The 144,179-nt window shown below is 41.1% G+C and overlaps 1 protein-coding gene across 1 annotated transcript; it reads left to right on the top strand.

Moving 5' to 3' along the window:
* The first annotated feature begins 28,122 nt into the window (after positions 1 to 28,122).
* Positions 28,123 to 143,157, top strand: DCX (doublecortin). Its single transcript, XM_045996547.1, has 7 exons — positions 28,123 to 28,176; positions 30,001 to 30,386; positions 38,729 to 39,069; positions 107,338 to 107,440; positions 109,472 to 109,609; positions 124,966 to 125,060; positions 135,170 to 143,157. Exons 2-7 carry the CDS (start codon positions 30,023 to 30,025, stop codon positions 135,224 to 135,226), a joined length of 1,098 nt encoding a protein of 365 aa, XP_045852503.1. The 5' UTR covers positions 28,123 to 28,176; positions 30,001 to 30,022; the 3' UTR covers positions 135,227 to 143,157.
* The last annotated feature ends 1,022 nt before the right edge of the window (positions 143,158 to 144,179 follow it).

Raw genomic sequence — 144,179 nt, 5'->3', positions numbered from 1 at the left:
TTTCTTTTTCTGCTTTTCCATCTCTTGGACCAGGTCAGGTGAGCCATATCACCATACAGTGTTTGGCCATGGCCTTATTTTTGAAAATGGACTAAAATGAGGTGGAAGAGTAGCATCACCACAAAGCCAGGGGTATGTTCCACAGAAAGAGATTTGAGTGGGGTATCTTGGGTCTCTCAAACCTCAACTAACCATCTGGAGACCCTAACTAAGTACTTGTACCAGTAACAATTGCTCAATAATAAACTGCCCTTAGCTTAGGGACACAGCAGCAACTTTATTATGCTCATGGATTCTGTGGTTCAGGAATTCAGGCAGAGCTTGGCGGAGTGATTCTTTTACTCCTGGAGGTATCAATTGAGGTCACTTGAGATACGTAGGTGATAGATGGGATAGTTGGGAGCATCCAAGATGGCTTCACTTCTGTGTCCAGTGCCTTTGTGGGAATGGCTGGAAGACTGGATCAGCAGAACATATTGCCTGGAGTACCCACTTGTGGCCTCTCCAGCGTGGTAGTCTCAGGGCTTTTGAACTGATGGGGCAGCTAGCTTCCCTCAGAGGGATTATCCTAAAAGGACCAGGTGGAAGTGGCATGGTTTTTTCCAGACTGATATTAAAATTAATATAGTGTCCCTTCTGACATATTGCATTTGTTGAAGCAGTCACAAGGCCACCTCGATTCAAGGAGAGGGAATGTAGACTCCACATCTGGATAAGAGGAGTTTTGGTGAATTTGTGGCCATTTTCAAAAACCTCAACTGCACCAGGGGATAAAATGCCACCTAGAAAACACTCTACTCAATCCTGGAAAGGACCATGTGTGCTTGCAAGGGCTCCTTTTTCCCATCCAGCGTGGGGCCCATATGAGAGGGTGAGCTCAACAGGATACCACGGATTCTCTTTGGCCCTTCTCTCCATGACCCACCCCCTACCTTTCTTCACTAGATCTTACAGCTTGGCCTAAAAAGAGGAAGTCATTGAAGGCATAGGAAAAAGTATTCTTTCCTTCCCCTTTTTTTTCACTGTTCCCTGTCTTTTTTAAAAATAAGACCTCGATGGGCTAAGCCTCCCACTTTCTGTCTGCTTTCTCCTGGGCTGCACCTTGATCCTGCTCAAATTACCAAAAGCTGGGGAAGGGTGTCTTACTGTGCGAGGCTTCTGGGATCTGAAAGAATAAAAAGAGCAAATTATGCAGAAAAAGGGCTCCCAGAGAGCCAAAAGAAAGCAAGGGTTTGTTTGCCTTAGGCCAGTTCTATTTATATTTCCTATACTCCACCCTAGCCGGGTGGTCTAATTATGTGGCTCTGTGGACTCCAGAACTCCATTTTCTTCTTGATCGGCACCAAAGCTTTACTCGGAGTGGGAGGCAGCAATTTCAGTCCCCCCACCCAGTTTTCTTCCCAAGAGTAGCAGCGTGTACCCCTTAGCTCTTGTGGGTCACTTACCCCATGCCAGTCATTGTGCCAGGTAAATCAACCATCGTCAGCCTTACCACACCAGCCATCAAGGACTAATACTTTGCTCTGATTTCCCAAGCCTTCTATATCTTTATCTGACCCCACCCTAATCTCCCTTGTGTTTGGTCACTCAATGCTCCTTTCCTACCTGGACAATCTCTAGTGCTTGTACCAGCCATGCTACTGTGTAATGGCATCCTTATAACAGGCACGCATTATTTCATGTATCAGCTTTGACCTCTCAACTATATTGTTGTGCTCATGTGATTTATAATGAGAAAACTATATTTGATTTTTGTTCCTGTTTCTGGCACAGAGCCCCCTAAAACCCTCGGAATGTCCCAAGCCAGGAAAATGAGAAATGTGTCTTTTGTTATGTTAATGAGGCTGCTTTTGGACACCTCCAATCCCCCCCACCCCCACCCCCATTGCCAGAAGAATCCACTTGTGATTAGTGAGTTGGAACTTTTAGTCCCACCCCTCTGACCTCTGGGGAAGAGAGAAAGGCCGAGGGTTGAATCCATCACCAGTGGCCAATGGTTTGATCTACCATGCCAATGGAATGAAACTTCCATAAAAAGCCAAGAGGACAGGCTTCCCAGAGCTTCTGGGTAGGTGCACAAGTAGAGATTTGGGAAGAGATGCATGTGGCAGGGGACTACGTTCAGCTTTACCTCTTAAATGTTACTGTTCTTTCCCGATCTTTGTATCCATCTTATTCTTCCCTGTCCCTTCTAAAACAAATTCATTCTGTGTCCCATCCCCACAAAGTTTGATCAATTTGGGGGCAGTGGTAATGAGAGTGACTACTCTTGGATAGGTTCTGTCTCCAAACCCACAGCTGCAGATCAATCAAGCTATGTTCCTTTCCCTCCTTGGTCCACAATCAAAGATACTCTTGATTTATGATCTCTTATTTCTTCAACCCTGTGGTTCTTGTGTGAAATGTGAAAGTTAGTCATGAGAAACCTCACTAAAATGGAGTCAGGAGGTTTTGGCTGGGGAAGCTCTCATGCTCTACCACTCTTAGTCAACTGCAGATGCAACAAGAAGAGATGTCTTTGACCTAACACGGACTTGACCTTGCATGGACATATACTACTCTACTTCTCCAGAAGGATGAAGAAACACTTTCCTCATCCTCTGCCCTGGGCAACAGCTCAGCCAATGAAAATCTACTGTACTTCAGACTCGCAGTTTAATCCAGGGGACTTTTAGTTCATAACAGCCTTCCCAACTTACCCCTTTACTCCTTAAGAAAAACATACCTCTCCTTTGTTCTCAGGACTTTCCTGAAGATTTGCTGCAGCTTCTTGTCCCAGACTGCTATTCTCTTCTATTCCTGAAGAAACCCATCTTTTGCCGGTAAAATAACTAGCAGTTTAACCTTTAAGGTTAACAGAAATAACATTGGCTGCCACGCTGGAGGACTGAGAGACTGGGGCAATGGAACATAAATCAGGTCCAGGAGGTAGAAGAGCTGTACTTTTCCCTCTTCTTCCCACTAAGTCCTGGTAAAAGGCCTGGAACGTTATATATAAAACAAACGGGCAAAAATTCTAAAAGGTAAAGCAAAGAAGGCAGACTGGTTTGGGACCTCAGGACCCAGAGAATGACATACTGGTGAGTTCCCTGAGTTTTCTTTTTATTTCCTATTTCCCAAGGTTGAAGCTGAAGGAAGCCAGCAACCTGGGAACATCAATGGCTATGGAAAAAAAAAAAAACAAACAAACAGAAAAACTCAACACAAGCCTGCTCTCTCTAGGCAAAGGACCAAGAAAGGGACAGATTAACATGTTAGAAAATACTCATAAAATAATTGTTCTACTCTAGTCAAACACCAGAAAAATCCACGACCTCACCTCTGCCCACACCCAACAAATGTTTAGTGGGGAGTATAGACTTTCACCCTTGTGATTCTGTGTAGAACATGCCCTCCAGAAAATGTCAGTGTTGAGGGCTGAGACTTTCAGCTGCACCAGGCAGTAATTAGCTCTCCTTCCATTATGATGTCAGGGAGACCATCTGGGGTTGGGGGGCTGGACTTCTATGCTCATGCAACTGTAGCAAATTGTCCCTCACATTCTGTACTGGGGTAATGTCAAAGGTAGCCAGGTCAAGAATGATGAAACCATGCCTCACATTATGTCAATTGGAGCTGTGTGGAGAGCTAGAAGTCCCATCCCCACACAGCAAAAAGGAGGAGCTCCTCCTTAATAGGGTATAACAGAGGCCAAGTGGAGGACTTGTACTTCTAATTCCACTCCTGAGGTGGCAGTCTCTCCTTCCCCTGCTGGAATGGTGTCAGAAAATGTCCACTAAAACAGAAGGTTTAAATAAGATCCCGAGACTCAGGACATAATGTGAAAATGCACAGGTTTTGATTAAAAAGCCTTCATCTTTCCAAGAACCAGGAAAATGTTGGAGGGAAAAAAGACAATCAAATAGATTTCAATACTGAGATTACAGAGATGTCAGGATTATTTGACAAAGATTTTAAAGCGGCCATTATGAAATTCTTCAAAAAAAATTATGAACCCTCTTGAGTTGGAAAAAAAAAAAAAAAGGAACGCCTCAACAATGAAACAAAATCTCCACAAGTAAATAGAAGATATAAGGAAAAAGCAAATGGATATCAACAGCTGAAAGGTGTGGATAGAAGAAAGACTCAGTGAATTGGGAAGTAACACAATAGCAATTACTGTCTGAATAAGGGAGAGAAGGTGACCTGGGTAAAAGTGCCTGAGGGACATGTGGGAATATAACAAATGATCTTACATCCGTGTTGTTTGAGTACCAGAAAGAAAGCATGGCTGGAAAAGTACTTTAAAAAATAATGGCTGAGAACTTCTTAATTATAGCAAAAAATGTTGACCTACTGATTCAAGAAGTGAACCCCAAGCAGGATAAACTGAAAGTAATCTATGCCAAGATGCATAATAATTAAACTAAAAAATATAGAAACAGAGAGCAGATTAATGATTGTCAGAGGTTAAGTGGGTAGAGGTATGAAGGAAACCGATGAGGCTATAAATGAGCAATGGGAGGAATTCTTGCTGCAGAATCTTAAACTGACCTAACTGTTCTGTATCTTGATTGTGTCAATGTCAATGTCCCAGTGGTGAAAACTGTATGTTAGTTTTGCAGCATGATACCATGGGGAAAATCTGGGTAATGGTTATATGGAACCTTTAGCATTGTTTCCTATTGAAACAATATCATGTGAATCTCCAATTATCTCAAAATAAAAATACAATTTAGAAAATCAGAATGCACACGAAGAAAAAAAGTTATGAATGGAAATATACTATCTCTGGGTGATCGGATCATTGCTGGCTCCTCCCACCCCCTTTGGGCTTTAAATGATTTTTGAGGTTGTGTAATATGAACTGCAGTTATTTGTGTATTTATTTGTGTTGTTTTGCAGAAGTGTGGGGAATCATCAAAATGGTTTTTCCATCCTCCCTCTTCTCTGCCCCTTCCCTGCAAGGCTCCCATCCCTTCCTACCCCACAACATCCCTATCTGCATTTAAATCTTGCATTTTTGCTGTAGCTTTCCTGTACCTATCTGGTATCAAAGCCTTACCTCAAGGCTAGGATCTGTAAGTGGATTTTGGATTTCAATCTAGGGAGAAGGACAAGAATAGGATTTGAAGGGTTAAGAAAGGGAGCAGGAGGGCCTTTGCTACATCCCTGATAAAATACGCAGTACATAACCCAGGAAATGAGAGAAGGACTCCTGGGATATTGTGCTTGTTTTTCTGTTCTTTTTTTCTTTGCACTTGCCCACGCAGCTTTACAAATGAATCAGGAAATAGGCACCTGGCTCCCTTTTTCTTTTCTAGAAATGCTGATTCTTGTCTTCGGAGGAATGAGTGCCCCCCCCCACAATAAATCAAAGCCCTGAAACTCAATTGAAAAGCACCAAGGTTTACCCTTGATTAATTTCTCATTTCACCTTGCTCTTACCCAATGCTGAAAGCATGGTACAATTCAGTTTTAAATGAAAGCTGCTGGCTTGGATTCATGAAGGATCTTCTTTCTTTTCTTCTCTCTTTCTCTTTCCCACTCTCTCTCTGAGGGGAAGATTCCGGTTAAAGAATTTTTTTTTAACATTTTATTATGAAGCTTTCAAAGATACAGAGAAGTGGAAAGAATGTTTCAGTGAATACCTGTATACTCACCACCTATTCTACATTTTACTGAACTCCCCTCATAATACACCTTTCCCTCTAGCTGTCTTATCTATACATTCATTAAACTAAGTTGCAGGCTTTGTTACAGTTCCCCTAAGCATTTCAGTATGCATGTCATTACCTAGAGTTCCATAATTGACTAACGTTCTTTTTCCTTTTGTTGTGAAATTTACATATGGCAAGGTGTACGCATCTTAAGAGGTACATTGGCTGGGTTTTGACATATACATATAAGTGAGTAATCCAAGCCCCTGTCAAGATACAGAATGTGATCATCAGAAGTTTCCCTCATGTCCCTTCACGGTCCATATTCACCTACAACATGCTTTACAGGTAACTAGTGTTCTGGAATCATACAGAATGTACTCTTCATGGAAGGCTTCTTTCACCCAGAATAAAGCACCTGAGAGTCTACCATGTTGGTACGTATTAGCAGTTCACCTATTTTTATTGCTGAGTAGTATTTCATTGTTTGAGCATACCACCACTTACCCATTCTTCTACCTGCCCTATTTCATTTTTTTGCTATTACCAATAAAGCTGCTGTCCTTGCTTTTTTGTGTTAATAAATGTGTTTCATTTGAGGAAATAACCTATGGTATTTCCATTGTCGGAGTTGGGGTGGAGACTGTCTCCCATATGGTGACTTGGTAAACCAGACCATAGCTTAGGGGTTGGTTCCCAAAGGCCACCCATGTCCCTAGTTGGATTTCCTCTCAACTCCTTTTTTTTTTTTTTTAAGATTTTGTTTATTTATTTTGAAAGAGAGAGTGTGTGAGCACACACAAGAGTAGGGAGTAGGGACAGAAGGAGAAGGAGAGGCAGACTCCCCACTGAACATGAAATCTGACTTGGGGGCTTGATCCCAGGACCTTGGGATCATGACCTGAGCCAAAGGCAGATGCTTTACCCACTGAGCCACTCAGGTGCCCCTCCTCTCAACTCCTAAGCTGCTCTGCTAGATTAGGCAGGGCTGCTTTCAAAAATGGCTTTCAATGTGTGACTTCACTGTCAGAAATGCATATCAGTTGGTTTTTCTCATTGTCCACAGGCTCCACCCTAATACTAACTTCCCCGGTGTTCAGTGTATTCAACTGCAACAGGCTCTTTGGGTCCTCCATTTTCATTCTGGTCACCTATTATTGCAAAGTCACCATGGAACAATTCTAATTTTTAAAAAAGCTTTTATGTAACTATTTGAGAGAGAGAGATAGAGAGCAAGCGAGAGAGCATGAGCTGGAACAATTCTAATTTTTAAAAAAATTAAAAATGATCACAAAGTAAAATTGACTTGGGAAGTGTACAGTTCTATGAATTTTAACATATTTGTAGAAAAATGTGAATCTTAATGGAAAACTATATATTATCTATAGCACACTGTTCCAGGCTATCTGATTCGGGCCTATTCATGGTCTTTGAGCAATTTTGCAAAGACCAAAATTGTTTTGTAAATTGTAGGTAATTGTTAGACATGCTAACTCTGTCTTATCTAGTTGAGTTTTGATTGGCTTCCCTCCTTTCTGTGGGAAAATGAATTTTGCCTGTATTTGCAATTGAATTCTTCCATACAAATTTGTGCTTTTTTCACTTTTCCTTTACACTGGTTATAATATCTGCCTGTGTTCCTCTTTTGAGTAAAATAAATCTTTAAAAAAATTTTAAAAAATATTTATTTATTTGAGAGTGAGAGAGAGTGTGCGTGCATACTCACAAGCATGATGGAGAGGAGGGGGGAGGGAGGGACAGAGGGAGAAGCAGACTCCCCACTGATCAGGGAGCCAGACGCAGGGCTCCATCCTAGGACCCTGAGATCATGACCTGAGCCAAAGGCAGACACTTAACCAACCAAGCCACCCAGGTGCCCCTAAATCTTCGTTTTTAATCCGAAGAAGCATTGACAATATTGTTAATCAGTTTCAGCTGTACGACATAGTGATTGGATATTCATATACATTATAAAATGGTCAATACAATAAATCTAGTTACCATCTATCACTACACAAGGTGGTTTCAATGTTACTGACCATATTCCCTATGTTGTACATTGTATCCTCGTGTTTTATTTATTTTATAACTGAAAAATTATACCTCTTAATCCCTTTACCTATTTGGTGCATCCTCCTGCCTTTGGCAACCACCAGTTTGTTCTCTGTATTACTGAATTTGCTTCAGTTTTGTTTGGTTCATTTGTTTTGTTTTTCAGATTGCATATGATGTTTGTCTTTCTCTGACTTATCTGACTCAGCGTAATACACTCTAGGTTCATCTGTGTTGTTGTAAATGGTCCGAATTCATTAAAAAAAAATATATATATATATATATTTACAGAGAGAGAGAGATCACAAGTACACAGAGAGGCAGGCGGAGAGAGAGGAGGAAGCAGGCTCCCCACCGAGCAGAGAGCCCGACGCGGGGCTCGATCCAGGACCCTGAGATCACGACCTGAGCTGAAGGCAGAGGCTTTAATTCACTGAGCCACCCAGGCGCCCCTAAAATATATATTTTTAAAGACTTTATTTTTGAGAGACAGTGCTCGCGCACACAGGAACAGAGGGAGAAGCAGACTCCCCACTGAGCACAGACCCCCCCCCCCCCACTAGCCCCGCATCTTCCCCAAGGTGGAACTCAATCCCAGGACCCTGGGATCATGACCTGAGCCAAAGGCAGATTCTTAACTGACTAAGCCACCCAGGTGCCCTCCGAATTCATCCTTTATTATGCCTGGATAATAGTCCACTCTAGATATATGTTGCATCTTCTTTATCCATTCATCTATTGATGGACATTTAGGTTGCTTCCATATCTTGGCTAGTGTCCATAAATGCTCTGATGACCATAGGAGTTCATACATCTTTTCAAAGTAGCATTTTCCTTTTCTTCAGATAAATACCTAGAAAAGGATTGCTGGACCATATAGTAATTCTATGTTTGATTTGTTTTGTGGAAACTCCATATCGATTTCCAGAGTAACTGCACCAATTGATTGTCAAATGTACCAACAGTATACAAGGAGTTCCTTTTTCTCCACATCCTCACCCATACTCTTTATTTCTTGTCTTTCTGATAAAAGCCATTCTGACAGATGGGAGGTGATAGCTCATTGTGATTTTGCTTTGCATTTCCCTGATGGTTAGTGATGTTGAGCATCTTTTCATGTGTCTGTTAGCCATCTGTATGTCTTTGGAAAAACGCCTATTCAGGTCCTCTGCCCATTTTTTAATCAGATTGCTTATTTTTGTTATATGGAGTTGTATGGGTTCTTTACAGATTTTGGATGTTAATCCCTTATCAGACATATCATTTGCACACCTCACTTCCCGTTCACTAGGTTGCCTTTTCAATTTGTTGATGGTTTCCTTTGCAGTGCAAAACATTTTCAGTCTGATATAGTCCCTTTCGTTTATTTTTGCTTCCTTTGCCTGGAGGAAACTGATCCAAAAAATACAGCTAAGACCAATGTCAAAGAGCTTACTGCCTGTGTTTTCTCTGAGGCGTTTTATGGTTTTAGGTCTTACCCTTAAGTCTTTAATCCGTTTTGGGTTTATATGTGTATATGGTGTAAGGAAGTGATCCAGTTTTATTCTTTCTCATATAGCTGTCCAGTTTTCCCAGCACCACGTATTGAAGAAACTGTCTTTTCCCCATTTTATATTCTTGCCTCCTTTGCTGTAGATTAATTGACCATATAATCATAGGTTTATTTCTGGGCTCTCTGTTCTGTTCCATTGATCTATGTGTCTGTTTTTGTGCCAATACCATACTGTTTTGATTACCCTAGCTACATAGTATAGTTTGAAATCTGGGAGCCTGGCACTTCCACCTTTGTTCTTCTTTCTCAAGATAGCTTTGGCTCTTCAGAGTCTTCTGTGGTTCCAAACAAATTTTCGAATTATTTGTTCTAATTCTGTGAAAGACGCCATTGGTATTTTGATAGGAATTGCGTTGAGTCTGCAGGTTGCTTTGGATAGTATGGACATGGGTAAAATAAATCTTTAACATATGTTCATTTTTATATCTGTATGAGAACCATGATTTTATTTATTTTTTTTTGAAAATTGTGGGTTTTTCCCCCCATTCTTAAACTGAAATACAGGTCTCATACCATAAAATTGATCTTCTTAAAGTGTGCAATTTAGTGGCTTTTGTGTATTTTTGGTATATTCATGAAGTGCAGCTATTATCCCTAATTCTACAACATTGACATTTATGTTTTAACATACCACTGAGGTTTATCAAAGTTGTCGTATGTATCCATAGTTCATTCTTTTATAGTGATGAGCAGTCTTCCATTGTATAGATGTACCATTTAATTTATCCATCACTCATTGGAGGACATTTGTGTTCTTTCCAGTTTTTGGTATTTTTGAAGAGCACTGCCATAAACATTCATGAACAGGATTTTTTTCCCGGTACTGTTATTTAATATTTTATCTCTTAGTTTTAGCATCACAAAATGTAATTTTTGTTGGACTTTATAATCGATGGCTATTTAGAGTTACACATAGATTAATTTCTTTGTTCCCTGTGGCAGGTCACCTTTTCCAAAGATGGAGGCAACCATATCTCCAATTGCACATGTTCTGCAGTGAGAACTTGCCACACCCCCTTCAAGAGGTAGGGCCTAAGTCTTCTGATCTTGAATTTGAGATGGCCTTAGCGACTTGTATTCATCAGTAGAAGGTGGTGGGAGTGACACTGTATCACTTCTGAGATGAGGTCAGAGAAGGTCACACAGCTGCCACCTGGTTCTCTTGGAACGCTCACTCTCTGGACACTCCACTGGAGTGGCCATTTGTAGGTGCTCTAACTATAGTCTCCACTAAGCAGTCTTTGACGTATCCCAGCTCACATGCCAGATAGATGGGTAAAGAAACCACTAGATACTTCCAGTCCCCAGGCATCTGAGTCATGCGCAGACATTCGAGACTCGCCAGCTGAGGCCTCAGACAACAGAAAACAGAGACAAGCCATTCTTGTCGTGTACACAGGTTTTTGTGTGGATAGAAGTTTTCATTTCTCTAGGGTAAGTATCTGTGAGTGGGTTCTTCAGTCACATAGTAAGGACATGCTTAACTTTATAAGAAGCCACCGAATTCTTTTCAAGAGTGACTGCTTAGTTTTGCATTCCCACTAGTAATATATGAGATTTCCAGTTGCTTGCAATCTTCCCCAGGCTTTGGGCTTGTCATCATTTTTTATTTTAGCCATTCTAATAAGTGTGCAGTGATATCTCCTTGTAGCTTTAATTTGCATTTCCCTAATGGAAAATGATGCAGAACGTTTTTTCACGTTCTTATTTGCCATCTGCATACTCTTTTTAGTAAAATGCTCAAGATTTTTGCTGGTTTTTCTTTTAATCAGTAGCTTCAGACTGACATTTTAAAAAAATCAACTCTGGTAATATCCCATGTCTCTCCTTCCTTCCAACATCACTCTTATTTCTCTTTATTTTCCAGTCGGTTTTTCTTCTTGGTAAGCCTGCAGCAACGTTTGACAAACGCTTTTACCTGTGGAAATTAAACTCCTATGAAGTGATACAGTATAATCCTCACCCCAGAAACTTCCCTCGTGCCCCTTCCTGTTATTCCCTACTCCTCCCCTCGCACAGAGTAATCAGTGCTCTTTTTTTTTCCCCACCACTGATTTTTGCATGATATAAATGGAATCACACAGAATGTATTCTTTCATGTGGCCCTTCTTTATTTAACGTGGTTTGGAGATTCGTCCATCTTGCCTGTATCAGGACTTCCTCGCTGTTTATTCCTGGGTAGTATTCCGTTGTCTGAATAGGACCACGGTTTATTAATCCAGTCCTCTATGGATGAACACCTGGGCTGTTCAGTGTGGGCTATTATGAATATAGCGGCTGCGAACCATCATGTACAAGTCTTTTACCGGATACCCGTTTGCACTTCTCGTGGCTACACACCCAGTTGTTCGATTGCTGGGTCGTAAAGACTGAAATGTACGTAACGTATAAACAGCTGCCATATCTTTTTCCAAATGCAGAGAAATCCTTCTGGGGAAGATGCCTTAGGCGCCTCCGATTCCTGGGTTTCCCAGGAATAGAAGTGCCCTTTGTTGTGGAAATTGTGGAGGTGGAATATTCCCACCCCCTTCCTGGATCCGAATTGATTCAAGACTATATGTGCCTCTCCTCACAGCTCTGCTCTCACAGCTGTCAGCCCTGGTCAGGGGGAGGCGGGGAGGTTTAATTATAATGCTTCTGACAGTTTCTGAGCAGAAAGCCCAGTGCCTGCTGTACCAACAGCTGAGCTCAGCCTGAAGCTGCCGTGCTGAAAACTCACCTCCCCGTTCCTGGCTCTTCTTCAATAGGGCTGCTTAATGGGCCAAGAATTTCGTGTCTCCACATGCTCCTTACACAGGTCAGGTGCAGGTTGCCAGCGCTCTCCAGCCCAGGAGGCTCAGATCACTTTCCTCCTCTTACCACTGGGTTAGTTGCCCTGTGGGCAACAGCTCAACACTGCTCAAGTTCTTGGAGTTCATCACATTGGAACAGGCATCTCCTGGCTGGCTCTGCTCATGTGCCTCTAGGATCCATTTCTGTGGACTCGGACATCTTTGTCCCATGGTCAATTTGGAGAGCAGAAGCCCCAAGATGTTGTGGGAGTGGGCAGGGGTGGGGGGGGACACTCCCTCCCTCTTTCAGAAATTCTTTTTACTTCCTCTCAGAGCACTTCAGGAGTGTCTTCTTTAGGGCACTGACCTCTTTTGGCCCTATATCATCACATCTTTGAAGTCATTTGTTCACTTAATGCCCCAACTTGTTCCAGCAATAATTTGAACTGATTTTGTAAGAAGAAATCAATTACAATTAGATATAAATTAAAAGTGGAATGGAAGAAAAATGAAGGTGGGGACATAAATGGAACCAGGAATGCTAGTTTTGTATGGTTCTTAACCTTCCTGACAAATAGTGAGTGACATAAGAAAGTATTGTTTTATTCTTCTTTATATTTCTTTTTTAAAATTATTTATTTTTTCAAAGATTTTTGAAAATTTATTTGACAGAGGGAGAGAGAGAGAGAGAGAGAGAGAGAGAGAAAATGAGCAGGTGGAAGGAGAGAGGGAAAGGGAGCAGCAGGCTCCCTGCTGAGCAGGAAGCCTGATGCAGAGTTCCATCCCAGGACCCCAGGACCATGACCTGAGCTGAAGGCAGACGCCTAACTGAGTGAGTCACCCAGGCATCCCCATATTTCTTCTTCTTTTTAAAAAAAGATTTATTTATTTGAGAGAGAGAGAGAGAGCATGCACATGAGTGTGGGGTGATGGGAGTTGCAGAGGGAGAGGGAGAAGCAGACTTCCCGCTGAGCGCAGAGCCTGACATGGGTCTCGATCCCACAACCCTGAGGTCATGACCTGAGCTGAAACCAAGAGGCGAATGTCCATCTGACTGAGCCACTCAGGCACCCCTCATCTTTGTATTTCTAACAAGGCTTGACACATTCTTTTTTTTTTAAAAAACAACTTTATTGAGATAAATTTATGTGTTATGAAATTCACCCATTTAAGTGTAAAATTTGACAGATTTTAGTATATCCACAGAGCTGTTCAATCGTCATCCCGATCCATTTTGGAACATTTAAACCACCCCGCAAAGAAACCCCATATCCTTTAGGAGTCCTTCCCTATTCCCCCTACCCCTAACTCCCGGCAACCGTTAACTTGTTTTCTGTCTCTATGGATTTACCTATTCTGGATTTTTAATGTAAATGGACACATAAAACCTATGGCCTTTTGTGTCCTCCTTGACTTTAGCATTGTATTTTCATGGTTTATCCATGTTGAAACATGTCTCAGTACTTGATTTCTTTTTATGGCCATATAATATTCCATGTTGAAACATGTCTCAGTACTTGATTTCTTTTTATGGCCATATAATATTCCATAGTATGGATATAACACATGTGATTCACCCATTCACTTGTTGATAAGGATTTAGGTTTTCCCCACCATTTGGCTGTTATGAGTAATGCTGCTATGCACATTTGTGTACAAATGTCTCTGTGTATGTATGTTTTCACTTTTCTTGAGCATATACTTGGAATGTATTCCAGGTATATACCGGGATTATACCTGGTATAATCCAGCAGTGGAATTGCTGCATTATCTAGTAATTCTATGTTTAATTATTTGAGGAATTGCCGGACTGTTTTCCACGTTGACTGCACCATTTTACATCACCAGTGCATGAGGGTTCCAATTTCTCCACATTCTGGCCAATACTTGTCATTATCTGTTTTTATGATTCTTCCATCTTAGTGGGCATGAAGCAGTATCTCATTTTGGTTTTGATTTGCATTTCCCTAATAACCAATGATGCTGACCATTTTTTCATGTGCTTATTCGCCATTACTCTATCTTATTTGGAGAAAGGTCTATTAATTCCTTGGCTCACTTTTAAATGGGTTATTTGTTGATTTACTTTTGAGGTGCCAGAGTCATTATATATCCTGTCATACCAGTCCCTTGTCAGCTGTATGATTTGCCAATATTTTCTCTTATTCTGCAGGTTGTCTTTTTACTTGCTCTTCAAATGATGCTGTCATTTGAAGCTCAAATGTTTTTAATTTTAATGAAGTCCAAGGTGTATATTTTTTCCTTTGTCATTTCTGCTTCCAATGTTGCTTATAAGGTTTTGCTTAGGGGCGCCTGGGTGGCTCAGTCAATTAAGTGGCCAACTCTTGATTTTGGGTTCTCGGAGTGGTAAGATGGAGCCTTGCATTACACTCCATGCTCAGTGGGGAGTCAGAGAATCTCATGCCTGAGATTCTCTCCCTCTCTTTCTGCCCCTCCCTCTGCTTGTGTGTGCTTTCACTCTAAAATACATAAATAAATCTTTTTAAGAAAAGGTTTTGCTTAACCAAGATTCACGAATCATCCAAACTTTTCTTTGACAGACCAGACATGCACATTTTTATTTACAACAGCAGCTACCATTTATTTCGTTCTTGCTTTATACTTCACATTATGCCAGACACTGTCCACAGGGTATTGATATCAGTAATGGCAACAGTAGTAGCTGACTTCATTGAGCTCTTGTGTGAATGGTGTCATTTAATCCTCGCACCAAATCTTTGAGGTAAATAGAAATATGTCTATTTTACAGATTGAGAAACTGAGGATCATAAACATTATTTACATATGATGCCTAGAGTTGCTGTATCCATCTTCTGGCCATAAATGAGGAATTGACGTCAAGCTGTGAGGGACAGGAGAATATGGAAAGGACCAGCTCTTGATGAGATACCAAATTAAAAGCCAAATAACACCAACCACCACATTAATAGCTGACATTTATTGAGCACTTAACAAGAGTTTTCTCGTTTACTATCACAGCAGTTCTGGGGCACCTGGGTGGCTCACCTTCTGCTCAGGTCATGATCCCAGGGTCCTGGGATTGAGTTCTACATTAGGGTTTCTTGCTCAGTGGGGAGTCTGCTTCTCTCTCTACCTCTGCCCCCACTCATGATTTCTCTCTTACTCTCAAATAGATAAATGAATTCTTTTAAAAAAATCACAACATTTCTTTGAGGAAAGGTACTATCACCCCACTGGAAGGCTCAGAAATGTTGAGTACTAAAGCAAACCTTATTGGTCCTTTCCACACTTTCTCACTAGAACCTTGATTTTTTTCACTTTCCTTAGGGTCGTCATGATTTTTGGGGGGGGGGAGAGAAAAACTCTTTCTAATCTTGAAGAAGTGAATCATGATTAATTTTAGCCAACCAAGGATCTCATTCCCCTTGCCAATAATTGGTTTCTGCTTGGAAATGGAATTAATCCTAGCCAATGGGACTTGAACAGAGGTCCGCTGAGGGTTTTCTAGGAGAGATTTTCACTGAGAATAAAAAGACATTCATGGGAAGAATGTTCTTTCCTGTTGCTTAAAGTAGATGGTTCTTCACACGATGCCTAGAACATCTGTAATCTCGTGGCTCATACAAGCGGACATTGATGACAAACTAGGGAAGGCAGAGGGAATAAATGGAAAACACCAGTTTCCTGATGAGCCACTGAATTGAGAACACTGTAATTGTCCCCAGATTTGTTGTTTAAGCCACTTTTCATCAATTATTCTTTCACTGGCAGCTAAATTCATCCTGTGTATTTATTCAAATATGTAGGTAGTTAATGATAAAGCCAGAAATCAAACCAAGGTCTGTCTGACTCCAAAATTCATGAGCTTACTCACTATATAACATGTCTCTGTTTGAATTTGTAAACTTGCAATGCAGGACTAATAGCCAGTGACATTATATCATATAAGATCCTGTAGAATAGAAATTATTTTGTATTGGCAAAGAGTGTATGTATAAATTTAGAAGAGAAACATAGAATCTTAGATGTCCTGATCCAAACGCCCACTTGGTGTAGGACATCCCTCTCCAGCATCTCTAACTGATGATCCTTCCAGTCTACTTAAATAGAAGTTATGATTGTAATGGGGAAAAGTTAGACTTTGGAATCTGAGCTGGACCTGAATCTTGATGACTACTACCTTGGCCTTTAGGAGTCTAAATTGTAAAATGGACACAATAATATGGACACAATAATAGTCCATCAAGGTTGTGGTGATGGTTAGTACAATAATACATTCAAAATTTCTGACACCAAATAGATTACAGAGAGGTCATTATCTCATAAGTAGATATTCTGCTGCTTCATTTCTAATGAAAGTAAGTTGAGCTCCTATCAAAACACCTGGGAAGAAGAAAACAAAATCCTTTTTGAGAGCTAAAGAATTTTGAAGGGTGCTAACCAATCCTAAGTGTAGCAGTTTTACCTTTCTGTGGGCAGAAGAAGCCCTGGGATCCCATCTGACATTTGCTCTTTGAATTTCCAAATTTGGATTATATGGAAGACTATAGTTTCCTAGAAAATGGCAATAGAGTCTCTCACCTCATGTGTTCTTAAACTATGATCTCAATACTCCTCCCACCGACGGGGTGGGCTTTATGCTTCTTTCCCTCAAGTCTGGATAGGGGCTTATGACCTCTCCAATCAATTCCATGCAATAGAAGTGAGGACATGTTATTTCTGAAGCTCCTTCATCATAAAGATACAGTACATCGTAAAGATACAAAAGATCTTCATAAAGATACATCATAAAGATACATCACTGACACAGCCACAATGCCCAATTAGCCCACATAGGGAGACCACATAGGTTCAATATGGAGGGGACCCAAGGCCCTTAGGGGACAGGCAGCATCAACTACCAGACATGTGTGAGTGAGTGAACTAGTCTCGAGTTTGGCTCCGGCTCCTAGCCTCTGGGATTCCAGGGAAGGCCCCAGGTATTATGGAGCATCTCAGCAGGGCCTTGTCCAAATTCCCAACCCACAGAATCCATGGCCATAATAAATGGTTGCTTTATGCTTCTAAGTTTTCAAGTAATTAGTTATGTAGCCATAGCAACTGTACTAGGTGACATACACACAGAAATTCAATAACATATCTGTAGGGTAATTTTTAACTGAAGCTTTATAAATCATAGTTAGTATTTAATATTACCACCCTATGGGCTCTGAACTTTGTATCTGTTATTTCATTTAATTCTTGCAAAATTCCTACAGGGTTGGCCTTATTCGTACTTACATTTTGTAGTTGAGTAAACCGAAGCTCAGTGAGATTCAATAACTTGCTTGGAGTCATGCAGCTAAAGTCTATACTCTTTCCACTATGTCACATGGCTTCTTAAGAGAGAACTATATTTTAAATGTGCAACAAAAGATAGAATCTCTATCTTTTGATTACAGAAACCTTACTCTGATTTCCAATGCTTGTCCCTCCCAGCTTCCACAAAGCCACTTTCACTGAATGTCTATAATGTCTATAATGACTGCCTTAGCTTCCTGGTTTCTCTGCTTTCAGATTTTTGGGGTACAATGTCCTCTGTACTACCGCATTGAGCTTTCTAAAACGCCAATGTAGGTCTGTCCCTCACCTACATCTTCATCTGAAAGCCCCCTTCTTTTCTGGAGTATTCCATCAGGAATGCCAGATCTTCAAAGACAAGGATCTTCCATTTCCTTTTTGTCTTTTCTCTTTTTTTTGCCAAAGATTTTATTTATTTATTTGAGAGAGAGAGAGAGATAGAGAGAGAGAGCAAGCGCGCACAAGCAGGGGGAAGGTCAGAGGGAGAAGAAAAGCAGACTCCCTGCTGAGCAGGGAGCCTGATTTGGGACTTGATTCCAGAACTCCAGGATCCTGACCTGAGCCGAAGGCAACCGTTTAACTGACTGACCCACCCAGGTGCCCCCCTCTTTGTCTTTTCACTGTTGCTCCCTTCAGTGCCTACACAGCCGGCACAGAGCAGAGGCTCAGGAACTATTTTGTGAAATGAAATCTTGTGAGAACTGATCTATCGTATAGGTCAGTTTTCTGCTTTCTTTCATTTTGCTCCACACAAGGATATTTTAGAGCAGGAATGGATCTCTTTCTAGAATTTGTTTCCTGGGATTTAAATTAGACCAGTGACCACAGACATCCCTCATGCCCTTCTAAACTTCTGGAAAAATGACCTAAGCGTTCACATTCTCTTTGTTGATGTCGAATGAGAACAAAATGCTTTGCTTGGTTTGAGCAAAATTTGTGTGCAATACCTTTTACTGACCTTACACTTGCTGTACTTTCTCCCTTGTTGGAGATAGGTTGCATCTCATATTTTTTACAATAATTTTGTAATTCTATAATGTACACAAATGATTTTGCATTGTTTCCTTAACACCATTACTTTCCACAAATTATGTTTCTTTTTGCCGAAGTATATTCTCCAATAATTATTTCTAAGAGTTTCTGTGGTTGGTAAGTGTTCTGGATTCACCTGTGTCCAAAATTGGAGAGAACTCTCCCAATTATATAATAGTTTGACTTGATATTAAATCCAAGGTTCAACATTATTTTCACTCAACAATTTGAAGATAAATGCTCTATTGCTTTCATGTCTGATGTTGCCAATGGCAAGTCTGATGTCAGACTTCTTTGTCCCATTGTAGGGGATCTTCATCTTTCAAAGTTTCCAGTATTTTCCTGTTATCCTTGATGCTCCAAAATTACACTGTGATGTGTCTAGGTTTAAAGTTTTGTTTTTTAATTACCATTCTTGTTTTTATAAGTCTTCCTCCTTGTCACTTAAAGGGTCCTTTCAATCTGAGTATTCACGGCTTCAATTCTAGGAAGTGTTTTTGGTTTTTTGTTTGTTTGTTTTGTTGTTTATTCTTCAGATACTGATTCTCAACTATCCTCTTAATTTTTATTCAGTGGAACTCCTATTAGACAAATGTGGAAATTTCTTGATTGCTCTGTCCTTCATGCATCTCACCTTTTCTTTACTACCTTCCACCATCCTATACTTTATCCTATGCTTTAGGAGAATGCATGAGTACAATTTTCCAGTTATTTGATTTGATCTCTACTTGTATCCCTTACAAATCTTTATTCAGTCCTTTATTTACATTCTAATTTTATCCATGATATCTATCTATTTATTTAATTATTTAAGATTTATTTATTTATTTATTTGAGAGACATATATCACAAGTAGGCAGAGAGTCAGGCAGAGAGGAGGAAGCAGGCTCCCTGCTGAGCAGAGAGCCTGATGCGGACATTGATCCCAGGACAATGGGATCATGACCTGAGCTGAAGGCAGAGGCTTCAACCCACTGAACCACCCAGACACCCCTCCATGATATTTATTTATTTATTTATTTAAAATATTTTATTTATTTATTTGACAGAGAGAGAGAGAGAGAGAGAGAGAGATCACAAGTAGACAGAGCAGCAGGCAGAGAGAGGGGGGGATGCAGGCTCCCTGTGGAGCAGAGAGCCCGATGAGGGGCTCGATCCCAGGACCCTGAGACCATGACCTGAGCCGAAGGCAGTGGCTTAACCCACTGAGCCACCCAGGTGCCCCCATGATATTTATTTTTAAAAATTTCTTTTTTTTAATATTTACCCATGATTGTTTCAAAAATACTGGTTCTTTTATAGATGTGATACCTTTTCTTACCATCCTAAAATTATGATCATTTTATGCTTACGTTCTGAACAATTTTTCTCTCAAGACCATTTGTCTGATGAAAGTCTTCTTATTTGTTGAGTTTATTGTCTATATTTCATGTTATTTTCTTTAAGTGTTTGATGACTCTCTTATTATATGCTTCTCTCTATAGTTGAGATTTCTTTTCAGACTACCTGTTCCCTCTGTTTGGGCAACCTATTTCAAAGAATGAATGGAATAGATAGAACTTGTATTTCCAATCAGATTGGACGAGCTGGAGAACATGCCATGAGAAGGGCACCTTGATAAATCTGTGTGCCTCTCTATTTTTCATAAATGCTGTTTGGCCATTGTCCGTCACCCAACATACTATACTAAGCTACCATACTCATTGGTTTCACCTGAAGAAAGATCCCTCTGTTACTGCATGTGGTGGCAAAAGTGATGAGCAAAATTCAAGTCTTTTGGCTTTTCTTCCTGGGATACTGAGTAGTTGCCTTTAAGACAACTCTTTCATCCTAGTTTTTATCTTTTGGCATGGAGAGCTCCTGTGGTGATTTTTTCATCTATAAGAATATTCTACCATTTTCTCTCATGTGTGTCCTAGGCTATGGCTTCCTCCTTTTATCAGAACCCACCTACTCCCCATCTTTCACACATCCCTCTCAGTTTATGGCCCATCAAGAGTGATTTCAAACATGACTATGTGTTGAATCATTTTTGTTGTTGTATCAGGCAGAATAGAAAAAAGGAAGAAACAGTAAACACCAGTGGCTCAAAAAGATAGAAGCTTTTTTCTCTATTACATAAACAAAGTTTGTAAAGAAGTTTCTCAGGGCTGATATGGTTGCCCCATGATCACCAGGACCCAGTCTGTCTTGTCATTCTGCCATTCTCAAAACCTGCCTTCTACTTACAGGTGCAACATGGCTGCTTGCACATAAATGATATTCACATTTCAGCGAGTACGGAGGAGGAAAGGCAAAGAAGGGTGTCATCCCTCCCTCTATGGATACTTCTTATACATTGTATGTGATATTTCTATATTCTGGGAGTCTGATAAATGTATTTTTACACACACCATGCATACTGCAAGGAACTTTACATATGATGTTTCATTTATTCCTTAAAACAACCCTTATATTATCCCTATTTTATAGATAGACTCCACTAATTTGCTCAAGGTCATACAAGGATTACCTGGATCCCAAGTCAGATATGACTCCAAAGTTTACCTTATTAGGTTCTTTCCACTCTGCCTGTGATTCTCAACTTTGGCTATACATTAGAATTACTAGGTCAGATTTAGAAAGTACTAATGCTTGGGAACAGTACCAGATCAATTAAATCATAGTCAAGAAGAGTTTGTAAAAGCCTCCAATTTGATTCTATTGTGAAGGCAGAGTTGAGTACTACTGTACTTTCTAACTAGGTTTTTTTCTTCTTGTCTCTGCCTGTGTATGCTTTATGTCAAATATTTTGATTACTTGATTGCTAACTCTGCTTATATTCTTACTTGTCTGTATAATTTTTCTTATTTTGAAGAAATATTGACAATTCATATTTGATTCAAACTAAAAATCAGCGAGAAATATATCAAACATGCAAAAGTATACAGATTTTGAAAATCCATGTACTCAGTCATATTAAGAGATTATAGAAGAAAAAAATCACATGGTCAAATCAATACATGCAGAAAAAAAATTTGACAAAATTCAACATTCATTCATAATTTTTTTCAAAACCTCAGAAAACTCTAGGAGTAAAGGAGACTTTGCTCTACTTGATACAGAACATCTACAAAAAGAAGAAGAAGAAGAAGAAGAAGAAGAAAAAGAAGAAGAAGAAGAAGAAGAAGGAGAAGAAGAAAAAGAAGAAGAAAAAGAAGAAGAAGAACTACTTATAGTTAATATCACACTTAATAATGAGAGGCTAAATATTTTCCAGCTAAGAATGGGGAACAAGTTAAGGATGTCCATTCTCACCACTGCTCTTCAAAATAGAACTATAGAAGACTTGGTCCCCAGCAATAAGGCAAATAATGAAATAAAAGGTATTCTGTTTGGAAAGGAATAAAGCCATCTTCTTTTTGCAGATGATATGATCTATATAGAAAATCAAAAGATAATTAAAAAAAACTTATGGAACTAGTAAGTGAATTCAGCACATTTGCAAAGTGTCAGGTCAATATACAAAAATCAATTGTATTTCTATTTACTAACAATGAACATGCAGAAAGCAAAATGTTAAGTACAATAGCATATACAATCCTTTAAAAAATCCTTAAAAAATGAAAACATTTATCTGAAAAAATAGAGGCACCCTTATGTTTATTGCAGCATTATTTATAGTAGCCAAGATGTGGAAAAAACCTAAGTGTGCATTGATAGGTGAATGGATAGGGAAGGTGTGGTACACACACACACACACACACACACACACACACACCCCTACAAAAAAGGATGAGATCTTGCCATTTACAACAACATGGATGGACCTAGGGACCATTATGCTAAATGAAATAAGTCAGACTGAAAAAGACAAATACTGTATGATTTCACTCATATGTAGAATCTAAAAAACAAAATGAATAAACAAACAAATAGCAGAATCAGATCTATAAACAGAGAGAACAAACTGATGGTTCCCAGAGGGGAGGGAGATGGGCAGCTGGGCAAAATGGGTAAAGGAGAATGGGAGATACAGGCTTCCAGTTATGGAATGAATTAGTCATGGGAATAAAAGGCACAGCATAGGGAATACAGTCAGTGACATTGTAATAGGGTTGTATAGTGACAGATGGTAGCTACACATGTGGTGAGCAGAGCATAACGTATAGAGGTGTTGGATCACTGTATCGTACACCTGAAACTAATGTAACCTTGTGTGTGTCAGCTATACTCAAATACAAAGATCTTTTTAAAAGCACAATCCTTAAAATGAAAAATAAATTAATACTGTTGCTCTATGGAAGACCATGTCAAGAGGATGAAAAAGCAAGAAACAGTCAGAGAGGATATATTTGCAAACCACGTATCTGACAAAGGGCTTATATCTAGAATATATAATAAAATCTCAAAACTCGACATTACAAAAACTGGGATGCCTGGCTAGTTCTGTTGGTGGAGCAGAAGACTCTTGGTCTCAAAGGTTCTAAGTTTGAGTCCCATGCTGGGTTTAGAGATCACGTAAAAATAAAATCTTAAAACAAACTCGAACAATTCAATTAGAAAATGAGCAAAAGGCAGAGTCATCTCCCTGAAGAAGATACACAGTTGAAAAACAAGCTCATGAAAGATACTCAGCACTGTGACACATTGGGGAAAATGAAAATTAAAACCATAGACCGATATCACGACACATCTATTAGAATGGCTAAAATAAAAGTCCTGAGCACTGGTGAGGATGTACGGGAACTGGATCTCTCATACACTGCTGGTGAGAAAGTAAGATTTTAAGCCATTCTGGAAGAAAATTTAGCAGTTTCTTATAAAATTCAACATACAAGTATCATATGACTCTGCAATTACTCTCCTGGGCATTTCATTAGCAGCTAAATGAATACTTAGGGCTGCATAAGTCTGTGCACCACCACTTACACTTAACACTCATTTATTCTATTTCACTGCGTATAACATTCCACGTATGAATGACCACCAATCAAATCTGTATGCTGATGACGGGCATTTGGGTTGTTTCCATTTTTCCACAGATTTCAAATAATACCTTTATAAGTATCCTTGTAGCGGTCTCTTTGAACCCATGTGTGAGCATTCCCCTAGCATGGACATCTAGAAATGAAATTTCTGGATCATAGATTGATACACATTTTCAACTTTACTGGCTACTGCCCAAAACTGCTCTCCAAAGTTGTACCAATTTGTTTCCTCCAACATTGTATGGGAGTTCCAGCTGTTTTCTGTCTTTGTCTATACCCGCTATGCCATATTTTTAAAATTTCTACCAATCTAATGGTTGCAAAATACTTAATTTCTGTTTTAACTAGGATTTCCTTAGTTATGTGTGAGGTTGAGCATATTTTCACAGGTTTACTGGCCATCAAGGTTTCCTCTCCTGTGAACAACCTGGACTAATCCTTTGCTCATTTATTTTTCTATTGGAGTTTTGCCTTTGCCTTATTGATATAACTTTATATTATATATTTCAGGACATTAATCCTTGTTAGTTACATAAGATTCAAATATCTTTTCTCAATTTGTTACTTATCTTTTAATGTTTGAATGCTTTCTTTCATCTTCAGAAGCTTTACATTTTCATGTAATCAAATTTACAAATATTTCCCTATGAGATTTCTACTTTTTGTCTTGGTTACCACAAGGATTTAAAAAGAATCTCCCATATTTTAGTCTAATAATTGTGAAGTTCTGTTCCTTATATTCAGGACTTTAAGACATCTGGAGTTTATTTTTATGTATGGTGTGAAGCGTGGATCTAATTTAATTTTTTTCATATGAAAGTTAATTGTCCCAATACCATCTATTGAATATTCCATGTTTCCCTTACTGAATCCAATTTAAAAATACCCAGACCTACTATGTATTAAATATTGTTCTAGGCATTGCATATAGTATTAAGCGGTGCCTGGGTGGCTAAGTTAGGTGACTATCTTCATTTGGGTCATGATCTTAGAGTCCTGGGTTTGAGTCCTGTGTCGGGCTCCCTCCTTGGCAGGGGAACCTGCTGCTTCTTCTCCTCACCCCCTTTTTGTGATATATCTTTCTCCCTCTTTGTCAAATAAATAAATAATAATTTTAAAAAAGAATTATTGAATACAGTATTAAAAATAAAGAGGGGTGCCTTGGTGGCTCAGTCTGTTAAGCATCCGACTCTTGATTTCAGCTCAGGTCATGACCTCAGGTTCCTGAGATTGAGCCCTACATTGGGCTATGCACTCAGCAGGGAGTCTGCTTGAGACACTTTCCCTCTCCCTCTGCCCTTCCCTCTTCTCATACACACACACACATTCTCTCTCTCAAATAAATAAATCCTAAAAAATAAAAACAAACAAAGATGTTGCTATCAGTGTGGTGAATTGTATTTCATTTAAGCTGTTAGAATATTTCTGGCCTTGTGGAGCTTATATTCTATTTGGCAAGATAGATAATAAACATAATAAAGAGGTATATTATGTAGTATACTGGAAGATGATAAATGTTATGGGAAAACTAGAGCAGGATAAAGGAAATTAGGAGTGCTTCCTCGAGAGAGAAAGTTGTAACTTTAAATAGAGTGGTCTGGGTTGGTCTTGTTGAGAAGTTGTTGTTCAGGCAAAGATTTGAAAGAAATGAAGGAGATGCCCTGTGAATATTTTAGGGAAAATAAAAACCAATACTTGTATCATATATACTATGTGCCAGGGTTTGTTCTAAGCACTTTACATATATTTACTCATTTCAACCTTACAATAACAGATATTTCATCACAACAGATATTTATGAATTTCACAAAAATTTCTCTTGGGGTTTTTATTTGAATTTCTTCATATATAGATATAGATTACTTTAGGGAGGGTTGATACCCTTACAACATTTCTTCTTGCCATCCATAAACATGGTCTGGTTTTACATTGATTTACAATGTCTGTTATGTTCTTCAATCATTTTAGGATTTTCTCAATAAAGGTTTTATACATATTTGTTGGATTTATACCTATGTACTTTATACTTTTGTGATTCCTGTAGACAGTTTGTATATATTTTCAGCTTCACTTCCTGTTGCTTACATTGCTCTACTCCAGATCCTACTCTCCGTGTTTTTGATAGGTAATGTACTCTAGTTAGTGTGTGTGTGTGTGTGTGATGAATGGTCTTGCTACTTGATCCTGATCTTTAAGCTGAATTTGATTAACCAAGACCATAACATATCAAGAACGATCTAAGTCTTTCCCCTTCATGATTTTTGTCCTGTCTCAATGAGTCTTTAAGCTCTCCAGGGACAGTGAGTGTGAGCACATGCGAATTACTGAAAAAGGTCTCACTGCTACTTTTCCCACAATGGGGTAGCTGTATTTTTTCTTCAATCTCTTCACTCCATTGAGACCTCAAACATGACTCTCCCTTGATGTCAAAGTTAACTTCCATATATAATGATATACTTTATCCCTGGACTCATGCTTAAGCTCTTCTTTTCCGGCACCGATTCTCCTCCTTTGAGGAAGTGAGAGAAAAATCCTAATGAGTAGCTGAGAGCTCTTTGAGAGGAAGCATATTTGTGAAATGATCTAGCTCATTTTTTGCAAAATGTTGATCCACAAACATTAGTCTATGAGATGCTCTGGAAAAAGAGTTTCTGAGTTTTTTTTTTTTTTTAGCATTTTATTTATTTATTTGAGAGATTGAGAGAGAGAGTGAGGGAGAGCGCACAAGCAGGGGGAGTGTCAGAGGGAGACTGAGCTGAGCAGGGAGCCTGATATGGGGCTTGATCCCAGGACCCCGGCATCCTGACCTAAGCCTAAGGCAGATGGGTAACGGACTGAGCTACCCAGGCGCCCCTGAGCTTGCTGGCTTTCTTTCTTTCTTTTTTTTAAAAGCAGGAAGCCCTTTATACTGAATTCCTTTTTGGAGACACATGCCATATTTTATGCATATTAAAGGAGAAATTTTATGGTAAAGAAAACAAATTTAGTTTATCCCCTCACTTCTTAAACATTTTTGACCAAATAACCATTTTTGTCTGTTTTTAAAGACCACCCGTTAACATCCACATACCTCACAAGGGGAAACCTTGATCTTGTTCACCCGTTTGCTCTTTGATGGATGTAAACACAAAATCATCTACCTCAGACAGTTTCCTAAAGACAACTTGCAGCTTCCACAGTAATGTTGCAAAGTCTAGATCATGAGGAAATCCCTTCTAAAATCTATTCTAAACTTTTTATGTTTAAGTTTTATCATCCCATCCATTCCTCTATCCTCCCCAGAAAATAAAAAAAAATATTTGAGTTCTGATACAATACCAATCACCCTGTATTTATGAAACACTTATGATGTACAGTGTTAAAAAAATTAAGACATTGACCTTGCTGGGCCAAGAAGATACAACTATTGTCCAGAATTTCCATATTTTCCTGCCCTTATTCTTTGATATGTGTCTGCCCTTGACCTGAATAACCCTGATCTTTCTGGAGATGGCCACAATGTAAGGCAGAGACAAATGGAAGAGAACACATCGGACACAGGCAGTCCCCTGAGCTAGTTATTTGGCAACCAGAAGAGCAACAGCAAGGTGGGCAACCTTGACTAGGCAGGTTGCACATGGGACCTGTCTACCCCCTGACATGGACAGCTTAGGCTTCCTTTGCCAACACCTTCCTGAAAAGGAATGTCATTTTTTTAAATCCTGCTTTGAGGCATCTTATAGTAAAACACATGCATCACAAAAATGCTTACCTAGTCATCAACAGCTATATCTAAAGAGGAGGGTGAATTGTATTAGAAATCATATAGAAGATCATTAAGGAGCCTGCTATTAACTCTGAGCTTTCTGGAAGCCAAGCGACAATGGAGTCACAGTGTTTCTGCCTGTTAATACACATAGCCTCTGTTGTGAAGATGATAGCCCACCCCTCCTTTACTCTCTCACCTTTCCCTTATTTTTCTTATAGTTTGATTTGATTTAATACATTTAATGTGGTTGCTTCCTTCCCTTTTCTAACATATTTGATATAAAGAAGACACTTTGTAACCAACAGGAAATTTGAGGAGCCATTAATGTTTATCTTGTAGCCATCAGACTCACTTCACATAGAAATGTCTCTGGGTTGGATTTGAACTCACAAACTCTCATAGGTAAATGCCACAGATCCTATTAACCAGGTTATTACAGCAAACTAAAAGGTCTTTGGAGTTCTTTTGCTGACATCATCCCCCATGAAATTCTGGAATTTTATTCCCTTGTCGTCTTTTTTGTTCTTCCTTGTAGTCTACACCACTGACCTTACTTCAAAAACAACCAGTTGTTGGATGGATGAACTAAAGATGTCTTCAAGAACGTTCAGGTTAGATTGTTTTGTCTCAAGAAGATGAGAGGAAGAGAGCTACAATTTCTGAGAAGCCTGGTTTGACTGCCTGAGTCTGGTCCCCAGGCAGATTAGGCCAAGGTTTTGGCCAAATGAAATTGCCAATTCTCTTTAAAAAAGAGGGTGTGGGGTGGGGGGCTAGCACATTGCTCATTAGACCATTCTGCACTTGCCTGTGCAATCTTTTTTGCCACCCTGCAATTTCCTGTTGGTTATAAATGAAACCTTTCTAGCTGTTAAAGCAGCCTGTGAATTGGAAAAAAAAAGCATGTAATTAATCATAGGAGTTGGGGGGAATCACTAAGCCTGGTTATAGGGGAGAAGCCGGACAAGGCACTAGGACCTAGAAGGCATCTATCCACCCTGGCAGGAATTTCTTGCTTGGAGCTCAGACAACAAAGGCATAGAGAGATTGGTTTTCTTTCTCTCAGCATCTCCACCCAACCAGCAGAAAACCGGTGAGTGGGGCTTTCCAGTGATTTTCAGGCAGAATATAACAGATGCCAAGCGGTAAAAGCACAAGGCAAAGGGCTTGCTCTAGCTCTCTCTCTTTCTCTCCTTCTCCTTTTTAATTTTTCTTAAATTTTATTTTGCCTTATTCTATCGGATTTTTTCCTAAGCCTCTACCTGGGATTTTCCTTTGGAAAAGTGAGTTTGATGTTCATTTGTTTTCACTGTGATGTTGATTTAGAATAATACCACCCGTGATCCTAAAGCAAAGCCAAGTGTTACTGGCATGCCTGGGGAAATGCTTGCTACTTGTCTTGAGGAGGTGGGGTCTCTCACCACTGCAGGTTGTCTGACAGAGACAATGCTGAGCTCAGCACAGGTCATGGTGACATTGGAAGAAAAGGGGGATTGAGCCTGGCAAGCCTCCTAGGCACCAGTCCTCCTTTATCTCCTGTCCTCCTGGTCCCTTGCAAATATCTCGATGTGGCAGTGTGTAGCAGCTGAGCCCTGCTTGCTCTGTGAGTCCTTTTATTCCCATCTGTGAGATGCATGTTAATAGTTGGGTTCCTAGGCTGTGGTCACTACCTTTGCTAATGCTCGAGGCTTCTGTTGTGTTTGGTTTCATGTTTGGATTTCTCTCTCTTTTTCTCCAATTATTTCTCCCTTTCTCCATTTCTTTCTCTCTCTCCCTTTCTTTCTCTCTCTCTCTCTTTTTTTTTTCTCTTTCTCTCTCTTTCTCTTTCTGGCTCAGCAGAAGGGGAAAAAGCAAATCTGACAAATGACCATCTTTTGCCTCAGCTAATGCACCTGGGCAATAGACAAGTTTGGGGGTGAATTGCTTTCTTGAGGGGCAAATGCCCGGTCAGGGTAGAAAACCAGAACAATGAAAGGTGTGCTTGTTTCAAAAGGTCCCATATGCTTCCCAGGGACTCATTTGGGAATCTTTCAACGATTAAATTATTCCATTAAGAGGTGCGGCTGCCTTGTTGGGGAGGGATAGAGCACATGTTAAAAAAAATTAAAAAAGAAAGGAAAGGATTTTGTGACCAAATGGTACCAGGGAGAAAGCAGAGCTAATAACTTGTTAAATAACTGATTTTTCTAATCCTTTTTTCCCCTAGCTTATTTCTTATGAATGTTGGATAGCTGCCCCAGCTTGGTGGGGAAGGGTTCGATGAATAGTACAAAGACACCAGCTATTCCCTGGAGGCTGTCCCTTTAAAGGAGAATCCTGGTTTATTCTGGGGGGTCGGGTGAGGAGGGATGCACACATAGAGTAGGCAAGGGGGTTTGGAATAAAAGAAAAACCTTCCCCTCCATGAGTCCTTTTACTGAGGCACAAAGATTGCTTCCTAAACTGGAGATGTGAACGTCAGCCAGTGCCTTCTATTCTCTTCAAGGGGATTTTGTCGGGCTATGGATTCATTTACAACTGTTAGTCATGTGGGCATGTGTGAGGAAACAGATGCCAGTTTTAATGTATTTAGCCCGAAGTTACAATTTGATAGGAGCCACTGTCAATAAGTCCCAGGATTTCGAGCGATTTCAAAATCCCTCCCTCTCTTCTGTTTGGAACAGCGCCCAGAGTGCCTCCCTCCCTATCTCTCACCCCAACCCCCCACCACCAGCAGCACCCCCCAACCCCTCCTTCTTGTCTATTAAGATCAATATTCCTGAAGGTCAGGGGCAAGCAGCAGATGGGTCACGGGCTTTTTTCAACCAGTTCTTTTTACAAGCAGCAGATTGCAAAACTGGATCTGGCTAATATTTGAATTCTCCCCCCCTTCCCCCTTTTCCTTGCCTCTTTTCATCCCCCTTTGTCCAACACTCAGGTGTCTGAGGTTCCACCGAAATATGGAACTTGATTTTGGACATTTTGATGAAAGAGATAAGACATCCAGGAACATGCGAGGCTCACGAATGAATGGGCTGCCCAGCCCCACTCACAGTGCCCATTGTAGCTTCTACCGAACCAGAACCTTGCAGGCGCTGAGCAATGAGAAGAAAGCCAAGAAGGTACGTTTCTACCGCAATGGGGACCGCTACTTCAAGGGGATTGTGTACGCTGTGTCCTCTGACCGTTTTCGCAGCTTTGACGCCTTGCTAGCTGACCTGACTCGATCTCTGTCTGACAACATCAACCTGCCTCAGGGAGTGCGTTACATTTACACCATTGATGGATCCAGGAAGATCGGAAGCATGGATGAACTGGAGGAAGGTAAAACATGGGTGGTGGCTTTTGGTGGGGGGTGGGGGGGCATCCTTGGCTGTGCTGACATTTCTTGGAGTACGCTGAAAAAACAAATTTGGGGATAGATTTGTCAGAATGCCAGGTTGATGCTGCTACTGCTGAGCCTGTAGGCATTGACGGGGCCATTAGCCATTAGCCTTCACGGCCTTCGGTCTCTGCTGGCATTGGATCATGGATGGTGGTGACAATGCATTGTGCTTCTCTGTCGGGGTGTACAAAGGGAAATCTGAATTGTGTCATTTACTCTAGATCTTGCTCATAATTAATTCTAAGTAACGTTATTGAGGCAGGCCACGACTCATTAGGGCTGTAAAAGGAGGAAGGAACCTTGGCTGGGTTCACAGAAAGATAGCCAAATATCCTTTGGACTGCTGAGAGGCTATTTGCACATTGCAAAGCATGGAAACCTGCCTCCTAAAAACAGGACTTCCTGGTCACATTCACAAAGGATTATACTTTTAGGTAAGTGGTCACTGCTCAGCTGTCGCTTCTAAAAAGCCCACTCTGGGGTGTGTCCCTAAGGCTGAGGTCATTGAGAGAAATACCAAAGAAAGCTGGAGGTATGTCTGGTATTTTAATAAAGACTCTATTAGAATAGGAACTGACTCACTGTACCTAAATTCCTTTCAAATGTCTCTAGACTTTGGTTTTACAATTGAATGTTATGAAAAGGTTGCTGAGAACTTAGAAATGAGGGAAGTCTCTGCTCTTACCAGAGCCTGCTCACTCACAACACCTTTTTTTTGTGGTTATTTAGAAAATAGATCTTGGGACACATGCTTAATATTTTACTTCGTCGAGTCCTTCATATTGTGGATGCCTCCCTATGCCCGCTTTTAAATGGCTATAACATGTAAGCAACTGATCATGCAAATGGCCCTCCCCCAGACCTCTCTCTGACTCTCTAGCCCTCTCTCCTCCCCCACCCCCTGCTTCCATTCCCTGGACACAGGTGAGTTTAGAGCAGGCAGATCTCTTGGGAAACCAAATTATGAAACAGCCAAACAGGGAATGGGAATCAGCACATTAAATGAATTGGTGTGGGAGTACCCCTCCTCCACTTCGCTGCTTCTAGGTTTCTTGTGCTCTCAGACAAAGGAGCATGAGGGCTTCCCTTGCACGAGACCATGTTCTCACACATAGCTGCTGTTTCTCAAGTCAGGTCAAGTGATTTGGGGCCAGTTACTTCTAAACGACAGTGTCCCTACAGCTATGGGATCTGGGTCTCAGGGTTCAAGTCTGAGGTTTTGCCACATAGCTGACCTTGAAAAATAATGCGGAGAAGGCTTAGACCGTGTAGATGGTGTGCTGGATGGCCAGGCAGAGGTTAATCCTAGGGTTTTTCTGCACATCGGAGGATTGACTATCCTAGCCCTTGTCTTGAAGGAGAGTCAGGGTAAACTGGGAGGACTCAGAGTGAGGTTGAGGGAGCTGTCCAACATAGTAATTGATAGGGTGTGTTTCTTGTCACTGTGAGATCCATATCTCTGGTGAATTTGAGGGGTGTCTCTGTAATAATTGTCACAAAGCACCTTGAATCACCCAGTGTGTCATCATTTACCCTAGCTGTGATTTTTTTAAAGACCATGACAGATGCCAGGGCAGAATTCTGAACCCAGGGACATTGTATTCAGAGTAGGAATTAGAATGTTCTTGTGTCTGATATAAGAGAAGTATCATGCATACATCTCCCCCCCACAAATCCATTTTTTTAACATACCTTGGTCAAGGACAAGTCCTTGGTATTGCTTTTTCTTCCTGGATGTCTGTGTGTGTGTGTGTGTGTGTGTTGTGATAATCTCAGTTCTGTATAGATAATAAATGTAATTTTGAAGACTGCACCATTTCTTCTGACACTTTGGAGTCCTGCTACATTGGATTCCTCCCTTGGATGCATGGTAGTACATCCTGGGTTATATAGAATGTAAATAAGGTTCAGTTGGATTTATTCATATAGCATTTACAACCACAAGCTGTAGTGGCCCTCAACCCCCTCCCAGTCCTGAGTACTGCCAATGCAGTCAAGGAAATTCTGGGGTATCCCTAGGCTAGCGTTGAGAAATGTGACCCATTTTCCCACTGCTGCAGAGTCAGATGGGAAAGGGTACTGGGATAAGCAAGATAAAGAGGGAAAATTCTTTTCTCTCCTGTTTTGTCCTTTGGAACTTCCCTTCTAGGAAGTGGAGGAGAGAAGTCCCTTGCCTTGTTCACCATTGGAAGATGATGAATGAAAGATTAAAGACATTTCATACACATTGCTCCCCAAGAGACCTCACACTGGAAAAGTTTGGAAAGATTCCTGATGAAGAATCAGAGTTAGTGGGTTCTAGTCATAGAGGCAGAAGGTTATCACAGGAAAAGAAATCCTTGGAATCAGATTTGTTGTCAATCCAAGATCTGCCACCTGCTAGCTCGTGTGACCTTGGGGAAACCATTTAGACTCCTTGGACCTCAGTTTTTCATCTGCAAAGTGGATCTGCTTTGAGGATTAAATAAGACAATGAGCATGAAGTGCACTATTATTCCTGTCATAGAGTAACACTCAGTAAAGGATATCTATGACTGTTGAGTTGTCCTTGTTTATAGCTCGCTAATAGCATGACCATAGGTCTGTCCTTATCATCACTGTGAATAACCTTCTCTTTTTCAAAACAGCATTTTTGAAGAAAACAACCATTTTAAGGTATAATTTGTATAACATAAAAATCACCCATTTAAGTGTACAATTCAGTGATTTTTAGAAAATTAACCAAGTGGTACAACTATCATTGTAATCTAATTTTGGATCATTTTATTCACCCAGATTTTTACCAATTAGCTGTCACTGCCCATTTCCCTCATTGTCTCCATCCCTAGGCAACAACCTACCTATTTTATGTCTCTATAGATTTGCCTATTATGGACATTTTATATAAACTGAATCATACATCGTGTGGTCTTTTGTGATTGGCTTCTTTCCCTTAGAAAAATGTTTTCAAAGGTTTTCTGTGCTGTGCCTTGTATCAGCGCTTTGTTCCCTTTTATGGAGGAATAACATTCCATTGCATGTATGGGCCACATCTTGTGTCCCTGTTGTAATACTCTTATCTTTAGAAAGAGATTAGTCACACCTGCCTTTGTTATCTATCAGGGTGGTTGAGAGGATATAATGAGAAATAGAAAAACACACTGACAAGATGTTTTTGACAAGGTATTATTGTTAACGGTGTAAAAAAAAGTAATAATAATGATGATGCTAGTGCAGAGTTGGGATGGCCAGAGGTTCCCAAACCTGGCTGCCTTTCACAAACTTTCAGAGACTTGGAAAAATATCAATTCCTGGGTCACACCCCAGATCTACTGAATCAAAATCTCCAGGGTTAAGGCCCCCAAATCTGTCTTTTTATAAATGTTCCCAGGTGATTCTTATGAGCACTTAAACTTGAGAAATACTGGATTAGGTGATCTTGAGGTTCCTTTCAGATAACTACAGTGGTGGGAGTTCCTAGGAGTACAGAAGGCCTTGTTTTTGTTTTGCTTTTTTGTTTTGTAGATCTTAAAGGAATGATGGAACATAGAACATACTGTTTTCAAATGGCCACTTTATTAAATATTTAGACTAAAATAAAATGAAATAAAAAACAATGGGTTAATAATCACTCTGGCCTGTGATACTCCTTGTCTAATACCTCTAGTCTACTGTCTGTTAGATACTGAAAGTTATAAGGGGAAAGTTTTGGGCCCAAATCAGGTTATTTACGTCAGCTTTTCCACAGCTCCTTGGGTACACAAAGAGTCAGTGAAGCCATGAAGGCTGTGGTCATATATGTATTAGTCATATTCCCAGTAGATCAATGAATGAAACCCACCAGTGACTTTCCCTTTTGTCTTGCTTAGTCTTCCATCTCTAATTCATTCTCCTTCCCTTCCTGCCCAATTCTTTCCCCAGTTCCTTGTTTGTGAGTACCCAGATCAATCTTAGGGGTACTGTTTTGAGCATTGTTACGTGGAACACGGGACAGAATATTTCCAACTGGGACGGTCTTGTTGGAAAATCTGAGTTGAATGGTGACACTAGTTATGATCCAGTTCCTTTGCCATAGCTCATTTGAAAAGTAATGAGATGAGATGAAACCACCCTCCCACTAATTTATCCTCTAGCTACTAAAGCAGGCACATTGCCAAAGAGAAGGATTTAAAGATACCTGGGAGAGAGATGCATCATTAATAGATATGAGCATACAATAAAGTATCATTTAATATTTCCCTTCTTGAGTGAGGAAGCCCTGGCAAAGAGGAGGAAGCCCAGTCAGAAGTGTTTCTGCACTGAGGAAACATGAATGCACTAAATGTTTTTGAAAATGGGGCCCTACTGAAAGTGAATGGAGGTAGACATTAGATCATCTTGAGCCCACAGCTTGCTCCCTTCCTGCACTTTCAGCTGTGCTTCCATGACTTCATTTCCTTACCCCCTCATCCTGAAGCAGATTGTCAGTTCCAGCCAATTGTCACCTTGCTTGCCTCTGAAGCTAGCTTGCCTTCTAGGCTCTCTATGGGTGGGAAATGGCCCTTGGATGCTGTGGCAGGATGGGAACCCAGCTGTGTAAAGTTGAAACACACCTCATCCAGCTCCAAGTGCCAGGGAGCTGGGTGTGCAGGAAGCACGGAGCTCTGGCAGCAGACATTGCAGATGTTTGCAAAATCAGAACAAGGAGGCCTTGGTCTAGAGAAGGAGCGTGTTTGATGTCTTTCCAGTAGTACAAGTGGAGAGTCCTCAGCAGTAGGCACCTATTTCTTTAACATTTAATGACCATAATAACTTTACCTCCTACTGCCTTCTGGGCTTGGAAAAGAGAAGAAAATTCCTTCTTATAGACCTTTAGGGCTGGAGGGGGACTGAGATGTCTCTTAGTGTAATACTTTCAATCTGTTGAGGGAAAAGCTGGGACTCAGAGATTAAGTGATTTCCCTGAGGTCACACTGCTCATAAAGGCCTGATTAGGACCAGAATTCAGGTCTGTCTGATTCCCCAAAGTACCGCCCTCAACTGCCATAAATATCCCGCCCTCTGGTAGGGGCTGCTTGATTACAGGGCAGGCTATGCATGTGTGGGGACAGTCGTGTGAGAAATCCCTGCCCCTTCCCCTTAATTTTGCTGTGAACCTAGAATGGCCCTAAAAAAAATAAAGTCTTACATAATATCCTGCCCTCACTGTGCATCGGCAGTGGCAGCAAGTGGCTTCGCTGGGGTTAACCATTGAGCTCCTGGGTATGGCATTTTCAGCAAACAGACACTTTCTCTTAACGAGCGGGAAATCCTTATCTTTGAGGCCTGGGCAGTGGTCATACTATGTAACCATCATAGCTCAGTTCCAAGATGGCTGCCCTTGCTTCTTTCTCTTTTCTTTCTTTGGGCTTTTGCTCCTTCTCTTTTCATCTCACTTTCTTTCATCTTTTTTTTTTTTTTATCTCTTTTCATCTCCTTTCTCTCAGCCCTTTCTTCCTCCTCTCCTCCTTGCTCTTTCTTTCTTGTTCTTTCTCCATTCCTTCAGATTAGGGGTTTAATGATAATGAGAGGTGGGTTTTATCAAGTGCTTACCGTGCACCAGGCTCTGGGCTCAGCACTTGCTAGCCACCATCTGATCTGTGCCTCGCTCCCACCTTGTGAGGTAGGTACTGTTATTATCATTCCCACTTTTCAGACAAGGAACTGAAGCCAGGGGAGGTTAGGTAACTTGCCCAAGGACACACAACTGTGTATTGGAGATCCCATTCCTACTGACATCACATCAGCTGTTCTTTTTCCATTACTCCATCTTGGGGCCAAAAGGAGAGAATGGAGAGACTAAAATGTACTGTTGGAAGGATCACAACATAGATTTGGCAGAGAGCTGGGCCCTTCGGAAAGTTCTTGGTGCCATATGATACTATAGCTGTCTGCCATCATGTTCATTTTCATCTGGGGGTGGTTAAGCATACTCATAGTTCAGAGGCTTAAGAGGTTTAAGAGATGGGAGCAAAATAAGTCTAGAGTCCCAATAGGGCTACACAGCTGACTCTCCAGAGGAGACTGTAGATGAGTGAAATCATAAATATATAGCCTCACACATTTTTGCACTACCAGTTGTCAGAGTCTTAAAGTACTTGACAAGTTATGGAAAACGTCTGACTCAAAGACACTAACCTCTTGGAAGGTACCTGTGAATCTGGTGGTATGCTAAGGTGAGGGACCATTTCTAGGGTGTAGGGGATATTGGCTGTGAATAGATGGAATTGAAAGGGACCCTTCACTCCTTAAGTCACAAACTAAAGACCCAAGCCTCTAATCACTTGGGTTAGGTTGGATTAGCCAGCAAGGGAGCCAGAGAAATTAGGGTTTCTTTTGGCTGAGTTCTTTGACTACTCCATCCTGGAGGTCTCTCTCTCTCTCTCTTTCTGTGTGTGTGTGTGTGTGTGTGTGTGTGTGTGTGTGTGTGTGTGTGCATGTGCACCGAGTGGGAGAGGATGCCCATGCTCACCTACAAACCATCCCTTGATCTTGTCAAGACAGAAGACTAATAGCCTCTGGGACTCAGGGCGGTGTTGGAAGCCCCTCACCCTGCCCCTTCACACATACACATAAATGTCCACAAAAGTGCCCTAGAGAATCTGACTGAATCTTCTCTCCTCACTAACTGAGAAATTTATTAATTAACACAACTTAAAGGATTTGGTGCTACAGCAAAGCAATCGATATTTGCAAAAGGAGTGAATTATCAACCCAATGCTTCTGAATGTCCCTGCGTGGTTCTCCTGCTGAGACCAAAGAAGAGCCAACAGACTATAATTGTGTTTAATGCTTTCTTTGCCCTGGTCAGGGTTCACTTACTTATTTATTTAAAGTTATTACTGATGAGTTAAGCCTGATTAACTCACACTAGTTTTCTTTTTTTTTTTTTAATTTATTTATTTGACAGACAGAGAGATCATAAGTAGGCAGAGAGGCAGGCAGAGGGAGAGGGAGAAGCAGGCTCCCCGCAGAGCAGAGAGCCTGATGCGAGGCTTGATCCCAGGACCCTGAGATCATGACCTGAGCTGAAGGCAGAGGCTTTAACCCACTGAGCCACCCAGGTGCCCCTCACACTAGTTTTCTACAGCTCGACTTCTGGATGAACTTCTGTATACCTTGAGGCTAATGTGTTTTACGCAACAAATGCAACATTTTCCAATACTCTGTCTCCCTCAGACTGAGCCTACCTCTCTTCCTCTTTTCTCTAGCTTCTAGTCCCTGGTGTCTAATTCCCCGCTTCTGCCCCTTGCCTCTGGCCCTTGTGTTTCTTCCGCTGTTACTCATTTCCTCCAGCCCAAGGTAAATGTGAAAATTATGCTAGATTCCTCCAATCCATAGCTGGCTGTATAATGTATTCTCACATCTCCACCTCATTACTTGTGGCAGCCAAAGGTGAGCCCTGGTGAAGATGGCCTTGAACACACAGATCGAGGGTGTAGTGTTTAGGAAAATGGAAAGATGAGGGTTGGGTGGTGGAAGCAGAGGAAAGTATTTCTCAAGCAATGGCTGGATTTGCAAACACAAGCAACGGTGTGTGTGTGTGTGCATGTATGTTGTTATTTAGACAGTTTTTCCACTTGGATTTGGGGGTGAGCAGTAAAGGACACAACTATACACACACACATCATGTATATATATTCACCACACACACACACACACACATTTCACATTTCAGTATTCTATACTTAGCCATATACTCTCTGCAAAGGACAATCTGGATTCTTGGCAAATATGAACTCTATGCCCAGTATGCAAGGACACTTAGGTCACTTTAACTTGGAATAAACTGTATTCATTCTGAGAGTTCTCTTTGGCTTATACTATAACCATGGAAATGGAATGGGACTGTGAGTTCAGAAACAGGACAGGAACATTAAGAAATAGAGACATGTTAAAAACACTCCAGTAATGCCTCCTAGATATTAACAAACATCTGAGAATCTGGCATAGGCATTTCAACTGCAGTAAAATCCTGCGAAGCTTGAGAACCTGGTTTATTGGATTATATTTAGATGTGTTCATTGTCCTTGAAACCCTTAGCTTTATAGTATTTGCCCACTTATGTATGCCATTATAATGAAGAATGTTTTGCTGATGACTTGCCCTTGAATTTGAAACGAGGTGAGTTGTTAGAGAGACTGTCCAATTAGAAATTGTGCCTATGGTTGGTTACTATCACCATATATCCAAAAGTCCTACTCCAAGGTCAGCGTGCATTGGTTTGGTTAGAATAGTCCAAGTATCTGCTATTCAACTAATTATCACTTATTTCTTCCCTTAGGGGAAAGCTATGTTTGTTCCTCAGACAACTTCTTTAAGAAGGTGGAGTACACCAAGAATGTCAATCCCAACTGGTCTGTCAACGTGAAGACATCTGCCAATATGAAAGCCCCCCAGTCCCTGGCTAGCAGCAATAGTGCCCAGGCCAGAGAGAACAAGGACTTTGTGCGCCCCAAGTTGGTGACCATCATCCGCAGTGGGGTGAAGCCTCGGAAGGCCGTACGTGTGCTTCTGAACAAGAAGACAGCCCACTCTTTTGAGCAAGTCCTCACTGATATCACTGAAGCCATCAAGCTGGAGACTGGGGTTGTCAAAAAACTCTACACACTGGATGGAAAACAGGTAAGTACTTTTTTTTCAAAGTACTCTTCTTCTCAGTTCTTCCAGATACCTGGATGCCCACCCCGTACCTGAGGCATCATTTCTGGGTGGGGGGGGTCTCTTCTTCCACCTCCATTATCGCTACCTGGTATTTTAGGTCTCCCTGGGAAGAAAGGTCCAAGCAATGGACCATACGTCTGAGACTTTGAAATTCATTCTGCTTTTGTCTTTTCAAGTTGAATGGTCACTTAACTTCAACGTTCTGGTCTGCTAAGCAGAGGACCTAGAACCTAGGTCCTACACATTCTTATGAATAGTAATGTAGCTATTATGCAATGCAACCTTGATGGTTCGATGCATATGACTCAAAATAAGATTTGTTGGCTCCTTTCTTCTGAGGCAGTCTCTTGTTGGTGTTCAGGGTCCATTCTGGTGAAAAGAGGTTGAAATAACCCCTCATAGTTGATGAAAGGATTCAGATACTGGGGGAGCACTGAAGTGTGGGTTCGTTGTCTTTGCCTCACACTAGACCATGTTTTTTCTTTCTCCCTTTTCCATGTGACATAGCTGTCTTAATTTGGTTCCACTGATGGTTTTGTGTGAGAAAGGGACTATTTCAGGATCCTAAAATTAGCCCAAGAAAGATGCTGCCATCTGTTCCTCTCCAAATCAGGTTCTTCATGTCATTGGTTATGCTACTAAAGTGCCACCTATATTAATATCTGGGAAAGAATGCAGCCAGGCGTCTCCATCAGACAGATGCACCATTCTCTTGAGCATAGGAAGCTGTAATTGTATGACAAAATACGTTCCAAAGGAATTGGAACGGTAGCTGGTTCTGTTGGCTCTAAAGGGAATCCTGGTCTCCCATCAGAGAAGACAACTGTGGATTATTATCAGTCCATACTTTCTACCCCTTAAAATATCTTTGGTGTTTGAACAACTAGATAGATTCAAAAGAAGTAGACTCTATGCATCAGCATGACTGATGAGTATTCAAATGCAGAACTATGGCTCCTCCGAAAATTTCTGACATAGACTGTGGTGTTTCAAGATTTTACATTTCTGGTAAAACCCAAACTCATGTATGTGAGAACATTTCTAAATTTGGGACCTCTATCTGTTCCTCATTTTGTGATCTGAGCAACACCTGGAAGCATTGGTTGTATGTGATTTGTGTGTGTTGTACCAAAGCAATGAATTTACCCACAGTGGGAAAAGTCCGAACTCCTCAGCGTCTCTCAAAGAGTATCTCTTTCCTAAGGACCAGGTATATAATAAACAGGAGCTTCCCAGGAATAGGCTTAATCACTGGAAACCTCATCTTCGAAAAATAGAACCTAGGAATTTTAGGATCATTGGATATTAGCATTGGCAGGGACCTGAGAAGCCATGATATTTAATTTCCTGCTTATGGTAAGGATGTACTACTCTATAACCATTTCAGCCTAGTCCACTGTTGAAAAGCTGTGAGTTTTAGAAAGATTCACCTTATATTGGGCATAAGTCTACTTCTCTATACCTTCAGTCTCTTGAAGTAATGTATGACAAACACAAATCAAGGACATAAGAATGGGAATCTGAAGACTTGGTTTCTAGTCGTCATATTGCAACTTACTGTGTGACCTTGGGATAATCACTTAACTATCTGAAGCCTTCTGCTTCTCTGTACAAAGGGGCTGGTCACACCTGCCCCACTTAAGCTCAGAGAATTCTCCTGAAGATCAAAAGAAATAATGGATATGAAAGCACTCTGTAAATTAAAACACAAGATGTAAATATGTATGCATACAATTAATTCATCATTAAATGAGACAAAATATGTAAATTTCTAAACAATTTACATATATATCAATAAACGATATTTCTTTTCCCTCCACTTTACCGCCGTCATTCTTAGCATGAATTTCCAATACTTTGTAGCAATATACCACATCTTGGCATTCTGGGGTCACTCTTAATGTTGAATGAAGCAACATCCCTATCTCCCAGGTGAGCGAGCTCCAGTCCAGTGATGGGTGGATTTTCATCCTACAGCAGGCCACGCAGAACAGGACGTTTTCTCCAACTCCTTCAAGCACTGACTCCCATTTCTTTGGGGAACACATTACAAAATGTCAATGTTTGACATAATGTGTGTATAGAAACATGGTGAAGCAGTGCTCAAGGGAGCAGAACAATGTCTTGGCAGGCATCCTTGCCTCTCTATATAGTTCATTCTCTTTAAAATATCTCCCTCTGGGGGTGCTTGAGTGTCTCAGTTGGTTAAGAGTCTAACTACTGATTTCGGGTCAGGTCATGATCTCAGATCGAGCCTTATGTTGGCCTCTGCACTGGGGGTGGAGCCTGCTTAAGATTCTCCCTCTTTCTTTCCCTCTGCCCCTCACCCTTCCCTGAAAAAAAATTGTCTCCCTCTGCCTACTTGGACCCCTGGGGCTATCTTTAAAGGCCTGTTTTTAATATCTTATTATCTCTGTAAGCTCCGTCTTCACTGTGCAAAGTTAAAGCAGTCTCAAACATTTTTTTTTTAATGCTCAGCTGCTGATACGTTATGGAATCTCTATATGTGATTATTGATTGAATGGACTGACAGAGTTTCTCACATGGTTCAGGTAGATGTTCTGAGATGTCCTGAGAAGCCCTCTGTTCTCAATGCCCCAAACACTATCCTTCGTTCATCAGAAAATATAGGAGACTTCCAAAGGAGTGTGTATTGCCCCTGGGGAGCTCCTTCCTATTTGTTACTTACTTGGAAATCATGGAGGGCAGACCTTTAAGACAACATTTCCCAGAGTATATTCTAAAAATTGTCCCCATCTCCTGCTCCCCAGCAGCTTTTCATAAAACGGTTCTGTGGTCAAATAATGTGGTGAAATGCTGCAAATTATATGCCTTTCTTAGAGATTCACAGTGCTTGTTGGCACATTGAATGTTCTGAGAAGTCCTACAGGAAGGAAACCCATTTAATTTAGACCCAGGATTTCCCAATTTTATTTAACCACAAACATTTTTTATGGAATATACATACATACATACATATATATATATATATATATATATATATATATTCTGCAGAGCACATGAGGAAATGCTGTTTACAGAAGATGCTGAATGATTAGGAACTAACTACCCTAACCTCACTGGTAAGATTGGTATGCATAGGGTAACCCACAATCAAACATTGTTGTATGGTTACAGCAAGGACATTAAATAACAAAATTTGGGGGTACAGGGACAAACCTACTAATTACAAAATAGGTGCTGAGTATACTGAAAGTTAGCCAAACTCAAAATTTTGGAGCCCAGCCCATTCCCCAATTCTGGTGATGACAGCTCTAATGTTAACACCTGTCAGTCACTTTGATTACTGGTGGGTATTCTTGCTGCTTGGGAATATGATCTTCCTCTGTGCAGGCTGAAGGCACATGTGGTGCAATGGCTTGGACTTGCTTGGATAGTGCAAGTGTATTTGGCTAAATGTGGCACCAGGCAGAAAGGACAATGCATGGTCAAGGCTCTTTGTTATGGAACATTTTAATCATGAAATCAAGACCATCACTTCATTTTGGCCTTGTTCTGACCGGATCCCCAGTAGACAAAAATCACGTGGTTTTCTGCCTAATTGTTTAAATAATTGATCAGTTAAAACAGCCCAGTTGATGATTCCAGATTTACTGTTGCTTCTGTCCTTGTGTGTGCCATTTGATTGATGGGCTTACGAGGACTGATGGGGAATCTGCAGACACGGCTGTCATCTCTTTCTCTCTGTTTTTATTTTGTCTGGATGGCTTTTGGAGCCCTTAATCTTTTTAGGCCTTAAGTTTTGCCAGTATGGAAAGCAGATTTCCTCACCCATTGCCTCTGAGATATTTGGGGTCTGTGTAGACGGGGAAACTAAGCATCATTAATACAAAGGGGTCTCAATTTATTCCTCACCTAAAGGAGTTGCTAATGAAATGAGTAGTTGGCAGGACACTTGCTACTCCCGTGGGCTATAATGGATTTCCAGGAGATCAGGGAAGATATGAAGGTCCAGATGATGATGCATATTTTTAATTCTCTGGTGAGGTTGTTCTTTGATTCTTTGGCAGCTGGAGTGGTTGTTGCAGTGTGTTGACAAAATTATCCAAATATTAATTTCTATAAACAGGCCACATTTTTATGCTTAAAGATCATGGGTGCATAAAAACTAGAACCCAAATTCCTGGTTCACTTGATTGTAGTAGCTCTGTAGTCTAACCTTAAATTCATTTCTGTGAAGCACAGAGCTGGTGCTTCCATTAGAGATGCAGAGCTTTAATAATAGACTCTGAGCTTTTTGGCATCTTAAACAGGAATGCAGCTGGTCTGCACCCCATCCATATTCATGCTACACTTATTGGCATCTCTGGTTTCAGTTTTGTCCACATCCAAGGTCTGTGCAGTCAAAGATTTATCATTGCCTCAAGACACATGCCCAAGGGATAAATATGGCCATTAGTATGTGTGTTAGCTTTGTTAGGACAGTTTTCAATTGGATGAATTTATTTTATGTCTCTGTATCTTTCTTTCTAGTACCAACTACTTGGATGGGGAATTGTAGGTCTCAGAATAATGTGAAAGGGTTTTAAGCTGATTCCAAGATTACCCATAGCCTTGGAAGCTAGAACAGGAGTTTTATGAAATGTTTTGAACCATAAGATGATGAAATAGGAAAAATGAGAGCACAGAGGATGTTTGAGTGGCTGTTAAGTATTCCAGAAAAAACTTGCTCCATCTTGCTTAACTAAATAACTGGGTGCTACAAGCACAAAGGCAATCACAGAAAATACAGGAAGACAAGCTGGATTTAATCTTGAAAATGTTGAGTGCATTTCCCAAGGTGAATGTGTCTTTACTTTGCTTGTGTAGCCAACCCCCCATCATCTCTGCCCCCTCCAGCCACATCTGGTCTTACTTATATTCCCTGGCCTCCAACTCTCCCAAAGCCAACCTCTCCCTCCTCTTAGTGTTATGACCCTTTCAGTCAACATTGGGCTCAATCAAAAAGGCCATGTGGCCATACATTATGACCCAAGATGGAGGTCATTTACCATTGACCTTCTCTTGAGCCAATCAAGGCTGGAAAGATGATGTTTGTCTTACCAAAAGATCCCCCCTTCCCCAACCTTCCACAGATTCAATTCCTGGAGACAGGCTTTGAGAAGATTGGCCTGAGCATGAAGTGGAAAAGAGCAAATATAGGAAGCCAGGCTGGGCTCTTTGAAAGGAGACAGTTTGAAAACTACCTTGCCATATGTAGTGTATACATCAAGGTGTCTCACACCGAAGTAGATTCTGTGCTTTAAAAGAGGGCCTGTGAGTGGTAGCCAAACATCGAATATGCCATCCTTCAGGAAAGAAAGGACTAAGTGTAGCCTGGCAATTGGTTATTTCTCTAGTAATTTATCCTCTTTGAGTTTTATTGTTGATGAGATGCTCTTGGTTCTGAGCAGTGAAGTGGGGCTTGGCCATTTCCTTCAAAAGCTTTGGCATAAAATTCCAGTCTCACACACTGACTAGTCTGTTGCTATCCGACATTCAGCCTATGGAAAGAGCCCTAAACTTGGATTCAGAGACCTGAGTTCTAGTAGTCACTCAGCTCTCCACTAACCATGTGATATGGGGCCAATCACATCTCTTCTCCAGTCTTAGGTTTTGAGATATGTACATGACCTTTACCAGTACTTCTACGTTCATGAGAACAGAGTATTTATCTCATGGTGTTGTTTCCGTCTAGATATTTTTCATCAAGCCACTAGTCTTCTCAATGACCTTCAATTCTCTGTGCTCCCAGGATCTCCGATGTGATGTACTACTCACCTGGGTGGGTATGTTGTTTCCTGGGATGATCCCTACAGTATTTGTGCCATTCTCATGTTCAGATCTTTCTTGCAATTTCTTGATGGCATGACCAAAGAATATTTTCAAACTTATAATTTTTGCTTTGACCTCTTTTTCTTTCCAGTGAATGACATGAGGAGTAGAGGGTGGAGGAATCATAAAACAATACAAGCTAAAAGCCAGCCTGCCAAAATTGTGACAGGCATTTGACAATGTCATGATTAAGGTGTCTCCACCATCATAGTGCCATTTTCGGTGCTGGAAAGGATCACTGCTGTTAGGGAAAGTTAACATCAGAGCTATTTCTTGAGTAAACTGAAGAGGATCATCAAGTGGAGATTGACCCAGGGATGAAGATTTTTCCATGACCAGCCATTGAAGTAACTAGCCTCTTATCATTCACTCTTTTCATCCTTCTCACTGTTGTCATTTCCTTAAAGTGGGAAGAAAAGCATTGTCTCCAAATGCAGCTTTGAAAATACACTTTCTGAGATAAAATTCCAATACCATACAATTTACCCGTTTTAAGTGTACAATCCGTGGTCTTTAGCATATTCACAGAGTTGTGCATGCATTATCACAGTCAGTTTTAGAACAGTTTCATCTCATCACCACACACACACACACACACAGTACTCCCTGTGGACATCATGCTTCAATCCCCAATTGTCCCATCCCTAGTCAATCTCTTATCTACTTTCTATCTCTGCAGTTTTGCCCATTCTGGACATTTACTATAAATGGAATCATAAAATAAAGTGATTTATTGTGGTTTACTCCTTAGCATGTTTTCAAGGTTCATCATATCGTATCATAGCAGTACTCCATTCCTTGTTACAGATGAATAATATTCCATTGTATGAAAATATCCTGTTTTATTTATTAATTCATTAGTTGATGGCCATTTGGGCTATTTCCACCTTCTGGCTATTATGAATGATGCTGCTGTGAACATTCATGTTCAGCTTTTTATGTGGACTTCATTTATCTTGGGTAAACATCTAGAAGTGTTATTGCTGGGTTGTATGTTTAAAACTTTAAGAAACTGCCAAAATATTTTCTAAAGTAGCATCACCATTTTACATCCTTATCAGCAATGAATGAGAATTCTGTTTTCTCCATATCCTTGCCAACAACACTGGTTATTGTCTGCCTCTATTGGCGTCATCCTAGTGGGTGTGAAGTGGTATCTTATTGTGGTTTTCATTTGTATTTCCCTAATAACTAATGATATCAAATATGTTTTCACATGCTTATTGGACATTTGTACATCTTCTTTTGAAAAATGTCTATATCTTTTGACCATTTTTACGTTATCTGTTTCCTTATTATTGGATTATAAGAATTCTTTATATATTCTAGATACAAGTCCCTTATCACATATGCAATTTGCAAATGTTTTCTCCCAGTCTATAGCATGTTTTTTATCTTTTGAATGACTCTCTTAACTTTTCAAGAGCATTGTTTCATTTTGGTGAAGTCTAATTTATAATTTTTTATTAATTTTTCTTTTATGCAGTATGTGTTGGTATCATAGCTAATAACTCAGGTGCTCAAAATTTTCTACCATGTTTTCTTCTAGAGGTTTTACAGTTTTATCTCTTATATTTATGTATGTGATCCATTTTGTGTTCAATTTTGTGTATGGTGTGAGGTAAGGGTCAAGGTTCATTTTTGGTGTGTTGGGGCATTTGTTTATTAATTTGTTTATTAATTAGCATAACTAATTTTTCCAGCACCATTTATTGAAAAGAGAAGACAGTTTTTAAAAAAAATTTTTGAATTTAATATGTCTAGAAACAGCAATATCTCATATTCTCCTATCTGGGGGGGAAGGTATCCTGGCATCAAAAGTTAGTAGCCAAATACTCTGAAGTTTTTTAGAACTTCCAGGATGTAAACTAACAGCATGGAAGCTTCTCCTATACAGATGCTCTGAAATACTAACTCACTCCAAGGCCCCTGCTATAGCAATGAGGCTGGCTAAGCCTCATTAAGTAGAAAAAACCAAAAGGGCTTGATTAAAGAAGATAAGAGGAACCATTGTCTTTGGCAGTGTCTCCTGCCATGTTCTAGACTACTGACTTTCTCATCCCAGACCCAACCAGACTTACTTTTCCCATGTCCTTTCCTTTAGGGTGGTGCTAAGCAGGATTGGAGCAGGGGATGTAGGGAAAGGCCCTGAATTGCTTGGGTTACTTTTTCAGTAATAGATTAATTGAGATATAATTTACATACCATATACTTCACCCATTCAACATGTACAATTCCTAATTTTAATATATTCATAGATATGTACAAGCATCATCAGTTAATTTAATTTTATTTTTTTAAAGATTTTATTTATTTATTTGACAGACAGATCACAAGTAGTCAGAGAGGCAAGCAGAGAGAGAGGAGGAAGAAGGGTCCCCGCTGAGCAGAGAGCCCGATGTGGGGCTCAATCCCAAGACCCTGGGATCATGACATGAGCTGAAGGCAGAGGCTTTAACCCACTGAGCCACCCAGGTGCCCCTTCATCAGTTAATTTTAAAACATTTTTATTATCTAAAAAAAAAAATCCTGTACCTTTTAGCTACCACACCTTACCCCATAGCCCCCTCCAGCCCTAAGCAACCTCTAATCTATTTTCTGTATCTCTAGATTTTCCTTTTCTGGACATTTAATATAAACAAGTCATGCAATATGTAGTTTCTTTGGTGACTGGCTTCTTTCACTCAGCATACATTTTCAGGGCCCAGCCATGTTGTAGCATGTATCCGGATTTCATTCCTTTTTATGAATGAATAATATTCCATTGCATGGATTCACTGCATTTTATTTATCCATTCACTGGTTGATGAATATTTGAGCTATTTCCATCTTTGGGCTATTTTAATAATGCTGCTATGAACATTTGTGTATTACTTTCTGTGTGGGCATGTATCTTCATTTCTTTCAAATGCATACCTAGTAATGGAATTATTGGTACTGGGGTTTCTCCTGTCCCCTAAAAGCCCATGTTCCTATTTTTAGTATATGTGCTGCCGAAGCGAGCACAAAAGCCCATGTTCCTAAAACATGTTCTGCAAGGGGTACTTCAAACAAATTCACTCTTTTCTTTGTAGAGATTTGGCCCACAGTTCTTGCCTAAACAATATAGAAGAAACACGAATGACACTTTCATAAGTTTTCTTAAAGCTAGAGTAAATACGAAGAAGTCATTTCCATTTTCTTTTTATCTTACTCCCTTCCTGGCCCTTCTAATTCTCCAGAATCAAAGATGTCTTCTAAACATAAGGGAGTCTAGTAGCAAGAGTCACAGACTACCCTCAAACCACCAAAGTTACTTAACTTTAAAAGGGTGATTGGGTGATGGACATTGGGGATGGTATGTGCTATGATGAGGGCTGTGAAGTGTGTAAGCCTGATGATTCACAGACCTGCACCCCTAGGGCTAATAATACATTATATGTTAACAAAAATAATTAATTACAAAACTTAAAAAAAATAAAAAATAAAAAAGGTATATCAAATGGGATTCCAGAATCCCAGTATATTTTTCCTAGATTTAGAATACTTTTATTCTTGATCATAAACCCTACCCCTTCCAGCTATTGTGATATCAATTAGTTCCTGAAAAAAAATCCAGCTGTGTAGGGAACCACAGCAGGTCCCTCATGATCTTCAACCAGGGCAGTTTTCACCCCAGGGGGGATTCAGCAATGTCTAGAGACATTTTTGGTTGTCATGAATTGGGGTTGGGTGCTACTGGCAACTAGTTGGTAGGGGCCAGGAATGCTGTTAAGCATCTTACTTACAATGTACAGAACAGCTCTCCATAGCAAAGAATGATCTGACCCAAAATCTCAGTAGTGTTATGGTTGAGAAACCCTGTGTTGCAGGATAAACAGCAAGGTATATGTGGCAGAAGATGCAGCTGAGAGGAGGTCAAGGGCAAGGTACAGAAACAACCTTGTAAACTATGATAGGAAGTCAAGGGCAAGACACAGAAACAACCCTATAAACCATGATACAGAGCTTGAATGTTATCCTGTTGGGCGAGGAGCCACTGAAGGATTTTATTCATTCATTCATTCATTCATAGATTTTGTTTATTTATTTATTTGAGAGAGAGAGAGAGAACATGAGTGGGGAAAGGGGACAAAGGGAGAGGGAGAAGCAGACTCTCTGCTAAGTGGGAGTAAGACCCTGGGCTCTATCCCAGGACCCTGAGATCATGACCTGAGCTAGAAGTCAGACACTTAACCAGTTGAGCCACACAGGGGTCCTGCCACTGAAGGATTTTAAGCAAAAGAATAACATAATCAGATTAGCAGTTTGGGTAAGTCACTCTTTTGCTTTGGATTTGAAGAAGACAAGCCAGTAGGGAGGCCAAGTAGGAGGCTGTGTGGTATGGTACAGGAAGGAGAATAGAAGGATCCAAACTCAGGCAGTAGTAATGGACACAGAAAAAGAACATATTCAAGAAATATTTGGGAGGTAGTAACTGGAAAGCTTTGTGATTAATTGAATTTGGGTATGTATTAATTTTCTACTGCTATGTAATAAATAACCACGAACATAGTAGCTTAGAACAGCATCCATTTATTACTTCACAGTTCTGTAAGTCAGAGTTAAAGCAGACCTGGTTGGGTTCTCTGATTAGTGTTTCACAGACCTGAAGTCAAGATGTCAGATAGGCTAAACTTTCATCTGGAGGTTCTTGGGTGAATCCAGTTCCAGGCTCATTCAGTTTTTTGTCAGAATTAAGTTCCTTGGATCTCTTGGTCTGAGGTCCCCTTTTCCCTGCTGGTTGTTAGCTGGGAGCCATTTCCAACTGTAGAGGCTACTGACATCCTTCTCACATAGTTCTCTCCATCTTCAAGCCAGCAAGTATACAGCAAATTCTCCTCATGCTTAGAATCTAACTTCCCCTTTTGCACCAGAGCAAACTTTCTGCTTTTTAAAGGGCTCATATGATTAAATTGCTCTCACCTGGATGATTTTCTTTTTTTTTTTTTCCATTTTATTTATTTTTTCAGCGTAACAGTATTCATTCTTTTTGCACAACACCCAGTGCTCCATGCAAAACGTGCCCTCCCCATTACCCACCACCTGTTCCCCCAACCTCCCACCCCTGACCCTTCAAAACCCTCAGGTTGTTTTTCAGAGTCCATAGTCTCTTATGGTTCACCTCCCCTCCCCAATGTCCATAGCCCGCTCCCCCTCTCCCAATCCCAACTCCCCCCAGCAACCCCCAGTTTGTTTTGTGAGATTAAGAGTCATTTATGGTTTGTCTCCCTCCCAATCCCATCTTGTTTCATTTATTCTTCTCCTATCCCCCTACCCCCCCATGTTGCTTCTCCATGTCCTCATATCAGGGAGATCATATGATAGTTGTCTTTCTCCGATTGACTTATTTCACTAAGCATGATACGCTCTAGTTCCATCCACGTCGTCGCAAATGGCAAGATTTCATTTCTTTTGATGGCTGCATAGTATTCCATTGTGTATATATACCACATCTTCTTTATCCATTCATCTGTTGATGGACATCTAGGTTCTTTCCATAGTCTGGCTATTGTAGACATTGCTGCTATAAACATTCGGGTACACGTGCCCCTTCGGATCACTATGTTTGTATCTTTAGGGTAAATACCCAGTAGTGCAATTGCTGGGTCATAGGGTAGTTCTATTTTCAACATTTTGAGGAACCTCCATGCTGTTTTCCAGAGTGGTTGGACCAGCTTGCATTCCCACCAACAGTGGAGGAGGGTTCCCCTTTCTCCACATCCTCTTCAGCATCTGTCATTTCCTGACTTGTTAATTTTAGCCATTCTGACTGGTGTGAGGTGATATCTCATTGTGGTTTTGATTTGTATTTCCCTGATGCCGAGTGACGTGGAGCACTTTTTCATGTGTCTGTTGGCCATCTGGATGTCTTCTTTGCAGAAATGTCTGTTCATGTCCTCTGCCCATTTCTTGATTGGATTGTTTGTTCTTTGGGTGTTGAGTTTGCTAAGTTCCTTATAGATTTTGGATACTAGCCCTTTATCTGATATGTCGTTTGCAAATATCTTCTCCCATTCTGTCAGTTGTCTTCTGGTTTTGTTAACGGTTTCCTTTGCTGTGCAAAAGCTTTTGATCTTGATGAAATCCCAATAGTTCATTTTTGCCCTTGCTTCCCTTGCCTTTGCCGTTGTTCCTAGGAAGATGTTGCTGCGGCTGAGGTCGAAGAGGTTGCTGCCTGCATTCTCCTCAAGGATTTTGATGGATTCCTTTCTCACATTGAGGTCCTTCATCCATTTGGAGTCTATTTTCGTGTGTGGTGTAAGGAAGTGGTCCAATTTCATTTTCCTGCATGTGGCTGTCCAATTTTGCCAGCACCATTTATTGAAGAGGCTGTCTTTTTTCCATTGGACATTCTTTCCTGCTTTGTCGAAGATGAGTTGGCCATAGAGTTGAGGGTCGATTTCTGGGCTCTCTATTCTGTTCCACTGATCTATGTGTCTGTTTTTGTGCCAGTACCATGCTGTCTTGATGATGACAGCTTTGTAATAGAGCTTGAAGTCCGGAATTGTGATGCCACCAACTTTGGCTTTGTTCTTCAATATTCCTTTGGCTATTCGAGGTCTTTTCTGGTTCCATATAAATTTTAGGATTATTTGTTCCATTTCTTTGAAAAAAATGGATGGTATTTTGATAGGGATTGCATTAAATGTGTAGATTGCTTTAGGTCGCATAGACATTTTCACAATATTTATTCTTCCAATCCAGGAGCATGGAACATTTTTCCATTTTTTTGTGTCTTCCTCAATTTCTTTCATGAGTACTTTATAATTTTCTGTGTATAGATTCTTAGTCTCTTTGGTTAGGTTTATTCCTAGGTATCTTATAGTTTTGGGTACAATTGTGAATGGGATTGACTCCTTAATTTCTCTTTCTTCAGTCTTGTTGTTGGTGTACAGAAATGCAACTGATTTCTGTGCATTGATTTTATATCCTGACACTTTACTGAATTCCTGTACAAGTTCTAGCAGTTTTGGAGTGGAGTCTTTTGGGTTTTCCACATATAGTATCATATCATCTGCGAAGAGTGATAGTTTGACTTCTTCTTTACCAATTTGGATGCCTTTAATTTCTTTTTGTTGTCTGATTGCTGAGGCTAGGACTTCTAATACTATGTTGAATAGCAGTGGTGATAATGGACATCCCTGCCGTGTTCCTGACCTTAATGGAAAAGCTTTCAGTTTTTCTCCATTGAGAATGATATTTGCGGTGGGTTTTTCATAGATGGCTTTGATAATATTGAGGTATGTGCCCTCTATCCCTACACTTTGAAGAGTTTTGATCAGGAAGGGATGCTGTACTTTGTCAAATGCTTTTTCAGCATCTATTGAGAGTATCATATGGTTCTTGTTCTTTCTTTTATTAATGTGTTCTATCACATTGATTGATTTGCGGATGTTGAACCAACCCTGCAGCCCTGGAATAAATCCCACTTGATCGTGGTGAATAATCCTTTTAATGTACTGTTGAATCCTATTGGCTAGTATTTTGGCGAGAATTTTTGCGTCTGTGTTCATCAAGGATATTGGTCTGTAGTTCTCTTTTTTGGTGGGATCCTTGTCTGGTTTTGGGATCAAGGTGATGCTGGCCTCATAGAATGAGTTTGGAAGTTTTCCTTCCATTTCTATTTTTTGGAACAGTTTCAGGAGAATAGGAATGATGTTTGGTTTAAATGTTTGGTAGATGTTAAATGATGTTAGGTTTAAATGTTTGGTAGAATTCCCCTGGGAAGCCATCTGGCCCTGGGCTTTTGTTTGTTTGGAGATTTTTGATGACTGTTTCAATCTCCTTACTGGTTATGGGCCTGTTCAGGTTTTCTATTTCTTCCTGGTTCAGTTTTGGTAGTTTATATGTCTCTAGGAATGCATCCATTTCTTCCAGATTGTCCAATTTGTTGGCGTAGAGTTGCTCATAGTATGTTCTTATAATTGTCTGTATTTCTTTGGTGTTAGTTGTGATCTCTCCTCTTTCATTCATGATTTTATTGATTTGGGTCCTTTCTCTTTTCTTTTTGATGAGTCTGGCCAGGGGTTTATCAATCCTATTGATTCTTTCAAAGAACCAGCTCCTAGTTTCATTGATTTTTTCTATTGTTTTTTTGGTTTCTATTTCATTGATTTCTGCTCTGATCTTTATGATTTCTCTTCTCCTGCTGGGTTTAGGGTTTCTTTCTTGTTCTTTCTCCAGCTCCTTTACGCGTAGGGTTAGGTTGTGTACTTGGGACCTTTCTTGTTTCTTGAGAAAGGCTTGTACCGCTATATATTTTCCTCTCAGGACTGCCTTTGCTGTGTCCCACAGATTTTGAACTGTTGTGTTTTCATTATCATTTGTTTCCATGAATTTTTTCAATTCTTCTTTAATTTCCTGGTTAGCCCATTCATTCTTTAGAAGGATGCTGTTTAGTCTCCATGTATTTGGGTTCTTTCCAGCTTTCGTCTTGTGATTGAGTTCTAGCATCAGAGCATTGTGGTCTGAAAATATGCAGGGAATAATCCTAATCTTTTGATACCGGTTGAGACCTGATTTGTGACCCAGGATGTGATCTATTCTGGAGAAGGTTCCATGTGCACTAGAGAAGAATGTGTATTCTGTTGCTTTGGGATGAAATGTTCTGAATATATCTGTGATGTCCATCTGGTCCAGTGTGTCATTTAAGGCCTTTATTTCCTTGTTGATCTTTTGCTTGGATGATCTGTCCATTTCAGTGAGGGGAGTGTTAAAGTCCCCTACTATTATTATATTATTATTGATGTGTTTCTTTGATTTTGTTATTAATTGGTTGATATAGTTGGCTGCTCCCACGTTAGGGGCATAGATATTTAAAATTGTTAGATCTTCTTGTTGGACAGACCCTTTGAGTAGGATATAGTGTCCTTCCTCATCTCTTATTATAGTCTTTGGCTTAAAATCTAATTGATCTGATATAAGGATTGCCACCCCAGCTTTCTTCTGATGCCCATTAGCATGGTAAATTGTTTTCCACCCCCTCACTTTCAATCTGGAGGTGTCTTCGTGTCTAAAATGAGTTTCTTGTAGGCAACATACTGATGGGTTTTGTTTTTTTATCCATTCTGATACCCTGTGTCTTTTGATTGGGGCATTTAGCCCATTAACATTCAGGGTAACTATTGAGAGATATGAATTTAGTGCCATTAGTAGCCTGTAAGGTGACTGTTACTGTATATTGTCTCTGTACCTTTCTGATCTACTACTTTTAGGCTCTCTCTTTGCTTAGAGGACCCCTTTCAATATTTCCTGGAGACCTGGTTTGGTGTTTGCAAATTCTTTCAGTTTTTGTTTGTCCTGGAAGATTTTGATCTCTCCTTCTATTTTCAATGATAGCCTAGCTGGATAGAGTATTCTTGGCTGCATGTTTTTCTCGTTGAGTGCTCTGAATATATCATGCCAGCTCTTCCTGGCCTGCCAGGTCTCTGTGGATAAGTCTGCTGCCAATCTAATATTTTTACCATTGTATGTTACAGACTTCTTTTCTCGGGCTGCTTTCAGGATTTTCTCTTTGTCACTAAGACTTGTAAATTTTACTATTAGGTGACGGGGTGTGGACCTATTCTTGTTGACTTTGAGGGGGGTTCTCTGCATCTCCTGGATTTTGATGCTTGTTCCCTTTGCCATATTAGGGAAATTCTCTCCAATGATTCTCTCCAATAGACCTTCTGCTCCCCTCTCTGTTTCTTCTTCTTCTGGAATCCCAATGATTCTAATGTTGTTTCGTCTTATGGTGTCACTTATCTCTCGAATTCTCCCCTCATGGTCCAGTAGCTGTTTGTCCCTCTTTTGCTTGGCTTCCTTATTCTCTGTCATTTGGTCTTCTATATCACTAATTCTTTCTTCTGCCTCATTGATCCTAGCAGTGAGAGCCTCCATTTTTGATTGCACCTCATTAATAGCTTTTTTGATTTCAACTTGGTTAGATTTTAGTTCTTTAATTTCTCCAGAAAGGGCTTTAATATCTCCAGAGAGGGTTTCTCTAATATCTTCCATGCCTTTTTTGAGCCCGGCTAGAATGTTCAGAATCGTCATTCTGAACTCTTGATCTGACATAGTACCAATGTCTGTGTTGATTAGGTCCCTAGCCTTCGGTACTGTCTCTTGTTCTTTTGTTTGTGGTGATTTTTTCCGCCTTGTCATTTTGTCCAGATAAGAGGATATGAAGGAGCAAATAAACTACTAATAGGGTGGCAAAGACCCTGGAAAAATGCGCTGTAACCAAATCAGAAGAGACCCCAAATTGTGGGGGGGATAAAGGGGATAAAAAACAGGTTCTGAAAAAAAAAAAAAGAAAAAAAAAAAAGAAAAGAAAAGAAAAAAATTTAAAAAATAAAACAAATAAAAAAATATAAAAAAGAAAGAAAAAATATATATATTTAGATGAACTAGTCAAAAAACGTTAAAAAAGAAAAGGGTAAAAGTTTTAAAAAAATTTAGCAGAAGAAGAAAAAAGAAAAAAGAAAAAAAAATTGAAAAAAGAAAAAAAAATTGAAAAAAGAAAAAAAAATTGAAGTAGCCACAAGACTAAAGAATCATGGGGAGAAAGCCATGAGTTCCGTGCTTTGCTTTCTCCTCCTCTGGAATTGCTCTGCTGTCTTAGGAATTGAATCTGCTTTCTCCTTGATAGATGGACTTCGTCCTGGCTGGATATTTTGTTGATCTTCTGGGGGAGGGGCCTGTTGTAGTGATTCTCAAGTGTCTTTGTCCGAGGCGGGATTGCACCGCCCTTACCGGCGGCCGGACTAAGTAATCGGCTCGGGTTCGCTTTTGGGAGCTTCTGTTCCCTGAACGCTTTCCGTAGAGTTCCGGAGGACGGGAATGAAAATGGCGGCCTCCCAGTCTCCGGCCGGAGGAGCCGAGAGCCTGGGGCCCCACTCCTCAGTGCGCCCCCAGAGGACAGCACCCAATCACTCCCGTATCCCCAGCCTCTAGCCGCGCTCCGAGCTCACCCAGCCCGCGACCAGTTCAAGGTAACCCCGAGCTGAGAGTTCAGTCCTCGGCTCTATCTTTGCAGCCGGTTTCTCCGTTCTAATACCTGCAAGCTCTCCGACACTCTGACACCCCCGATCCTTCTGTGACCTTGCGGGGCCTGGGGCCACGCTGGCCCCGCGTGGGCTTCACCCCGGTTTAGCCCCTGGAGCAATGTCCCTCAGTGGAACAGACTTTTAAAAGTCCTGATTTTGTGCTCCGTTCCTCCGCCGCTTGCCGGGAGCCGGCCCCTCCCCCCGCGGTCTATCTTCCCGTCGTTTTAGATTCACTTCTCCGCCAGTCCTACCTTTCAGAAAGTGGTTGATTTTCTGTTTCTAGAGTTGCTGTTCTCCTTCTCTTCGCTCTCCCGTTGGATTTGTAGGTGTTTGCAATGTTTAGATAAGCTATCGAGCTGATCTCCTGTTACCTGATGTAGTCTCAGGCTGCTACTTCTCCGCCATCTTGACTCCCACTCCGATTTTCTTTTTGATTGACCCAAAGTTGACTGATTACTAATCTTAATTACACCTGAAAAGTCCCGTTTGCCATGTAACATAACATAATTACAGGAATGATATACTCACAGGTTCCTACCATATTCAGGAGGAGGATGTCATACAAAATCAAGGGTTGATCTTAGAATTCTGCTTACCACAAGCAAGGGAGGGGGAGGATTTAGGCGATGCTGAGATTTGTGGCTGACACATATGGGTGAATGATAGGGCCATTCATTGAGGTGGGGAAATCCAGGGTGAGAAGCAGAGTTTAGATATATTGAAGTTGGAATGCCTTGCTGTATCCAAGTGGAGTCTCCAGAAGGTAATATATATGGGTTTAAAACTCGAGACAGGTCTAGGATGGAGATACAGATTTAAGAGTGATTTGCAAGCGATGGAAGTAAAAATCAAGCAAGTAGATGAGCTCACCAAGTGTTCATGTGTGAAGTTGCTACAGAAGGAGACTATGGGGATATTTACATTAAAGTGATGGGTAGGAGAAGCCTAGGAACTGTTAGAGCCATGGAGAGCTAGATGAAGATAGGTCCAGAGAAGTTAAGAATTTACGGTAAGAGTGTGCAGCTGTTTCAAATGTGGCAGACAAGGTCTGTTTCAGGTGAATATTTAGGCTATGAAGCCAATCAAATCCAGGTTATCTGATTGCCAGTGATTATTGCCAGAAACAGATCAGAGGGCAGGGCCTGGCTCAGGAAGACCTCAGAGGCAACCAAGCAGATAGTCATGACTGGGTCAGGCTGTGGGATTTGATGATTCTTGGTCACTTCCCATGCTCCAGATCTATCATAACTTGCCTGCCCAGTGTCCTATTTTCCTAGGGCATTACTCTCCACTAGCTCTTGTGTTAGGCATGGTTGCTAAAATGCCCTTCTGAAATAGCTTATGTCATATATGCATTTTACTAGGCAAAGCTAGTCATTTGTCCAGTTGTGCTCCAACCTACAGTATAACTTAAAGCTCCATACCCAGGGATCTTTTTTGGGATCTGATTTTTCGGGGTCTGATTTTTTTCAGAGCCTTGATCTCAGTTTATGGATTCAATTGGCAAAGCTCTAACAAATCAATCCTCACTATCATGTTAGATCCTATCAGTTTAGAACACATTTCCCAAAACTGTGTTACATGTAATACTAGTCCAATCAAAAGTTCTTTGATCAAATAAGTTTAGTAACATTGCATAGTATATTCCCCTCTTAGGAAAAAAAACTCCCATAAACCCTCTGTAAAGAAACCCAATTGATTTTGTGTAATCCAGTGTCCTCCAAACTTGTTTGAACACCAAACCTTTAAAACGAGAAACCAAACCAAACCAAAACAAAACAAAAAAGTGACCATATGGTAGAATGCACTTTGGGAATCATTGCCCTCTGCCTCGGATATTTATTTGCATTTTAATTAGAAAATGTTGAAAAGAAAAAAAAAAAAACCCTTCAAGGCCCAGAGGAATAATTAAACGGAAAGAAAACAGGCACCATTACATTTTGACAGGGGTGATAAACCGGGGCAAGAGGGGCTTTGTTGCTAGAGTACTCACAATCACCGCCAAGGTAACACCTATTCATTTGTGGTGGGTGGGTGGGGGGGTTTGAGAGTGGCTATCCTGATACAGACTCTAGAGAGAAAAGGGGAAACTGATCAGAAGGGGAGTTTTCTCTAACAGATGTTATAAGAGCTGCCCCACCCTCACCCAAGTTGTAAGAGGTTAAGAGAATCCTTTTGACTACAGGCATTAAAGTTGGGCTTCTCCAACCACAGTGGTAAGGTTGCAGGAAGGCGAGATGCATTGCCCGGTTTAGATCCTTCACAGTAGATTTAGTCCTATAGAAACCAGCACTCCTCCCACTACCCTATGTTGCGCTGTCTCACTTTTCCACTACTTCATAGTGGAAGTACACTTCGTACTTTCTTTTGCACCAAGTCCATGCTTCTCCACCTGGCAACAATTTGGTAGACCCTAGGGGTCTGAATGGTTCACCCATCATGATAATATTCTTTGCAAGAGGTTTTGGGCCAGGGACTAGTACCTATTGAAATCTCTTTGTGTCTGCATATGCTTGCCTGTGCCCCTGTTTAAGTATTGGCTGTCTCATTTGATGAAGTCGTATATAAATATTTATATGTCAGGACATTTCTGGTCTTACTCACCAGAGACATGACAGCCTTGATAAAAAGCTTCCCTCTGGCAGTCTTTGACTCCACAGTTTATTTAATATGGCAGTTGATAGGTGAACTTCCTCTTGCTGTTTGCAAAGAGGATGGAGCCTTGCCTTGCTTGGAGTTCCAAGTGTTTGGCTTGTGGACTGCTGGGAATTGATATTTGTGCTTTCCCAGGGACTCCCCTGATTAAAAGAAGTATGGGTTCTCAAATGGACCATCCTGCCCTATAGATTTTGGATCTTAAGGAATAGTTGATATACTTACAGATGCATCATGACTTCTGTGGGCCCTAGGTACTTTTGCCTTTGTGGACCCATTCCTCCACTAAAATAATAATAATAATAATAATAATAATAATAATTTTCTACTGTGTTGGTATAAAGAAGAATATACTAACGTTATACATGAAAAAACACTTTTTTCAACCTAAGTGTTTTTTTTCTGATTTTAAAAGAAATGAAATCATTTTTATAGGTCCATAGAAGTATGGTGGGCCCCAGACCCTGTGCCACTGTGCATAATGGATAATCTGCAGTGGATATATTGGGTTGTTTCCTGGGCTGGTCATGAGCTCATGGGAGCCAATCAGTGAGTAAGAATGCTGTGACTCAGGATTCAGATCAAGAGAGCAGTAGTTACTTAGACCTCCCAACGATTAGTTGAGAAGTAGCAAGTAGGACCCTGAATTGTGTTCCAACATATTTCACCTCCAGTACAACGCATGATAAAATGCTGTCAGAAGTTCGGATTTCCTCTGGCTTGATGGACTCAGAATTGGGAAGTGGGGTCCGCTTCCTCATCGTCTTCGAGGAGAGACTTCTGGGACTGATGAATGGTATCATTCATTTCCAGGCTGAAGTTGCAGTTGAGGAAAAAGGGGTATGAAAGCTGATTAGCAATGAGATAGATTACTGCAACTCATCCAGAGGAATCAGGGTGGGGGCTTGTTTTAATCCATGTCTATTTTTAGTGGCTGTTAATATAGACACCTCTACTGCAATCTTCTTTAGAAACAGCTAAATGGGTTCTGAATGCTCCTGCTGCTGTTAGGTTGGCTGCTAAAGAGTCTGTTGGCTAAAGGTCTACCAATAAGCCTCACCTGGAAGTTGGTAGTGGCTGGAATTGGGGATGAACTGATGTAGAAGGTAAGAATACAGAGGGGTCCCCCTCGTGGAGTTTACTTTACATAGCTACCCTGGTTTTCTGATTTTCCTCCAACTGAGTCTAGGGCTAGGGCTAGGGCTCTGACTCCAGGGGAAATAGTTGTCACTGGGCAGGCTAAAACATTCCCAGCCTCCCCTGCCCCACCACTTGGCTTAACAGTACTGGCTTTGGCTCAGTTCACTGAGTGGTATGGGGTTTGGCTACTCCTCAGGGACCTGGCCAAGACCTTGAGGTCAGATTGAGCAATCTTTTTCCCTCCCTTCTTGTAAAGCAAAAAATCTGTTTAAATCAATATGTTTGCTTCCCCCCAGCTAAATGTGGCTTTCAAGGATGACAGCATTTGCTCCATACTGCCCTTGCCCTTGTCAAGACCTAGCCTGAAGTAGAACAGAATGGTGTAGGGTAGCTGGGTTTGTGTAAGTAACACATACAGCATAAATGCAAAAATACAGACTCTGGAAATCTTCACACAAATGGAGAACTAGTGGGGATACAAAGCAAGAGTGAAATATAATTAGAATTAAGGCTGATCAGAGTTTGCAGTTTCTAAGAAAATTTCCTTTGGAATAGAAAGGAGAACTTCAGTTTTCATTATTCACAATACAATAGATCAAGGGTCAGAAAACTACATATATGTCTAAAAAAGAAGAAAAATAAGCAACAGAGACCATTTGGGACCACAAAACCCAAGATATTTATCATATGGCCTGTGTTAGCCAGTGGTTTTTAGAGAAACAGAAGCAAAAGGAGATATATATATACACACACAAACACATACACACACATATGTATGTATGTGTGTATGTATGTGTATATATATGGGCCCAGGTGATTGTGGGGCCTGTAAAATCTGAACTATACAGGCAGGCTGGTAGGCAAGAAACCGAGAGGAAGGTTAATGCTTCAGTCTGGAGTCTGAAGGCATGGCCCTTTATAGAAAATATTTGCTAACCCCTGAAATAAAGGCAGGAATAATGGAGAAGACCTTTGGGCAAGGGACCTAGAGACTCCTTCTCTGACACTAAATAGCTGGGTAATTTAGAGTAAACCACTGCCCCTCACTGGGTTTTGGTTTCTACCTTTATAGAGCAGATTAAGAGTTCCTTTCCACACAGCAAACATTGTATGCACTTTAGTCCTGTCTATATGTAAAGTTCTATGATTCCATAACTCAAATCTGGAAGATCCCAAATAAACTAGCTTAAACTGCTTCCTGTTGATGTCTAGAAATAACTCTCCACTGGCAAGAATCCCAGATATCAGTAAGTTTTCATTATAACATATGGAATAAACAAAATGCCCAATCTTTATAATTTATCAGTGTTTCTTAATTGTAGTTTCTGTTAAGGATAACTGACTGTGAGAGTTCTCTATAATCATTAGAGACATCTGTTATTGGTATTATACAAGGCACTTTGGGGCACTTTAAATAAGTACCAGAAAACAGATTATCTAGTATTGAGGTGCTTATAATCTAGTTAGGAAGACATATGCCATACCTAGAATAAACTCTTTAATCTTGTAGAGAAACATACAAACATCTTTTGGGAGCAGAGGCATTGGCTTGTTTGTGGATGTGTCCTCAGGACCTAGAACAGTGCCTAGAATATGTTATGTATCCAATACAGATGTTAAATGAATGGATAAATGAGTGAAGGATGGCTTGGTGAGTAGTAAGTACTAAGAGAAGGCATGCATATTTAGATCAGGGCCATGTTGAGGCTAATTTGGGAAGGTCTTCTAATGGAAGAGAGGATATGGTGAACTCAACAGAAGAAGCCCAATAGCTCGAGAGTGATATTTCTGAAATGCTGGATTTCTGAACATAAAGATACACAGGGCAAAGTCTTGGTTAAGGATCATACAGGTTTGGACATTAAACAGACTCAAAGTTGCCTGAAACAGAGGTCTGAGCTTTGGAGTAGAAAGACATAGGCTCTATCTACTATCTTACAACTGACTTAGCATTTCCCATTAAGTTATTAACCTCTCTGTGCCTCAGTTCCTTATCTGTAAAGTGTAAATGACATCTGGATTCAGAATTTGAGGGATGGGAGAGACCTTACACCTCATTTGGTCTGCAGGGTTTCAGTCCTGGATGCCCATTAGAAACACCTAGAGAATTTTAGAGTGTCCAGTGTTCAGGCCTGACCCCATACCAATTATGTGAAAAACCTTTGAAACTGGACTCTGGCATCCTTTTCAGTATTTTCAAAATCTCCCCAGGCAAGTCAGTGTTCAGCCAAGTTTGAAAACCAATGTTATGTCACAGCCCCTTCATTTATAGTGAATTTTATAGACAGATAAACTGAGGCCCAAAGTGGGTTGAGGAACTTTGTTCAACCTACTTCATGGGACCATTAGAAGGATAATATGCGACCATAAAATTTTAGAGCTAAAGGGACCTTAGGTATCAAAATATCTGTGAAAATGCTTTGTATAACATAGAACATCATTCATTTGTAGGAGATTATCACATCAACAGAACAAGAAGGTATTCATTGGCAATCGGGCAAAACATCCTCTTCATCATGAAATTACGCTAAGAAGGACAATGGATGAAACTTGCATTCTCTTTTATTTTCCAAGTCTCCCAAGTTAGCAAATGAGTAAATGTTCCATTCTGGAAGATAAGATATGGATTATTGGTTTGCATTCTTGGTAAATAAAGGGAGCCTACATTGCCCTAAAAATTCACATTTTCTCGAGAAGAAACATAAGTGTTTTGTAAATGTGGAGCCATAGCAGAAAGTGTTGTTTAGCATAGTCCTAGCATCTTTCTAGCTACATTATCTATTTGGAGTGTGGTCATGCCTGGAAGTGGAGGGATGAGGTTTGGAAATTTCAGTGTGCTACCATGCATTTTTGCTTACAAGGGTCTTCACTTGCTCCTGGCTTGAGGGACTTTGGCTTGCATTGAACTTAAAGGTGCTTTGCTTTGCAGAGGTTGAAAAGCCAGGGTGATTTCTATTCAAGACATATTTCCCCATTCTTACCCTTTCGTTATTTATCAGATTCACTCTTTGTCATCGGTCCTTCCAAACAAGCCTGTGAGGTTGGGCATAAAGTGCATATTCTAATTCCCCCATTTAGCCTCTATTTTTGACATATGTTTATTCTTTGTCTGAGAGACAAAAATGCCAGATCATTTTATTATGCAGGCCCACTGCCCACCCCTGTGGGGAAGCTTTCTGGACTACTCCAATTCACAGACCTTATTTCAATATCTATTATACTGAGAATATCAGCGAGTTTATTGTTCACTGTTTTGTAATTATTTTAATGTGTTAGATCTATCTCCCCAGTAGATCCTATCTTATACTCCCTTGATCTTTTGGCCTACCCCAGTATCTAGAATATTATTTTTTTCAAAAGCAATGCTTGAGTCATGTATCTGAGAAACTACCCATTGTTAAAGGCTTTTTGGAAGCTCAGTAAAATGCTTCCCTCCTGGGGTCATTTACCCCTTGGGGAAATTGCTGGGAAGATTAGATGTGGGGGTGAGTATAGAGAAGATGGGGCAGTTTTAATAAAAAATATGTTGGGATGGGGCACCTGGGTGGCTCAGTTAGTTTAGCACCAGAGTCTTGATTTCAGCCCAGGTCATGATCTGGGGGTTGTAAGATTGAGACCCACATCAGGCCCCATGCTGGGTGTGGAGGCTGCTTGGGATTCTCTCTCTCCCTCTGCCCCCACCCTCTGTCCATCTCTAAAAAACAAACAAAACAAAACAAAACCCAAATATGTTAGAATATATTTGAATGTTTATATTCAAATATATTATATTTATAATATTTTCAATATTATATATTCAATATATATATTCAATATATATAATATATATATTCAATATATATATAATATATTCAATATGTTTATATTCAATTATATTAGAATGTTTCCCAAAATTGCCTGTGCATCAGAATCACCTGGGAACTGGAATTTCCAGGGGGAGGGGCCTGAGACTGTCTATTTTGAAGCTCCCCCTAATGATTCTGATGAACAACCAGGTCATGAAACAACTAGACTCATTGTTCTCTGGTGCTCCTCAAACTTTATACAAGATTTTACATTTCTGACAAGCTCCCAAGTGGTACTGATGCTGCTGGTCATAAGACCAAAACAAGCTATAAGGTAGTGGTTCTAAGCATGCGGTCCCTGGGCCAGCAATATCGGTATTACCTGGGAACTTGGTAGAAATACAGATTCTTGGTTCACACTCTGGATCTACAGAATCCAAAGCAATCTGGGTCCCAACAATCTTTTTGTGTGATGTTTGTTAGGTTCTGAGAACCACTGCTATAAATAACACTAGTAATAATGTTCAGGAGAGTGGTGCAGTGGATTTGAGAAAGTTCAAATCTCAGCTCTGTCACTGAACCTTAGTTTTTATATCTATAAAATGAGAATAGAAATCATATACATCAATTCAACAAACACTTGTTTTGCCAGACATTTCATTAGATGTTGGAAATACATTAAGATGAATAAGATACATTCTGTGTCCTTGAGGAATTCACTGTTGCTTTGCCTAACGGACAAGGCTATTATAGATCTTAAACAAGATAGTGTGTGTGGGGGCACTTGGGTGGCTCAGTGGGTTAAACCTCTGCCTTCAGCTCAGGGCATGATCTCAGGGTCCTGGGATTGAGCCCCACATCGGGCTCTCTGCTCAGCGGGAGCCTGCTTTCCCTTCCTCTCTCTCTACCTGCCTCTCTGCCTATTTGTGCTCTCTCTGTTAAATAAATAATATATTTAAAAAAAAAAGATAGTGTGTGTGAAAGTGCTCTGTGAACTATGAGATACGTCTCAAATATGAGTTATGGTTCTAATCAAATCTGCACCCTCCTTTTTTTTAACATCTTGCATTCATAATAGTTCTCAGTGGTCTTTGTGCTTTAGCAGATATTCCACTGGTAAAAGCTGAAAGAAGTGAGTTGAGTAGTAATAAAAATATTTGCTTAGAAGAAAACATTTTTTTCTAATATTTAATTTTTAATATTTCAATTTATCTAAATAAAATATTTTATACATGCACTTGATGCTTTTAGAACTTCTTTGACTTCTTTTTTTAAAAGATTTTATTTATTTGAGAGAGAGAGAGAGCACTAGCAGGGGAGGAGTAGAGGGAGAGGGAGAAGTAGAGTCCCCACTGAGAAGGGAATGTGATGCATGGCTCAATCCTGGAACTCTGGGATCATGACCTGAGCTGAAGGCAGATACCTAACTGACTGAGCTACCCTGGTGCCCTGAGAAGTTCTTTCACTTTTATTACCCATTTTAATTGTCACCACAACCCAGTAAGATAACGTAGATGGATATGATTATCTCCATTTGAGAGATGCAGAATCTGGTATTCAGTAAAGTGAAGGGACTCACCCAAGGTCATAGGTCAATGCTCTCTCTCCCATTCCATGCTGACTGATCAAGTAAAAGTCCTTTTAGATATTCCCTACAGTCTAATAAGTTTACTGCAAGCATGGATGTGAAACCAGTCAAAGCCCTCCTTCAAAATCTTAAACCTGTCCAGCTTTTGCTCATCTGCTTGAGTTAAAGCATACATCTCTTATCAGAGAGACATAGCTAAACTCCTCTGTTTTGAATTTCTATCTATCAGGAACCTTATCAACTGCTGGCAGGCAGTTGGATTACATGTACATTTCAGGAATCAAAAGCTTGTATTAGATAACTACATTAGGAAACCAGAATAAATATTCTTGCATTGCCAAAAGCCCTTTAGAATGGATTATAAATAAGAACTTCTATCTTTTTGTGCAAGCTGAAACTGGAGGCCTCCTCTCTGCTGTTGAATTTTGTTTTTGTTTTTGTTTTTTTTTGACACAGAGCCTAATTTTGAGAGTTAAGTAGATGTTGGGGAGTTTTTGCATGAGCAGACAAAACTGAAGGATCAAATATGCCTGTTTTTTTTTTTATTATCTTCAGTTAGCCAACATATAGTACATCATTAGTTTTTGATGTAGTGTTCATTAGCGATTCGTTAGTTATGTGTAACACCAGGTGTTCATCACCACACGTGCCCTCCTTAATACCCAACACTGAACTACCCCATCCCCTCATCCCCTCCCTTCTCTAACCCTCAGTTTTTTCCCAAGCCCAGAGGGAAAACTGAATGGGCAGAAATCAGAGAGGGAGACAAACCATGAGAGACTCTGGACTCTGGGAAATATGCTTGTTTTCTAAAGGAGATGGCTGCCTGCTGGTATCTTGAGGGCATTTCTGCATTCTTCCCCAACACCCCCATAAAACCTTACTAAAAGAATGGAATTTCTTTTGGGGGCAATGAGAATGTTCTAAAATTGCTCTGGTGATAATTGCATACCTCTGTTAATATACTAAAAACCCAATGGACACTTTAAATGTTTAAATAATTATTTAAATTTAAATAATTTCAATAATTATATGAAATGTGAATTATAGCTACACAAAGCTTTTTTTAAAAGTTTCTATTTAAGAAAAATTTTAAATGTTTTTTAGAGGGAGAGAGAGGGTGGGGGAGGGGTAAAGGGAAAGTGAGGGAAAGAACCTCAAGCAGGCTCCACATCCAGCATGGAGCCTGACACAGGGCTCTATCTCATGACCCCAAAATCATGACTTGAGCTGAGATCAAGAGTCAGATGCTTAACTGATTGAGCCACCCAGGCACACCTAAAGTTTCTATTTGAAAGATATTCAAATTCAGTAATATAGTTAGTGTATGAATTATAATATACACCTATCAACCAAAAAATTGTATGTCACAGCTTGTGAGGCTTCCTTGTTTTAAATTTTAAACATGAAGTCTCCAAATGGCCACATAGAATAACCAAATTTGAGGAAAAAGTATTAAGTAGGGCCTGGAGATCAGAGATATGAGAAACCAGAAAGTTTTCTCCTGCTCGTGAGGTTGGGTGTAGAGTGTTGTATGAAGGTGTCTGTTAGTGGGTGGCTTCTAAGTGCTGAGAGTGGCTCCCAGCTGACAGTCAGCAAGAAAATGGGGACCTCAGTCTTATAAGGAACTGAATTCAGGTGACAACCTGAATAAGCTTGGAAGAGAATCCAGAGCCCAGGTGAGAACAGCTTTATCGTTGATACCTTGATTTCCGCCATGTGCAACTCTGAGCACAGGACCCAGGGAAGCTATGCAGGGACTCCACATCTCTGGAAACCATGAGATAATGATGGCTATTGTTTTAAGCTGTTCAATTTGTTATACCACAGTAGAAAACTTCTACACAAACTTGCTGTGAGAATGGGATGGGGCAGCCATGATGGAGTTAGGGGGTGATCTCTTTGTTTTGCATCTGAATTTGTGCCTTTGTTATAGCTTAAAGGGCTGCAGACTGAATAACCCAAGTGTACTAACATGAAGTCTCTAAATGAGCGGTGCAGTCAATTCCAACCTCCTTTCAAGTTGGTGGACTTGGAGACAGAGACCAAATTGATACTTACTAGACAGACAACTGTGGTTATAGTAGAGCAAACTAGTAATGTCCCCTGAAGACGCTCTTTCTGCCCAGAGACAGAAACTTGTCATTACCTAATTGTACATATGAAGTTGGAAGACAATTATCTGTTAAGAGAAATTGGTCTGGTATGAAGAATATTTGTTACACAAAAAATTTTTAAGAACGCTGTATGACAAGAGATACTATCAACCAATATTTTGCAGTGTTATGCATAGACCCCATGTTTATGGGGAGATTGTTAGAAATGCAGATTTCCTTGACCCCACCCCAAACCTGTAAGATGATTCACATAAGTGCTACTGTTTGAAATGCACCGATATAATCTTTCACCTTTTGCAACATTGGGAAGTGCTTAACACCTGGGATATAAAAAAATACAGATGGTAGGTACCTCCATCTGTATTTTTAAAAGTGAGAGAAAGAGAAAGAGGGACAGAGATAGATATCTATAGATAGATAGATACATAGAAAAGAAGCAGAAGCAATAGCAGAAGAATAACAAGAGGAAGAAGGAGAAGAGGTGGAGGAGGAGAAGGAGGAGGGAGAGGGAATGGGGAGAAAGAGGAAGAAAAGAAATACTCAATTATTGAAGATGTGTATTGAAGATTAAAGGTGAGCTCCATTATCAAAGAATGAAAACCATGTGCATCAGAGAATATTTGACATCTCTGGGAAGCATCTTCATTCCCACTCCTCCCTCAACCCTACCATTTACACACCCAGGGTGACTGCTAGAGCAGGTGGAGGTGACAGGAAGCTGAGCCCAACCAGCCTGATTTGGCAATTGAATCAAAACAGGAAGGAGGCTTCAATTCCAGCTTATCATCTCTTACTGGAATATAGTATTAGACTTCAAGACAAAGCTCAGATTGATGCAGTCCCCACCCCACCCTTCTTCTCCTGGCTTCTTTTCTATAAGTCATGCTTTCAGTGTTTGGAGTCTGGCAGCTGCAAGGCTTGGTTGCTAGGTAACAATTTCCCAACACAAAGAACCCTCAGCTGGATAGGTCAGGTCTGTCAGTGTGAAACAGCTGTACAGAATTTTTATTTGTCTTCCTCTTGTTTTGGTTAATCACAGGGCATGGAACCAGAATCAAACTTTTCATAGAAATGAGAAATGCTGGTTACTAGCTCAGCTGCTGCTGCTTTTTTGCTGCTCTTCAAATCACAGCCTTTCTACTCTGGCTCAATAGAGCCACAACAAAAAGCCTGGCAGGCTGCAGGTGGAGGAGGGTGGTAAAGGGGTCAGGTGTTTGTTAGCCTCTTTAGCATCTGGGTGATGGAGGGCATAGCTGAACCATGAACTAAGAAGTTAACTCCTGTTTTTCACATTGACCAGCAAGTTCCTAGGATTAGAATTACCGGATTAACTATAGGACACCCAGTTAAATTTGAGTTGCAGATAAATGATGAGAAATTGAAATGGACTGGGCATCTGGAATTTGTGTTTGCAAAATCTGGTAACCCTACTTAGTTTGCAACCAATTTGCTGTGAATTTTGTGTGGAATGGATATGAACAGAGTAGTAGAAATAGGGATGGAACCAATTCTGGTGCTGTCATGGAGGATTAAACATCAGCCTTGGCTTGCTATGCTAGAAGTTCAAATTGAAGGCAGTTTTGTATAGAGTCATACAAAGAAATGGCTAAACCCATTTCTATTGTTGTCAGCTTTCATTATTGTTATCCATCAGATGCTAGTCTAGTGTCTAAACCTGAGTGTTGTGCTCTGGGATGGAAACACATGATTGGAAATCAGGAGGCTTGGGGTGTAGGACCTGATGGATGGATGGATGATTAGCCAGCTGTGTGATCTTGAACAAGTCATTGCTAGTTTGGGCCATTGTTGACTTTTCTATAGCCCAAACACATTGTATTAGAGCATGGTTTTCAAAATGTCCCTCCTGCTCCATCAGCAGCATCAGTATCACCTCGGATTATGTTAGAGATGCAGATTACCAGGCCCACACACAACTTCTGAAGCAGAAACTCTGGGGACAGGGCATTGCAATCAGTTTTCTCAAGCCCTCCAGTTGATTTTTTCTTAAAACCCTGTTTCCAAAAGGCCCTCTCTTGCCGCATTCCTGTTCTTACTATAGAACAGTGAAGAACCTCACTGCACTGTCTTCATAAATCTCTGATTACAAAGGGAGGGAAGCAGAATCAAGAGGAGAAACTCAGGGAGTTAATGTAACCTGTAGCCAGTTTCTCCCAGTAACTGGCATCCTGTGGTGGTGTCCATGGTGCTGAATGTGGTTATTGAGCCTAACCTTGGAAGTCTTGGTAGGAAATGTCCACAAAAGGAGAGGAAGTTGGATTGCTGTAGTAGTCTGACCTCTGTTTCATCTCTCACTGGAGACAACCTAATGAATTTGGTAATCCACATTATGCAGCCTGGTTAAGGTGACCAGGGCAGTTATATTTTATAGGCTAGTGCCTTTCCTCTGGTGCTTTCCTAGAGAACTAGAAAAGAAAGGAGCTCATAGCTTGGGTAGTTATATTTTATTCTGACACAGAGGGCTGTATGTAAAGTGTATGTTTACCTAAAAGCAATGAATCATTCCCCACATGCGACCCTGTAATTATGAATGAGTGAGGAGAACACTAAGATATGACAGACGTCAATCAAGGGCCTACAGTAGGACTCACAAATCATTTAACCATCAAGCAACCATAAGGGTAAGAAAACCCAAGAGTGCTGCCTACGCTACTCACAGAAATCTTTTTAAATTTACTCTGGGCTATGCTCAAGTGGGTGGATAACAGGACCCAGATCATTAGAAGGGATTAGCTTAACTCTGACACTCCTTCCAGCCTTGCATACTGAGCCTCAGTTTTCTTGATCTCCTTTGGGGTTCTCATTATGGTATGAGATCTACTTTAATAACTTTTGGAGCAAGCTTTTATGTGTTCATCTGCAAGGATGCCTACTCTCAAATTTCACTTACAGAAGCCCTCAAATTACAATGGTTTGGCTTCTGATTTTTTGACTTTACAACTGTAAGTGGTATGTGTTCAGTAGAAAGTGTACTTCTTGTTTCAAATTTTGATCTTTTCCCAGGCTAGCAATATGAGGTACAATACTCTCTTGTGATGCTCCTAGTCAGCCATATGAAGCATGGGGGTACTACCAATATGATTATAATTGTTCTGTTTTTCAGTTTTGGTACAGAATTCAGTAAATAACATGAGATATTCAATACTTTATTATAAAATAAGGCTTGTATTAGATCATTTTTCCCAACTGTAGGCTGATTTAAGAGTTCTGAGCACATTTAAGGTAGGCTAGGGTAAATTATGATGTTCATTAGGTTAAATGTATTAACTGCATTTTTTACTTACAATAGATATTTTCAGCTTACAATAGTCTTATCAAGACATAAATAACCCCACTGTAAGTTAAGGAAGATCTGTAATTTTATGGACTCTACAATCACTTAGGGAATCAAAGTAGGAAAAGGATAGATGGAGGGAGTCCATAGCTGTTACTCTAAGAAGTCTGGGTTTGCCTAGAAGAGATCAAGGCAGGAATGTATCTAATTCCAAATCACTTTAAACTGTCACATGTAATTATAGATTGTGACTCATGTAGGTTAATTTGCCTCTTGGAGCCTTAGTTTTATCATCTGTAACATGGATATAGTGATAGTTAATAGGCACTATTTATTGAGTAATTACCATATGCCAGACACTCTCTACTTCACAAAGTTCTTGTGATAATTAGATATAGTTATAAAGTGCCTAGTACAGAGTAGGCACTCAAAAAGGGCATCAAGTAAAATTATTAATCATTTTTAAAAAAGATTTTACTCCACTTCTTAGGGGACCTGGATTCATTTGGGCCATGCATGGTGAATCAGACTCTTGTTGGCCAGGAGTTGATGCTATATAATATTATGTCTTAGCATATCTGACAGATGTGTCCCAGGAACTGCAATTATTCTTAGAAACAAGAATAAATGCAACCAATTCTTCCCATTTCTTGCTCAGCAAGCACCATTTTTTTTGTGCATATACCGATAACCCTAAATGAGGACGAGAGCAATCCTTATGATATTTGACTCCTTAGGTTGAGAGTCAAAGTATCCACACGGGAAAAAAATCTCCTAAAGGACCAGGCAAGTCATTGCTGGTTAATATTCACACAATTGTCTTGTCTCTTCTGTGGAATCAGGAACCAAGGAAGGGATTTCTTGTGACTTGAACTTGTTCCCTCTGTTCCTATAGCTCAATACCTAAATGGGATGCTCAGACCCTCTGAGGCTAGAAAGATAATGATAGAAAGGTCATCCTTGCTTAGTTTTGTCCACAAGCCCAGTAGCTGATAGCATCAAATAATAGTAGTGATTACTCTGGGGACATTAACTCCGTGAATGTTGTGATAATGGCGCATTGACCTCAACAGAGAAACTCGTTTCATTGCACTGTATTATCAACTTTCCTCTACTGGAAAGAATCCCTTGATTACTGACTCCATCATAACCCCAGGCCCTTGTTGAGCTGAATTGCCAGCTTGTTCCTTTTCCTGGTGGAAGAGTCCCTAATAGCCTTCATAGGATTTTTAGAAAGCCTGGCAGTCTGAGATTTCAAAGGAGCTTCGAGGCTCAGCAGCCCTCCCCAACTTGTTCTTACTCTCTTTGCTGCCTGCCTGCTGAACTGAGCTTCCAAAGCTTTGAAATTGATTTACCAGTCACTCACAGGTTTCCTGATGGTGATAAAAGAAGTACTGTTCTGTTTTCAGCTGTCACCAACACTTCCTCTTAAGGCTCAGCTAGAGAGTTTACTACTAGACGCCCATCTGCTGCCCTGCCTAGAGCTTGCCACTCTCTTTCCTTTGCCAAACAACTAGTGTCATCTCTCCTTTGAGGGAAGGCTGTTCGAAATGAGTGGCCCAATAGGGGAGACTGAAGGGTAAGATGGCTCTGTGTGATTCTACCTTACTTAGGAAGAAAATTAACTCTGATGTGCATAAAGAATCACCTTGAGGGGGCACCTGGGTGGCTCAGTGGGTTAAAGCCTCTGCCTTCGGCCCAGGTCATGATCCCAGAGTCCTGGGATCGAGCCCCACATCGGGCTTTCTGCCCAGCGGCAGGCCTGCTTCCTCCTCTCTCTCTGCCTGTCTCTCTGCCTACTTGTGATCTCTCTGTCAAATAAATAAATAAAATCTTTAAAAAAAAAAGAATCACCTTGAAGTGTGGTGGTGGTGGATAATTGTCCAATTTAATGGGATTTTTATTAGAGGGAAGAGTAACATAATGTAGTTTGAGTGAGTCTTACCCATTCTCTGGTTCTGTGGTGATGTTAATCATGCTGCTCCTGGCAAATCTGTCAGAGCTGAAGCCCATGACGTAAATGATTTTCCAGCAGGCCCTTTGTCTGAGTGACTGCAGCACAGCTGCTGAACAGAGCACCAGGGAGCTGAATGTGTTAATGGGGAAAACGCACTTCCCATGGTTCTTTTTTCCAAAGGGATGCTGTCAATGGGAGCTTTGTGTGTTGGTCAGCAAGGTGACTCATCTTACTACTGGTGTTTCTCAAAGTCAGGGTGGAAGGAGCATTGATAGGAAAGCAATAGATATATATGCTCCCACCAAGGTGTAGACTAACAGCGTTGGACTGTTGTGATTTCAAAGCTTTGTGTCAGAGGTCCCATGGCTTCATTTGGACTTTGTAACCAAATAAGTTATACAAATAACAGGTATACTAATATATATTATCATATATGTTACATATATAATGCTATATATAATACAACATGCCTGTAGTAAATATATGGCATTTTTTAAAGGAACAACAAGTTTTATTTTATTTTTTAGAAAGAGAGAGGGTGAGGGGAGAGGCAGAGGGAGAGAATCTTAAGCAAGCTACATGCTTAGCTTGTGAGCCTGACTTGAGGCTAGATTTCACGACCCTGAGATCATGACCTGAGCCGAAATTAAGAGTTGGATGCTTAACCAACTGAGCCACCCAGGTGCCTCAATATACGACATTTTAGAGCTCTTACCATGTGTATCAGGCACAGAAAGGGAAGTGTCGTAGCAGTGTGGATCTTTAGACTCAAACCACCTGGGGATTATATTCTGGTTCTTCCAATTATTAGCTGTGTGATTTGGGGCAAGGTACTTACCCTTTTTAAACTGCTTTCCTTATCTGTCACAGGGATCATAATGGTGGTGTGGATTAGATGAGATAACCCATGTGATTAGCTTAGCACCTAGAAAATTATAAGCACTTACTAAACATTAATTTTATCACTAAGTTATTTATGTCCTCTCATTTAAGTCTCCCAATCAATCTGGTGTGACAGGTACTATTATGATCCATCTTTTATAGGTGAGGAACCTGGGGTTCATAGATGTTAACTTGCCCTAAATCACATGAATAGCAATTGTTTCAGCTGGACTTGGCCTCAAGGTAGCTGACTCCAGAGCTGACCAAAAAGCTCTACAGCCTCAATTACAAAGGGCTGGCAAGTTGGAATTTGTCTGTACCTCTCTTAAAGGGGTTCTTCACCCTGGCTGCAAATTGGAATCATCTGGAAAAAATCAGAACAGAACACTGATTGCCTCTCAGGGGGTGGAGGTGGGTGTTTACTGGGAAGATACATGAGGGGATTTTAAAATATCTTGATAAGGGTTTGCATTATACAGGTGTATGCACTTGTCAAAACTCATCAAATGGTACACTTACAATTTATGCATTTCATAATATGTGTTATCTAAAAAAGGAAACCTTAAACAAATATTGAACTCTAATTAATGATATGCCTGCAGAAGTGTTTAAAGGTGAAATGTGCAGATGTCTACAACCTATTTTGAAATGTATCAAAAAGAATGTGGGTGGATAGAGGGATAGATATGTCATAAACAATATAGCAAATGTTAATTGTAGAATTTGGGTGATACAGACTTAACTGCATGTCTGATAATGTTCAGAATAAAATGTTGGGGAAAGAAATTAATATCAGTTGGGGAGCTTTTTAAAAATACTGAAGGCTGGGATCCCCTCAGCGTTTCAGAAACAAATTAGTCTGGAATAGGGTCCAGGTATGCGTTTTTTTAAAAATTTCTTTTCAGTATAACAGAATTCTTTTTTATGCCCCACACCCAGTGCTCCATGCAATATGTGCCATCCATAATACCCACCACCAGGCTCCCCCGCTCCTTCAAAACCCTCAGCAGGTATGCATTTTTTAAAAAAATCTTTTCAGGTGATTCTAAAGGGTCTTTAAAACAACATAATATATTGTGGGCTCTCAGAGCCAGTTCACAATTAATGTCCCTAGGTCCCAAATTGAAAGTGTCCTGATGGCATGTCAGAAAATCGTAGACCATCCCTCCTTCTCACCCATACATCTCTACTTCCTACATTCCACCCCTAGCCTCAAACATGTCCTCTAGCTGAAAGCAGCGCCAGGAAGAATTGCAATAAACAGTGTCAGCTAAATTATAGGTGGAAGACACCTCCCTCTCTCACCTACTCCCAGCCAACAGATCATGGCCTCCAGTTCTGCCCCACTCAGGCCTCCACTTTGCAGCTCCTGGAGAGGCACACACTCATCTTTTGGCTGAGTGGTTGACCAGATAGCTAGAGCTAAATACATGGAGAGGATCATGGAAGAGAGAGCTCAAGTTTGCCCAGATTTTAGCTTCTGTCTTGTTGCCTCTTGTTTATCAGGACCAGGTCTGGGATTGTGTTATCAAACAAGCATTATTTAGGTTTCTCCAAGGGGAGCAGAAGCTCCAGGATCCAAGTTTCAGCTTATGGGATCTCCTACGGGCACTTACCATGCATTTTTTCCCCAACATTATTTAAGATTTCTCTCTCTCTCTCTCTCCCTCTCCCTCTCTCTCTTTCTCTCTCTCTCTTCTCTCTATCATTCTTACTGGAGTGCCATATATCTGTAATGGCTCATATGCATGAAATAACTCATGCTGTAAATGACCTGTAAGTTAAAGTCACATAGAAATTGCTTCTTCTACAATCAATGTGCCAGGGGTCACAGGCTATTGATTCAGCTGATTCATCATCTTTTTATCACTGATGTAACTCATACAAGAGATTGTTTCTTCCCTACATTTGGAAGGCAGCTCTGCCAGGAGAACCAGGGACTCCTTAATTAGACTGACATATGGCCGAAAGAAGGGTTATGTGAAATTTGTGTCAGACTCTAGTGGAATCATTTTGGGAATCAGTGCCGTTATCAGCAGTTCAGACTGAGGGGAATGAAATTAGAGCCATATGCTGGATTAAATTAAAATGGCTACTCCTGGAGTCTCCAAAATGCAGGTAGTTGCATTGACCCAATACCCAAACCTACTAACTTGGCCTGGCCAGAAATGAAGTTGGGAGGAAAAATAAAGTTGCTTTTCATGGCTCTATTCCTTTTATTAAAGGATTATTTATTTGAGAGAGAAGGAGAGAGTATGAATAGGGAGAGGGTCAGAAGAAGAGGGAGAAGCAGACTTCCTGCTGAGCAGGAAGCCCAGTGCTGGGCTGGATCCTAGGACCCTGAGATCATGACCTAAGCCTAAGGCAGATGCTTAACTAACTGAGCCACCCAGGCACCCCTTAATGGCTTTATTCTATTTCTAAGCATCACATATTCAGTTAAAATTCCTGACAACCCAGATTCTCTCTGTGGCTTGAGCCTGTCCTGCTCCAGACCTATACTTTGGGCCAGGGTTCTCTAAAATGTGGTAGATATTCCACCTGTGGCACATGATTTTTTAAATGAGCTTCCTGAATAAGCGTTTTAAAGGTTTATTTATTTATTTGTGTGTGTGTGAGAGAGAGAGTGCAGGGGAGAGGGAGAGAGAATCCCAAGCACCCCAATGTGGGGCTCTGTCTCACGACCCTGAGATCATGACCTGAGTGGAAACCAAGAGAGGGACACTTATCTGACTGTGCCACCCAGGCGTCCCAAGTGTTTCAAGTTCCAATTGTTATGTTTGTTTTGATGTGTTAGGAAAAAAAATGGCACATCAATCCTATTATTTCATTAATATTACTGCCTAGGATGAGGCTAATTTCTGTAGGAGAAAAGAAAAAATGATCATTTTTAAAACAAGTATATGAGGAGATGGCAAAAATCATGAAGGTGATACTCAAATGACTAAAAATTAGTAAAGACTGGTCTAGTCTGGTAGTTTTCAATCCAAAGTGATTCACCCATGCCACAGAACCTGAAAGCACCCCTTTGAGGAATATCATCTCGGATAAGGCACATTTTCTAAAGATTCTTGTTAAAATATATTACTGTAAAAATAATTACTGGGGAACCTGGGTGGCTCATTCAGTTGGGCATCCACCTCTTAGTTTGGGCTCAGGTCATGATCTCAAGGATAAGGGACTGAGCCCTGCATCAGGCTCCACAGTCAGTGTAAAATCTGACTGAAATGCTCTCCCTCTCTTCTGCCTCCACCCTTCCCTCTTCTTGAACACACTCTTGTTGGGTCTCTCTCTTTCTCTCTCTCTCTCTCAGATAAATAAAATCTCTAGAATATATGGATTACTGTGTGTAGAAAGGATAGATTGGTTGGTTACCCAGGTCTGGGGAGATAGGAGGGAAATGGGGAGTGACTGATAATAAGTATGAGGTTTCTTTTTGGAGTAATAAAAGTGTCCTGAAATGGATTGTGGTGATGGTTGCACAACTCTGGGAGTATATTAAAACCCATTGAATTGTACAATTTAAATGAGTGAATTAGACAGCTTGCGAGTTATATCTCCATAGAGCTATTATAAAAATATATAGGGACACTGGGTGGCTCAGTTGGTTAAGTGTCTGACTCTTGGTTTCAGCTTAGGTCATGATCTCAAGGTCATGAAATCGAGCCCCACATTGGGCTCTATGCTCAGTGGGAGTCAGATTGAGATTCTCTCCTTCTCCCTCTGCCCCTCTTCCCCACTTGTGCTCTCTCTCTAAAATAAAATAAATAAATAAAATCTGAAGAACCATAAAAATTAAAGTAAAAGTAAACATATGGATTAAATTATGAGATGTAAGGTTGATTTAAGAGCTAACTAGATAAACTCTGGTGTACCACATGGGTGGGGAAAGAGATGGTCCCACCAACATGGAAGAAAACATTAAAGCAAGAAATATAGAGCAGGAATTGGTAATTTTCCTTAATTTTTCAACTCCCCATAAACCCATTTCTGCTCTTTTGGAATCCAACTGCCAATGATCCCAACTGTTATCAAGTTGTTCAACATTAGATTCATTTCTTGGAAAAACAGCCAGGAAATATTTGGATGCCATGAACAAAGAGAGCCAGGTCCCCTAAGATAAAATACCCATGGCATCATTGATAAGGTCTAGGGTTTGGCACTGTCCCCATGGTTCTGGAAGCTCTTTAAATTAGATCAAGCCACTGGGACCATTGTTGCCTCCTACAAAGAACTGTAAGACCTGAGGCCGGAGAAAAATGGATTTCTTATTCATTGAAATGGAGACATGGTTTTGGTTTTGGAAGAGATGATGTGACAACCACAATTATCTCATATAGCCTTGTGGACCAAAGGCTCCAAAACCACAGAGGTTTGTCTCTTCACTGTGGCTTTCCATGAACCCGCTGTAATTTCAGTAGTTTGGTATGGCACGTTTGGAACTTAAATGGCAGGGTGGCAGGGCTACTTCAATAAATCTATTTAACAATCGGAAGTGGCAGGGCCTAGGATCTGGAGCCCCTGTTCCCAGGGCTGAGCTCATGCTTGCTGAACACTCAAGGGGTACAATTTCAAACATAGTAACGCCATCTTTGCCCACCCTCCAACTTGTGGCTTGAAATGCCTTTTGGGAGGAAAAATGGTATGTTTAGCTATTGGTCATGTTTATATCTTGCTGTGAATGAAGGTCTAAGGAGTGAGACATGGATGGTTTGGCCAACTTGGAAAAAAAGAGCCCACCGCTGGGGGATGGGGGTACCAGCTAGGAGGTTGGGGCTAATGAAAGAACCTTGTCTTTTTTTTTTAAGATTTTATTTATTCGTTTATTTATTTGAGAGAGACACAGAGAAATAGTGAGAAAGCATGAACAGGGGGGAGGGGGGAGGGGCAGAAGCAGACTCCCCGCTGAGCAGGGAGCCTGATGCGGGGCTCGCTCCCAAAACCTTGGGATCATGACCTGAGCCAAAGGCAGATGCTTAACTGACTGAACCACCCAGGTATCCCAAACTGGTCTTTTTTTTTTCTTTTTTTCAGTTTTTCTCTAGATTTTCTCTGTCTGCAACTATGACCAGCAAGTCCTGGGCTTGTGAATAACAAATTGAGATGGGATTGTCACTGGGACCCAGAATTGTGAATCTGTCCCAAAGGGCCACTGACTATGCTACTACTCAGTGCATCATTTATGATTTGTCACTCCCTTGGGCACTATTAGTGCCAGAGAAACCCAGGAAAAAGAAAATTCTACAGAAAGACAAAGAGAATAGGTATTCGGTAGAATATCGAATACATATGTATTTCAGAGGGAGAATTATCTCTGTTGGATGCCAATTGGAGCCAGTCCAGCATTTGGCCAGTGACTGACCTGGTTGTTAAAAAAAATACTCAATTTTCAAGAAAACATTGTGGAAATTCCTCTGACTGGACTCATCTCATTCTTTAGAGAACAGTGGTTATTTATAAGGCATAATGATATCTTGCTCCCTTTCCTGCTAAGAAGAGATTTTATCTTCTCCCCAGATTTCACACCAGGGTTCATCTTACTTGGCTCCATTTTCCTTATGTCTGCAGATCTCAAATTGTCACAGAACATCTTGTCAGGAAGAGGCCAGATGGGCAGGCAGGGAAGTGATCCAGTCCCCCTTGCTAACTCCCCAACCCCAGCCCTCTGCCCCTGGGAAATAGAGTGCTCAACTTATCTCCATCCCTCAGGGCCCCTAAGGGGCCAGACAGTGATGCACAAGAGGGTACCTCCAACTTAGCTTAGAGCTGCAAAAACCGGGGCCAGATGAGCATTTTTGGAGATTAGGGAGCAGGAAATTCAGATTTCCATATTGTAAGTTCACATGATGAAATCTGATACCACCTCCTCCGCTGCTCTGGAAATGAACTCAGTCCTCTCCCTGAATCTGGGGTCTCCAAGCCAGGGAAGGTCACAGTGCACTCCAGATTTGTGACACATGGTCTAAGCGATCACAGTGTGTGAGTGTGGATCATGATACATGGTCTACATGTTCAAAATTAGGGGTGTTCTCACTGCATTTAGGTTTTGATTCCTGAGAAATGTTCTTCTCTGGCAAACTTTGTGGTAAAGAGATTTTAGATGAAGTCATTCCAGAATCACCTTGGCATCCTCAGCACCTAGCGCAGAGTTCCATAGGTGGTGCTCAGTAAATGTTTCCTTAAAGAGTAAGTGTGATATCTGTCATTAACCTGTACTTGTCACTTTGGAATTTGAGCAGTAGGGCCTCTGGTCTCTTGATCTCCTCAGGCAGATGCTATCCCTTCTGTGGCCTTTGTCTGCCCTCTGGATTGACTATGCCCTGGGAGCCTAGACAATGTCTACATAAAGCAGTCAGGGAGGAGGGAAGCATTGTTAGCCAAGCAACCATGCTTTGGATTCTTCTGTGAGCTAATCTAGGGTGATATCTAGTTGGCTTCCTCTTCTTGGCCTTGGCCTTTAGCTTTGTGGCTTTGACCCACAGCTGGACTGATAACATTCTATAGCCTTATTAGCTTTCCTGATTATTATCCCTCTTCCCTGACCCATGATGTGAACATTAGTCCACAGATGTCAAGGGAAGAGGCTTGGCTCTTATTGTATAGTTGCTTTACTGGTGATAAGTCAGAGTCAGTATAGTTCTGTGTTGAGGAATTCCAAACCAACTAACCTAGAAAAGGATCAATAAGAGAGCAAGCTCAAGTCATCAAGGCTGGAGTTGAGATACAAAGGCCAGGATCTGAAAGTAAAATGGAGACAACATGCTGGCTTACATTTGGAAGCATGAGATAGGTTATGAAGATTCATATTGTAATATTATGCTAACGATGTCGTCACACAATGGTCCTCAACCAGGAGCAATTTTGCTAGAGGACATTTAACAATGTCCAGAGATACTTTTAATTGTCATAATTGTGGGAATGCTGCTGTCATTTAGTGGGTAGTGACCAGGGATGTTGATAAACATCTTACAATGCACAGGACAGCTCCCTACCCCCACAAAGAATTACTCAACCCAAAATGTCAGTAGCACTAATGTTGAATAATCTTGTATTAAAGACAGATACAAATTATAGATCACAACTATGTAAAATATACAGATGCAAAAAGACTGGAATGATATACACCACAGTTATAATGGAGAGTGTCTGGGTAGCAGGATCATGCATCTTTTTTTTTTCTATCTCTGGTTTGCAAATTTTCTAATATAATCATGTTGCCTTTAATTTAAATTATTTTTCATCTAAACATATGAACATATTTTTCTGGTAAAGTATTACAGTACTGCAACTAGAGACCTCCTTGACCATCGTGGCTTCTCCCACCTCAGTTCCCTTTCCCAGAGGTAACTAGTTTGTGGATGTGAACTTCCAGAGCTCTATCTGCACATTTGCATGTAGATTATGTGCTGCTATAGAAAACATATTTTATCTCATGATTTTACAGCTTCATAGTATTTTGCAGTTTATTTGTTTCTCTGCCAATGGACATGTGGCTGCATCTGATCCAGGGATATCACAGCAAATGCTGCATTGTACATGCCTTCTTGAGCATACATGCCTACTTGAGCATACCAGGGTTTTCCAAAAGTAGGTAAGGGAATGAAAATTTCTGGGTTATGGAAAACACACATTTAAAATTTTATCACCAGAGCACCTGGGTGGCCCTGTTGGTTAAGTGGCTGCCTTTGGCTCAGGTCATGACCTCAGGGTCCTGAGATGGAACCCTGAGTAGGGCTCTCTGCTCAGTGCAGAATCTGCTTCTCCCTCTGCCACTGCCATTCCGTCTTATTGTGCGATCTCTCTCTCTCTGTCTCTCTCTCAAATAAATAAATAAAATCTTTAAAAACAATTTTTAAAAAATTAAAAAAAATGTTATCACCTACTACCAATTACCCTCCAAAGAACCCATGTTTTTAATTTTCTGACACCCTTACCAACACTTAATAACTTACTTTGATTTTTACATTTGCCAATCAGATGTTTGCAAAACAATACCTTGTTTTTGTTTTAATATACATTTCCCTTGTTACAGATGAGGCTGAGCACCTCTCCATATAATTGTTGAACCTGTCACATTTCCTCTTCTGTGAACAGTGGTGTCCATACCCCTTGCTGACTTTTGTATTACAAGACCTTTCCAAAGGTTTTTAAGAGCAAAGGAGAGCAGGATTCTGTTATGCAAAAACAAGGAAGTCATCCTACCCAGCGACTTGCTTGTCCTTTCTACCTAAGATAGAGCCTGAATCCCACCCAGGCCAAAATAACCCTTTCTTGCCATTCTTGAGAACCCAAGAGAGCAGCTGTATTAGGAAACATATTACCCAGCCCCATTCTCACCACTGTTCCCCACTGCCCTGCACTGTGAGCCTTTGCTATGCCAGCATCTTGACACTGAGTAACCAGCAGGTACTGCCAATCAGATTCACTCTGGTCAAATACAAATCTGATATGTGATGAGGCATAAAGGACCATGAAAGGCAGTGTGTGAATTGAATAGTATCTGCTGTCCATGCAAATGGCAATTAGGACCATTAAATTTCAGTTAATCTTCATTAAGAACATCTGTTGTCTAGCCCACATGAAGAAACCAAAGATGGGGTTGGGTAATTGTGACCACTGCAAGTAAGTAGTTGCATCAACTAGTTTCCCACCCTGCAGGAATAAACTGAAAGAGTGTGTCAGGAAAATGTATAATATGTGATATGTAGTGGCTAAGGAATAAAGCTAGAGAGAAGTCTTCTTTAAGACTCTTAGGCATTATTCAAAACCGGGGTACCTGTAAGCCATGTCCCTTTGTGGTGAAGAACATGATTGATTTCATCCTGGTGAATTTCAGGATCAAAAGAAGGGGCCCCAGAGACCCAACCAGAACTGGCCAGATTGGGTACCGTCAAGTTGGACCTTACCCAATCTGGCCTTTCTGGTACCCTCTGTTTATTTTGGTTGCCCTATCCCACATACCCTCCTGCTCTGTCCCCTTGGGGCTCTGCTCTCTGCTGGGGCACTGTTGATATTAAGCACTCAGATCCCTGCTACCAACATGTTGCTTGCCTGCCATCCTTCTTCCCCTGAAGTGAAGGACATCTTCTACCTCTTGACTTTCCCAGTTGGCTTGTGTCTGTGGTGGAGCAGACTGTTCTCCCAAGTTCCAGAAGTGTTAGAGGAAGGGCAGATAGGGACTTCTAGACCTTTGTCTGAGTTTAGGTAGGTTAAACTCTTCCTGACCATCAACTACCATGGTGATGGTCTTCTTTCTGAAGTGAGTGGGGTGTAAGGTATGGCACATTGATAGCTTGACCACAGTTATAATTTTACATTTGTTTGGGTGATTATTTTGTCAATATCAGTCTCCGGGGCCAGTCTGTAAGCAACATGGGAGCAAGAACAAGGCATATTTTTGTTCATCACTATATCCCCAGCACCTAACCTTGTCTGCCATGTAAATGTGAAATAGAATTTGTTGACTAAAAACACATATGGTTGTGGCTCTGATGTTCTTACAATGAAAGACAGCCAGGTGTTCGGGCAGGCGGGTGGGGAGCGGCATTTGTGAGGGATAGGGAATCTCTCTACCTCTCTACTGTCACCCCAGGGAGACATCTCACCCTGGGAGTCCACAGTTGATCTTTATATAAGGCTGTCCCCAGTCATAGCCATCCTCCCAATCTGCCAACAGTGCTCTCATCAAGGGAGGTTGGGAATGATTGAGAATGAAGCTTGCCTTTGATAGTTAACTATTTCCTGTGTTCTCAGAGACACTGTCTTCTCCTGGACAGATGCTCATTAGCAGGCACAGGCCCATCTTACTCCTTGGAGCCTAGCGGCAAAACTGTTCCAGCAGGCTGTGGAGCTGGGATGATGCTGGGCAACTGAATAGCTCAGGGACAGTGTTTCCACTGAATTTGAAACAAGGACATACTGGTGCATTTCTTGAATCCTCACTACTGCAGGAATCAACCAATATATCACTCTCTTGCCTCCCAAAGAGAATTGACATGGAAGGAGGAGAGGATGGAGGGTGTTGCAACGATTCTGGAAATGGAGCAGAGATAGTGTTGGGAACAAATTTTGACTCAAGCCTTGATTCAATAGAATTCTTATGAACAGAACTAGTGATTCTTTCTCCACCTCTTATCAGCCATCCCATTTAACCTCTTCAAACCCTGCTCTTTTCCCACAGCCTTTCTCTTGACCTTTTATCTATTGTCCAGAATTCATGCAATGTCCTAATACCTCTGTTCATCCACAGCAAAAATAAGAGTTAAACTGAATCCCCAGCCTCTCCTCTATGACTCAGGTTTTTGATGCAGAAATGAGGGGCAAGTGAGGTGTATGAGTACTTTTTCTGCATCAACTCCTCAGTTGCTAACTTCAAGAGCTCTTGTTCATAAAACCCAGAGATTTCCTGGGAGACCATTGCAAATCCCATAAACTCAAGACATTAGATAGAGCAGTTGGCTTGAGTATCACTAATTTCATTTTCATGCTTATGTTTGCCATCATTCATTCAGGGACAAGAACAAGTCATCTATGATAAGGGTAAACTGTGGATTAGCGTTGCGTATCATAGCTGTAAATTTCACTGTAAATGAAACACACAGATGATTTAAAAACAGTTATAGAAGAAATAAGAAGGGACAGATGATCCTTTGATGGAACATAACTTCGTCATTTGCTTAGCTGGGTATTTGGATTTGTTTATTTTTCACATTTTACAAGGAGATAGCTCCCAATAGGCCTGAGGATTGGATTTATGATAACAGTTTAGGAGCTTAGGTGAAATTAATAAAACCAAACTTCAACATATGTTGAAATGAAAGAGTTTTGAAGTCTAGCTATTTTTTAAAAGATTTATTTATTATTATGAGAGAGAGAGAGAGAGCACGGGCAAGGGAAGGGGCAGAGGGAGAGGGAGAATCTCTAGAAGGTTCCCTGCTGAGCCGCAGAACACAATGCAGGGCTTCATCTCACAACCCTGAGATCATGATGTGAGTGTCTGACAGGAGTCAGACACGTAACCAACTGAGCCACCCAGGCACCCTTGAAGTCTAGCTCTTTTAAAGATACTTTAGAAAGTGATCCTTTCAACTCTCAATATCTCAGAGACATGATGTTCATTGCTTCTTAGTGTCTTTTGAAAATGCATACACATAACCTATTCATCTATCATCACTTTTATGTGAGTCAGGCAATCCAAAAGTATAAAGAGAATATGTGAAAGTCCTTTCTCTTCCCCTCCATTTATTCTTTCTTCCTCTAGAGGTGACCACTGTTAAATGTTCAATGTGTATCCTTCTAGCCCTTTCTAAATACATTTATATCAGTGGTTCTCAATCAGAGCAATTTTGTCTTTCAGGGGAACATTTGGCAATGTCTGGAAGCATTCCTGGTTGTCATAGCTGGGGGTGGGATATTACTGTCACCTAGTGGGTAGAAGCCAGGAATGTTGGTAAACTTCCCACAGTGCATTGGGAAGCTCCTCCAAGAAAAACAAAACAACCCCACAATCATCTGGGACCCCTGGGTGGCTAGTCAGTTGAGAGTCAGACTCTTGGTTTCAGCTCAGGTCACGATCTCATGGTTGTGGGATCGAGCCCCACACTGGGCTCTGCACTTGGTGTGGCGTCTGCCTCAGATTCTTTCTCTCTCACCCTTTGCCCTTCCCCATTCGCACACTCATGCATTCTCACTCTCTCTCTAAAATGAATAAATAAAATCTAAAAAAAACACACAAAAAACAATCATCTGACCCCAAATGTCAATAGTACCAAGGTTGAAAAGCTTTGATTTACATGTATAGATGGAGGCAGAGAGAAATATATCTATTCTTTTTTTTTAAAGATTTTATTTATTTATTTGACAGACAGAGATCACAAGTAGGCAGAGAGGCAGGCAGAGAGAGAGGGAGAAGCAGGATCCCCGCCCAGCAAAGAGCCCGATGTGGGGCTTGATCCCAGGACCCTGGGATCATGACCTGAGCTGAAGGCGGAGGCCTTAACCCACTGAGCCACCCAGGTGCCCCGAAATATATCTATTCTTAAATAAGGCCACATAATCTCTGTTTGTCCACAGTCTGATTTTGCACCATTTGGAGCTTTTTCTGTGTGGGTATATACATTCCTACTGCATTCCTTTTTAATAGCTGCATGGTATTCTCTAGTATGGGTATATTATAGTTTCTGAAATAGTCATTTATTGGTGGATAGTTAGGTTGCTTCCAATTTTTGCAGTTATATACAATACTGTAATAAGCACCTTTGTATATATATGATTAGATTCCTAGAAGGATAATCACTGGGTCTTTGATTATATGTATTTTCTGTTTTGATATATTCTGCCAACTGTTCATACCCAAAAGGCTTTGTAAATGTTTACTCCCATCCACTGTGTTTAAGAGTGCTATTTTCTTATACTTTCTGTAACATGTTCATCAGTCCTTTAGATTTTTACTAGTCTGATGGGTAAAAATAATATATAATTGCTGCTTTAATTTGCATTGCCCTGAGACTATAAAGATTGAGTGAATGAGAATTTTGGCCATTTTTTTTTTTTTAAGATTTATTTATTTGACAGATAGAGATTACAAGTAGGCAGAGAGGCAGGCAGAGAGAGAGGAGGAAGCAGGCTCCCAGCTAAGCAGAGAGCCCGATGCGGGGCTCGATCCCAGGACCCTGAGATCATGACCTGAGCCGAAGGCAGAGGCTTTAACCTGCTGAGCCACCCAGGCGCCCCAATTTTGGCCATTTTTAATTAATTAGTTAATTGCCTATTTATTTACTTTGCCCATATTCCTAATGGATTCTTTGTTCTTTTTAAGAAGCACTGATATGATATATTTTAGAAAGTAATCCTTTGTTGAATATGTGGCCTGTATTCTTTGTCTTATAACTTGTATTTATTTATTTGATTTATTTACCACTTCTTTTTGGTAAAATGTTAAAAGCCTTTAATATTGGCATAATCAAATTTATTACTCTTTTACTTTGTGGATTCTGTGTTTTAGATCTTGTTGAAGAAGGCCTTCCTTACCTGAAGATGATCAGAACATTCTTCTCTATTTATTCAAACATTCCTATTATTTTTTTCCTTTTATCTTCATCTCTATTTTGTGTGTTTGTTGTGAACTACAGGGAAGTATCTATATTTTTTTGAAAGAGATAGGCAAGGTCTCATCCCAATGTATAAAATAATTAATTCTTTCTGCATTGATTAGAAGTGTCATTTTGACTCTCGATTCATCTATGATCTGTGTTCTATGGATTTATTTCTGCCTGGCATAATTCCATTCTTGGCATAATACTACCATGTTTTAAATGTGATAGTTTATTTTGATGTCTGATGTTGTAAATCTCCACTGTTCCCCCCCACCAAGATACCATGCATTATTCTTATATATTTTGTCTTCCATATGAACTTTAGAAACAGATTGTCAATTTTCATAAAAGTACTACTGAGAATATGTGAAAGTTCAAGGCATTTGGACTGCCTTGAATTGTATCTCTAAGTTTAAGGAGAAATGACATTTTAAAAACATTTTGAAAATGAAAATATCTTTTATTTTCTTCAATAAAGACTTATATGGTTTTCACCAACTAGGTCTAATACATTTTTTATAGATTTATTTCTAGATATCTTATGATTTTTCTTGCTCTTATGAATAGAATATTTTTTCTCTAATTTTTTAAATATTAATTTGATTATTGCTAGAGTATAAGAAAACTATTATTTTGTATGTTGATCTTGTATGTGGCCATCTTGCTAAGTTATCTTATTGGAGCACATGGATTTTTGTTCATTTTCTGCAATTTTCTGAGTAGGCAATCATCCATTATGAGAATAGCAATGATTTAGCCCTGCGAGGGTCACTATTGCAGCCAATGAGGTTTATCCAAGGCACAATTATTGCTAATAGAAAATAGTGATAATTTTTTGTTCTATTTTGCAAAATTTATACCTTATTTTTTGTTCTTATTGTGAGCTCATTACTTTGTAATACTGCATGTTTAAATGTTCCTTTGAGTCAAAACCTGTTCTAGATTCCAGTTCAGTGTTCTAGAGCTAAACAGAAAAAGGCAAATCATTCTTCTATAAGATAAGCCTTCAAATATTTAAATATGTTTATCACATCCTCTGTTTTCCAGGATAAACACCTCTATCATCTTCAATATATATGCTTTTCCCATCTTGACTCATCTCTCTCCAAATGCACTCTGTTTTATAGATGTCTCTCTCAAAACATGGTGCCCAGAGTGGAAGAAAGTTCAGATGTTGTCTGACCATTGCAGAGTACATATAGAGAAATTAATTTTTACTAATTTGCATATAAAACTCCTCTCGATGTCCTGTAAAATTACAATGTTAGAGCTACATGGTTTTAACATATTATTTTTTGCAATGAATTATTTTTTTTTTATTTGAGGGAGAGCATGAGAAAGGAGAGAGGCAGAGGGAGAAGCAGACTCCCCCCTGAGCAGGGAGCCCAATGTGGGGCTCAATCCCAGGACCCCAGGATCATGACCCAAGCTGAAGGCAGATGCATGATCAACTGAGCCACCCAGTTGCCCCTGTAATGATTTCTTTTGCAAATGAAATCTTAGCCAGAATCTTAATTCTTAAGACACTTAAGAGTGGAGTTTCTCTTATTGAAAGGAGGGTGGGAGGTCATAGAAACCTCATGTCAGCTTCCTTCTTCTTCCCCAAGGTAGCCCAAGAAGCATCCCAAGGATCTGAAAAGCATGGTTTGAAAACCATGAATTGAGTCTGATTTCTTCAGAGGGCAGTGTGGCCTAGAGAGGCAAAGTGACTTGCTGAGGTCATACAGTGACTTAGTGAAATAGATAGAACTAAACTCGGGTCTCTTAACTTCCATTCCAGAGATCTTTTCACTATGTCACTCTATTCCTCACTATTAACTCTCACACCTTAATTACTCATATTAGCCTTGGGATCAACTAAAATCCTAGGGCTGCTGTTAATACTCATCTTGCTCCATCATATATAATTGATTTTCAGAAATCTAAATGTGGAACTTTACATTTATTAAGTGCATTAAATATAATCGCTCCTGGAACTCAAAGGAACATTAGAAATCTTTGCTTTTGGCCCATAAGTCCTGCCTTTAAAAAAAACTTTCTAAAACTTTTTTTAAAGATTTTATTTTATAGTAATCTCTACACCCAACATGGCACTTGAGCTCACAACCCCAGATCATGAGTCACATGGTCTACCGACTGAACCATCCAGGTGCCCCAAAAAACTTTCTAAAATCTTAATTCTGTCATTTAACATCATTTGATTTTGTTTGGCAGGGCTATTCAAGTAAAGCTACAATTCATTTTACTGACATTAAACTCCCAGTTCTTCAATTTGGCAATAAATGCATAATCGAAACCTAACTTCAAAAACTTCAGCCTTATATTTTATGGCATTTCTGCCCCTTTACCTGGAGAACTCATGCTCATCTATTGAGACCCATTTTTTGAGGCCATTTCTAATGTCACCTCCTCTGTGAAGTGTTATTATGCCCTCATTTCTTCCTCTTTGAAGCAGAATTGATGGGTCCCCTGTTTATAATATACTAGAATTTTAATGACTAGCATACTTCAGTATTTTATGAATTCCTAAAGGGTCTTATGTATTATCTGCATCTCTAGACAGTGAGCCTGGGATGGCTGGACTACGGTGACTGCCTACTGAGAAGGATTGCACATCAGGGAGGAACTCAGAGCTAGTGTGTTGTGAGGGGTCAATGATTTCTGTCATGGGCTTGGGAAGGAAGTATTTTGCTAACCCTGGTCCAGGGCATAGTCAGTACACAAAATATGTTTTTGAAACTATATTTTTATATCCCCCACAGATATCTAGAAGTTTTATCAAAAGAAAAGGTAGTTGGGCATGGCTTGTGCTGACCCTTAGTTGTGTCTAGTGATCCTAATTTCTCCTGAGTGCTCACAAACAATATTCTAATAGTCCTTTTGCAGTATTTTTCTGGGTATCAGCATCAAGTTAATTATTGGTTTATATTTTCTGAGATAAACTACTTTTCCTTTTCAAAAAGTAGGACAACATTTTCTTGTCTTTAGCCTTCTGGCGCCTCTTCCATTTTCCAAGAACTTTCCAGGTGGTGGTGACTCATTTGGAGAAAACGGCCCCATTCACTCGGACCTTTCAACAGCATTGTTTGTCATGGTCAGGGGCCATGACTAGGAGAGCTGTTTCTTGGAAAAAGTATATTTGAATTGGGCAAATCAGAGGCTTAAGTCAGGATGGCCAATAAATGTGTTATTGACAGAGGCCTGGCGTAGAACAACAGCCAAGTCTAGGGAGGCAGTTTTCTCTGAACCATGGCCCAGCAAGCATTTCAGATGGCTCTCCCTGTCTCTCTTCCCTTCCCCTTCTTTTGGCTTCATGTTCTCCTCTTGCTGTAGTTTGTCTACTCTGAGCTGAAGTTGGATGGCTAAAGCATAACCTCAGCACAATAATGACCAGAAGAATGCACATCTGCCCTTGAGTTCCGGATGAGGGCCTAGGTCAGTAACTGTTAATGACAGAGATAATAAGCAAAACAGGAAACAATTTCAAGAAATTGAAGATATAAGTTTAATCACAGATGTACCTCAGGCTGTATGTATGCGAAAAAGAGAGATCAGCTTTGGAGACACACACACACACACACACACACACACACACACACACAGTAAAATGGCGATTCATTAGCATGCTAAAAGAAATAAATGTTCTGTGAACCTACTAGATGCCCAGTCCTGCGCTAGCCTGGGAGGGTGCAAAAACATGATCCTAAAGATGTTGCAATAACATGATGATTTTTTTCTACCTTGATAGGGGAATAACAAACAGTCAGGGGCTGATGTTTAGCTGTTTTTTCCCCCCCAAATCTTTGCTTGAACAAAATTTGGAACCAAAGTACAAGTGAATTTTTGAAAAGGTTAACCTTCAGTGACTGGAAAATGAAATTCATCCAAATGTTGTGTTCCAACCATGTATTAAATGACCCTTGATCCACTGTAAATGTGGAAAAAATGGGATTCAAGTGACCGTAGCTTGTCTCCTGAACCCCATGCTGGAGCTTGCTTTATGGAAGCTGCAACAAGCCTGGTCTTCGTTGGGTTCTTGTCTGTTCTGTGTGGATCTTACCACTTATTTGAGTATGAGAGACAGTGAGAAGTGGACCCTCAGCCCTCCAAGGGGTTGTCCTGTTGCTGTCAACCATTGAAAGTCTGATTCCTGATCCCAGCAGCCCATGCAAGGGATGACTGTAAACAGGGGCTGCTTTGCTCTCAGTGGAAAGGTTTGAGTTGAGCTCCTTCCAGGTGATCACACTGGCTGCCATTTTATACAGTCTATTTCTGTCTTCCTGTACACATCCCTCAATTTGCATTCCTGCTTAAACTTGCCACTAGTCCTGCCTCTCTGTGTGGGAGGTGGAATGGATTTAAGAGGGGGAAAAAGAAAGGACTTTTTGTGAGGAGGGGGAGAATATAGAACTTTCACAACTTTTCCTCCTGGATGTCTTCAGAGAACCATTTTGTCTCCTGGCCTCCATGAGAGTTGCCACAGAAGCTCTCTTTCTCACAAGAATCATCCTAACTTCTTTGTGTATTTGACTTTTAGCTGCATTTGAACCAATTTGGCTCATTAAACATGGTGATTGGCATAATGGGAAGGTGAACTAAAAGAAAGTGGAAATGGATACATGAAGAGAGTGCTTTGAAGGGACCATCAAAGGCTCTCAGACATCCTTTATCAAATGTTAAGGGATAGGAGATGTCTGCTATTAGAGCTTTATTCCTTAGGGTTCAGTTATAGTCATCTCTAGGCATTACCTACAACCTTGGGCAGGATGCAGATTAAGCTATGAATACTCTAGCATCTAGAAATTAGTTTCCAGAAATGTGCAATCAACTCATCCTTTCCTAGCAACCAGTTGGACTGGTTGCCAATATATTGGACTTGGATTATTTCCCCCATTCTTAAGGGAAACTAATTTAATTGTGTAAGTTTTTAATCTTAACAGGCTCAAAAAACAATTGCTATGATTCAAAACTTGGAACTGTGAGGTAGTTTAGAAGCTTGTGTAAACAAGATCCCAAAGTCAACTTTTCAGATCATTAAATGTAGGTCAGAGGCAAGAAGAGAATTAAACTGTGGCAGAAGGAACTCAACCAAGGAGTTTCCACCAGACTAACAGCTCCTTGAGGACAAGAGCTGTGTCTTATTCCTTGTTACCCAACGGTTACCGTGGTGGCTAAATTCTCATAACCACTCAGTGAATGCTGTTCAATGAGTAATTGATTCAGAAAAACTTTGTGATTAAAAGATCGATTCTGGGGATGCCTGGGTGGCTCAGTCGGTTAAGCTGCTGCCTTAGGCTCAGGTCATGATTCCAGGGTCCTGGGATCGAGTCCCATGTCCGGCTCCTTGCTCAGCGGGGAGCCTGCTTCTCTCTCTGCCTCTGACTGCTTGTGCTTTCTCTGTCTCTCTCTGACAAATAAATAAATAAATAAAATCTTTTTTTTTTTTTTTAAAAGATTGATTCTGGAATTCATTACCAAATCATGTTATGGAGTCCTTTGCTGTAGAGATTTTATAAAAGGAGATAGGTACAGCTACGCTCAGGATGTGGAAGTAAAGTGTTCTGTAGGGGCAGAGAAAGACAGTGGATTTTTCTTTTAGTCCTTGGGTGCTGTGAAACACAATGAAGATAGTTCACATGAGATTCTCTGTCTCTCTCTCTGTCTCTGTCTGTCTCTTTCTCTCTCACTCCATGCAACTCTACCTCTTTGTCCTTGTTTTTCCCTTGTCAAAACCTGATTTACTTTACCACATTTTTGGTCCCTCCTTACCCACCTTCATTTCCCCTTAGGTCATGCATCTTTTGGAAAATAATTTTAATAATTTGCATTCACAGAACACTAATGCTTTCCAAGACACTTTTATATGCACTATTTTTTGTTCCAAGTTGAAAAAAAAATACAGCTATAGTAATAGTAATATGAGTTCCATTTAAAAGAGGAATAAAGTGTTAGTGACTTGTGCATGATCACATAGCAATGTGTGACTGAACCAGGACAAGGAGCCAGTCCCTTTTCACCAATATCACCCTGAGTCTCAAAATTCAGAAGTAAAAGTTTGTTAGCAATACAGCAGTTACTCCTAATTGCTTCCATGGTTATAATCCTCATACTTTGTGTTGTTGTTTCAAATTCTTTTTTTGTACTCCTTCGTATGCATATGAGACTGACACTTGGGAAAGGACCAAATCAGACATTATCTCAACTATGGGGTCTCAGTTTATCCTCAGCGTTTATTGTTTTTTTTTTCCCCAACATGAAGTACATGCTTGATGAGATTTAAAACAACATCGTGTAGTACATCTTTCTGTCTCTCCTTAAGCCACCTGACACAGAAGTCTTCTGAAATGTGCTGCATCAGAAAGCATCTTCTCTGTCTTTCTCTTACAGTTTTCTTTGACAGTCACAGAAGGAGTACCTCTTATACTAGTTGATAGTTCATTGAGTCTTTCCCTTCCCGAGACTGGCAACTTTCTCACACAGATTCAAGAGGCAACAGGTCCAGGGTAATTACCAGCCCAAACTCCATTTGGTGTCCCAGAATGGAATGAGTAAAGTAGTGTTGTACTGAGTACTGAAACCATGGATGAAGTTGGACCTCAGAGCCTGGGAAAGATGCCAGGACTAGAAGAGCCAAGGGCTTTGCAAAAACCAGAGGTCTAGGAAGGCTGTGAGTCATTAACCAGACAAGCAGTTAGGAACCAGGAAATAAGCTTCTTAGTGGGGTTAAAATAAGGTGAAAGGTCAAAAACTCAATAGCAATGGACAATGGTAACAACAATAAACCATCCTGAGAAATGAGATGAATTCTGCCTTAGCCCAATAGCCTGCTGACATTGAGCTGGCTCTAGAGAGTTGCCAGTCTACCATCCACAAGTGGAAGCAAGGAGGCCATCTTTACAGCTGGGTTGTGGGGAGTGTTATGGTTGTAGCAAAGGTAACATCTTGACAGTTGAGAGATGCCCTAGAGCAGGGTTTCTCCAGCCTGGCGCTATTGATGTTTTGGTCCAGATCTTTCTTTAGTTCTTTGTTGTGTGGCTCTGTTCTGTGCATGGTAGGACATTTAGCAGCATGTCTGGTCTCTACCCACTAGACGTTAGTAATACCTCCACCACCAGGTTGTGGCAACCCAAAATGTCTCCAGATACTACCCAATGTCTTTGGGGGAGATAGAGGGAGGCAAAATGGCCCTGGGCTGAGAACTGCTCTAGAATCTATGGATTGTGAAAGCTCATTGGTCTTGAACTTTCTAGGATTCACTGGCTTCTAATTATACTTAGAACAAGGAATTTAAGGTTGCAGGCAGAGGCATCTGCAATTCCATCCTTCCCCAATGTCCTTTCACATCTAATGCCTGACTCAGCTCTTCCATTAAGCACTATGTAGTTCCTAAGAACCCTGAACCCTCAGAATTTTCCTCCAGTCCTACTTAATTGCAGACTTAATGATAGACCAGCTCCTGGTTTTCCTTCTTGGTTTGCATGCAAATTGGGACAAGTTTGAAAACACATTTTTATTTTTTGCAATGGAATTCAAGAGTCATGGTGAGTTTCTGTTTTCTTATTTGCTTTGGGCTTTTACTTCTTCATTTCCATTTGTTTCTGACTTTGAAGCTATGACATCCTCTACAGTTAAAGTCTGTGGCTGATGAGGTAGGACACCCAGAGGCTAGAAACAAAGGAGAGAGGTTGGGGGAAGAACTCAGTCTAGGAATCTCTGCTCTGGAAAATAGTTGCAAGGATATTGTACTCACTTATTTATCTTCCAACTCAGCCTGTTTCCTTACCACCACATCATACTGACCCTTTCTTCAAAATGTGAAGAAGCAGTCCATGCAGTTTTGTTCCTCATTGTTGCCCTTGTGGTGGATTTTCACATCTAGCAGTAGTAGGAGTCTTATAAAGGCCTGTCATAGCAGCTTTGTGGACTGAAACATGACACAGAAAAGACCACAGGGTATAGTGCAAATGATCCTAGATCAGGAGTCCAAATCCACATTCTATTCCCTGTCTTCCTCTTTATTGACATTTGAGCTTGCAAATTACCTTGCCTTGGCTGAGCTTCAGGTTCCTCATATGTAGGCTGGAACCACCCATTTGCTTACATGGTAATTTTACAGCTGAGATGAGACAATGAGGTGAAAGCAGCATGAAACATGTAAAAGCTTTTACATATGCAAAACGGTTTCATCATTGCTTAATTGCAGTTCACACCTCTTCATTTATTCTTGCCCAGATGTTACAGGACCACTGGGTGGATGGCACATTCAAGGCCATGATAACAGTTCCTTTCTCTTGCCTGCAGTGGCAGACCTACTCCCCAGGCCTTTCTCTTCAGATTTGCTCTCTACTTTCTACCCTGCCCTGTCCTGCTCCATGCCCTAGGAAGCTGACCCATGTCAACAGGCTCCCTTGTCTTATGAATTTTGGTTGTGTTTAGTTCACAGGGAACACTGGCAGAGAGGAGAAAAATAATGTTAAGCTATTTATTCCCTGGCCCCCTGCCTAAAAAGTTGTTGGGCGTCTTTTGACTGGAGGTCATAGCTCCAATCAGGGAGCTCTTTTCATATCATTTTTATGCTCCCTCCTTTCTCTGGGTTCTGGTAACTTCCCCCTCCCCTCTCTCTCTCTCAGGAATAAGGGTGATAATGGACCCCGCTGTTACTAATCCTGGGATACTGCTGTATCCCCTGTGGCTTCTTTGTACCCTGCCCATACTTTTGTAAGCAATTCCCTTTGTTAAACTACTTAGTTTGTCCACTCTGAATGTGTCATGGATTTCTTACTGGGACCCTGACTGGGACACACAATCTCTTTCTTTTCTTCTCCCCTGATCTTTTTTTAGTACTAAAATCTAGTCTGATAAAGGAGGGACATTATGTAAAGAGTGCAGTAGGTTTATGGCCATTAGCATTCTGGGCAGCCATGTTGAGAATCAGCTCCTAAGTTACCAGGTCAGAACATTTGCAACTGAGCTATATGTTCCTTACCAGTTGGGTAGTCCATGCTCTTGTTCTTGCTCCAACCAACCACTGAGGCACATTTAGAGGCCATGACTCTTATGCCTACTCTCTCCCACAAAGTTCATATCCTTGCTAAATTCCAGCATCCTGGGAGGTAACCATCTGATGCACACTCCTGTCCCTGGTTTGCTGTAAATCAGTTTGCACCCCTTTGCTTCCCTTGGACTTAGTTTGCAGAGAATGAACTTACATCCTTTTGCTTCCCTTGGACTGGAGTCTCAGGAAGCCTGGGAAGGGGGGTTACAGTTAAGCCTCTGGGATTCCACCACAGCTGCCAGCATTCTGGCCCTGATGTCTCCACTCATTAACTGTGTCCAACCTGGAATGTTGCAGAGACTGTCAGAGCTAGAAGAGACCTCGGAAATCAACTAGTCCAGGGGCTCTTAGGCTCTATAGATGGGCTTTAGGAAAATATTTAAGCCCTGAAATGATATGAAAAATTAGCTATCTATCTACATATATGCATTTTTTCTGAGAAGATCCATAGCTTTCATCAAATTCTCCAAAGGGCTTGTAACACAAAAAAGTCACAGACCTCAAAAGGTTCCAGAGCAGCACCATCACCTTAACAGCAGGGGAAACCGAGACCCAGAGACAAAGCAAATTATCTGATTCCACAGTGAGTCAAAGGCAGGATTTCACCCAGGATCTAAGAAGATCTTAACTTCTTTTTTGAAACAAACCTTTCCTTTCTCTACTGAATTCCAAAGCCATATTCCCACTGTAGTTCATGCATAGCAGACACCAGATAACTTGTTAAATGTAACTGATAACTGCAATGGGCCCTACAAGTAAACTCTCTTATTTTAATTGACCCTGCTGAACAGAATCTGGACTTGTCTAGGGCTCAGAGCCAACCTTAGAGCTTAGTGGTGCCAAGGGATCAAGCAGGGTTTTTCCACCCCAGTTCTCTCTGATGAATGGAGTTCTGTCTCGTCCCTGTTTCTCTGAGCCAACTTGTCCCCAGGGCTCTGTGGAAGGGCAGGTGTCGGTCCTGGGCATGGACTCAGCAGCCCAACTCCAGTGCCTCTGCAGCTGTTCTCATCCCTACGAGGCCCCCAGTGGGAGCTGACAGAGAGACTCTTGGAAAATGGCAAAGAAAAGCTAAGGAAAAAACACCCTTGAGCATTGAGGGGTTGCCAGGCTTCCAGGGGAGCTGGCACTGCCTAGCTCAGGTTATTAAATCATGCTCTTTTTTTCCCCCAGGGCACAGATATTTTCATGCTACCCGGAGTGCCCTACTGGATTTCCCTACCCAGGTCTCCCCACCTAGGAAATAAATGTTTTTGCTGTGTAACTTAGGTATCCCATGTGTCAGAGTGAAAGAAGGAGTCCTGAGTCCTATATCAACTCTGTACTAACCAGCCCTGCAGTCTTGCGCAAGTCACTTAACCTTGATGGGCTTTCATGCTTCCTTAATTAAAAAAAAATGGGGTTAATGAACCAAATGAGGTAATGGAGGTGAGATCACTTGACAAATGCAAAACAACAAAAGGTCATTATGACCTTTGGCCATTCAGAGATAAGTTGTTTTAAAGGCAGAAAGAATCATCTGGAGGGCTGATAGCCCAGCTGAGATCTGGATTTCAGTTTTGCAGGGGAAATTCCAGAAGGAAGGTGGAAGGAGAGTCACCATTGGCTATGCGAAATCTGTTGACAGGAACTCAATCTATTCCTGAAGTTTTGCGTGCTATTTTACATTCCAGAGACCGATGAGAAGAGCTTCTAAGGACCAGTCACTCTTCACCAGATGAGGAAAAGAATAGCCCAGTCAGGTCTAGTGCTGGGGGATCAAAGGGAGTTGGCCTCACTGTGACGTGACATAGAAATAGGTAGACCAGCTAGCAGAGGGGCATAGATTTCCCAGAGGTTGGTGCAAGACAGTGGGAACAGAATATCCATCTCTCCCACCACAAGCATCCAGTTGACACTGTTTCCTAAGGCCCTTGGGATGGGTCACATGTTAAAGCTAAGCAAGACAAAGGAAATCAGAGATATGGTATGTGGCTTCAAGAAATTGATGCTTTGAAGGATGAAAGAGTGAGATAGGACAAAACTCATAGGGCAACTAAGGTGCTTAAGAAATTGTCTTTAATTGGGGCAGCAGCTTGACAGCTCATTGTTTTATACATATAACTAGAAAGCATACAGAGAGTTTTGGGTATATTACATTACTAAGGGTTTTTAATTGTGGTAAAATATAAATTACAAAGATTCACCATTTAACCATTTTATGTGTGCAATTTATGTGGGATGAATTACACTCACAGTGTTGTTCAACAATCACTACTCACCAGTTCAAGAACTTTTTCATCACCCTTGACAAAATTATGTAAGTATGAAGTAATAACTACCCAATCCCCCTTTCCCCTAGCTTTTGGGAAACTCTAGTTTACTTTGCATCTCAATGATTTTGTCTCTTCTAGATATTTCATGTAAGTAGAATGATACAGTTATTTGTCCTTTTGTGTCTGGGTTATTTCATTTGGCATAATGTTTGCAAGGTCCAGGCCACATGTATCAGAGATGCATTCCTTTTGTGGTTGGGTTGTATGAGTACTGTGTGATTCCTTTGTAAGTATTTAGTTTATCCATCCCTCCATTGCTGGACACTTGGATTGTTTCTACCTTTGGGCTATTGTAAATAGTGCTCTAATGAACATGGCATACAAGGATCTATTCAGTTCACTGCTTTAAATTTTTTTTTTGTATATACCTAGAAGTGGAAGTGCTGGGTCTTATGTTGTGATAATTCTATTTATAAGAAATATATATATTTGGTCTTTGTCCTGTTTCTCTCAAAGAGTTCCTAAAAATTACCTTAGATATTAAATATAATATAATATTAGATACCCTAAATATCCTAAGGGATGAGTGACAAAGGTGTCTTTTCTTATGTTAATGAGGAGACTTCGGGAAACCACCTAAGGATATGGGCTGTTTGAGGAGAGAATCAACCAGGTAATTTGTAGTGGAAATTTTAGTCCCACCCCCGGATCTCTGGAGAGGGGAGAGGGCCTGGATATTGAATGGATCGCCAATGGCCAATGATGTAATTAATCATGCCTATGTAAAGAAGCCGCCATAAAAAAACAAAAAAGAGAATTTTAGGAAAGCTTCTCCATTGGTGAACACATGGAGAGGCAGGGAGAGCGACACACTCAGAAGGTCTGGAAGCTATGTGTCCTTTCCCCATTCCTTGCCCTATGCGTCTCTAAGGAAGTGCAAGTTAATAAGAGAAGGCAGAATATTCAGTCCCTTGGCTATCACTATATATAATAGATAAACTAAAAGTAAAAGATGAAAGTGTGTCAGACCATGATGCTTGGCCAAATGCAGATTTCTGTGAGTCTGAGCTTGGGCCACTAGCCTCAAAGCTGCTCCCACCCCTGCAAAGTAAAAATTGTGCAGGGGTCACAGAAAGTCCTTTTAAAATCTCTGGTCACCAAGAAGGTAGTCAATGCAGGGGAAGGACCAAACAAAGAAACTACTGGAACCAGGGAGTGTAGTATGAAGGAATTGTTTCATTTTGTGGATCAGTCTCATCAGCTTCCTGAGGAGCTTTTATTGAAAGGGATTATGAGAGTGACAAATTTAGGATCTGTGTCTTTGGGTGTGAATGCTGTAGAGTGGAAAAGCCTTCCCTTGAGAGTTTGCAACACAAAGCTTGTTCTAACACAGGTCTGGAGTTCAAATCTATGGTCTTCATGTCACAAGGGAAAGCACTACTGAGAAAAGGTGGCCCCATATTGTTAGTGCCTCTTGGCAGCTGGCAGAAGCAAATTTACATCTTTTTTGGAGGAAAGCATCCCAAATCTAGACCCCTCAGTATTCCTCAAGACCTAGTTCATCCAAATAGGAGCTCACCATAAAAAAAAATGTATCTATCAAACATATAAGAAAACAAGCCACCTCAAACATATAAGAAAATAAGCCACCACAAGGGAGAGTTAGCTCAAACAACAGTTTTAGATTCCCAAGGAATTCAGATACTAGAATTAATCAGATAGAGGACATAAAACAACTCCAGATAGATTGTTTCAAGAAACAAAACATGTAATCAAAATGGGATAAGAAAAAGACATTATTAGCTATGACCAGGCAAATTTGGGGGAAAAATGAAATAGAATTCAGTGAGTGGGCCAAACAGCAAATTAAACACATCTGAAGAGAGAAAGAGTGAACTGGCAGATATGAAGATATTTTTTTCCAGAATGGAATACTGAGAGATAAGAAGGTGGAAAATATAAAGGTGAGGTTGAGGCATGAAAGGAAGAGCAGGAAGTCCTACATATGCTTGATTTGGACACGACCTTGGGGGAAGATCTAAGATGAAACAAGGAATGGTGAGCAAATAAACTGGTAAATATGTAGGTAAATCTGAACAATATTAACTGTATAAAGTCACACAATAATGACTAATTTGTGGAGTGAAATAAAAGAACTAAGAGTCTAAGCAACAACAGCACATAAATTGAGGGTTGCACAGACTTATATATGGTGTGATTCTTTAGATTTGATTGTCAAGAGGCAGCTAGCTCTGTGAACATCCTGGAAGATATTCCACTCTCCAGGTACAGGGAGCTTCCAGAGTGAAGGTCTTGATGTGTTTGAGTGGCAGAAAGCAGGCAGTCTGACTGGAGCTGGCCAGCATGTGTGGTATAAGAGATGGGTATAAAAGTATAGGTATAAATGTATAAAAGTAGAGCCAAGGTCAAAAGCTCAGAGTTTATTCTCTCTAAAATGGACAGGCTGAAGGATTTTAAACAGAAGAGTGATATGACTGATTAAAATTATGAAGTACAGGGGTGCCTGGGTGGCTCAGTCTTTAAGTGTCTGCCTTCAGCTCAGGTCATGGTCCCAGCATCCTGGGATCAAACCCTACATCAGGTTCCCTCCTCAGCGGGGAAGCCTAGTTCTCCCTCTTCCACTCTCCCTGCTTGTGTTCCCTCTCTCGTTCTCTCTCTCTCCTTCTCTCTGTCAAATAAATAAATAAATAATCTTTTAAAAAAGGTTTTTAATTTATTTATTTGTCAGAGAGAGAGAGAGAGAGAGAGAGGGAGGGAGAGAGAGGAGCACAGGCAGACAGAATGGCATGGAGAGGCAGAAGGAGAAGCAGGCTCCCTGCTGAGCAAGGAGTCCGATGTGGGACTCGATCCCAGGATGCTGGGATCATGACCTGAGCCGAAGGTAGCCTCTTAACCAGCTGAGCCACCCAGGCATCCCAATAAATGATCTTTTAAAAAAATAAAAACAAAATAAAATGTTGAGGTACTGTCATGGCCATGGTAGGGAGAGCCATATGAGTGTATGTGTTTGGGGTTGTGGGGATGTGCTGCCAAGACACCAGTTATGAGGCTATTGTACTAGATCTTGGACTAGGCCAGTGACAACAGGGAGGGGAAAAAACCACTAGTAACAAATGACTTTTAAGTTTTTGGCTTGGGCAACTGGAGGAATTCTGGTACCATTTAGAAGAGGAGGAGAAATGAGTTTAGTCTTGGACAGATTTAAATTTGGGATGCCCATTCCTCCATCTTGGTTAAGTGGAGCTCTCAAGCAGGCAGTTGAATATGAGTCTTGAGTTCAGTGATAAGAAGGGCCTAGAGATATTAATGTGTGAGTCATCAGTATATAGATAGTATGTAAAGCCTTGGGGGCTGGACACGATGACCTAGTAAATAAATGAAAATGAAGAAGAAAGAGGAAGAAAAAGAAGAAAGGATATCTGAGAACTGAGTACTGGGGCTTTCAAAAATGGAGCAGTCTGGAAGAAAAAGAGAATCTAGCAGAGGAGGTTGAGGTGGGATCCCAGAAGTGGAGAGAGGCAAGTATTTAAGGACAAGGACTTGCTCAACTTATGCCCAGTATTGCTAGGAGGTTGAGTAAAATGAATCCAGAGATGTGACTGTGGGATATGACAATATGGAAATCATTGTTGACCTTGACAAGAGCAGCCTTATAGAGGAGGGAGATGAAAGTCTGGTTGGATTGGGTAAAGGGGAGAACTGGAAGTGTGGAAGAGAACATAAGATACTATAAATATAGAGGTAATTTGAAAATGGTAAAAATATTTTACAAATGCAAGTGGCATTGTTATTTTGTCACCAGAGATTTTAGGGAAGTTCAAGACATTGAATAAACATATCTGTGCCAATAGAGGTCCTGCAGAACCAAGGAGCTGTTTACCAAGGCAAAAATGCTGTCATGAGAAACCACAAGTAAGACTTCAAGATAACTATAGGAAAACAACATTGATAAGAAAGCCACGGTGGTCTCAGAAACATTGTCTCAGCTCACCAGGCCAACCCTATGCCAACCTCTGGAGCCCCAGCAGGGCTGTAGGCAGGAAATGTTCCAGAATAAGAATGGTGGTAACTTTTAGAAAAAGCTGCATCTGTAATGTTTACTGAATCTTTCATTAACTCATTTTGCAAAGCTTGCCAGCCACTCTTTCCATGTACTGGGCACACTGTTGGCAAGACTGGAGAATTAGTGTGGTTTGTTTTCCTCGCCGCAAGATTCCCTCTTCTTCACCACGGAGGCCACACCTCTTCCCATAGGCACTCTCTGCCCTTCCCTTCACTCTGCATCTCACCAGTAGGCAACTGTATGCTTTGTTTGCAAGGCTGGTAGATGGGTCCAGCACTTGTGCTTTGGAGAGTTAGAATCTCTGGGACCATAGCTGATGAGATGCATGTCTTCTTTTCTAGGGCTATTGAGAAAAGACCAGTTCCTGCCTTGATAAAGTTACCTAGAATATCCTTTACTCCTATCTCCATCCACCTGTATTCTACACATCCCTCGAGACTCAGATTCTTTGGAATCTTCTCCTCTGTCACCTTCTTTCCCACTTCTCATGATTAGAATTGTTTTCTTTGTCTTCTGTGCTCCTCTTGCTCTTAATGTCTCTGTAATAGTGCTAACAACAGCCTACCTCATATTCCAATTATGTGTGTGGTTCTGACTTTCTTATTATGCTGGTGACTCCAAAAGCAGGGTACTTTTATTGTCCATGTGTGTATCTCTCACAGAGTTCCTTTGCCATAGTAAGAGCTTCATGAATTAATATTAGTGGACTTGAACTTCCAATGAAAATATTTGGCATGTTGAAAGTGAGTTGCATACATATATAAGACCTTACTCCCTGAGATAGCATTTCTTGCTGAATACTTAGATCATGAAATGGAGAATCTACTCTAGAAGACCTAACTTCCAGGGGCACCTGGGTGGCTTAGTCAGTTAAGATGTCCAACTCTTGGTTTCAGCTCAGGTGGTAATCTCAGGGTCATGATCTCTGGATCATGAGATTAAGTCCTGTGTTTGGTTCTGTGCTCAGTGGAGAGTCTGCTTAAGATTCTCTCTCTCCCTCTCTTCCCTCTGTCCCACCCCCCAACCTCAAAATAAATAAATACATCTTTAAGAACTAACTGCCAGCATCTGGACATGTGGAGAGTCTAATCAAGCTTAAATTGAGCTACAGAGTGAATTTGTCATTCACAGCTAATATGCCTGCCAGTCTTCCTTTTTTTTCTTTAAAGGAAGAACACTTGAGTTAATGGTTCCATGTTAGTATGGGTTTATTTTATTGATTTTGAGCTGGTAGTTGATTAATTACAAAGACAGGCATCATGCTTTTTTGTTCTTGTCCCTGACTTAAAAACTCAGGTGTGACTCATGCAAAACCTGATGTCACAAAGACCCTTGATTTCTGAGGATGCTGTAAGTGGTATCATAATGATTATTAGATTTACCACTTCTTTTGCCACCTCATGACAGAAATGTTATCTCAAAAACTCAGTTGCAAAATTTTGCACTTGCCACATAAGTGAAGCTGGACTTTCTATCACCTTACCTCCATGGAATTTTACAAAGCAGGTGTGAGTGTGAGTTTCATTTGGAAATTATTTCTTACACTCCATTCTTCTCCTTATCCTCCTTCTTTTTCTCGTCCTTCCCTCCTTCTCCTTGTCATCCTTCCCTGCCACATACTCGGTTGCCAGTTACAGCAGTGAATAGAAATCTTCTTATCTTGGGACCCCCGGGTGGCTCAGTCAGTTGAGTGTCTGCCTTCAGCTCAGATCATGATCCTAGGGTCCTGGGATTGAGTCTTTCATCTGGCTCCCTGCTCAGTGCGGAACCTGCTTCTTTCTCTGCCTGCCATTCTCTCTCTCTGACAAATAAATAAAATTTAAAAAAGAGAATCTTCTTGTCTGTAGAATCATATGATCCATATAGATGCTTTCTCTTTTCTATCTAGTAAAATGTTCTAATAGTATCCAGCACTGATTAGGACAAAGGGGGACTCTCCTGTTTTAGGCTCTGTGTAAGCCTTTGACATCAGGGCTTTAGGAAAAGCACTCTCTCTCGGGCAATTGAATTGCTTTGTCCTGAATTGACTCAAGACAGCCTGAGCACTAGTCTCGACTCTGCCATGAGTCATCTCTGTATCCTTGGGCCACTTTGACTCTTTGTGTTTTGGGTTCCTCATATTTAGGATGGAGAGCCTTCTATTTCCTCAACTTTGCAACAAAGGCAGGGAGAGCTATTGTGTCTCAGTATCCAAGGCCTTTGGAAAAGCTGGGTATTCACAGGCACACTGTGAACTTGTCTACATTTGGGAGCCAGTAAAATGTAGGGAGGGATCTCACAAGAAACCTGATGCTGAACAGCTGGATTGCAAAATAAATGTTTTAGAAGACAGCCACACCATTGTGAGTTTGTCAGAAGCATCGGGGGCTTTGCTTCACTTAGAATCTCCCCAAAGGAGGGGTTATCCAAAGGCTTTTCCCAAAACCTGGGTGGGGGCAAAAAGGCTTGGGGTTGAAGGAGTGTGGGTCATGGTAACAGCAACCACCAGAGCAATCTATGAGGGCTTTGTTGTCTTACAATAGGATATCATGGCGTGTCACTGTAATGACTGCTTTTTGAGCTATTGGATTTTCTTCTTGGGAAGCAATTTCCCCAAACACCTCCAAAATGAATGTTCTGGTGCCTTTTGGGGGCAGGGTTGATTTTTGAAGTGTTTGCTCAATTATTTTCATGGCTAGTAGTTGGTTGAAATTTTTCTAGTTCTTTTTGAGTCACTCTCATTATTTACATTTTCCTTTAAAATCATTCATTTCATCTAAATTTTCAATCCAATTAGCATATTTCTACAAAGAAGAACTTCTGAATGTATAATCATTATTCCTTTCTTATTCTTAAATTTGTATATTAGTGTTACCTTTCAAAATATTTCAATGTTAGCTCCTATTGTCTGCCAACAAAAAATTTCTTTTTTGTTCCAACTTTATTGCCTTTGTATATCCTTACAAAATTTCCCTCTTATTTTCTTTACATTTGGTTGAGGCAAAAACAGCCCTTGCTAAATTACCACTATGTGATAAGCACTCCACCAGGAACCATGGAGAGATATAGAAAAAGGGATAAACTTGATTGTTAGATTCAGGAAACTTGGGAAGGATGAGGGGAATACTCATGAGAATACAGGGAGGTCTTGAAACAAAGTGCTACTTCCTGGAGGCTACTTAAGGATGAGGTTTCCCTAAACCCATAACTAAAACTTAAATCAGGTCTAGGGCCAACCTTGAGCACGGGGACTTTGCAGAGATCTTCAGGGTCAAGGAGGCACCAGGGGGTTAACAGTTTGGAGACACACAATGTATCAGAATTAGGGGCTTCAGATTTCCTTGAGCCAAGGTCCAAGATATCAGTTGGAGTCGGCAGCAGGGTGCAAAGCCATATAACTTCTGTCATTGGATTTGCCACCAGGGCAATATAGAGGATGCTGATTGAACTAACAGTGCCAGCCAGTGACTGTGTAATTTGGATATGGTACTAAAGTTCCCACAACACCTACAGATACTCCTATCCTAGCATTCATGACACTACATTGAGATGTTACATCCTAGCATTCATGGCACTCTGTTGAGTATCTCACTCCATCAGACTGTGAGCTCCATGAAGTCATGGACTGAGTCTTACACATCTGTGTCTCCAGTGCCTGAACTATGCATGAGTACTTTGTATTACTGCATGGCCCAAAGCACAGTCTTTGGAGTTGTATGGATCTGCTTTTGTTCAGCTTCATTACTTTCCACCTGAATCATCCATGTATTGTCTCTGGGCCTCAGTTTTCTCATCTGTGAGACAGTGATGACAATAATATTGACCTCTAGAATTTGGGGTGAGAGTAAAATGAGATGAAAGGTTGGGAAGTACTTAGCAGACTGCCTGTCACAGAATAAGCATTCAGTTAGTGGTAGCTCTTAATTGTCATTACGTGATCACAGGATGAATGGGTGAGGGACAAGTGAGTTGAAGAGGGATGCTGGCCTGTTTGATGAGGTCAGGACCCAGAGCTGGGAAGAGGCTTAATAGGAGCAACACTGGCAATCCTCCAAGTCTCCCTCCCTTATCTTGGCATCTCCTGGATGATTGGGAGGCTGAGATAATGGGGATAATCTAAGCATCTCTCACTTTGTGTAGATCTTGAAATCATCTTGGCTGGGTGGGCAAGGATAGAATAGACCCTGGGTGGGGGATGATGTTATTAATATAAACATTTTTTCAAATGTGAAATATTGCTCTCTGCCCCCAGAAAGCTGTTATTGTTTGTGAGCACTGTGCCTTTGGAAAACCATTGCTGGCAGCTTGAATGGGTAGATTAGAACAATTAGGAGCTTTGAACACTTTCAAGTTAAGGATTGGGAAGCTTTGACTCTATGGTTTCTCCTGGGATTTCCCTGGTGTGCTGGACTAATTATCAGATGTAATTAGGAAGCTGAGAAGTGGAGAGACTGCAGGCAGCATCATACTTTCCCAGGGACCCTAATTTCTTTGTACAGAAAATGGGTTAGGGAGACTATCACTCTGTTGTGGAGAAGCAGCAATGCATAGGGTACTATAGGGCAGGAAGGATCCTGGGAACATGGTTTTACCAGCAGAGCCTCAAACCTATGGGGACTCATTGCTCTTGATTAATTTTTAAGTGGTCAGGACAGCTTTCCTCCTTGTTCTTGAGGGAGGAATGGTATTCTGGGCCACGTCCATGTTCTTGGTCCATTTTTAGCAAAATTCCAATTTCCTGGGTCCAAATCAGTAAGGAAATGGTACCCTTCTTTCAAAACTCATGGAGATGAAGAGAGGAACTTCTACATCTTGGTCAGCCACAGGGTCTGTCTATGTGGCTCAGAAGAACTTTCTCATCTGACTTGGCTTACACATTTGGCCCCAGAGTTGGGCTAGGAGCTCTGTCTTTGAAGCTCTGAGAAAAGTAACATTTGCAGGGCCAGATACTTGTGAACCTTTATTCAAAAGCAAAGACATTCCCTTTGGACATGGTCTTGAATTTTTTGTTGTTGTTGTTCTTCTTCTTCAGTGGAGACACATGAGTGGGGAAGGACAGAGGGAGAGGGAGAGAGAATCTTAAGCAGACTCAGTGCCCAGCATGGAGCCTGACTTGGGGTTCAATCTCATGAACCTGAGATCATGACCTGAGCCAAAACCAAGGATCAGATGCTTAACTGACTGAGCCACCCAGGCACCCTAGTCTTGAAGTTATTCTTAATGCAGTGGAAACAAGACTACCACATATGAAACACAGAAAGGCAATAGCATTCCTCTGTATCTTTATTCACTGGGGGTTATGATGGAGACCATGAGCCTGGTAGTTTGAAAAATGAAGATCCCTGGGGCTTAAGATGATGGCCTAGATGTGAAGCTTCTCCCCTCCCCCCCCGCCAAAATGATATTAAGTTTATTGTCACAAGATTATCACATGTAAATCCAATGTCTCTGCTCTCTCCACAGGTAACCTGTCTCCATGATTTCTTTGGTGATGACGATGTGTTTATTGCCTGTGGTCCTGAAAAGTTTCGCTATGCTCAGGATGACTTTTCTCTGGATGAAAATGGTAAGCACAACCACTGGACTTCGTTGTTCCATTGTTCACCCTCCTTCTCTCCCCTAGTATTTCCATGCATTCATATGGCCCAGAGAACATTCATGCACAGACCCTCAAGGGCAAATATTGTTATTCATTCTCCTGTATGTTGGGCTGCATGAGTCACTAAGTGAAAGGTTGACTGAATGTCCCAGATTCCCAGCCTCCAAACTCAATAAAACTCACTCTCAGCCCCAATAGTGACCATATTTCTCGAACCACATATTGTGTCACCTGGGCTGACAGGTGCAATCAAACTATGGGAAGGAACATTTGGAGTCAGAACTTGGATATTATATGTATAATTTTTTTCTAGTCAACATCCTCCAGTGACTTGGCTCATATTGATGGTTCCAGTTTAGAAAGATTTTCCACTAAGATTTTCCACTAAGAACACTAAGATGTTCTTAGTTTTAAATCTTTCCCCTCTTCCTGCTTTCTGGCTTGCTGCCCCATTCCCCCTGCTTTGTGACTCAAGATTCCAGAGGTTGTTAATCTCAGGAAGGAGGTAAACATCTGCCCACCTCCCTTTGCTTGAGTCCAAGTTCCAATGTGGAAGTTAATGGTGAATTAGCTCATACAGCAACAAGGTTAGGATATGATCCTGATGGGAAGACACATTCAAAACATCTTTCCCAATTATGAGGCGTAACATGTGAGGAAAACAAACTGAATTGTATTAATATAGACTTTACCAACAGCTCGAGTGACAAGGACCCTGACAGAGGTGGCATTTCTGCTGTGTTCACTTTGAGAAGAGACAAATAGCCATAAAACAGCTAAACAAATCCCAGGCTATCTCCCATTTCCTATACCTTTTATATCTCCAGCTCTGGACAGTGATCACTGAAGTTCATCAACCAAAACAAGAAGTAAAATAAACAAAAATGAGCTTTCTACTGAACTTCATTTCCCCCAAAAAACTCACTTTGCCAGAAAGGATCCACTAATCTTTGTGGGTAATTAATATTTCAATAAATCTTTAAGTAGGAGGTGACAAGGAAGTGTCCAAAGAAAAGACTGTCCTCTACCTAGCCGTGTGGTTCCATGTTGAGCATCATGGCACAAGACCGGAAAAACTACACTGGAAAGAACACTAGATTGGGACTTGGGAGACTTGGTTGCTAGTCCTAGTTCTGCTGTTTCCTTGCTTCATGGCCCTAAGCAAGAGGCTTACACTCTTTTTATAGTCTCATTAGCAAAGCAAGTATGATAATTCTCCTAATGCATTAGCACGATCAGTGTCCCCAAATTGCCACAGTAAGGACTCTGAGTGACCTGCATAGGAAAGGTGCCCCAAGCATGGCAGACTGAAGTTGAGGCAAGTTGCAGAAACATTTGGCAGATGCCCCTACACACCCAAGAGCTTTCTGTAAACTCTGAGCGACAGAGTCACTGCTGGATCTTTGATTTATTAAACCAGCACAGGGATTTATGATCATGCACATTGAAAATCAAAAAGAGGTCTTCAAATGCATGGTGGTGGTGATGTTAGTGCCTATATATAAAGTGACATGACATCCCTAATATGCCTATTACAATACATGGCATGTAATGAACAGTAAATGGTAACTCCCCCTTCTTCCTTTAAATTATTCATGAATATTTCATCTGTGTGGCTGCAGCCTCAGAGCTGTCAATCTCTTCTTCAAGGAAATTAATTCATTATGTCAACAGGTGCTATTCTGAGACGTGGCCGGGGTGCCCACAAATGATTGAGTTGACTATTTAATAACCCACCCAACCTGCTTTTCAACTTCTTCCCTTGTTTCCATAATCCAGGGATTTAAACACCTCGCTTGGCCCAGATGAATTCTGAAAGTTTCTCACATGCCTCCCCGCTCAGGGCCATCATTCCTACCAACAATGAGGACCACCTCGTAGTCCTGAACCATTGGGTACTTTGGCCCATGGTGGTTTTTCTAGTTTCCAGAAGTTGGTAATATGCCAAAGGCTCCTTTCTCCCCTGGCTTTACTGCACCGTCTGTTCTTTTCTACCAGAATGCCGAGTCATGAAGGGAAACCCATCGGCCACAGCTGGCCCAAAGGCATCTCCAACGCCTCAGAAGAGTTCAGCTAAGAGCCCCGGCCCTATGCGCCGGAGCAAGTCTCCAGCTGACTCAGGTAACGACCAAGACGGTGAGTGCTCTTCTCCTAACTGTGCACGCTGACTTCATTTATGGAGGCCCCACAACCCTCTGCATGCAGGGGAATGAGTTCCTCATGAACACCACTGTGTCTCCATGATACCAGCTCTCTCAGTTCAGAGACTATCCAGCCAAACTTGTTTGGAGTCATGGAGACACAGCTATGACCCCCAATTCTACTCAGATGGGTTCAGACCAGAAATCTGGCCTTTTTGTCATGCTTGCTGTAATGCTTATTGTCATATTTGTTTTCATAGTCATCATCTTCAACATCAACCCACAAAAGCAGAGTCAAGGAAATAATCAAATCAAGCATAAACTTGAAATAGAAAATCAAAATCCAAAACAAAAATGTAAAAAAAAATTGCCACCCCGAAGTGTCAACAGAGTTGACGCACTTGAGCTTCAAATTTGACTTTGAACCTTGTAGAAGTCAAAACAAAAAGAGAAAAGAAATCATTTGCATCATTCTCACAATGAGAAAAAAAAATTACATAGGCCAGGTTCTGAAAGGAAACACAGAGATTTGTCACACAGGATTTTAATTAGTGGATAGTGAGTGATCAAAAATAAAATGTGGTCTATGGATCACTGCCAATGCATGAACTATTTATCAGTCTGTGACAAGATTAGAAGCTTGTGCCAAATGCAAATTATGCCACTAAGCAAACATTTACTTCAGCTGACTCTTTTTTTTTAGCACGATTTTTTTTTTTTTTTAAAGAAAAGCAGCAGTGTGTTCTTTTAAGTTCGGGTGCAAAAGCTTGCACCCATGGTTTGAGTGACATTGATCTGAAAGGTGAAAGGCCATAGAAGTTCAAATTTAGAAACTTAGTAAAGTCAGGGACAGACAGTGTGAGTTCTTCATGGGAAGTCAATTGTACAGTCCAGAAGACTCACATCCCTCACCCCAAGGCTTGACTGACCATGAAAATTCTTCTAGCCTGGGAGTCTGGGAGCTTTGGGGCAGAGAGCACAAATGCCCCTTCTCTCTTCTTTGGTTTGAGACAGTTTGAGCAGCCTGTTCGCTTTGAAATGCTCGTGGCCTAGAAAAACAGCCTGTCCTGCTGGCCTCATGCTGCAAGGAACATGCACAGCACCAGCCATATTTTTTTTCCCTTGGGCAGAAGGAACTAAACTGTGAAGAGGCAGCTTGAGATTTTCATACTTCCGTGTCTTTGCTCATCCCATTTCCCTGCTCCTGGAATGCCGTCCCTTGAGCTGACCACTCCTCTCTGCTTGAAAATGTACCTGTTCATCATTCAACACGTCAAATAGAAATAGTTCCCATTCTCTGTCTGTACTATCAGAGCATGTTCTTCATGTATCTGGGGTAATATTCACCACTGTGTTGTAAAGTCTGTATTTACCTGTCTACTACCCCCTCCCCCTGACTAAATACTGGTCCCCTCAAGGGCAAGTTGTCATGTTCATTTTGTATCCTCAGTGCTAAGCACAGTGCCTGGGTCCTAGCCGATGCTCAAATAATGTTTGTGAATGAAGAGATGTGTAACAGTGCCTAGTTCACCCAGCGTGGTGCTAGAGACTTAATTAGCTTTTAGGGAATATTTGCTAAAGGAACAAAAGTGCATGTGTTTGGTGATATTTTGGTGAAGTGTACAAAACAACACATGAATCTATCTAAGCAAATTTATATGGGTTACACTATGAAGACCTAGGTTTTAACACTTGGGTTAAAAATGAAATTATTTGTACAAATTCTAGGCAGGGCTTTGCAAAAAAAAGAATAGACTTTAAACACTTGGTCAAGATTCATAAACTCTGGCAATAACTGCCTAACCAGTCATTTTTTTCAGAAATATCACTGACCACTCCTGGGATTTTTAATCTATATTATTTATCTCTTGCTATGAAACAAATTACCCCCAAACATAATGGCTTAAGACAACAAACATTTATTATTTTATCATTTCTGTGGGTTAGGAATTTTGGATTGCTTAACTCTGTGGTTCCCTCTGGCTCAGGACCTGTCATATAGTTGAGGTCAAAGTGTCAGTGGGGGCCGCAGTCATCTAAAGGTTCAATGGGGACTGAAGGATCTGCTTCCAAGATAGCCGTGAGCAGGATCTTCTCCCAGAGAGTGATTCAGGAGAGTGAACAAGGAAGATGTAGTACCTTTCATGATCTAGTTTCCAAGGCCACATACTATCACTTCTGTTTTAGTCTATTCATTAAAAGCAGTCATTAAGTCTGGCCCATAGTCAAGGAAAGAAGAATCAGTCTTCACCTCTTGAGGGAAGGTGGACTTGTTTTTAGACTGCCAACAATTTGTGGACCTATTTTTAAACCACCACATAACCTATTAGTTAAAAATGCTAAGGCGGGGGCGTCTGGGTGGCTCAGTGGGTTGGGGCCTCTGCCTTCATCTCGGGTCACGATTCCCGGGGTCCTGGGATCGAGCCCTGCATCGGGCTCTCTGCTCTGCAGGGAGCCTTCTTCCTCCTCTCTCTCTCTCTGCCTGCCTCTCCGCCTACTTGTGATCTCTGTCTGTCAAGTAAATAAATAAAATCTTAAAAAAAAAATGCTAAGGCAGCAGCAGCTTGAAGTCAATAGATTCTCTGCAGACTGTATCCAGGTGGGTTATCCAGCACATGTGAACACAACCACCTGTAATTAAACACAGCTTAAACATATGTCAAGTTATTGATCATCAGCACTGCCTGCAGAATTTCCCTTCTAGAAATTATGCACCTCACTGACTCTAAGATACTAGAGACCAAGAAGAATACATTAGGACTCAATGAATAATTGTCAAATTAAAAGGAGTTATAATAGATTCCAACCCAGACAAAGGCAGGCAAGATCTGGTTTTGCTCCTTCAGAACTCCCTTGCTAAAAAGAAGGAATGAGTAGAGACTCACACACGCAAGATAAAAAGAGTAACCCAATTTGGGCTCAGCGGGTTAAAGCCTGTGCCTTCAGCTCAGGTCATGATCCCAGGGTCCTGGGATCGAGCCCCGCATCGGGCTCTCTGCTTGGCTGGGAGCCTGCTTCCTCCTCTCTCTCTCTCTGCCTGCCTCTCTGCCTACTTGTAATCTCTATCTGTCAAATAAGTAAATCTTTAAAAAAAAAAAAAAGAGTAACCCAATTTGAGGCAGGGAAAGGAGACTTGACTTGGTAGATACAAGAACCACAAACAGCTCTTGCTCCCTGTCAGCAAAAAAATCTACAGTGGTATTCTCCTGAGAGAGAATGTAAATCTTTATTTTTTTAAAATATTTTATTTATTTGATAGAGAGAGATCACAAGTAGGCAGAGAGGCAGGCAGAGAGAGAGGGAAGAAGCAGGCTCCCTGCTGAGCAGAGAGCCCAATGCGAGGCTCGATCCCAGGACCCTGAGATCATGACCTGAGCCGAAGGCAGAGGCTTTAACCTACTGAGCCACCCAGGCACCCAAGAATGTAAATCTTTATTTCAGATAGTTCATGAACAGAAATGAAGCCAAACTCTAGTCTAACCAGCCTTAATGGCAATTTCCAGAATGTTTGAGCTCATCACAGATGATGTGTCTAGATCTTCCGCATGATTTCAGGCCCAATGCGTAAAAGGATTTTTATAACATGACCTTGTCCATTCCATGGCAGTTTAGAGCCATGTCCAGGCCATCCATTTAGTGAACATTCCACAAAGGCAAAGCTGATCTCAGGCAAAACAGTACTTTAGGTAAGGTTTGGATTTGACATACCCATTTTCCCCTTCCCACCACCACGTCACTCAGGACCATTCCAAGCTGCAAAGTGGAGGGGGAGAGTATATGGAAGAGGAGAGAGAGGCCTCTGTGTAGGAAGGCCCAGTGATATCATTTCCCAGCTTTTTTACTTGGGACAAATTTCTTACCTTGTCTAAGACTTGGTTTCCTATTTGGTTAAGACAGAATTCGCATGTCTAATAGGCAAAAATCATTTTCCAGTATTATCAGTTATTTCCAATTTCTAAAGTTGTGCAATAGCTTCCATGGAATCAGAATTGAATAGCTAGAAGGATGAGCTATAGACAATGCATAATTTTGCATCAGGAAGTTTAAGGTATTCCTGAGCTCTCAGCAAGGGATGTAGGCGGGTTAATACACATTTAACCGAAGAATAATGGTGTGGAGTGGGGCTGAAATTCTCTGTTCTTTTCTAGGACATGGCAGTGCCGCCCTGTTTCCATCCTGGGTTTGTCTGTCTTGGATCTGGGACTTGTGGGATGGATTCACATTTTTTACATTCAACCTGAGTAACCCAAGGTTGAGGAAGATAGGCCATTTCCAGGGAATTTTAACTACCTTCCTTTGAAGGCAAATGACAGCCAAAAATGTTCCTTTGCAGCAGGGACTCAAACCAAATGAAACATTGGCTCAGTTCAGGTTCAGCTAAAGGAATGTTTTGATGTTCTAGTTCATTAGAAAATACATAGGTTTGATTCTGGTTTGAACAAGTTTGCTAGATTTTCAGATATTTTTTAAGAAGAACAGAGCAATGGAATTGGGAGAAAGCAAATATTTATTTAAAGCTATAAAATAAAACAAATCTTTCCGAAGAGAATACTAGTGAATGAATAAGAGCAATGAGTCAGTTACACATCTGTCCATATATATGAGTGTACATTTGATCCAATTCATGGTTCAGTTAATATCTGGGTTCGGTTTGCCTTGAGGTTTAGTAAATTGATGTGATCTGGTCTGTAATTTGCATCATCATTTGATTCCTTGGTCCTTAAGTTATCTTTCTTTTCCTGTTCTTCCCATGAATAAATCAAACTCTGTATACTTTATTCCCTTTGAGTTCAATTCCCACTCCTGCCAATACTGAGGGCACCCCAAATGGAATCTGTCTGTTGCTAAGCCCTACACGTGAGTTAAGGAAGGATTCGGTTGTCTATACAATATTGCTAGAAGGAGCTCTCATTCTCTCTGGGCAGAGATGATGGACTCTTAGAATCCAAGTCCCATTAGCCATGTCTGCCTTTAAAGTAGGACAGGGAACTGTGGTAGGCAGATCAAATCTGAGCCCAGAGGTCTCCTTTGGGGGGTTTGAAGAAAGCTTGTATAGTGTCCCCATTTGGATTAACCCAGGAGTTGCCATTTTGGTGGGCAAAAAGACAAGCCCAGCCTGAGAGCTGCAGGAAGACCTTTCTGGGACGTCTTTTGCTGTTTCCATTTCAGCCGTGAACGTGTTAACTTTTCCTTTTTTGCAACTACCCCCAGTTGAACTGAATTGAATTAAAAGGACAAAGTAGCTAGTTGCTGGGAAGGAATCTTTTCTTTTTCTTTCTTTCTCTCCCCCCCCCCCCCCGCCCCGCCCCGCCTTTTTTTTTTTTTTTTCCTGAAGGAGCCTCCAAGGAAGCTAATTACCAATGCTGGTAAGCTGAGAGAATTGTAACGTGATAATTAGTTCGCTGTTGTTTAGCAGTAAGTCATTGTTGTAGCAATTCAATATTCCCCACCATCCTTCCCCCAACCTATGCATACCTAGTTCTGAAAGTCAAATCTTCCCTATTCCCAAAGCCCCAAGAAAGAATGGATTCGCTACCAAAATATACAGCCTTTGTAAGGGGAGGTCAAGGGACACAAAACAGCAGTGAAGCAGCGGGGTGTGTGTGTGTGTGTGTGTGTGTGTGTGTGTGTGTGTCCATGGGAGAATTGTATCCAGGAGTATTTCTCTTCTGAACCCAGGAGGCTGCTTTGAATTGCCTAAAGAGGGACCTGGCTGTTCTGCCCTTCCTGAATGTGGCCATCTAGATCAACTCTGTCCAGTAGAAATATAATGTGAGCCTTGTAGATCATTTTCAATTTTCTAATAGCCAGAGTTAAAAAGGTCAAAGAAACAGGTGAAATCTGTTTTGATAATATATTTTATTCAACTCAATATATCTAAAATATTATCATTTCAACATGCAATCAAAGTAAAAACAAATCTAAGGAGATATTTTCCATTCTTTAAAAATCAGGTTGTATCTTATACTGAGTACACATCTCAATTCTGGCTAGTCCTGCTTCAGATGCTCAAAAGCAACATGTGACTAGTAGCTAGTGTACGAGACAGCACAATAAATTTCCTCTTTGTCTAAGAGAGGCTCAAGGTAATAATCTTTGACGTAGATGAGATGCTCTGCACTTTGCAAAATACTTCCGGGTCTGTCACCTCCGTCATCATGCATAATAGCACCATGGATGAGGTTGGGAAAGGAAAATTAGACTGGGAGACTAAGATGGAAAGATGTTCAGTATCTTGTAGTCTTCTCAATGCCATGCAACCACTTGGTACCCAAGAGCTAGAGTCCAGCTGTCCTGACTTCCAGGCAGGCAATCCTCACACTGTCCTTAAGGCAAGGTTTGGAAACTGCAGAGTTGTAAATAGAAAGGTCTCTGTTGGCTGGTCCTTGCTTCTCTGCTTCCTTCCACCTTCCTTCACCTTCAGGCAAGGGTTGTGGGGAAGCTGGGTAGTGGAGTGGGCTCGGTGTCACTCTTTTTGCTTCATCAAGCATAGCTATAAGGAATTAGGCACCTCTGTTTCCAGTGCCTGGTCCTAGATTTCCATCACCTCCCCTACTGTCACTCTAAGGGGAAGTGGTGCCCTTGGCAAAACTGTGGGAAGAGAAAAGGATCTCTTGCCCCTCGCCCACTCTGATTCTTTCTAAAACCACAGTTAATGTCTAGTTTCAGTAAAAGAACTGCCTTATGTCTAAGGCAACATTTCCATCATCATTGAAGAACCACTTAGGAAATTGTGGAAGCAAGCGATATAATGGAGGTCTCTGAGCACACTGTGGGGCATGGTATGTGGTGGTGTTGACCCATCTCCCTATAGTAGGGGTTCTATCAACCTGCTACAGTCTGGGACTTGTGTTTAAATATGACTGAATCTCTAGAGTTTGGGTGGGATACCTAGTAGTGCTAGGTGCTACAGGGAAAAGGAGTAAGACAAATTCCCTGTCACTAAGAATTGGAGAACCAGGAGATACATAAATTTGATAAAAAATTTACTTACAAATACTTATATAGTACTTATGAGCCAAGCAACTGTTCTCACCACTTTATACGTATTAGCCAATTTAATCTTTACAACAACCTTGCGAGGTAGGCACAATTACCCACATTTTGCAGCTGAAAAAGCTAGAGCACATGAAAGCTAAGTGACCTGCCCAAGACCATACAGCTAATGTGTGAGAGAGCTGGGGTTTGAACCTAGGCAATTTGGCTCCACAGTCCATAGTTTAACCATTGCACCATGGTACTGAATGGGAATTAATAGTAATGGTTTGTTTAAGTGCCCAGTGAATGGGAGATGAGGGTGGTAAGGCTAAGGGAAGTCTTCCTAGAAAAACTGGGGCTTGTAGGAGGGTTATTTCAATTGGTAAGGAAATGGATTATTTCTGACAGGGGGTTAAAGCATGAACAAAAGAGCAGGGAAGGTGATAAATATAGCATATGATGGCATAGGGAGGCTGCTGTTAAATCTAAATCTTTAGCCCCAACCTTCCTTCCAGATGTTAATCCCATGAATGCCTTCCAGACAATCCTACTTACGCGTACCAAATACAATGTGTCTAAAAACCAAAAACATTTCCTCCCCCAACTCCCTGCCTGACAATAGAATAAATTCTATTCTCTTCCCTGGGTCCAACGTCTTTACGTTATCTTAGATTCTTTCTATGTTTTACTCCTTCAAGTCCACCATACGCTCCTGTTGTGGAAACTTTGAAACATCTCCACATCACTCACACGGGAATTCCTTCCTTCCCCTCATCACCTGACACCAGGTTTACTCCACAGACTCTGAAGTAGCATCTCTATTTCAAATCTTGGTCCCTTTATGCATCTGGTGTGGTGCCGCCATATTCTCACCCTAAAATGCATTCCCATCATGTGACAACTCCCCCTCCCCCCACTGCTGCAGAGCCTTCAGTGGCTGCACACAGCATGCATGGATCACCTCCATGGTAATGGCTGAGAGAGTAAAAAGAGAAATGCAGGGGGCTGAGTGCAAGGACAATGTTTTCAGGATAATTAAAATGCAATAAAATGCAGAAACTAAAAAGCAATGGGCTTCACTTGGGAAAAACTTCAGTCCTCTAATGCCTGACTTGCCAGACAAAGAAAGTCCTCTGTCCGTAGAGATTGATAAATCATCCCTTGTAAAAGGGGGTTCCCTTACTCAGTGCTTATAGGTTGCATAGTTATTCATGTCCTTCCATTTCTAGTTGTGGCAGTATTAAGAAAAGAAGATGTCATTATGAAGCCTTTTCTATGCGCTAAGGCACTTAGCTAAGGATTTCATGTATAGTCTGCCGTGTAATCCTCAAAACAACAATGACTGAGTTAAGCAGTCTTTTCATTCAAATGTTACAGATGTGGCAACGGGGACCTACAGAGGTTAGGGAACACCAGAAATCACACATATCCAGGCTGAGCCATGATTTAGAACCTTGACTGACTCCAAAACCATGTGTTCTTTTTGCAGATTAAGAGCTGTGCTGTGTTTTCTAGTTTCTACCCCATGAAAACAGTAGTGAGCATAGACAGCAGGCTCACTCTGCCGTGCTCTTAGCAAAACCACCTTCAACAGGAAACAAATGTTGTCAGCATTATCAACTCAGAGGAAATAATCCTGGCACTCCAGCAGCCTCCTTACAGATGTCCTCTTCTTGTGGGACATTGATCTGTGTCAAAATATTGCAGGAATGGGTGTCCATATTTGTTTTGCAAATTCTTCTCTCCTGATTTAGAAGATTCAAAGCTGTATGCTGCCCAAGACTCTATAGGAAATAGATTTAGAATTCCACTTCCAGCTTCCGAATTGACAGTATCTCACAACCTATGACTTAATTTGTCCAGGGAACCAGCCCTCTGCTGGGATCCATGAGGAACTATTCCTGTGCCCTCAGTTCTGGGCATCCCTTGTGGATGGGTCTGGGGATAGGGGCACAGTTTTTCCACTGAGCAGAAACAATTAGCCAAACCAGTCCAGACACCCATACCAAGCGTGTCTTTTGAATGAATGTGTAAAAACCACAGGCTCTGTCTCTTGGCCTTGTTCAAAGTAAGTTGAAACCACCTTGGTTCTACTTGGATGGCTTTCCAGTAAAACTCCCTGTATATGTAGGGAGAAAACAGGGTGTGTTTGAACTGGAATGAAAGAACATTTAGAGCATCTCAATATGAGGAAAATGAGGAAGTGGCTGAATTATTATGTATTGAGATCTCTTTCTGCAAGGCATTAGGGAATGAGAGCAGACAAGACAGAGAACCAATCACTACAAGGTCACAGTGGGAGGCATATGATGTCGAGACCCCAGAGGCCATCATCCATTGAAGATAAGCAATTTTTCCCCTTTAAGCAAGTCCTACTGTCTCTGAACCTCTCTATTCTTGTGATTAAAAGGAGACCACTAATTCCTGGCCATCATTTCTTGGGTTTATCAGGAGAATCATGTGAACTCATATATGGTAAAATGGTTTGAAAACAATTGTAGAAATACAACTGCAATTGTTAAGATGGCTCTTAAATTATTGTCATGGCTTTTTTTTTTTTTTTTTTTTTTAGACTGGTGGTATTTTTAGTGAACAATGTTTCAAAATTACATCCAACCAAAACCAATAGGTTTGATTTTGAGTTGAGGTCAAGTTTTGGGATTAGAATAGGAGGAAAAGCCAGAGCTAAGTGAATGAGCGTTATCGATTTGGTCTCCCGGCAAAGGCTGGGTAAAAAGCAGATGCCAAGCCCCGCCTCCCTTTCTTTTCTGTGCCACTCTGGCCATCCAAACTTGAATCCATAAAGTATAATGACTTGTTTAACTCACTGCCCAGACAGTTCTATAATTGCCACACCTGGACTACTTATACCCACCTTACACACAGCTGCATCCCAATTTCCAGGGATCAATTCAGCCTCCAGGCAAGGGAATCCATAGTCTAGGAGCTCAGGATCAACTCTGCTTGCCTGGTGACCATACTCTGTCCTTGGCTGCCCATGCCAGAAATTAGACTCTCTCCTTGTTCTTTGGGAACTAACTCTACCTGTCTTATTCCTCACTCCTGGGAACTCATTTTCTACCATACACATAAATCCCTGTGAATAGGTATGTCGGCCTAGTTACCTGACCAGCCATCTTTTATTTGGGTTCGTCTTGCTCCATTCTGACAGAGCCAAGGTTTTGAAGATGAGCACTGGGGCAAGGGCAGGCATAACGATTCAGAGAAGCTAGGGAAACAAGGCTGTATGCCAAGCCAAGCCTGGCTATTGTGCTGCATATTTGAGGGCAGCAGCTGAGGGGAGTAATGGTGTGACGGAACTTACATGCCATGCTGGCTGCTCTGTCTGCTACTGTTTCATGACATTGTCTATCATACCCAGTCATTTTGGCAAATAAAAGAAGCTTCTTGTTAAATACTTTCTAATCTTTTTTTTTATTATGTTATGTCAGTTACCATACAGTACGCCATTGAATTTTGATGTGTTCCCTGATTCATTGTTTGCATATAACACCCAGTGATCCATACAATATGTGCCCTCCTTAATACCCATCACTGGGCTCACCCATCCCCCCACCCACCTCCTCTAAAGCCTCAGTTTGATTCCCAGAGTCTATAGTCTCTCATGGTTTGTCTTCCCCTTTGATTCCCCACCCCCCTGCATTTTTCCCTTCCTTCTCCTAATGTCTTCCTTTCTAATCTGAACTAGGTAAATAGAATAAAAGTCTGGTAAATATATGTAAGCTCTAAGCTCTGGTGTCTATTTCTACCTTGTCTTATTCCTCTCTTTTTTCTTTTCTGTCCCCTTCTTTCCTCCATCAGAAAGTTGTCATAGGACATAGGAAGGAGTCCCAGAAGCAATTCATTTATAAAAGCAAGAGAGGTGGAGCAAAAAACAAAAACAAACTGAAACACACATAGGATTTGGAATCAGAGAGATGTGTTTTCAAATCCTGACTTTACTATCTCCAACTGGAGCCTCTCTTTCTTCATTGGAAATGAAAATACAACTAAAAGAGACTGTATTGGGGGGGGGGGTTGGTGTGTGTGTGTGCACGCACAGTGAGTGCTGGCTTATCAGACACTGAACAAATGCTAAATATTATCTTGTGTTTTATTGATAAGATTGATAAAATGGCCTAGGAGACTGAGAAGTCCTCGATGTACCTTGTTATATAGAGAAAAAACTGCCCTATACAATGAGAAAAAAAGGAATGAAAGGATTTGGACTCGGAGGAAATAAAAGTCACCACAGTGAGAGAAGAGAGTAGTTCTGAGGAGGGAAAGGAGAAAGATAAGTCAAAGGGCGCAAAGTCTCCTTGGGTGCATCCCCAAATTGCAGTTGAGAATTAGAAGCTCAGAGACAAGAGCTGAGGGTATTTAGTAAAGAAGAATGAAGGACAATAACGGATGTCAAGGAGTGGTGTTATTTCTGGCCACTGTCTCAATGAACTGTCATGGCCGTCCATGTGGATTGGCCAGTGTGAGACCGTGTACAGTTTTTCAGACCCTATTTGCACTTTTTTCCTGCTCCTTCTCTTACTTGACATTTATATGAATTGGCTTTAGAGTCCATATCAAATGGCACCCTCCCAGGTATTTTTCCCCTGTGTGAATGTATTTTTAATCTAGTCTGTAAACATAGGGATCCTTCAGCTTGTGAAGACTTAACATCTGCTTGTGTGTGTCTACATTCTCTCATGTCTTCATGTCCATCTTTGGGATTTAGTCCATCAGGACATCTGGTGGGGGGAAAGAAGTCTGGGCAAGTGTTTGCATTTTCCAACACTGAAGTGGGTGGCAGTTAAGATATTAAGAGACTGATTTTCAAAATGTTTGGTGAATGTGGATGACAAAATAAAGACTTTTATTATAGGTAGCTTAAGATTAATTAGTCAGAGAGTGGCAGAGAATCAACATAGACACATACACAGACTAGACAGAGAGGTATTGATAACATATGGATTTATGTATTACTTCTAAAGTGTTTGAGGGAGAGAGTTTCCAAAAATATTGAGAAAAGTACTGAAAGTTGCACAAGAACCTGTCTGTGCAGGTTTATGGCCAATAAGTGGGTGGAAACTCCCTTACAGACATGCTTGTGGCTCACAATTTTCTCCATTTTGGCAAGACCAGTGGCCTCACCCTCAGTTAGATAAGAGTGTAGGTGAAAAAGATCATTTTTACACGGGGAGTATGGCCACCACCACTGTGTAGCATGGCTGACAAATGCTGGGGAACTACAATCCATTGTTGCCAAAGGATGCATCGATCCCATGGAACAAAATGCCAGAACTTACCTGGGGATGCCCACATCTGTGAGACCATGGCTGAGGTCAGGGCTCTTTGGGAAGACTTGCATTATGTCAGCTCAGACCGATCTCCAAGATTGTTCTTTAGCTTGTATATTATAGGTCAGGTCCTGCTAGGGAGGCCTTCAGGCACTGTAGGTGGCCCCGCAACTCCTTCCTTTTCCTGTAATGGACTACTGTACCCCACTGTAGCTCCACACACTCTTGCCTTTCCCACAGCACTTCCTTCATTCACCAGAAAGCCTAGTGCCCTGGCCAAGCCTAGCACCCAACATCTCCATGCTGGTTGGCACAGATCACCTTCTTCTTGGCATGGCTTATCAGTGCATGCACATAACACTCTAAGCTATTTCTCCTATAGGTCTTTATCTTCTGCCTTGTCCCTTCTCTCCCTCTCCATTGCTTTAAGTCATCATCCCCTCTCACCTGGACTCATGCAAAGTCTTCTTTTAAAAAAATTATTTTAAATAAGAATTTAAAGAGAGTGAGGGAGGGGCAGAGGGGGGAGAGAGGAAATCCCAACCATGCTCCACGCCCAGTGTGGAGCCCAATGCCAAAATCAAGAGGAGGATGCTTAACTGACTGAGCTACTCAGGTGCCCCTGGACTAGTGCATTTTCTTCTAACCAGTCTCTTTGTTTCCACCCTTACCCCAGCCCATCCCATCCAACCCAAACTTTATCAAAGTAATCGGAGCAGTAGTTTTAAAATGCAAAATTGGGAGTATCACTCTCAGATTTCTTTCACAAGTGAAACTCAAACAGAAGGCCCCACAAAAGGCCCCCACAGCCCATGTCATCTCCCATTTCATGTCCTGTAACTCACTATTGGCACCTTGTTTTTGAGCCATTTTAAGCTATTTGTACTCTATAAATGTACAGTATTCTTTTACCCTCCCATGTCCTTGCCCCTACTGGTACAATCTTAAAGGCCAGAATACCCTTTCTGGAAAAAAAATAGAATACCCTTTCTGCCCTCTGCCTAAGCAGTTCCAATTCATCTTTTCATAATGGCTTTATTGAGATACAATTCACATGAGAATTGACTCCTGTAGAATGTACAGTTCAATGGATTTTAGTTTAGCCATAGAGTTGTGCGATTTTCACCACAATTGCCAGAACACCTTTATCCCTCTAAAATAAATTCTGTACTTATTAGCAGACACTTTTAATTTCTCCCCAACTACCCACTTCAACCCTGGCCAGGACCTGGCATCCATTAATCTACTTTCTGTCTCCATAGATCTTTCTCCCATTATTCCAGAGTCATCTTTCAAGGTTTTTTTTTTTTTTTTTCTCAGGCATTACCTCCTCCTGTGTGCCTCCCAGTCCCCTGATTTCAAAGCCTCTTCTCGGGGGTTTCATAATTACCCCTGCGTGGGTCTGCTGTAGTACTTAGCCCCCCATATTCTTGTTTGAATCACTACAGGAAGTGAGTTACTCATCTCTGAAACCCCAATGTCTAATACTTGGCCTAGTTTAGAGAAAGCACCCCGTAACTACTGGCTAAATGAATGAATGACTTGCAGGAAGCCCTGACAGGGAGGAAGATCTCTCTGTAAGTGGGTGAGAAAGGCATTCACTAATACAGAGCTCAAGCCAGACAGTGGATACCTATCTGCCTAGTTTTCAGCTTATTTGCACTTGGATAGACTCAGCAAACTCCCCACTGGTGTGTCTTCCATCTCTACAGTTGATACACAGGTTCCGGAATCTAAGAAAAACATTATCCTATATGGAGGAGAGGAACTATATCCTCAGGAAATATTCATGATACAATAGTTTAAGCAACATTCTCAGGCCATCCTCCTGCTTAACTTTCAGAATTTTCTATTCTCTCTCTCTCTCTCTTTCTGCCCTTCCTTCTTGTTTCTCTCCTCCTCTCCCTCTGCCCCCACATGCTTTGGGATATTTTTAAAGAATCCCTTTACTTTTAAAGCACGTTTCAGAATATCTCTGATTAACAATGTTGGTCTTTAGATTTAAAAAAAAATTAACATGAGATGTCTAAACACGAATCCATTCAAAAGCTGTTTAATTGTTTCATTTCCATGCACTGCATTTTTTTTCACATGATTAGATCTTGAAAAAGCTCATTAGCAAAGGGAATATAAAAACAACTTGCAAACACAATGGAATATCAAAATGTTACATACTTAACCATCTCCTTTTCAGCCTTTTGTTGGCCTAGAGAGAAATGGGGGTGCACCCTAACTCTGCCCATGGCTGTATGCCTTCCTCCGGCTCCGTGTCTTTCTCCTGGTTTCAAATTTCCTCATTCTTTTCTTCTCCTAATCTCTTACATCCCCCCCCCTTTTCATTGTCTCCCTTCTCCACTCCTGATCTCTTTCTCTCCCTCATTTTTGATTCCCTCCTCTGCCCATCTTGGTCTGCAGGCCTTTAGTGTCTCACAAACATTCTTTTCTATTCTTCTTCCTGAGTAGTTCCCTTTCTTTTTCCTTTCCTTCTGTTCTTTTCAGCCAGGATGAAGCCTGGAAGAGAGAGTGGGGCCGGGTGGGTGGGGGAGTTGGGGGGAGGTGAGCAGGGAAAGATAGAGTGGGGAGAGATTGACCATGGGGCTGTCTTATACCTGCCACATCAGCTGCCACCAGAGGGGATGTATCTCTGGTCTCAGTCACCCATTGTCCCTTCCCCTTTAAGGTAAGGCACAGAACCTCTTTTGCCTCACTTTTTTTCTGCCTTGTAACATTGAAACAAAATCATATGTTCCCAGACTACCTCCTGGATATGGTGTGAGGGTCAAATTTGGGAATGAATATATGAGAAGGATTTGAAAAGAACCAGAGCCCTGTAATTGGAAGCACTCAAGGGAGAGGTGGGAGGATTACGGCCCTGCACTGCTCCAGGATCTAATTAACCGAGGATTGTAGTTCTGGCCTTTCTGAGGAATGTGTTTCTTCTCACCTTTGTTCCGCTCATCAAATCACTTGGTTGTCTGTGTACCTTGCCTGAATGTTCTTAGTGTCTTTAGAGGGGAAGGAAAACTGGTTCCTTTGTATGCTGTTGATTCTTATCCCTTCCTTTTCTCTTGCCTCGGGCTAGCAAACGGGACCTCCAGCAGCCAGCTCTCTACCCCCAAGTCTAAACAGTCACCCATCTCCACGCCCACCAGTCCTGGCAGCCTCCGGAAGCACAAGGTATTATGTCTCTTATACCTTACTAAACCCCTTTGCACTCCAACTTCTTTGAGTGGCTGGGTGAGGGTCTGCTCAGCCAGCTACTTCAGCAATGCACCAAGGCCAAAATTTCCCTTCCTCTGGATCCTTGAGCTTGAAGCCCTGGGAATCACAGCAGGGCCCAAAGTTCCAGTCACTTCCATTTATTTCTCTGACTGCCCACCCCTCACATTTACCTATTTCCAGTTACATTTACCCAAGAGGAAGAGGTAACAAAGGTCCCAAATACCCATTCTGAGTTCATGGAGTCCCCAAATGATGGCTCGAAGGATGAGCTAAGTGCTTTTCACTCCAATTCAGAGGCACAGCAAAGAGGAGATTGAGGGCAATTTATGTCCCCAGGCACCAGTCAGTAGAAGAGACACAGACAGCAGTTAAAGAAAGTTAGCACTGAGTGACTCCCTTTAGATTTGCTGGACATCAAGATATGAACAGACCGAAGTTTCCCTGTATATGCTTCATTCCCAGGCAGACTCTGGATCAGTGCGGAGGAGAGGGCACATATACACTGTGTTGGTCATGCCTGGGCACAGTTGACACCTCCAAGTCATCCCAAATCAATATCCTGCTAAAATAAGGGAATTTGGTAAACTCATTAGTCCCACATTTCAAGAAGATTCCCACCCAGGAATCTCTTCCATATAGAAAATCTGGAGTGGGAGTGGTCACAGCCTTGAACCTCATCCCTGAGGCCACGTGAACGTGGTTTCTGCTCTGACAGCCACACTCTGGAGCAGCTTCCTCTAGAATTCTTTTGTCTTCTCCCTGTTCATAAGACTCAATATGAGATCGAAAAAGGCAAAAGGCCATGAATGTGGCCAGTTCCATCATGGAACCACCGATGTTCAGAGCTGAAAGAGATTTTAGATAGAGATAAATTACTCTCATTTGATTCTCTCGATCTTCTTGTGAAGATGACCTTTTGCAGGTGAGAAAATGAAGCTCCAGGAGGGTTAAGTGAATAGGGTGACATTGCTAGGTGGTGGTAGACATAGGACTGGCACCCAGGTTACCGCCACCAGTATGCCTGAGCCAGTTCTTGTTAGCTCATGAGAGCTGATTTTACACATCCCTTCCCCGCTCCGTGTTCAGTGACGCCATGTTGGTACCTAGAACTCAGCCGTGATGGGAATATTTGCATCATGGAAATCAGCACACACTACACACCAAGGCTGTTGTTTTTTTCCCCCAGAAAGTCAGTTGTTAAACATGTAACAGCACACTACTGCCCAACATCCATTTTCATTTCTCTACATTAGAATTTTATTTCCTGGTTAATCTGGCCATTACCTATTCCACTGTTCCTACTTCCTGTTCCATTCCTGTAATGTTTCAGTTTCTGGTACTGACCCTGACCAGAACCTTCTAATTGTCCTGCTCAGCTATTTGGTTTCCCCAAAGGATGATCTGCTGCACTGTTTGTATGGCCAGTGTTACCTAGAGGTTGTAGCATGGATGAAAACTACTCAGTTATTCTTCTGGGCAAAGCTTGTTAAGATGGACACTCCAAGATGGGGAGTAGCCTACTTCGGCTGTTCCACTCTCTAGCAGAAGCTCCCACGCTACATCGCTTCTTGCTGTGTCTTTGCCCTATGCATTTCTGCCCTTGCTGTCCTTCTGAGAAGACTGATATTCCCCAGCACCTTCCAGTGGCACCTTCCTAAAAGACTGGGGCAGTTGGGCCTTTATTTGGCCTGCTCTCTTGAGTTGTTCAGCTTAACAATTGACATGTTCAGTTCATTTCGGCTGAGGTCCCATTGTCCATAAGCCTGTTGAGGTGAGTGCTGGCATTGTTAAACTGTTTCTCCTGGTTGGGTTTGCAAACTTTGTGTGGGTGTTTCATTTTCTTTTGACTCAATTCTACAAACCAATTTAACCACTGAAGAACAAGCTATAGGTGGCAGCACTGTCAGAGCCTCACTGTGGGATTTTCAGTGTATACTTTTATTTTTTAAACGACTCTTTTTTATGACAGTGAAGCAAATAAACATTATATGATTTCCTATGATTTAAAGCAAATAATCAAATAAACATATGATTTCTTATGTGATTTAAAAGCAAACTTTTAAAAACTATTTGGATTTTGGTACACTTTTTTCTAACTTTTTAACTTTTTCCTCTGCTATCATTTTAAATTTATGTAAGATTTGAAGGAAAAATATAAAGAAGTCCTGTATACTCTTTGCACAGATTCACCAGTTGTTTAGATTTTTGCCCCATTTACTTTATTTTTTTGTGTTCTCTCTCTCCACACCACATACACACTTCACCATTTTTTTAACCATTTGAGACTAAGCTGAAGGCATCATACACTTTTACCTCTAAATGCTTGCATGTATTTCCTAACAATAAGGATATTTTCAGTCCTGACAATAGCACGATGATGAAAATTGGGAAATTTGCACTGCTAAGACACTATTATATGCTCTACAGCCCATACTCAGACTTTATCAATTGCCCCAGTCCCATCATTTTTCTGGTCTGGGATCCAATCCAGAACCACACATCATCTGTGGTTTTTATGTCTTTTTGGCCTTCTTTAATCTAGAAAAGTTCTTCAGTCTTTCTTTTTGATGGTGTATTATAGAAATGGAGAGTACAGCACAGTTCTTTGGTAGAATGTCCTTTGATTTAGATGTGTCTGATGTTTCCTTGTGATTAAGTCCATATGACACCTTTGGGGCGGAATTATCATAGAAGTAATGTCATGTCTCTCTTAGTGTATCCAATCCAGAGGCAACAGCCTCATGCTTAACCCTACTAATGATGCAGGGTGAACTGTTTTTTCTGAATAAGCTAAAAATTTCATGACCTTGGCTTAGTCCCCCTGGGCCTCAGGACTCAGTTTCTTACTCCTCCTTTTATATAGTTACCTGAGCCTTAGTTAGCACCATCAATGTCCTTGGGCAGTGAGCCTAAGCAGTTCTTATCTGAACTTAAATCCAAGTGGACCTGAAAGGTGTGAGTCATGGTGGAGACAGGAAGCAGGTGGCCGAGGCCATGACATTCCTCCTGCGCAATTGGAAACAAACTTGAAGTCCCAGTATCCCTTTGGTAACTTTTGATGGCTGTGGCAGGGCCCTAAGCTATAATCAGCCTCTTGGCTTCCCCTCTTAAGCAGCTCATGGAGAATCTTCTTTAATGCAGCTGTGAGGGGGTTAGCCAAAGTCCGCATACTCAAGTGCTACAATATGGACACAAAGTAAGTCCTTGGATAGTTAATGAGAACAACATTGTGCATTTCCATACTGCTTTATCCTTTTGCACATTTTCCTTTTTACCCTTGTGATAACACTGTGACAGAGATAAGGCAGGTGGCATTTCCATTTTAGAAATGAGGAAAAGGGGGTGCTGAGGGCAAAGACAACCCTAGTATGGTTCAACAATTTGGAGAAGGTAGCACATTAAAGATGGTTGAAAAGCCTAGAAATATAGGGAAACCCTTTTATTTAAAAATGTTTTCCAGATCAGTGATTGCAATCATGCCTTTAATGTGGAGGCATTTGGCTTGCAAAGTTATCCAGAGATCGGAGGGAAATATATTGGACATACTATTTGAAAATATAACTAACATTATTTAGATACACATTTTCCTCTATGTTTCTAGACTGTTTTTCTGTTGTCCTGTAAGTGTTTGGAGAGATAATTTGATGAATAAAGCAGGGTCCTCATCCTTAAATCACAGACACCACTCTAAGTGGATTTTGGTAATCAAGAACGGACAAAAGGGTGGGAAAGTCCTCTGCCTGGGGGACAGTGAGAGCTGGGGAAAGTTTTGCAGACTAGGTGACATTTAAGTGGGGCATTGAAGCCTGGGTAGTCTTTTGTTGGCTGGTGAAGAGAATGGGCATGCCATCATTAAAAAAATAATAATAATAAATCAACAAGAACAAAGCCACACCATCAGAAAAGTGCAGGGCACATTTGGGAAAAAGCAAACCCAAACCAGAAACCAGGTTTCTCAAAACTCCTCTCTGACTTCCTTTGGACTATAAGCTCCTTGGACCAGAAACCAAGATTTTGTTTTTTCTAACGCAATAGTATCGCCAGCACAGCTGTATTAGTTACAAACATTTTGTTCTGTAGGGCTCCAGGGGACTCAGCAAATGAATTTCAGGTGCAAATTATTTGTATTGTTAAGCAATATGTGTGTTTCTGTATTTCTACATATCGATCAACAAAAACAGTTGACATAATTCCTTTTTCTGAACATTGTTCTACTCACATAAGAAAACCTTTTGAATATGAAATAAGAGGATGGAGGACAGACTTACAGAATTTCATTCCCAAGCTTAGTCCTATGGATTCCTTCCACAGCCTGACTCTCACTTTATCCATCCCAAGTCATAGCAGCTACAAGAGCAGTCTCCTTCTGATTCTACCCCTAGGCCTTCCTATGAAATATAAGTCTGAAATAATCGTCTCCTATAATTATTCCACCAGCCAACCAACCACAATGAAGGTTCTGTTACATGAATAATCAAGAGCAAGGGTGAATGCTGAAACCCAGGGTTCAGTGTGGTAGGACTCAAAGTGGCCTCCATAATGAAAAGACCTTTAAAATTCCCAAGGAGTTCATGAACTTGACAGTGTCTAGCTTGTTTCTCTTGCTTTGGTCTAACTAATAAAAAACAAAATGCAATGATCTGACCTAGAGAATTTTAGAACCAGAAGGAAACTGAAAGATCTCTAGTCTGCATCTTTCCCAACTTACAGATATAGAAGCAAAGACCCTGTAAGGGGAAGTTAAATAGCCGGGATAGGCCTGGGATATAGGTCTCCCATGCTACATTGCTTCTTGTTGTGTCTTTGTCCTATGCATTTCTGCCCTTATCGTCCTTCTGAGAAGATTGACCTGTCCCAGCACCTTCCACTGGTACCTTCCCAAAGGCAGCTTGGGACTTTATTTGGCCTGCTCTCTTGAGTTGTTCAGCTTTTTCTCCCCCTGTTATTAGTATAGCCTCTCTAGCTCTCTTTTGATTACTATCTGCATGATAAGTCTTTTTCCATCCTTTTGCTTTCAACCTATCTGTGTCTTTAAATTATGTCTCTTTCAGGCAGCAGAGAGCTGGATCATGGGTTTTTGTTTGTTTGTTTTTTGTTTTTAAAATTCATTCTGCTAACCTCTACCTTTTAATTTGGTTGCTTAATCTATTTATGTTTAATGTAATTACTGGTAAGGTAGAAATTACATCTGCCATTTTGTTATTTTCTACATGTCTTATGTTTTTTGGTTCCCTTATTCTTCAATTTTTGCTCTTTTTTGTGTTAGATGTTTTTTCTAATGTACCATTTTAATCTCCTTGGTTTTCTTTCTTTTTTTTTTTTTTTTTTTTTTACTAATTTTGAGTTATGTTTTTGGCTGCCCTGGAGAGTACAATTGACATCTTAGTGCAATCTATTTTGGAATAATATCAACTTAATTTCAATTGAACATAAGAATATTTACTATAGTATGGCCTTGACCCTCCTCCCTTCCCCTCCTTTTGGGCTCCTATTAACATACAAATTACCTCTTTATGCATAATAAGTCCATCAGCACCCATATATAATTACCATTACAGGCAGTTGTCTTTTGAACTGGATAATAGAAGAAAAGAGTTACAAAAATAAACTTGTGTATTTTGTATTTACCTTTACCAAGTGTTCTTTCTTATGCGGATTTGAATTACTGTCCATTGTCCTTTCATTTCACCCCTGAAAGCTTCTCTTTAGTATTTCTTGGATACGTCTGCTAGCAATGAATGCCCTGTCTTTGTTTATCTGAGAATGTCTTGTTTTCTCCTTCATTCTTGAAAGATAATTTTACTAGATTTTCTTAAATGCCTTGATCAAATAAGGCTCCCTGCTTTGGCTTAGATGCTCTGTGTGTGTGTGTGTGTGTGTGTGTGTGTGTGTTGGGGCATGATTTCAATGCTCTTTCAGGCAGTTTGTAATTTTGTCTTAGCCTTCATTTGCTGCTTGTGCAGGGCCTCAAGGCCAGCCAGAGGTGAGAGATTAGGACCTTTTTAGGTCTTTTCTCAGAATACACCCAGTCTTGAAAATGTGCCATGTCACAGAGATTCCTGGGAGCATGTGAATATGTTGGAACTTTTCAAAGTCTCCTATGGACACTAATTCTCTAGCTTTTCCTTTTAATGTTTGGAGCAGCTTCATTTACCCCAACAGTTTCCTCTTCTGCAGCTGTGATTTTAAACACCTGAAAAGGTGACTCACAGTGAGTGTGCTCTGCATTAGGTCAAATAAAGAGTGTATGAATGGGAGTTTCCAAGGAGCTACCAAACAAGCCAAATAGTGACAATTCTCTGTGAATGGGGCTTTTTTTTTTTTGTAGGGGGGGAGCTCCTAATTCATTCTGCACCATCTCAATACTAGTTTGCTGTTTTCCAGATACTGGAATTGGGAGGCTGTTGGGCTTTCAAGGCTACCTTGGAGTTGGGGAGAGGGAGAAGGGAAAGAAAATAAGCTAAAGCACTACAAATTTTGATATTCTTACAGATATTCAGCCATTTTTCTTGAATAAACACTTTTTGGATTGCTGAAAGCTTTTGGTTAATTTCCAGAGTTCTGAAAATGTTGGTTTTAACAATTTTTCCAGTGTCACTATTGTAGCAGATTTTCAAAGAGGCTTTCTTTGCCATTCTGGAAGTCTAAAGCTCGAAGATACTTTTGACTACATTCAATTTTCACTTTATTCAAGTACAAAATCCCTTCAGAGATGGGACCAGATTGTATATCACTTTCCCTGAGTTCAATTTTACAAGTTTTTATTGAACTTCTATTGTTTCCTCAGCCTTGCACTTCCCGTTTATCAGTTTTATAAGAGACTGTGTTTGGTAGTTTAGAACAAGGGTGCCAAATACTGCCTATGACCTCGTTGTTTGGGGATGGTCCTCCAATATGAAAAAAGAAATGTTTTTTAATATCTTTAAAGAGTTGTAAAATAAAGTACGAACAAACAAGATGGCATGACAGAGACCATATGTGACCAGCAAAGAAAGCACAAAATATTTATTATCTAGCCTTTTACAAAAAAGTTTGTGAGCCCCTGATTTACCATGAAGGGAAGCCGGGTTGGTGAGAAGTGAGTCTGTTTGCTATACTTGCCTTTCTTTTGTTTTTTAATGATTGTAGTCCCTTGAGGGTCCTAAATAATGGTCAAAGAGGTAGAAGAGACTTTACATATCGCCTTTCCAATACTGAATTTTCTTGATGAAGACACCAAGGTTCAAAGACTTGTTCAATGGCACAGTAGTACTAATTCCAGGACTAAAAGCTCAGGTTTCTGAATATACTTTGTTCCTCTTTCCATTGAAGCTGCCTAAAAATTTTCTTATCCCTTCCTTCTAAGCAAAAAAAAAAAAAAAAAAAGCAAAAAACCTTTTTTTAAACATCTTAATTTCAGGTAATCTTTATACCTAACATGGGCCTCAAACTCACAACCCCAAAATGAAGAGTCACATGCTCTACCGACTAAGCCAGCCAGGTGCCCCATAGAAAAAGCCATTCTTAGCATTAGATAAATAAGTCCCTCTCTTCCCTATTCTTATCCTTCTTCCTCATCTTCATTTTTCCCTCTGACTCACGGAAAAGCTGTATGCTCCAATTATTTGGACAATTCTCTACCTAAGAGAGATTATACCAAGATGGATCTCTTAAATATCCAGAGTTGACCCTAAATTTTTTGGTTCCCTTCAGTATCTTGCTGATAATGTGAATGATAACAGTGGTTTTCAAACTGTTTCATTTGGAGATGGGTGAGATTCTGCCCCCCCCCATGTCTGATTCAACGACAACAGCTACACTTGTATTTATTTTATGTATTGGGCTTCCAAACAAAATCTCATTTGAATAGAGGACTTAGAAGGAGGAGAGAGAGAGATTAAGAGAGAGACAGAGACAGAGATTTGAAAATCACTGATTTAGATTATGGGTGAAATATGTCCAAGAAGAATCACAAGTATCTCCAAATACAGCTCTGAGGACAGTGGGAAAAACTAATGCCATGTCCTCTTCCCATCTCCTCAAGATGTAGACAAGTCTTGGGCAGTATTGGAGCCATGGACTGTAATTCCTGGTGCAAAACAGAAGAGCATCAGGAAATAAGTTGCAAGTAGGCAGATGGGGTACATTTTCTGGGTTAAGCATTTGTTCAGGACCTGGCAGTTCTCTGGGAGCCTGAGATGAACTGACACATATATTCACAACTGATTTTTGACAAAGGTGTAGATTCAATCAAAAGAGGAAAGATAGCCTTTTCAATAAGTGGTGCTGGAACATTGAATATCCATAGAACAAAAAAATGACCCCTAACTTAAACCTCATGTCTTATGCAGAAATTAACTCTAGAAAGAAAAAAAGAAATTAACTTAAAAAATGGAAAATAGATGTAAGTATAAAAGAGGTACAAAGGTGGGGTGCCTGGGTGGCTCAGTGGGTTAAAGCCTCTGCCTTCAGCTCAGGTCATGATCTCAGGGTCCTGGGATCGAGCCCCGCATCGGGCTCTCTGCTCCGCGGGGAGCCTGCTTTCTCCTCTCTCTCTGCCTGCCTCTCTGCCTAGTTGTGATTTCTCTCTGTCAAATAAATTTAAAAAAAAAAGGAGGTACAAAGGAAACCTAGGAGAAGATCTTGTGATCTTTGGCTAAACAAAGAGTTCTCAGGTTTTGACAACAAAAGTACTATCTATAAAATAAAAAGAATAATAAACTGTACCTCATGAAAATTAAAAACTTTTGCTTTGTCAAAGACCATGCAAAAGGTATGGAAAGACAAGCTACAGAATGGGAGAAAATAGTTGCAAGCCACATAGCTAGCCAAAGACATATATAGACGATAAAACATCTTAAAACTCAACAGTAAGAAAGAAAAAAAAATATTAGAAAATGAACAAAAGACCTGAAGAGGGGTGCCTGGGTGGCCCATTTGGTTAAGTGTCTGATTCTTGATTTTAGCTCAGGTCAGGTCTCAGGATGGTGAGATTGAGCCCCTTGTCAGGCTCCCTCCTCAGTGTGGAGTCTGCTTGAGGTTCTCTCCTTCTCCCTGTCCTACCCTCTGCTCATACTCTTGTCTCTAAAAAAAAAGAAATAAGCAAATAAACAGACAACATGAAAAGTTGTTCAATACCAGTAACAACCAGGAAAATTCAAATTAAAACCGTAATGAGATACCACTTAAAACCCCCATGATTAGATAAATAAAAAGGAGAGAAAACACCAAATACTGGCGAGGATGTAGATAAACTGGATCCCTAATACTTGTCTGATGAGAATGTAAAGAGTACCCCCACTCTGGAAAACAATACTGCAGTCTTTACAAACTTAATGTGCAATGGCCATACGACTCAGCAGTGGTACTCTTGAGCATTTATCCCAGAGAAACGTAAACTTATGTTAATACAAAAACCTGTATAAGAATGTTTAGAGCAAGCTTAAATTGTAATAGCCCGCAATGCCCTTCAATGGGTGAATATTTAACCAACATGTGGCATAATGGCACCGTAGAATACTGCTCAGCAATATAAAGGAGTGAACCTGCTGACGTGTGCCACAACTTGCATGAATCCCTAGAGAATTATGCTAAATGGGAAAGGCCAGTCCTGAAAGGTTACATACCATATGGTTCCATTTATATAATAGTCTCGGAATGACAAAACTGTAGAGATGGGAAACAGATCATTGGTTGCCATGGGGGGTTTAGATATGGGAGACAGGGCTCTGTAGCTCTAAATGGGGCAGCATGAGGGAGCCCATTGATGAGGGTACAGGTCTGTATCTCAGCTATGGCGATGGGCACACAAATACACACGTGGTAAAATTGCATAGAACTACGTACACACTCGTGCAACACAAGTGCGTGGAAAATGGCAAAATGTTACCACTGGGGGAAGTTGAGTGAAGGGTACATCAGCACAAGCATTCCTCCTGATATTCAGCTTCCTCTGAATCTGTCATTAGTTCAAAATAAAAATTAGAGAAAATACTAATTAAAACAACCCAGTCATCTGATGTTGCCCACTTCAGAGCCCAGTATGTCAAGAAAAGGAGTTAACTTGACCTCTTCTCTTCTTACAGGATCTGTACCTGCCTCTGTCCTTGGATGACTCAGACTCACTTGGTGATTCCATGTGAAAGAGAAGAGAATGTTCAGAGTCCAGAGTACAAATCCAAGCTCACCGTTACAATAGGGTACTTCTGCTCAAGGGTCCAACAGGGCTATTGGTGCTTTCAAATTTTTATTTGTCATTGTTGTTATTTTTAAAAACACACTGTAATATGTTGGGTTTATGTTCCTGTGATTTCTCCTCTGGGCCACTGATCCACAGTTACCAATTATAAGAGATAGATCGATAACCATCCTTCGGGGTAACTTTCCGGGGATGCAAAATGTGCTAGTCCATGACCTTTCTATTGAAAACTTAGGCGCCTGCGTTCTTTCTCCCCCGTCTCACTTTGCTCATACATGGCAGTCTTCCTTCTGTAGAGGGTTGTTTACATACATAGCCCTTAAAACGTGTATGTGGGAAAGAAACTCATTGGCAAATCCAAGAGTGACAAACCCAAGTGCCCCTTGTCTCCCAATCTCAACAGTGCTGGAAGATCCTGGGAGGGCGGCAAGGCAGCTCCCCAGCCTTGCTCTTCACTCCCGACTTAGCCCCCAGTTTGTCGTCTAGCACCAGTTCTGGCTGTCAAGGGGGAGAAACACCAGCAATTTGTAATTCTGACAGCAGATGCTTAGGACCCCATTGCAGGGCTAGTGAAAACGAGACTAGGCAGAATTAAGAAACACTGTCGGCGTTTCGGTAGCATTTCTAAAGCACAGCAAATTTCTTGTCGAGCTCTCCAGTGGGGCAATTTGGAATCAATAAGCAATTAAAGGTTGGCGGTGAGGGACTTCGTACGCCCGATTCCTCTAGGAGGCTGTCTAACATAGCGAGTTATTACACAAACTGTATGGTATCCATCTGTCTCTGTTCTATTGAATGCCTTGTAAACAGCCAACACTGAAAACACTGTGAGAATTTGTTTTCAGGTCTGACACCTTTTGGTCGCTTTTTATAGCAAGAAAACCAATATCCTTTTTATAAAACTTCGTGTCTGTACTTCGGGAGCAAACTCTTCAGGCTCCTTTTTTATAAACTGGTGGTTTTTCTTTTGTCTAAAAAACACATGCAGAAAATTTACCAAAAAAAAAATACAGAAGAATAACATAGTTTAGAAATCATGCTGTCACTGCCAAACAGAAACCTCCAGGAGGAAACAAAAATGAGTAGCAGAGGCCAATTCAATAGAATCAGTCTTTTGATAACTTTATAACAGTTATGCTTACATTAATAATTTCAACGTGGACCAGACATTCTAATTATATTTTAAGGGAAATGTTATGGCATATTTTAAGCAAGTCTTTTTTATCTGCAATCCTGATATTTCATACTGAAGACACAGAGACCTTTCGCTTGTCTTTCATGCTAGAAAGGATTTCTCTTTACTAAGGACTGATCATTCGAAATAGCTCTCAGTCTTTGAGGTACCGGTTCATAACACTGCTTTTTGTTTGTAACTGTAGCCCATAATGGCAAAGATGACTAAATTTAAGGGAAAGCCATGCATGCCAGTTCTGTGTTTGCTTTTAGCAGATATGAAGTTTTTTTTCCCCTTATTTCTTTGTAATTGTTCGGATAGTGTGTGAGGGGCAGCACTCAAAGCCAGGCTGTGGTTTGGTTCCTGAGGGAGTTGCAGTTGTTCCTCCTCTTGAACTGGAATGAGCTTGGGGGTGTGTGTGCATATGTGTGTGTGTACCCTCAGTGGCTTCAGAACTGGGAGATACTGCAGGATACCCCGGATCCGTGGCAACGTGGTGGCATTGCTGATGTGGAAGGGAAATTGGTGGTGGAAGGGGTAGCTCAGATGCCCCTAGACAAGCTTCAGAGGACCTTAGCTACAAGAAATATCTTTGGCTCAAGAAAAGTCCTATTGATAGTAATACTGATTCCTGGTTCAATGGGTCACCAAAGAACCCCAAATCATGAGAACTCTCTTTGCCTCTCTCCTTTATGTGTAGGCCTGTTGGAAACCATGACGGAGCCCATTTTCTTTACTCCCTACTTTCTTCTGGAAGCTCAAGGTTTTTCCTTAGTGCCTCCCAGAACAATTTGTAGTTAATTGGGAAAAACTGGTACTTGGGATGGTGGGGAGGGGGGCAGGGGCAGTGTAGAGAGAGTAGCAGGTCTATTTTTAATCTTCAGGCCAGATCCCCAAAGATTCCACTCTCTCCAGATCTCATTTAGCCCAGTTGCTTCCATTTAAAATGAGACGGAGGCTGAGGCCACTAACAGACAGGCTAGTGAGGAGCAAGAGGAGGAATTTAGATTCTCTCCTATCCTGGGCCCTGTGCTACCTTCCTGAGCATTTCCTCACTGGTGGCAGGTGTACTAAATGGACACATTCTCCTGAGAGTGACCTTTGATCCAACAGTATTCAATCATAAAAGTAGATTTTCCATCTTTCTTTTAATCAATTATAAGAGAACATTTCTGTACTACCACTTCAAGGGGCTTGGTCTTGTTCCAAAATCTAAGCCTTTAATGATTGCATTTTAAATTAGCCCATTTTCAAGGCAGAAGAAAAAATCATAACTGTGCGCCTTCACTCCTGTCATTCATGCCAGATTTTGCCCAATTCGGTTTTACCACTAAAGTCCCATTATATTACCTTCTGCACACTCAGCAAATATCAAGTCATTCAGCAAGCATCTGCCACCACTCCCCCATCCTCCCTCCCTCTTTCACGCATGTGCATGCCCACGCGCGCGCACACACACACACACAATCCATCTGTTGCTTGTTCCTACCTCCTGATTTTTCTCCCTTACAGAAATAGAAATAGGGACAAAGAAGGGGAAAATGTATATATGGGACTGGGCTGAACAACTTCTTAAGTAGTGTTAACTAGGGGTAAATTGAGAGAAAATTTCCTTTTCTCTTCACTGTTTTGGAAAGGATAGCCATTAGCATGACTGCTTTGTGTCCTTAAGGACTTTAGTATTAGCCTAGATTGAATCATAGAGCTTTCTAGCTGGAAGGAACCTTAGGATCACACGATCTACTCCAAATTCCCTTTTCAGGCCAGGAATGAGAGGCAGAGGTAATTTTCCCAAGGTCATACAGCTGTCTAGGGGCAGGGCTGGGATTAGAACCCACATCTATTGGCTCTTGTTCCAGAGCCTTTTCCCACTGAACTGTATTGCCTTCCATGAGACTCCTGAGAATTCTTTCCCAGGGTCATGTTGCATCTTGGAGCCATATGCTGCTGCCCTGAGCTCAGTGGGGAATCCACCCAGCAACCTCATATGGCTCTTTCTCCCTGTGTTCACATGGTTCCCATCCACATGGACTGCAGATGTCCCCAAAGGGAAGGAGACATTGAGGACCCACAGGAACAATGAGGTCCCTGACCTTGTCCACCCAACACAGAGGATCACTATCCCACCTCGAGGAGTCCTTGGCTTTCTGAGCTCCTGCCCTGTCCAGCTGAAATGGGGGAAGGCTGATTTTTCCCTGTCAGCTCACCTCATCACATCTCCTATTGGCTGGGTCTTCAGAGGCTGAGGGAAATGATTCTTGTTCCTAGAGCAGGGAAAGGAAGGAAGAACTAGAACCATAGCTTTGTTTCCCATAAATGTCCGAGACAGCTTTTCAGTATTTTTTGAATGACTGTGGCTGCCATTCACTGGCAATGAATTCTTTTAAAATATGGGAGAGAGGCTAGCTAGAGAGAATAACCTGGTCTTGCTCTGGTGGTTCTCATCCACAATGTTCCCATAGCCATCCTGCCCCAATGGGTACAATTTCCAGGTATAAGCAAGGGGCTTCATAACTAAAATGCACCCCAGCTCGTGGTAAACATTGGCTCCTTGTGTTTGCACTGAAATAGCAAGCTATGTCCTCTACATGCCATACTCACCTTCTTGTGTATGCTGCTTGCTCCTGTGACCTTCCATGGCAGAAACCAGGGCAACAAGGTCTGAACCTGTGGTTTGGCTCCCAGTAAGTCTCCTTCTGGGATTGAAGGGTTATTCATTAGTTCAGGTCCAAGAGACCTCCTTCTGGGCTTACCCTGCTTCTCAGGAAGTTCTCTCTTCTTCCTGCTTCTCTTCCCCAATTGGAAGGAACCTAGGAACCTTAAAGTGGATGTATAGGAAAATAGAAGGGGTCTGAGCCCCCTTGATCCTTCTTTGAATCACCCAGCCCAAGTCTTAGAGCAGCAATGCGGTGCTTGCTTTGGACAAAATGACATCTATTTCTTTAGTCCCTTTAATAATGGCAGGACATGCCCTCAATCCCCCTCAGATATGGTTTGAAGTTGCTTTTCTTTTTTAAAAAAACACATCTCCCTGGGACAAGGGAATAAGCATGCCCATGTACCCCAGAGGAGCTCTAGCACACTGATGAGAGGGTTTTCAGAGATCAGACTACCTTCAAAACATCTATGCCAAGATACATCTCTGGATAGCTGCCCCAGGACAGTGGGGTTTGAATGACCTCTTTTGCTACCCAAGACACTATGGGGACTAAAAGGCATTGGAGATTTATTTTTTGAAGCAGGTCTTTGGAACCTCTCCTTGGCCACAAAGGGCCACTTGAATCTCCAAGGCCAGGCCACAATCATGCATTGTCCTTATGGCATCCAGGGATTTGGCTCTTAGGCCTAGGCTGGTTTCATTAGTAAACTGTCAGTATTTTGAAGCTCATATGAGATGAGGGGACATTAAGGGTCCTATGTTTTGGGACCTGGAATCCAGAGAGAATGAAGTCCCAGACATTGATATGCCAGAAGTGATCTGAGACCTCCTGTGTAGCAAGAGAGCTGTCACACTTCTGCCGTTGCCCTAGGAAGGAAACCTCTTATGTAGTATTGTCCAATGGAACATTCTGTGATTCCATATGGGGTTTCCTCTTCCTTATCCATGTGGCCACGTGGAGCAAGGATACTGCATTGATTCCCCGTGCCTACCTTTTGGCGGGGGAGAGATATCTGCAACAGACTCTTTGGCTCTTGGTGGCCCAGACCCAGTGTAGTGCTGTTAATATTCAGTAGATTGTCCTAAAGGCTGTGATTATGGACCAAGACAACACAGGCTATTCATTTCTTAAAGTGAATTCACAATTTTATTCTTCTATCTCTTCAGGAAAAAGAGACTTTTTCCTGTCTCTCCCACCCTGGTCCCCAGAGCTTATCTCCATCCCCAAAGATGTAGTGTGGCCTTGACATTCAACCTCTTGGTGTTGCTGTTGTTTCCTGCTTGTGTCTCATTAAAGATCCATGCAGACCTCCCACTTTGGCCCAGGTGGTGTGACACTGGCTATCACAAGACAAGACTCTGGAACCTGCTTCTAACTGCCTACACTTTGACATCTTCTGGAATCAGATGCAATCTCATCTTACCTTAGATGCCTGGGATTGGGTGTATAGAATTCACCTTGGAAATTAAGGTCTTCTTGCTCCTGATTAGAAGGGACAGGCTAGTTGGGAGAGATTATGTGGCACAATGGAAGTCAGAGCAAACACCTTGTGAACTAAGGCACACGTGGGGGCCTGGAAACTTCTCATTTCTGGGTTAATAATAACCTGAGGAATCAATGTCTTTTTGCCAATGTCTACCTCCTCTCTGTATTTCTTTGTCTTATCTTTTTCTCTGTAGTTCATTAGAATTGCTCTCATTTTTATACTCTCTTATCACTCTCTTCTTCCAGAGTACAAATGCCCATCTCTTGGCCTCTGCAATTCCCTCTCTTGTTTGTTGTCTCCCATTTTATTCCTTCCTTCATCCATGTCTAGGTATTGGGCACATGCCTCTTCTTAGCCCTGAAGTTTTGCCTTGGTGATGTTATTTCTGGACGTGACCAGCGCTGATCATACCCCAGTCCAGTCAGAAGTATGGTGGTTGAAATCAATCTGATCCTGGCTCTTTGTTCTCCATTTTCAGTTGCCATTCCCCAAAGCAGATCTTTATAAGCAGTTTCCTTACAGCTCATGTATCTTTGGGTCTTTGCCTTCCAAGCACTGTACAGAGCTCTCTGTGGTTCTTTTTTAGTCTGCCATTTTGTGGAGCAGTGAAGTGTGCTCAGATAAATAATTAGCTGAACAGAAAAGTCCACCCATGGATTCTTATCAGCTAAATACTATTAACTGATTTAATTTGCTTTGCTCATAATTTTAAAAGCTGCAGTATAATATCATGAGAGACCACAGGTCATCTCTGCTGTCATTTGGTTTGGCCGGCTGGGGGCATTGGGTGTGGGGTGGAGCAACTGGGTTCAAGTTTTACCCCGTGATACATTAAGCTGTCTGTAACAACCTTATGTTTGGGGTTTGCCAACTGTTGAACTGTTTTAGGTAAACTGATAGGCAGTTGTGGTTGATTTAATGGAAAGGGTAATTAACAAACCCCTACCACAGAACAAAACATTCACTTGATTAATACGTATTTGTCCTTCTATTACTAAATTCACCTAAACATTTATTCTTAACTCCAGCTGTTTGCATCCCTGTGCAGGCAGTCCACATAGAGTAATCAGTGGGCCTCAAGAAGTCAGCTTGTAGGTGCTAATTTATTCCACAGGGTACACAGCCCTTGGGGACGTCATGGCTTGGCAATGCCATATGGAATGCCCTTTCTGATGGCTTTTCTTTATAACTTCTCTTAAAGGGATTTGAGCAAGTAAGAAGTTATACCAAAACGTCTCCCATGTATGGTCCTGCAATATATTGTGGCTTGAAGCCAATGATCCCTTATGACTTGTATACAACTAATGCATGTTTTGATTGAAGTTTGCATTTCTCATGTGTGGTAAGTTCTTTAAAAAAAAAAGGTTCGGGTCACCTTTTTGTGCCATTAAACTTGTACAGAAAACGCTTTTATGGTCATTTTCAAAGGGAGAAAATTTAAAATGGAAACAGCCCACCCTTTCTGCCCTATTGCTGTAGTTAGAACTCAGTAAGTGTAGCAAAAACAGCTGTAATTGGTGGTTGTAGTATTAGAGGTGTTAGCTTGCTAGTGACTAGCTTTGGAAAGTAAATGCATGGTAGTGTACATCCCGTTTCTTAAATAACTCATTTTAACTTCTGAAAAGAATATATTCTTCCTTGTGGTCCCTCTTCCCTGCCCTGCCCGCTCCCTTCCCCTGCTCCCAGGTGTCTCATAGTTGTAAAGAACTGATTTGGGGGCCGATGTCTTTTGCCAAGTCAAGTCAGCAAGGAACAAACAGGCCAAAAAGGGGGGAAAGGCATTTCTCAACAGTCTCTTCAGCAGCTAGTGAACATTTCTCAAGGAATGACGTTATGATCAAACACTCAACTTCCCTTTGCATAAAAAAATAAAATCGGTGGGAGCTCGAGAATGTGTTTGACCGTTTGCTTACATAGTGGAGTTGAAGAGTTCTCAGAATCATGTGCAATTGAAAGACATTGGACAATGATGTTCCTTTATCCCTGCAACAGTTTTGAGGTATCTGGAAACCTCACAAGGCTCTGCTTGACCGAGCCATACTTATTAAGAAAGAAAGAGAAAAAACAGAGAAAGACAATAGATAACTTAGGGACTTTTTAGCTGCCCCCTTAGAAGAGTTGTAGCTGTAAAAGATGAGGACATGCACAGAGAAGCATTGCCCCTGGTTGCCCAGGCAATGCCTAGCTTTGCTTTCAGACTATGTTTCTAAAGTACTGTTCCAGAAAGGCGCTCTCTCCTTTTTGGTTTGCTGTTCCCACTTGGACTGGTAGGTTTGATGAGGCTCATGTAAAACCAGCTGGAGCAGACCTTTTTCATCTCCTGTGCCTGTTAATATCCCTCTCCCTCCCTCCATGATTTCATGAGGGCTTTCTTTGGTTAGAGGACTTCAAAGTCTAGAGAAGTTCCCCATGTGTGTAACGTGTTGTGAACTGTGAATGCTGCAGCTTCACGGCATTCGATACCAGGAGGCTGGAGAGCTGCTCTTGCAATCATTTTGGCTCTCGAGCTCTGTTCTTCATCTCATTCTCATTTCTGTGTACATTTGCAAGATGTGTGTAATGCCATTTTCCAAAAATAAAATTCGATTTCAATATTTTTGGCTGACAGTGTCTTTCTTTCTTTCTTTCTTTCTTTCTTTCTTTCTTTCTTTCTTTCTTTCTTTCTTTCTTTCTTTCTTTCTTTCTTTTTAACGTTGAACCGATGATCATATAACCCCAAAATGTCCGAGCTGGAAGAAAACTTCGATGTTCATCAGTCCGGCTCCTTAATTATATAGATGGGGAAGCTGACGATCGATATATGATGGAAATGCCATAATTAAGAGCACAGCACATTTACACCATATAAGATCCCAATCTCCCAGAGTGAGCGGGAATCAAACGGCCTCTTTTTATGTATAAGATGCTTTGACCAAGGTCAGTCTTGATCATCAGAATAGGAGGTCGCTTCTAGTCCTGTGTTCGCAGAGAAAAGACTCCATGTGGGTTCTGGCAAATACTTCTACCTGCAGTCCCTACCTGCAAATTCCCAATCCGTTGATGGTGCCACTGCTCCCGGGAGAAGGGACACCTAAAAATCTTACTCACCCTCAAACATAAATGACTAAATATTGTTCTCAGATAAGACTTTATTAATAATGAGAATGCAAGGCGCTGGGCTTGTGAAGAGGTTGATTGAAAGGGAGGAAGGAAAGTTTACAGAAAGAGGAGGCTGAGTTCTCAGAAAACAGCGTGAACAATCTTATGGTGAGAGCCAAGCCTGAAGCTCCCACCTGAGCTGTGTTTAAAGAAGCAAAGCACTGAGATGGTTAGGAATTTTCCTTTCTTCTGTACAGCATCTTATCAACTAGCCCCATGCCATTACTCTGGTTGAGACAAAAAAAAAAAAAAAGTAAACAGGGATGGGAATTCTTAGTGTTCCTAATCCAAAATTTACATATATATATATATATAAATGTGTGTGTGTATATACATATATAAAACAACACTCAGATTGGCCAGTTTAAACTTCCTGCTCACTATGGCCAGACCCTCTTTCTCACTGATTTTTAAGGTGTTGCTTTCTCCCAACTTAGTC

Source organism: Meles meles, chromosome X, assembly GCF_922984935.1.
Source record: "Meles meles chromosome X, mMelMel3.1 paternal haplotype, whole genome shotgun sequence".
Taxonomy (NCBI): Eukaryota; Metazoa; Chordata; class Mammalia; order Carnivora; family Mustelidae; genus Meles; species Meles meles.
Note: the sequence above shows the minus strand (reverse complement) of the source record. Positions and strands in the feature narration are given on the sequence as shown.

Bases quoted from the DNA above. Each gene is read 5' to 3' on its own strand.
- DCX (XM_045996547.1), top strand. From the start codon at position 30,023: ATGGAACTTGATTTTGGACATTTTGATGAAAGAGATAAGACATCCAGG. The intron at 30,387-38,728 runs GTAAAACATGGG...TTCTTCCCTTAG, and splicing joins CATGGATGAACTGGAGGAAG to GGGAAAGCTATGTTTGTTCC. The intron at 109,610-124,965 runs GTGAGTGCTCTT...GCCTCGGGCTAG, and splicing joins CTCAGGTAACGACCAAGACG to CAAACGGGACCTCCAGCAGC.